The sequence below is a fragment of the Cuculus canorus genome, chromosome 5 (assembly GCF_017976375.1).
Source record: "Cuculus canorus isolate bCucCan1 chromosome 5, bCucCan1.pri, whole genome shotgun sequence".
Lineage (NCBI taxonomy): Eukaryota > Metazoa > Chordata > Aves > Cuculiformes > Cuculidae > Cuculus > Cuculus canorus.
The window spans coordinates 30,423,714-30,567,892 of record NC_071405.1 but is presented as its reverse complement, the minus strand read 5'-3'; the positions used below and the strand labels follow the sequence as shown (position 1 = coordinate 30,567,892).

The following is a 144,179-nucleotide window of genomic DNA, read 5'->3' as shown; positions in this document are numbered from 1 at the left end:
GAGGTTTGCTCAGCATCGAGCAGGACAAAACGCAAAGCTCAGCCCTAAGCAGGGATACTGTTGTGCTGCTTGCCATACTGCGGGCTCCTTGGGGCGTTGGCCTGCCTGTGGGATGCTGAGGGGCCATGACATGGCTTAGAGAGATTGCTTAGGGACATGGTTTAGTGATGGAAAAGGTAGTGCTAAATTAAGGCTTGGACTTGATGATGTTAAAGGTCTTTTCCAACCTAAACAATTCTATGATTCTCTGACATGCCAGCCAGTGCCAATTCCTCACATGTGCTTGGGATGGGGATCAGCTGCAGGCACCTGAACACACCTCAGGTAGGTACATCCTGAAGATATGAGCCTGGCCCGGAGAGGAGACTCAGCTCGCTCCCGTGTACAGCTTTGCACTCTCTTCTTTCACAACTCCTTTGCTTTGAGAGGGAGAACGTGTCTGCTAATGGCAAGCCAACAAGTGAATCAGTGCATACGTGCAATCAGCAGTGCCAGGGAAAGGAAACGAGGATTTATCCTCCCCCTGTTGTTCTAGACAACGCTTTCACTTGCAGCCTGTGGTCCAGTTAAGGATGTTTATTGATTGCTTGTCTAGTTTACTACTGGCTGCCCAGGGAGCAAATAACAACATTTTAAACGAGCAGGCTGATATATGGCAAGGCAGGAGCTGACAAGTAGCGATTAAGCAGCTCTCTGATCTGGAGGAGGGTAAGAAACAAATGACAATATATAGAGATGCATGACAGCTAATACAGCAGGGGACAAAATTAACTCATTAAAGGAAGGAGGAAGATCTTTCAGCCACTCTTGTTCCTGCCTGATGATTAAGCTGCTAAACTAAAGGTCACCAGAGAAAGTGACGATCCCAAATATGTTTTTTAAAACCCTGCTGCAGAGCACTGTGTATCCCTGTTCCCGCAGCAGCTGCAGAAACAAGGGGCTGATTCTAAGGCTGCCGAAGTCAATGGGAAAATTTCCAATGACATCCGTGGGTTTAAATTGGATCCTTAAATCCTGGGCATGGTTTCATTGAGAAAAACATTTTATACGTGTTAGGCTTGGAAACTGGTCCCTAAATTATTGTCCTGAGAAGAAAGGAAGCATTGCTGACGAACTGCTGGGTGCCATGACAGCACCCTGGATCATGGACATGCAGTTTGGTATTATACAAAGTTTTATCATTTTGCCCATCTGAATTGTCTAAGGGACTAAAGCAACATTTCCCCTCCTCCCTTCTCCCTAACCTGCACCTTTAGGGTAGATAAGAAGGTCCACTCAATGGTGCTCGCAAAGCATTTTGGTAGATGGTCATTTGTACTGAATAGTTCGTTCCCTATAATAAGTACAAGGTTTTAGATGGCAAGAGTTCACCTGCTGTTCTGCACATTACAAAGCTCAGGCTCCTTAATCACATATACCTGGTGGTGCTGCTGCATTTACCTGCTGATAAGGTTTATTTGCATAAAGCAGATTGCAGATTGATTTTTTTTAAAATATATCCTCATAGAAGAGGAAATAGGCTCCTGGAAAATATTGGCAGAGAACTGTAGAGATACCAGGGTCCATATGACATCACACATTGGCTTTTAATGGCCTCTATCGCTGGTGTTACCATTTGCAGTGGTGCTGAATGGCATTTCAAAGAGCTCAGGTGGCCAAAGCGCTGACTGTAAGCTCAGAGTCCATGGCTGTAGGTTACATGCTGAGGTGGGGCCAGCAATGGCAGGTCTGACAAACAGGTTGAAAGTCAGGTGCTCACCTTGTGATTTCTTTGCTAGACATGAATACAAAAGCCTTTGAAGGTCAATGGTAGGCTTTTCCAGTAGGCTGAAGGGAAAGGACTGTCTGCAAATAAAGTTTTCACCAAGTGCAATGTTACTATAGAATCAAAGTCGTCTTTGTTTAACAAGAACAACAGGTTTATAAAGATCTTATCACTGCCTGGATACTACTATTGCTCCGCAAAAGCACACAGCAGGAGGAGTGACATCATATCATGTTAAAACCTGTAATGAAAAGAATAGTTCTTGCTTGCAAAAAAAATTAGCAGAGAATGCCAGTTCTTCAACTTTTTGCCGACAGGCAGAATTCAGAGTGACATCATGCAGGTGTAGCAAGGCATCCATGTAGATGATGCTGGGCTGGACTTTAAAAGAAGAAACTAAAGAGAAAGCCTAGCAAAGGTGCTGTGTGCATCAAGTCCTCTGGGTATGATTTTCAGGGGTCTTACAGGACTTTCCACTGGTAGTGCATGCTGGCTTGACTTTAATCTCTGGGCATTTTCTTTTCTTCTCATTAAAATTAACTTTCCCTGTGACCGTTTCCTCCCAGCTATTAATTTGATGAGTTGTTTTTTCCTCGGGGAGAGGTAGCTGCAAGGCCATGTTGCGTGGGCTCTGTAACATGGAACTTATTGGAGGAAAAAAGTTGCAAATTTGGAGAGATGCAAAAGACATCTAAAGTTGTTATTTCAATACAAAACAGAAAGCTTTTAAAACAAAGCATTTCTATGAATAAGAAAAGCTCATTAAGACTTTGTAAACAGTGCTAGCCATAAGGAAGGGACATTTTTGTTTAGCTCTGTGTGCTGTGAGGGAGAGTTTTTCGAGATTCTTGATTCTTGATAGAACAGGCTATATCTTGTGAAGATCTGGAGAAAAATGACAGAACGCTTTCTTTCCTAAATGAAAGCATTGCCACTGTGCAACTCAGGCCGGTGGGGTGGGGTGAGAGGAGCAGGGGATGCGTCAGGCTGCACTAACACAACTCAGCCTGGCTTCCAGCTAATGTGGGTTATAGCTGAGCCTGGGTATTGCTGTTGTCCTTCAGAGACCTCCAAACAAACAAAATCTGCCTTCATATTAGATGGAGAGTATAGAGTGCTTATTTTGTGCAGAGGTAGGGCTGAATTATACCAGCTTGTTCCCCAGCTTTCAGAAAGCTTGCATTTAAATCGTAGGCCCGAACTATGAAATTTATGACAGATCTTTGTTTCAATGTACATACACATTCTAAAAGACATTAATTTACAGAATAATCCACTAATATATTGACTTTATGAAGCAACCTTCACTTTGCTCTCTGCATGTAATCGATCATTGTGTCCATACGTTTTCTGCAGAATAGAAACTAATATTACAAACAAGTATGTTAGAAGGCTTAATACAACTAATAAGCAGAGAACAGAATGTGAAGGGCAGAGCCAGCAGCAGAATCTGGCCCCTTACTGCCTGACTGTTACAGAGTCCCTGCCCATGACAGTGCTGGACCTTGGTGACCCATCCAAGGTCAAACACAGAGATCATTCTGGCAGCAGCAAGCAACTGGCCCTGCTCCAACAAATGAAGTTTCCTGTCAGGTAATCACACTTTCCTGGATTTCTTTGCTTTGAATTTACAAGAAACTGCCCCCACAGCATGATATCTTGATTCCCCTGCAGGGGAGCAGCCTCCCTGCCTGTGCCCTGCCCAGATTGGTGCTGGCATTCCTGGGGTTTGGCATTTTCTCAGTGACAGGTCTGACTGGGAGGAGGAAGGCAAGCAGAGAAGTGAAAGACCCATTTCAGCATGGAACATGGAAAAAGCCTCCCCGTTCTGGAATTTGGGTTTCTGAAGTTGCCTCCTCCCTCCTTGCTTGCTCCTGATGAGACAGATGGGGAGAGAATGTGGTTTCTCCAGCAGGGTAACATCAGTCTCCTGCAGTGTCCCAAAAGGTGACAGTGGCGTATGGGCACAGTGTGTGTGCACTCCTCCTGCTCTTGCAGCTCATAGCGCCACTCCCTCTGGGAGAGATATCTACTTCTGAGGGCAATTTTCTATTGCTGCCCAGCCTTTGCAAGTGCCTGTTGATGACGGAGTGCAATTATTTGTGGTGAAGGTACAAATGCTTCATTTCTCCCAAGTAAAACCTTCAATGCAAAAGACCAGACCCTATCTGTAACTAATGCCTGAATTCGCAGCACATGGTGCAGACGGGCAGAGCTATAAAGGTGATTAAGGAGATAAAGCAAAGGCTGCAGTGCCTTCAGACATGCCGAAGTGGGGCATAAACCAACAAGCCCTGTGCCTACCGAGATATGCAAAGCCATGAGATAGCAAAGTTGTCTCCATGGTGCTGCTGCCATGAGAGATTTTTGCACTGCTCCTGCTCTCCAGCATCAGCCCTGATCCCACCACGGTCCCTGAGAGCTGCCTGAGAAATGGGAAGATATTTAAGCTAACACGTTAAAAAGAGAACAAAATGAACAGCTGTGGGTGCAACTTGAATAAATGCCTTAGAGCTGCTAGAGCTTGCGCTCAAAAATAGCATGAGGGAGGGGGTTTTAAGTCCTGTGCAGTATTTCCAAGTGGCTTTTTGGAAAATTCACACAAATTCCAGAGGGATTTTAACTACAGGGATGAGGATCCAGAGTCTCTCTCAGCCTGTGCACAGGCTTTAACCATGTAATGTAAAAAGCCTGATTTCAGTTCCATGGGGCATGGGCAGGACTTTGGGAAGAAGGGAGAGTGCTTATAATGTGCATGTTTGCACAAAGTTTATTAGGATTATTTTTAGGAGTATTTATTGTACCTGGCCGAAGGAGTATGAGCAACACAAGCTCCCTTCAAATACAAGACTGTTGTTTTATGAGAAATGACAAAATAAGCATATACCTAGCAAAAGGGTCAGGTATAGGTTTTTTGTTTTATCTCAGCTTGATTTTCCTGTTAAAGAAATAAATCTGTTAAAGCTCCATTTGCAGAAAAATGTGTTGTTTTTTTGGAAACTAACTTTAAATTGCATCGTGGGGAGTCTCTCGGACTTCCTAAATATTTCTTTTTTGGGGAGAGTGGTTGGGGGTGGGAAAGAGCTATGAAATCGAGGATGTTATTAGGTTTCAGTTCGTTCCTGCTTCCTTTCCCCAGCTACCGTACTGCACGCAAAGCTGCTCTGCTATGAACCATGGAGAAGGCGTGCAGATTTGCTCAAGGTCCTGGAGAGGGGAAAGAGGAATTTGTTCTTCTGCTGGCAAAACTCACTGCTGTTCACTGCCGTGGCAGCACAGTTCTCTGTTGGTAGTTAAATTGAACTGAAATTCCTTGCAAGGCTTTGCCAACACCCACAGCTTGTGCCTCTGTGAAGCTCAGCCTGGTGCTCCCTGGGTGCTGGCAGCTGACTCCAGCTGCAGTTACGTGGCAATAAATCCCTGGCAGCCAGGGCAACACCAGCACCGTACCATAAAACTCAGGCTCCACCACTGAGACATTCTTCAGATGTTTTGGAAACCGTCTTTTATTCGTATTTCAAAGATAATGAGCCAAATTTCTGATGCCATAATTTCACATTTCCCTATTAACTCCGTTGCATTGAGTGTGAGAATGGGGGCTCTGGGCAGAGATGTGGCAGCCTCCTGCTCTTGCGTGGCAAGGAAGGCCTTAGGTGGCAATGACAAGGAGAAATTGTTAAAGCAGTCTCATGTATGGGCATCCCCCGAGTAAGTACTGAAGGCGAAATGATCTGGGATGTTAATCAGATCAGATCAAAGAGCAGAGCCCAATCAGCCCTGACTGGCAGCTTGGTAAGCTCAGCACCAGCGAATTCAACCGGAAGACCTCCCATAAAACCAGTACCAGTGGGATCAGGAGGGCACCCTGACTGCGTGTGACCAACCAAAGAGGAACACACAACCACCTCTTTAATGGACCTGGGATTTAATTATGTCACCTTATGCACGACGAGGCTAATTCCAGAGAGACATTTCCAAGTTTGTACACATTATCCCTTCAAACACCGAGCCTGGGAAGGCAGCACCTTCCTCCTGGACCAGCACTGAACCCATTTCTGCAGTGCATTTTTTAGCAGCATGACTGTCGTCATTGACAATTGTAAGGGGCTTGAATTATACGGCCATTCCAGTTCTCTCCTCGTGTGAACACCGCTATGGCAGGCAGGCAGCTGCTTTTACCTCTTCTCCGAAATTCTGTGAATTTTGGACCCCATTCAAGACTGAGCAAATCAACTGGGGACTTTCCATTGTTTGCTCCGAGCTTCAGAGCAGCTGTTATTGTTCTTCATCATCTGCTGGAACATTTCTGATTGAGTTATTGTCTCCCAAGGAAACTTTCAGAAGACTTTCAGAACGAAGAAGCCTTCACATATTGGCAAAGTGACTTTTTGGTTTCACTCCCAGGGTGATAGTGAAGAGTTTTTTCCTTTTTACTGACGTCATGGCTTTCACATGTGCATGGACTAACTTGTGGGTGAATTCAGTATTTGCCTTCGTAGCTTTTGCTACATTTCTCCTTTTACCCCGTGGTGGTTTATGATCACTAGTCCTTACAGAACTATGTTTCATTTCCACAGAAGAGTAAAATAATGTAATGGAAAACTCTTTATTCTTTAAAAGCCTAGAAGAAAAATGATAAATTAATTGCTGTTGCCTAATATGTCTTTGGTTGTTTTTTACTTTTCATGTGCAAAGACTTCCCACACGTATCTACATCTGTAGTCATTTTTCTGGTACGTCTGGGTTTTGTTTCTCCCTTTTTGTGGGAACACTGATGGGCATTGTCAGCTTTTTCCAAAGCTGTGGACTTAAGAGATCCAGAAATTTACTAATTAGTTCATGTTTAATCTGCACGATCTGCAAGAGCAGTTCTGGAGTCTTGTAGATTTGTTCCAGCACAGTCAAATTATGCTGATTAGATTGGCAAAAAGCCAAAAAGAAAAAAAAAAACATAAATAGCAATTATTTTAAATACATTCCAAGCACATAAATACTGATTTTAGCCCAGGCTGCTGAAAAATTCCATACAAATTGTAGCGTGTGTTTATTGCATGTTTTTTCCCAAATGAAGTGGGAGAGTTGGACTTATAAATCACCAGAAAAAGTTTAAATGCCATGGGCAGCTGTGATCGGGAGCACTGAAGCAGCTACTCCCTGCAGCTGTGTGGTGAGCTGTGTGGTGCCTTGCAGAGGAGGGCACCATCACCAGCGTTTGCTGCATTGCCTGTTCTTGAGGCAGAATGCTCTCTCTTAAAAATCCTGGTAAAATCCTATTGCCTGTAAACCAAACTGCTCCTGTTGAACTGTGCTGTCTCCCAGGGTCGTTGGAGCTGCCTTGCAAGGGAACAGGGCTGCTCCCCGCTGCAGCCACCTGCTTGCAGCCCAGCCCCTGCTGCAGGTTAATGGGCTGTGAAGTGCACTTGCTGGACCAGGACAACTGTCCAGCTCTCCTTGTTAGTGCCGCTGAAGGTGCTCCTTGGCTGCACCTTTCCTGGTGCACTGGTGGTTTCTGTCATCGTTTCTGGCATGGAGTGGAGTTTAAACAAGGAATTTAAAAGTCTGGTTCTTTGGTTCATCAAAAATTCAGGCATGGGAGTCAGGAGATTTAGCTCCCCAGGCTATGCTGCAGGTAGGAGGCTTCTTCCATCACTGGTCTCACAGGACTGCTGCACTTGCTAAACAGCAACACGCATGCTCACAGGGCAAATACAAGGTAGAAAACAAGTCAAGTATAATTTGAATGTTTATGGACACAGCTAAGCAAGCCCTCTGCTTTTCAAAGGCTTTCAGATGTTTAGGAAACAAAGTTGTAATGAAAACCTCTCCTCTTACAAGTGGGCAAATGTGCTGTTTTATGAACCTCTGGAGTTTTGCAATATAAATCTCATGACTGTGGTTGAAAACACAACTGCAACTTGACTCTGGCTTGCAGGAAGCAGCCATTACACATTTTGCGAAGTGTCAAGGAGCTTTAGACCATCACTGCTAGGAAGGTACAGAGGGACAGTGGAGTAAATGGGCATGGTACAGAGGGACAGTGGAGTAAATGGGCATAAGCTTCCAGATTAGCTACATTTAGTCACACTCTGCTAGGAGGTTTAAAACAGCTCCTGTGAAAAGGAACAAGCTTGTCCTTCCCTTGGCAAGGATGACAGTGCTCCTCTTGGCAGTGTCACCCATCCTGGAGCAGCTGCCACTGTGAGCTGCTGCTGAGCCTTGAGCTTCTCGCTCTCTGTCCCGTATCCCCAACACCTGGTATTCGACACCCATCAGGCTTGGTGATGGGTTGCCCCCTCCACTTGATAGCCCTTTGCTATTATCTGCACAGAGTTTCACCTGTGCTTTATTGCCCAGTCAGGCATTCACAAGAAGGACTCATCTGTAAGGTCCTTCTATAGTGCTTTGTAACCTGTCCCTATCCTTACTGCCATAAATAACTTTGTGCCATCAGCAGACTGCCTCAGTTAACTGCTCAGCCTTTTTTCCAGCTCATTTATAATAGTGTTGAGCTGCACAAGCACCAGCATGAACACTGGGATGTCACTCATGACCTCCAAGCTCCTGTGAGACCCAACTAAGACCTATACTCTCCATTCCTTATCCTTGAACTTAGCCTTATTAATCCTACAATGAATGGCTTCAGGATGTGTCTTAATGCCATTAGATTCCCCTTCTTTTTGCATGAGTGGCTCTGCAGATTTGCTTGTGGTCTTTTAATATGACTTTGGGGTGTATCACCGAATTCAACACTCTTAGGTGCTCTATAATGCAGTGGGGCAGGGTGAAAGGAAACTGCTGCCTGTGTGGCGTTTTGAGCAATTAGCAGCCTACATGGTTATTTCTGCTTTGTTGATTTCTACTCGAGGAAATAAAATGCCGACTGGTATTCTTCAAAATAGCAACAAAATATGGTTATCTGCTGCTAGGGTGGCTGCACTGGGTCCAGACTATCCGAAACCAGTGCCATGTTTCATCTGGCATGGGAAAAGTACAGGATCTATCTATAGTCACTGATATTTCTAATTCACAGGGAATTGGGGTTATTTTTCAGTTCTGATAAAAACAAAACAGCGCATAAGCCTCTTTGAGTCATCCCCTCTGCTATAATATCAACCATAAACTGCTGATTTCTATGAGGCAGATGTATTTATAGGCTTGGGATATAATATAGATTTTAAAATGCCACTTTTCTGCTTCAAAGAGATTGACTTACATTTTTAATCTCTATAAAAGTAATCCAGCTAGTTAGTGAAAATCGCTACAGAGTAAAATGAATTAAAGTTTCCAAAAATCATTAAGAATTGATATGGCTCCATGCTCTGATTTGGCAATGAGTCATGACACAGTGAAGATTACCTAATGCTATCTGCACCCAGGTAATGTAAGAACTTGTGGGCAATGAGCAGCTGCCATGTGAGAGCTTTGCTTTGGAGGAGATTCTAGCTTAGTGTTAGGAGAGCGCTGTTATTTAGGGAAGGAGTTGTGATCCTTCTAGCAGAGGGAAGACCTGGGACGTCAGGTCCCATTTTCCACCCTGCCACCAACCCGCACAGCCCCCTTACACATCAGCCTTTAAAATGAGCATGGTGCTGCACAATTCCCAAAGAAGCCGATGCGACCAGGGCTCAGGTCATCAAGGGAACTGTGTTGAAATCCCACTGAAATACACAAATGAGGAAAGTCAGTAGGAGCTGGGCAATGAAATCCCTTTTCCTTCTTTGAGAAATCTGCTCTTCCTTCAGGCAGCCAGCAGCTACCTAATGTGGAGGTACCACCATGCTCTCACAACAGCAGCAGCCACTTCCATCTCCTTCTGCAACCATTTTGCAAATCCCTTCTCCCTCCCTGAGTAAATGTTGGCAGGTTCAAAATCAACCTGCATGAGAAATGAGGAGCTGCTCCCTTACGAAGCAGAAATAATGTCTCATACAGAGATTTATCACACGGAAGAATCACATTTTCTTCCCCTAGGGAGGCCTGCTGCACCTTGGCTCTTCTAATGCACCTCCTTCAGAAGTGGTACAGAAGGAGCTGGCAGGTGCAAAAGTGCTTGCTCAGTCTGAAGGGAACACTGAGCTCTGTGTATTCCCTTAGAGCCTGAGAATGCTCTGAAGGATCTTCATAAGATCCAGTGCTGTTCCTGAGGTTGGGCAAAAGCCCTGGGCTAGCTGATGCACTGCATGGTTGTGCATCAGTCACACCACGCCTGTTTTGCTGGTGGTTTGCCCAGCTGGTGAGTTCTTCAGGGCAGGCTGTGTGTGCAGGGTTTAGCCCACCTGGGCTTCTTGGTGTTGCTATAATGCCAGCAATGCATTGGGACTGGATGCAATGCTAGCAGCCCGTTGAGGGGAGATACAGCCCCATTTATTGTCTGTATAAGAAAGCTTAAAGAGTCCAGTGCTGCCATCCTTGCTGTGACACAAGCTAGGAATCAGCTGTAACCATGTGAATATACCCTCTCTCCACTGAAAAAGGACAACTCTCTCTCTCTCCAAAGTGCTGCTAAGGTCGACAAGGAAACATTGACAATGAAGGATCCTCCTGGGAGCCCTGGGTAGTAAAAACTGGAAGCTTCCTATCTGCAAGCCTTCTGTGGGGTATATATTCCACTCGGGTATTATCCATTTTCTTAAATGTTTCCACCTTATCTGACATAAGACACAAAAACACAGCAAGAGAATATGCAGCAGCTGTAACTGGTGTCTGTTAAACCTGGTTTCTCAACACAAGTAATTGGTAGGTGGTTTGTAATTTATTTATTTATTTTAATTATTCTGAAATAGTGCTTTATGGGCAATTTCTAAGGGCATGGAGGATCAGTGTAAAAAGTACCACAGACCCTACAACCTCATCATCTTCCTCACCCCTCAAAGTGGAATAAAATAACTTCTAGCTCAGAATATTTTAGCATCACAAACTTTTGTTCCACATGCCCCAGGATCAGCCATGTCACAGACACTTGAGTTAGGGGTAACTACTACTAAGGTATTTCTGACTCGAGGAAGGAGAGGAGACCACAGCCCTTCCAAGGCAACAGGAGAGAGAGAGACTGGAAAATCGCACTGCAGACTTCCCCTTCCTGCACCGTGCCTGATATAAAGGGAGGTTGCTAAAGCAACAGTTTCTCCTAGCTGACTAGAACCAGTCATGCACATGGGCTTTGTGCTCAATCAGAATCGGTGTTATCAGAAAAAAATGGAAAAAGCTCCTTCCTCTACTTATGTAGCTTTGACTGCTCAGCCAGCACCTCTGGGAGCAGCAGCTCTCAATTCACTCAGTCCTGGTCTCTGACATTCCTTGCAGCTAGCTGGACCCTAGGGAGAGCTTCTCCACAGCTCCACTGGAACCATTGATGCAAATGACCCTCTTAAGAACTGTAAAGGAATACGATATTTAGCATCAACTCACTCTGTCCCCACTGAAATACCTTCAGGCTGAGTCTTCAGCAGCTTGAATAAAGCTGTGCTGTTGCCATGGCAGCGCACTGCTCTTGGGTCAGCAGCAGTCAGGCAGCTTCCCACCACTGCACCTCAGAGCAGGTGTACCTGTGGGGCCTCTGTGACTACATGTCCTCATGGGCTGGCAGAAAAATAGCAGAAAATCAGCCCTTCTCCCTGCCTTGCGGGCCAGTACAGAGAAGAGGAGCCTGCCTCTGCCAAAAACTTGGCTGTGCAATCCAAGCCACCTTGGACTGCCAGAAGAGCTGGTGCATGCCAGTGGTGCGTCTGTCAGCTTGAGGTGTGAGGGCAGGAGGGAGGAGATGACGGGAAGGGACCACTTCACAGCAAGGGAAGCCCAGTTGTGGCTTATCTACCTTATCAGCCAGGTAGAAACACGCAAGTACGGTGAGATGCCCCACAGGCCAGTGTTCCCAGCTGGCTTCTTCATTTATTTCTATCAGTCTATCAGCCAGCTAACCTCAGAGTTCAAAGCTGTTGTGCTCCGACCGGAGAACAACACACCCCTAACAGCCTACAAAAGGACATATCGCTCCTGGGTGAGATATGCAGGTAAAGGGCTGGATACCAGTGAGGAGGATTATTTTTACTTGATGATTTCATTCAAGGTTTGTTTGTTCCCTGTGTTGATACTGATGTAGATTCATTGCAGTTCAGAAGCTGTCACGTAGAGAGAAAGGAAATAACACAATCTGGCTTTCCTCCTTTGGCATCTGAACAACACAGCTCCTCAGGAGCAGTGAAGAGGCCAGCAGTACGTAAATGCTTTCCCTCATAGTGACAGAGACAAAACTTTCTGGTTCTAGGGCAACCCCCTTAGTCCCTGTGACCAGTCACAGCTGCACCTACCTGCAGTTTAACATCACGGCTATGCAATACTGACTGTCCCACTTCACTCTTATTGTGCCTCTCTCCTTTTTGTACAAGCAGAAGCCAAGACGGAGCCCAGCAACGACCTCCAACACCCAGCCATTCTCAGCCCTCCTTTTCTGAGCCTGTACCGCTGCCACTGGCATCAGGGGTGAGCTGGAAGCAACAAACACTACTGAATTGCAGCTCAGGAGGGAAAAGTTTTATCCTATATCTGTCCAGAATGAAACTGGTAAGGCATGAACATGTGGGCTGCCCTGTGCACTCTCCCACCTAAATGATGCAGACTCAGCTGACATACACGTTAGCCTTTAAAAGTAGATCTAGGCCTGCAGCATCTCTAGGCCTCCCCTCCTTTCTAGGTCACCATGACTTCCGCAATCATCCCATTCACCGGGACTAATGAAGCACAGATGTACTCTCGAGGGAGTGAGCGTCTACCAGAACCCTCATCTCTGGAATGCTTCCCAGGAAGAACCATCTCCTCACCATCATGTATCTCAGATTACCGAAGTAAAACACAGAGTGTGAAACTAAGCAGAAGAGTGAGTTCCTAGCACTTTTACTACTTTATTCCTTTAAAGGTCCTCTAGCAGGGTTTATGATCACATCTTCTTCAGGGGAAAACAGCATTGTGCTAACAGGTAAGCAGGTAACAACCACAACGAGATACAGATCTGTAATGCTTTAATTAAAGCACAGGCAAACAGTGAACAGCAGCAGACCTCTCAAGTGTTTCCCAAGCCTCATCTTAGTCATTACTGTTTGCCTTGTAGGTTGTAAGATGTCTAAGACTGCTCTCTATGCTAGCCTACAGGGCATGGAGCACAAGGGGGACAGGAAGCTGGCTGTCGGGCAGAGCTGTGCGCTGGTACCTCTCCACAACAACTGAGGGATCCAAGAGTAATGAAAATGTGCAGCATGCCAAGGTGTGACCAAGCTGTGTCAGGGCAGGAAAAAGAGATGTTTCATCCCTGACCAAAGACTAAAATGTATTAAGAAAAGAAAGCAGTCTTTGTAAGCATGGTCTGGGCAGATTCCCCCAGTGTGCCAGGACAGAAGCATATTTTTGATTTACCAGTTTTGGCAGGGAATGTATCCAGAATACAAAATACAGGTGATTGTAAGCAGAATTAAATAGTGCAGGGTGTCTGGCAGCACAATACCATCCAGGCTGGACAGCGTGGGATCCTTCTTGTGATCCTGACAACAAAGCAGCAGCAGGAAGTGGTGTGGTGCTGCTGGCCACGGCTGCGATTGGCAACAAAAACACAGAAGCTTTTTAATATTGCAAAGACAGAAATGAAATCCTTCTTCTCTTACGCAATGCTTGCCCTTCCTCAGCAGGGATCAAATCAATATGGGTCCATGCAAAGTCAATGGTTTATTTCAAGTGGGTTTGAATTGGGCTTTGTAGGCAAAAAGGCATCAGCCTTGTTTCAGGCTCCATGAGACACATCAGTCTTTCCCTTCCATGTCTATTTGTACAACAGAAATGTGACTTTGTTCCTCTTTAATCCTGTCTAAATGTTATGCTATTTTTAAATAAAGGAAAAAAGAATCACAGCTAGGGCTGGAATTATCCTCAGTGAAGACTGAGGATCCCACTTGCTAATGAATGAGAATCATCTCGAGGGAAGTTAAGAACAACCCTGTAGCATTAACCTTGTTATTACCCATCCTCTCTTCTGGTTCTCGTTAGCACTTTCTGTGGAGGTGGTTAAAGCACACAGACACGTGCGTGCACAGACACATGCAAGTGTGTCGCTATTATACAGCCACCAAGCCATATAAACAGTGCTAACAGTTTATTGCAGGCCTTTCTGGAGGACACTAGCAGCAGCAGAAAGAGAACTTTCATGTAATTTCTGGAGAACTGCTACAGTTGTAGGCCAACTTATGTAACTTATTTAGTTCAGCATAAGTGCTTTCTGCCTCTAATCTGCTCAACAGTTTATCTTTGCTGTCGTGATCGGTTGAGCTTTCTTTAAACCATTACGGATTAGCGTTCTGCTATAACATGTTAAAAGCTTAGCTTTGTTTATTTTTGTCGAGAATGGGGGAGGGATATCAGGTTCAAATGTTCAGGCAGTGGTTTATGAATGGTTATTTTTCTTACACAGGAATCAATATATTCAAGTACCGAATGCAAGGCACAGCTAAACATTTTATAGATAGTACTAGTGGCTGGAATAAAAATCTCGTGAACCCATTTCTTTAGAAAAAAAGAAATATGAAAGTTTATAAATTTGCATAATCATTTTAATCTGTAAAAATAAAATTTAGTCCAGCACTCAAACAGTTCATCACACCCATCACCTTGTACAGAAGATCAAAGCGTAAATGGTCTGAAAACTTAATTAATAAAGCTGGTTGAGGATTTTACTAACTTTGCATTGTTGTTGCAATTCAGAGACAGAAATCCTGCCAAAAGCAACCTGTCATTCAACCACTGGAAGATAGGACACCATAATGCACATAAACCACCAAACAAACAGAATCTGAACCACGCCACTTACAAAGAGGTGTTCAGATAATATTAACCAGCTGTTCAGTGAATTTTCACAGTGGATTCATCAACTATGAAAGCAGATGATCCATTAGAAGACTACAGTTATGAAGCAAGGTCCAAATTTCTACTATAAATTGATGAGCACAATGTACTGTTTTAAACCAAATCCAACAATTAGCACATTTCTTCAGTCTCTGTGTAATCTAAATGATTTCCAGATGCCAGCCTGGAATGGAGCGAGAGGTTGTGTTCCTGTGCACTGCCAATATTCCTCTCTGCAGCCAAACACTATTCCAAGGAAACACTAATTCTGCAATCAGTAGTGCTGGCAACCCTACATGACCTCGCAACTTGCATAACTAAAATAAAGCAAGTAGGCATTTTCACGTTCCTAAGAGCAACAAAGAAACTACAGAAGTTAAAAAAGAAGTGGTGCTAGAAAAAAAATACAAATATTGAACTGGGAAAATAATCCAGAAAAGAGGAGAAAAAAATCCAACTTATCTGCAATTACTGTGCTGCTTGTTTTGCTTTCTTGTTGGGAGGGATCTTTATTCTGCACATTCCAGTGAATGGCCATTTGCTATTAATTTATCTTCTTTCTGACGGCAAGTGGAGCACCACTCCAGAGTTTCAACATTCCCTTGATGCTGCTCTGGTTAATGCATGTGTGCTATTTAAACAAAACATATTCCAACTAAATCTGACTATATATGGAATTCCCTGACAAGCAAAAATTTGGATGTTCTACAAAAAACAACCATGAAAACAGAGTAGATACACAAACACCCAGAATGCTCCGAACCGCACAAACTCAACGTGTACTAAAACAGGCTCTTGGTGGCAAAGGTCAAGTACCCAGTGTGACCAACCATCTCCCTGAGTGGCACACCGCTTTTGAACTGCACAGTTCCTTGCTGCAGATTAACACACGAGATACCTTGGTTTGATGGGTTGCTGCAGTCAAAGCTAGTGCTAGAATTATCCTCAGCTGCTTTTCCAAGGTCAGGGATTTGCAAGCTAATTGTCCTTACATTGTAGACTCGGAGCAGAATTTCCAAGGTGTTAATCTCTGTAAAACCATATTCTTCCATTGCTAGGCAGGTTCTTTGGACTTGTTCAATGCAGGGGGAGAAAGAGCAGATGCGTCCACCTGCAAGATGAGACAGGTAGTGAGAAAGAGAACAAAAAAAAAAATTAAGCGCTTTTTATCTTTCTTCAAGTTCTCTCAGATGCACACAGAATTACTATTATACAGACAAAGTAGAAAACATTCTTCAGGATCTCCTTAAGGCAACTATGTAGGTTTAAAGTGTCAGCACAGAATCAAACATGGATGATTCTACAAGATGCTTCAGACCCTTTAAAAATTGCAACAGCAAATTCATTCATCTTCCAAAGCCAGGGTTGCCCATCACATTTGTTCACAACAAAACTGTTAAAGTTGATCCCTTCAGAACAGCAACTCTTTTGGAATCACTGTCTGCTATTCTGGACCGAGACACCAAACTGAAGTTGGCACTTACACAAAGCTAGAAGTCATTCTGTGTACACTGTACAGAGTTGCCTTCATCAGAATATAAGCGTGCGTGCACACACACTGACAAAAGCGGCTGTGTTTATCTGAGAACGATGGTATGCGTGTACAGAATAAAGTAATCTCTCCAGGCCATAGATGGAGAGCTGCTAAGGCTTCACCCTTTTAGTCAAGCTGAGTAGCATGTCTCCTGAGCATTAAAGTTTACCGGATAGCACATCAGGCAGTTTTACAGCAAATACTTCAATACTCTAGGATAAGACTTAAAGGATAAATTAACACTTGTTTCCTTGTCTGTGCACAGTTCAGATTTTTTATTCCAAATACAGAGTATTAATTGGCCCCCTACAACTTTCTGCATGCTACAATGTCACCTTAACAGCTGAGAATAGAATGATTCAGATTTAGTCCGAAAAGCCACAGCCAAAGCAGATCAAAGAATTATAAGGACACTGTCTACCATAAAGCCAGGGCATGTGCTTTCACCCAGGACACAGCGTATCACGAGGCAACTGCCCTTCCTTTTCACGAGGCACAAAAGCCCTTGCTTTTGTGCCGGGGCAAGGAACACTGGGTGATGGAGCTTCAGCTATTGTTTTACTTATTACAACTAGATGAAAAGGCCTGTTGACCTGACTTGCATACATCTCCAGCCCTCTCTCTGGCTCACCCAGTCAAGCTTTCTAACACTAGTTGTCTAAGTAGTTAAAGAACCCGTGCAAGTCAGAGCAAAGCATCCTGCTAAAAATAGAGGCTATGCTGGGACTACGTGAAGCCTGCTTTATCTCAAACTCCCCCTTTTTTTTTTTCCTTTTTTGTTTCTAAAGTCACATTTCTAAAAAAAGAAAGCATCAGGTCTGAAAGCCTCACTGCAGCACTCTAGTTACTGTGCAGCAATGACGGGCTGGGTACTGACTGGGGAAGAACGCTTTCCATGACTGTTAATCCACCATACACTAAGTAGGATTTAATTTTAGTCCTGAAATAAAGTCTCCACAGCCAGGGGTTCTTATCATGCATCTTCAGAACAAAGTACTCTGGACAAGTAACTCCCTGGAGTGACTATTAAAATCCAAATCTAATAATCACCTGCAAAATTAATGTTGGTATGTGTCATTATTAACCAACTCTGTTGATGCTGATTTAATTGCACACCCAGTCTGCTAGCTCCCATGAAATTAGATTTATAAGTTCATCAGCAATGACCAGGGCTACCAAAATGATTCTGAATCAGACAGCTAATCTTTTCTGGCCAAATCAGTACACACTTCTCGTGTGTTTGTAGACGTAAAAGAGAACCTTAGGAAGAAATCTCTGTTACATAATAAGAAAGCTACTATGATGCACATATGTTAGAAAGAAATATGTTATATCCTTATTGTGTAGGGAAGTGAACAAATGTCTAACTTAGCTAAATGTCAGTTCACAATAACTCTTTGTCTGCAAACAAGAATTTGCAGAGAGACCAGAGACTTACTACTAGTTCATTCAGGCTTTTTGGTTTTGGTGTTTCATATTGCAATAAAAATGGGAAATATATTTACATTTACAGTAAGTCTATTCTTATTATTCTGACTACAGGGATTTCAAGATATGTTTAGGCTTTCAAATTCACATGCTCTAGATTTATAGACAAAAACTAAGTAGCCTGCACACAGCTGTTGCCATACAAGCTGCAGAGCCGCCTACAGTTCCTGTCAAGCCTTCAGTTAAAGGCAGAGCACCCTTCATTTTGCCTCAGGACAGTCAGCTGAGCACAGCATGTCAACACCAAACTTGGTGATGATTTATCAGATTGACTCTTGCAATGCAGGCTGCTTGGGGAAGTAATGTTAGAGAAAATGGGTTTTCAAGCTGCTTGGTAGGGAAGAAAACTCATTTGCAATAGCTAATACCAAGAGGGGAAGCAAAAAAAAATAATGTTACTTTACTTACTGCTATGCTGGGAGCTTCTCAGGTACTAAGAGTGAGAAAACAGTGTAACAGTTGGTAATCCATATAAGTGAAAGCGTCCAGTGCGTTTCAGTAATTCTGCCAATTTCATTTTTTCCTTTTCATACCTGTTCTTCTGGTTATTATACATCTCTCCCAAGTAAACATACCTACAAATATCTTAGAAGCAAACCCACCATGCATCTTATCTTCATGGATCCTAACAAGTCGGAAAAGGGTCTGCTCTGCTTTTCCTTGTACACACAATTGGGCAGGACAGCTTTGACTGAAAGGCTGGACCTGTTTATTAAGCAAATACTATGAGAAGATTGGAAAGCTACAATTAGCAGAAGGTTGGAAGGCAAAAATGAAATTGCAGTTCCAGACTGCAAAAGGTTAGAAAGATTTGGGAAGTTTCAACTGCCACAGTGTGTTTAGACCAGCCATAAAAGTGTACTCTAAGCAGCAGAAAACCACACTCAGAAGGACATGTTCATCTGTTCTAGGAGCAGAGACGCTGTAATTTTCAACACACCAGAGCTTCTGAATTCTCTGTGCGCGTGGGCTGCCCTCTGTACACTCACTGGATTACCAGGTATGCAACACCCTTTCTATCACAATCACCAAACGGATATAAATCTAGACTTTGGCATTCACAATTTTCAGATTCTCTAAGAGTCCTCTTGTTCGTTAGACATCAAGAGGCATTCAGGGCTTAAAGGACTTGAATATGCATTGCTTTGCCTTGCCATGCCAAGGATTCCTTAGTGAATGAAGAAAAGACATGTACTCCCTCCCTCTCTGCAATGCTCTGTCTGTGGATCACAAAGGAGTGGACTAGGCTAGAGAGCAGTGAAAGCAACTGAACAGAAACTTTTCAGTACAAACTTGAGTTTGTATTCTTTCAGAGCTCTCCTTTTAGGAAAGCTACCGTTCCTAAATTTGGTTAATGAGATCTGTGTGTCATCATAAATTGATACAGTAATTATCTGAGATTAATCCTGTTCACATTGGGAAGCTGTGTGAGCTTTTTGATCTGAAGAGCTGTCTAGAAATGTGTTTATTCATGTATAATGCATCTGACAAGTGCTATAGTTGAGGAGAAGAGAATAATGAGACCGTATGAAAGACTTACATTTTTTTTTACCTCCAGTCTTACAGGGAGTGAGTTAGTTTGGAACATTTAATAGAGAGGTTAAATCTCCAAAAGCCATAGGCTGGAACAAGCCCACACAGTCCTGGCAGTCATTATAACCAGCAATAGGGTTGAGAGGATATGAAAATTTAAGTGCAATTCAGGCTGGTATGATTAGAAAAGAGAGCTTAAGGGAAGGCAGAAATAAAAGACATTTGATCCACATAGCACTGTACACTTTAACAGACAGTGTCTAATTAGTAATCAACTAATTGGTAATCAAGGGACACACCCTTGCAACTTTACAAGAAGTTGGAGACTTGAAAGTTGCTCCTCCTTCCTCAGCAGTTGCTGGTATGTTCCTGTGCAACACCAAATAACAATTTTGTTTCTCACTTGTCTGAGCAAGGACTGACACCCCTACCAGTTCTAATCAGCTAATTACTACAGTAGGTTTCAAGTATGTAAAATCTGTCAGTGCTACTCAAAGAATAAGAACTCCGGTGCACGCTTATGATACAGAAAACGTGTCCAAGGTATGTGCTCTCACTTCTGTAGATTACAGTATGTGTCACAAGCGCTCTAACAGGTTTTTTCATCATCCTAGTATTATTCAGAGGATGCAAAAAGAACATATGTAGTGAAACACCATAAGTTCTAGGGAAAAGGGCCTACAACTTTAGAAATTATTCTGTGATGTAAAGAACACAGCACAGCACTTTTATTCCTGGTAAAAGAACACAGCCTTGGGTTCTAGGACTTCAGTGCATTGTCATAAATGGGAGATTACGTTACAAAGATCCGATGGAATTAAAAAACACACAGGCATTATCATTATGTAGGGGCGAGGCAGGAAAGTCACTGAGCAGCATCACCGTGGCATTTACTCTGTGCTAGTAGGACACTAAAAATATTGCCTTTGTAAAAGGGGACAGAACGTCCTTTAAGTTAGTGTGCTCGTGGGCGATTTGATGTAGCTTCCCTGACAAGTGAAATTAGAGGATTTGGCTGTTGAACGAAATTAAAGGATGTTTCTTGATTCAGAAAAGAAAATTTTCTCCAAATCACTTGCCAGCTCATTAACAGGAGCTTGATGTGATTTTCTGCAAATGTGACCTTAACCTCTACATTTGTAGGTGCATCCTTCAAAAGGAATTATTCCTGCTCACTGCTAGGGGCTGACAAAAACATGCAGCAAGGAAATTAAAGAATCAGTCGTCTTCAGATTGGGGAAGAAAATCTAACAACTTCTGTTAAGGATCCTTTCATCCCAGACTACTTCATATAATTGTGTAAAGGCCAATAGCTTTGACGGGCATTTCACAGCACAGATTGTGATGAATCCTTCTGTTTGACTCTTGAACACATGAGAGAATCACTTTTACTTCAGGCCAGGCCTTTGTGTGCACTTGATCCACCAATCCCTGACAGACTGACGCCAGGTTAATGCCCTCCAATAAGATACAACTACTGGGGCCGGCTCAACAAACCATCAGCACTCAGGAACCAGACAAAGCTGCTTTGTGCGTTAGCACCCAGCCCTAGATCCTAGAAGGGCAGCTTTGCACTAGACCAGATGGCCCCTTGATGTTGAGAGGATATGCTTCAATTTAAAGTTAGTTCGTGGATCTTTGACCTCACCTTGAGTTAATTTGCCTTCACATCAAAGCAGGCACCGCACTAGCAAAGGCTGATGCCGACATTTTGGCAAGCCCTTATTGCTTCATCCGTTTATTCCAAAACAATCTCCTAGGGACATGAGAAGCATTGATACTGAGTTGAGTACCACCTGCATGGGCGGAGGATGACAACATGCTAGACTGTCAGGCTCCAGTTCCTGCCCCAACAAATTCCCTGTCCATTCTTGAGGTGGCCTGAGTCCAAACAACATCAGTCTTGATGACACTGCCCACTTCTCATTGTGATTCAGCCTGGGGTACTCCCTGCCCAGATACTACAGCAGGGAGACTTGTGGGCAGCTATTTCAGCTGTTGTTCAAAGCTACACTTGGTTGGTTTAGAAACAGGACCATGAATAACCACTGGGGCCCAAGAAAAACACCCAGGGAGGCTTTCTACATGGATGTGGTGTTCCTTGAAAGCTCAAGGGAGCTAAGCCCAAATGAAAATTGAAACTAGCTAAACCAGGCAATGCCTTACCTGCACCTCAGGCTACTGGGAGAATGAGTTATTATTTATTCTCTTATACAGCACTTGTAACAACCACACCTGGCAGGTCAGGACAGCAATCAATGGCTACGCTAAGGGGAAAAAAATGCAAACAAGATCTGTTTTATGTCCACTGCATACAAACAAAACAAGTATAAGACTTTGGAAATGAAAATCAACTACTATTACAAAAACAAAGTAGTGCTGAAGGGCTTCTGTGACGGCAGGAAATGCAGAGGCTCAATCAGGGAGAAGTTCAGATGGAAGTTCCCTGCAGAATTTTGGGGGAGACCTGACAGCACCATGAGTGATATCTCAAGGATCACAATTTGACAAGATCTAATTTTAGGGGCTTCATGATGCTCAAGAGGGAGTGGCAAGTCTGAATTTAAAAGCAAAATTTTTAAGACAAAGAGAGGAAATAAAAGAGGAGTGGCTTTAATAATTTTGTGACGCAGACTCTTAAACACCATCAAGTACCAATTTGTAATGCAAGAGACCAATCCAACTCAATATATGGCTGTGTTTTTCCATATTCCTACCTGAAAATTTAAAACTTGTGTCAAATGTATAGTACAAATAGGTTTCTGCCTCCTCTTCCACATCCTTGGGAGAAATACATAATATTTATGCAAGTGCAGAATTATCTTCAAAGTACAACAGTGTTCAGCTGTGAGATGACTGTGAGTCAAAAGTTTTGGGGCATTTAAGAGCTGTAGGATATTAAGGATATTTATGTTGCCTCGCAGTTTTTTTAATTTTCTTCATTTTTTAAAAATATAACCCAAAAGGGTTAAATGGCAATTTTGCAAAACCCACCAAAGTCAGATATTGGGAACAGCAGCTATGAGTATAGAAAAGCATTAATCAGCAGATGCTACAAAAGAAAAACAATGCAGGTCTGGAAATGAAAGCAAGTTCTGCAGTGCAGCAGTGCCCAAGAGATATTATAAGCAGCATTTCTGCTGAAAGCATGACTGATGCAATCAGCACAGGAGGATGCAGCAGAGATGCAAGCCTGATCATCAGCAGAGTACATTACCACAGAATAGGAACCTTCTACGTCACAAACTTACTGTAACATTTTATTCTTTTAGCTCTTCAGAGGTCGGCAGTGCTTTGAATGGGAGGCCCAGCTACTGTAAGTAGCATATTTACAGCATACTGCAAGGCATTATGTGACTGATAAGTGTACTCTGTAAAGCAGATCATGAACACTCACCCTACTAGGAGCTGCAGCTACTCAGGATCTTGAGCTTAAGTAGGAGGGAAAACACTGACTTGATAAGCTTTTGTTAAAGTTAAGAACTCTCTTACATACTGTCTCAATGGAACACTCTGTAATGAATATTGTGGTTTCAAAGACGAGGCTAGCTGATGCTACATATCGAATTCACTTAGCTCTGATTTCATTCGAAGTACTTTAAGACTTTAGGGAATAAATTACTGCTATCTGGCTGTACGGCTGCCGTATTTACATGGCACATCACAATCAAACCCACAGTGTGAATAGTTCAAATGGTGACCCTGTCCAGATGTAAGACAGAGCGCGTGGAGGAAAGAGAGTGGAACGACTGATGTTCTCTAGTGACGCTTTATCACTACACTAACCCTTGGAACAGTGGTGAACAGCAGCAGTGTGTGCACCGACTGTTCTTACTGCAGAAGCGCTTTGACTATCTAACAACAAAACAAAGGAGCACTATAAAATTATCTGCCTGCAGCAGGGAAAGGGAAGCAGTTACAGATAGCCTTCTATCATATTTTAGATTTTACAACAGTGAAAAAAACCCACAACAGAACTACCCACATGATTTGGAATAAAACAGAAATGTGTGACAGTTTGTACCTATTACTACTTCAATCAATTATATTTTATATGAAAAAGAATAACAGCTTTTGTTCACATGCAAAAAGGCAAAATAAAATCAAATGCCCCTGGCTCAGTCAGGTACCCAAAATTTGAGACTTAGACCAATACCAGATTTCAAACACTGGTGGCTGTTTGCAGCCAAAACTGCAGCAAGGATCAACAACTTTGCCTTCTGACTGGTACATAAAGTGCATGATGCCATTTCACAAAGAAAAATATGGGATTTTAAAGTGTCACTGCCTAAGTACATGTAACCTTGTAGCATAGCAAAGGAAAGCATAGCCAGATGGTACAGCCAGTTTGGGACTAATACCTGTTCTAGGATTTCAAATGCTGGAGGGAGACAAGGAGTCAAAACTTCAAGTAGCTCTGTTCAAGCAGCTCTGCTCATTATTCTAAACATGCACCACTTAAATAATTCAAATTGGACTGCGCAATGCAGCGCCTTCTAAGCTGGGAAGTCAGCTGAGTGTTGTGCTCACTAGATTAGATAATTTGAGCACGGGAAGGGCATCGTACAGTGCAGTGAAAATGATTTCTTTCCCAGAGAGCACTGGAAAGCAGCTACAAATTGAGCTGTAACCCTTGCAGGTACAGAGTGGTAACAAGTCTCTCTCTATTTATTCACTCTTTAGAGAAAGCATGTGTTACACTCGTATCAGAAAGCGTTCTAGAAAATTTTCAGTAGTAGCTACCTGAGTAGTAGCTCAGGTAGCCTAACAGCTGTGTCAGTCCTGACCGACCAAGGTAATGCACATTCAGTGACCTTTATGAACAAGCTTAAATCCTGTGATTTCACAAAGACTTAGCAATTCACTTAAAGTCAGGCCTGTCACTACATATTTTAACAAGGAACTGGACCTAGCACAGAATCAAGTTCTGCTCAACTCACATCCTGGCATGGGCACTGTTCAGCACTCCATGCTTCTCGATTAGAAAAATCACTTTTGTAGATGGAAGTGACCTGGTTAGTTTAGATCCATGCTGGTATAGTTATACTAGTGTAACATTAATTACAGGAAATTAATTAAGGAAAGCTTATTTCAGGATAAAAGAACAATTTCTTCACTGAAGCTTAGTTTTTGTTAGGGAAAAGTTCTATACTTAACTGACGAAATCCATCCAATACCTCAACAGTAGGTCTCATTTGCTGTCATAATTCTGGAACAACTGGCATAAGTTAGAACAGCCTTTATGTTCCAGTCCTGCTGTAACGGATGGCAAACTTCTCATTAGCTCCAACAGCAGAGATTTAAGGCAAAAACTGGCAAGCATATTTAAGTATCACCACATTTTCTTTAACATTACTGATAGGGTGCTCTATTAAATAGGTACAAATCTGTAACAAATGATGTAAAGTGCCTCTGAACACCTTTTATACAAACATCTTTCCACTGAACTGACAAAGAAATTTGCTTTCAGCATTTATTGTTACTGCTGCTTCCCACACACCTCAGATCTAGCAAAATGCACTTGACAAGTTCAAAGGGCTTTTTATAAACTGCCCATGTTAATTGTTGCAGCTAGCACAGGCCTGTAGGAAAAGTGTGTTCTTCTCCTTTCAAATCTTCCACTGTAAATTGAAGACGTCTTTTGAAGGCTTTTCAGCCTTAGAAATCCCTAGAGAATTTGACCTTTGAGAACAGAGATCACACAATGAAAGTGAGCAGGTATAGCATATGGCTCAAAGGCAGATGTGTGCATGCATGGTGCTTCCTGAACAGAAAGAAATAAGTGGAGTTACCTTCAGCTTTTAATGCTGACTTTGCATGTCCTATGGCTTCCCATGGAGACGGAATATCTAGGAACACCGCGTCTGCGACGTTCGAGACACCAAACCCATTTTTGCAGACGTCCTGGTTGGTCACGGTGACCAGGTGCTCCACCCCATGCTCTCGAAACTCCTCCCTAGCCTTCTCGGCCCTCTGTTGGTGGAACTCGACCGTGTACAGGTGCCCTGTGGGAGCCACTGTCCTGATGAGAGCATGGGAGAGAGATCCGCTGCCTGTACCTAGAAAAGACAAACAACTCATGAAATGCCTTTTGACAGTGCTAGACATTAGAACAAAGGTCTTCTCCTTTAGAACAAAGGTCTTCTCCATTAGTCCTCCTCCTTGGAACACTTACTCAAAACCCAAATGAACGGAAAACATTGGTTAAATTAGAGAACAATCCTTCTTTCATAAGGAGAAAGGGACTAAACGACCTAGGAAACAGTCTTCTGAGTCCTCAAAGCATTAATTAAATATCTGGCAAACTGAAGACCTGTCCTGCTTCCCTGGCATAGAAAAATAATGCCAAAGGTCAGCTATAGCTCTAACAAATGCCACAAGAGAACACCAGGAAGTAAATGCAACAGGAAAAAAATCAGGGAAAACAACCAGTTTTTCTCAAAGTCCCAGACTCTACTAGGGTAAAGAGAACTGAAGACAAGTTTTAACCTATTTTTAAAACTTTATAATCAATTAAAACAAAGATGAGAAGTTGGCAAGGGTCTGTGCTTGCAAATCCTATTGATACCCATGCAAAAAAACAGCCTTCAGGATACAGAGTCTGTTTTGCCCAAGTGTCTTAAGAGATAATGGCCATCCTCCACTCCCACTGAAATTTTCTGAAACTATGGCCTCTTGGCTCCTGGCAGTCACACTGACCAAACAATTTGATTTCACAGGTGACTTACATACATACACACCTCAGCAGAGTCTACTGAGATCCACCACACCCCCGGAATTGTATGTAAGTACAATAACAATGTACAACTAAGGGCTAGTAAGACAGATTTTTTTTGTTGTTTTAGTCTGATAATTTAGGAAACTTGTTTTAAGTGATCCATTGGCGTATTATACAGACGAATGACTAATAAACCAACATTTTCACTGAAGAAAACACCCATACACCAATTCGCATTGCAGATTACTCACTCAAGTGGCATTTAATGGAATAACCCCACAAACTCAAAACCCCACAGCAACCCCAAATTATCTGTGCTTATTGATTTATAATTCTGTACTTGGAACACATTTCTCACAAATCTATTTCTGGCTATCTTCAATGACTGTTCATGCTAAATTTCAGCCTGAAGCAAGCTCTTTCAACTAATACATATCTTAAAATTCTTATAAATAAGAGAATCTGAAGTACAACAGCGACAGAGAAGGCTCAGAAACTAGTAGAAAGGAAATTAATTAAGGGAAACAGGGGCTGGTACAGCTGCTTAATTGGAGAGATACTTTCCCCAACCGTCCAGGAAGTCAGTGTTTACTGACAGATCCAAGGTTCTTGCCCTCTGGTCACATAAGGGGAGGAACATTGTCTTGGCACTGTATTTAACTTGACAGCTCCGAAAGGGCAGCCATTCAGAATATAAACAGAGTTCAGGACCCAGGTTTGCCAACGGATCAACCACCCACACTGCGGAATTAGCACCACTCCTCTGCTCCCCTCTGAGAGGGCTATGATCCCAATGGGCAGACCTGCATGCCCCTCCCAGCTTTAGTGGGGCAGATGAGACGGCGAGGGAGGACCTACAGATTTTAGCAATGGCCTCAGAGAGGTCCAAGGGAAGAGAGAATCTGTGACACATATTTATTTAAAGTGAAAATCCATGCATTCATGGAATCACGTATAAATTATATATATATATATATATATGCACCCCATTCCTGAAAGTGTTCAAGGCCAGGTTGTATGGGGCCTTGAGCAACCTGTTCTGATGGGAGGTCTCCCTGCCCATGGCAAGGGGCTTGGAATCGGATGATCTTTAAGGTCCTTTTCAACCCAACGTCATTCACTGAGAAGGGCAACAAACCTGGTGAAGAAGCTGGAAAACAAGTCTTATGAGGAGCAGCTGAGGGAACGGAGGTTGTTCAGCCTAGAGAAAAGAAGGCTGAGGGGAGACCTTATCACTGTCTGTGACTACTTGAAAGGAAGTTTTAGCGAGGTGGGTGTTGGTCTCTTCTCCCAAGTGATAGGCACTAGGACGAGAGGAAATGGCCTGATGTTGTATCAGGGGAGGTTCAAATTAGACATCATTAAAAATATCTTCACTGAAAGCATTATCAGGCACTGGCAGAGGCTGCCCAGGGAGGTGGTTGAGTCAACATCCCTGGAGGTATTTAAAAGACAGGTGGATGAGGTGCTCAGGGATATGGTTTAATAGTGGACAGGTACGGTTGGACTCAATAATCTCAAAGGTCTTTTCCAACCAAATGATTCTATGATTCTATCCGGTCAGGGCAGCTTTAGGCTCTAAATGTCAATATAAACTTTCCTAGTCAAAAGGAGAGATGGTTGCACAGTAGCCACAGGGTTGTAAAATCTCAACAGTATATGCGCTTAGCAAAGAAATAGCATTTTATCAATTTATTTTTTGTTTAATGACAACAGCAGGGAACTATTGTTCACAGGATGCTAAAATGACTGAAATTCTGCTTCTACATTTCATGCCAGAAGGCAGGATTGCACAACTGAGAACTTTTGCACTCTGATGGAATTCAGTTATTTTACCACTCAAATGGGTAATGCTGAATATTTTCTGCATCTTTCTCTGCTGATCTTAAGGACTGAACAGAAGGCCTGTCAGCACAGCTGGGCTGTAAGCAGAAGAGAGAGGCAGCTTGTGATGTATCTAGTTTCCTTGTTCGTATTCTTTTACATTTTTAATCACTTTCCTTTTAAATCTGCTCTTAAAAGTGCCACAGAAGATACTGTTTGTCTCCTTCCTAGGAAAACACACGAAGATTTTTTGGCTTGTTTTCTGATATTCTTTTTCAACTCACAAACACTCCAAGCCAAACTCTGAACCAAAACCAGGGTGTTGGAAGTCACCACTGGCAGGAGTATTACAGACAGAGCTTTTGTTGAACAAGGCTGCCAGGAATTATTTATTGTTGACTGGTTACGGCAAACACAAGAATAATACACACGTATCACATTTTAACATATCAAATTCTATCACACTAACATCATTAATTAGAGTATTTCTGAAGATACTGCCTGCCCTCTCCGTGACAACACCCTCAAAACTGCAGGAAACAAAGAACAAGATGGTTATGAATCACCCACCATTGTAAAATCTCTCCTTGAAGAGAGGACAGACTCTGAGCCCAGCCCTGTGAAATGATGATGACCCTCAACTCTCATGTGTCTGATAGTTTAGCACACTTGATGTGATGCATTAAGAATGTGAGGGTCTGGCAGTTCAATGCGAGTCCATACTCGCCACAAACCCTAAGGCCCAAACACCACTGTCTACAGGAGGCAGAGATTCAATCCTATGTTTGTCTGATATTGTAAAAGGGAAAATGAATGTTTACATTCACCTTCTCCCCCGCAAATCTGCAACATTCAGCATTTGAGTCCTCCCGCCACCTGCTCTATTCCTTTTCAAATTCTCTCTGTCCTTATTTCAAATCTCTACTGAAAAAAAGCAGAATCCAGCAAAATGTGACTCAAAGCACCTTAGACACTGTTTTGGAATAAGTTCTAGTCAGGTTCAAGTTTCCTTGGGAAAAGAAAGACATCCTTAGCGTGGTACAGAATCAGTCAGGGAAGCAGGAAAATGCAAGAAATATTACTGAAACATGAACTAGAATCCTAACAAACCTGAAATACCGTAGCTGAACTACCTGCATACAAACAAATCAAAATCCTGAACACTCAAAATTCACATTTTGTACCACAAGAAGCAAGTTATGAACTGGGTGGGTTTCAACGGATTTCCATTCCATATTAGTGCAGTGAAATGCCTGTGTTCTGGAAAACATAAGATAATTTCTAGAAAAACAGAGTTTATAATTTTTCCATCAGGATGCTTGCCTTTCTGACACCTCACTCTATAAACAGCCTTAGAAACTGTCTGCTCTCTGCCACAGGACAATGCTCATTTAATTAGAGTGTATTCATCATGAACGGACTCCACTGAAGAGAGGTAAAATGATGACAATTCAAACTGTGCTGAAGACATTCTTAACACCACAGCTACTGTCCTAGAGTTCACTTAGGTGAGCACTTAGGTCATTGCTAATGCCTTTGGAAAATATGCTCTTTTACGCTGACCATTCTGTGACCCTAAACATCTTAGTCAAAAAGCAGACATCTACATCGTGGGTATTTAATGAGATACTGCATGGTCCCCAATATGCCAAACCTCAAAGCCTGAGGAGAGGCACCCTGCAAGGGATCTGCAAGCAGACTAGCAAAGTGGTCCATCTCAGTGCAAAGGCAAGAACTAAGATCTTGTGTTAAAACCATGAGTTAAGTGGCTTATGGCCCTGCACACCCATGCAGTATCCTTCCCCTCTTCTTAGGCTCCAGCACACTCCACTTTTCTTCTCTGATACATCTTTGCTCAGTGGACTATTTCTGCCTTTTCCTGAGACAAGGAAAACACTGTAGTTTTAGGATTTCAATCCTAACAAGTGGACTCCTAGACAAAATACTTCAGCTCAGCACTTACTGATACTTCCTTCTGGTTTGTAAGCAACAAAGAATTGCCCAGATGAACCCTCCAACATTCCCATGACCTCAAACAGATCTCTTCTTTTTACTCTCTGCTTATCGAAGTTAGAGGTTTTCCACAGAGAAGCCATCTCAGTAATCTGAGACAATGCTCATGTTAAGATAATTTCTCACATTTTCAAAGCTGCAGTGAGCAACATCTGAGCTGTTCAATAATAACATGTGCTCTTTCACCAGAGTATAGATATATATCAGAACACCAATATGAGTTTTACCACAGCATCTAGCATAGCGCTTGGCTGGCAGCTGAATAAGAGTACATTTTCACAGTCTTTTCTGTTTAGTCTGGTTTTCTTACTGCAAAGGATACTTCTCTAATGTCCTGGAATCCCATCCATGCTATAAAGATAACTGACCTGATTCCATGTTCCACTACATTTCTTCATTGCAGGCTATTGCCTGGCTTGCCTTCCCTAACATTTCTCATCATGGTTGGTGCTTCTCAAAAAAAAAGGAACTACAAATTGTGATTAGGACCTATAGATGTTTACAGCTCTGCATAAGCAAAAGCATTTTGGAATAATAGGCTCATATTGCTTGAAAACAGGAAAAATGAAAAGCATGCAGAGCATGACTTAATACTGGGTCAACAGAACATTTAGTAACATTTTCAAAAAACTCAAGTTTCTGCTGCAAAATTTGGCTACCTAAGATATTCTAAAATGAGTAAACACAACAAAGCAGTGACACTGTTGCTGTATTTGTCTCCTAGCTACGCCACTTAGACCTAGCAAATAAGATGACAAGTCATGAGGCAGCCATGAGAATGGAAGGAGCCTCAAAACCAAAGGAAAGTTAATCTTGAGATGGAGCTAACAACTGCACAGCTACTATCTGCTGAGAAACACTGAAAAGAGAAAGATTGCTCACTCAGTGTGACAAGTTTATGTAACAGGAGATTCATGAATAATTTTCAGCAAATACATGGAGAGATATTAAGCCTCTGATTAAAACTAACCCAAAGATATTAATGTGAAGACAGCCAAGAGCACGAATCATAGTGGCAAAGATGAAACAGCAAGATCAGGGACAGAGAGAGGGAAGAGGAGAGGGGGAGAAAAAGTTTCAAGGAAATGAGATGACAGCTGAAAGAGGAAACAGTACATCAGGAAGTTCCCTATACAGGAGATTAGCTCTTTCTCCTGCCTATCTGTCATGGCCACCATACCAAAACAGGCATTTTAGGCAGCAGGCTAGAGGTCAGAGAGGGCTACTGCTCACTGACCAGACTGAAGAATTGGGGTAGGATTGTGGGTAAGTTTTCAAGACTGGTACTGCCTACAAAAGGAATGAGAAGATTGAAAAGAATTCTTCCTTAGGGAATCAAGCGTCAGAGCTCTTTAGGGAGAGACCTTCTGCAGAACGGAAATAATATCGTTAGCTTCAGAGCTGGATGAGCATGGTGGTCAAGTGAAATGATAAGACGAAAGTGAATCTAGAAAGTCTGGAAACAATCACTTTAGGGTATGAACAGCATTTCTCATCAGCAGCAGGTCAGCCACAAGTCTAAGTATATTAAAGTGATGTGGCCACAGCTTTGCTTCAGTTCTTTGGTACACAAAGAAAATTCTATGCTCTCTGATGACTGTACTGATGAGGTCTTTCTTGTACTTCAAAAGGGGCTATACAAGGATCGGGTTTTCAATTCTTCTCTCACTCTAACCTGAACAGCTTCTAAGAGGTAGATAAAGGAGACATTAGAAAACATAGACTTAATTAGTATGAGCACATTCCAAAATCAAATTAATACTTATACACCTTGATCTGTACTTTACACTAAGGCAGAGCTGCAAACCGTTTACATATACTTTTGCCATAAAAATAGTGAAGACATGAGCAGTATCTATCAAAAACTCTACAAGCACTTCAGAAGAGTCACAAGCACACAGCTGACTTGCTTACTGTGGGCCTCCAGAATAAACTATTAATCATTTAGCAAGTACACATTAATCATTAAGTCCTCATTATTTTTTTATGAACGTACTCTTAACAAAATCTATACCCAGGCTGTGAGTTTCAAAATTTCATAATTGTTTTTGAGAAGCTCTACGTAAGGCTGGCCAGCAGCTCTCATTACTCCTCCACAGAGGAACCATGAGGATCCCAGAATACTATTTTCAGTCTTCAGAAATCCAGTCTGTGCGCTCAGAAACTCATTGCTGTGTGGCAATGAACAGCTTTTAGAAATTTTTAATTTGGGATTTAGCTGAAGGGGAAAAAAATCCAATTAACATTTTTGCTCATGTGAGTCTGATTTTGCTGAATGCTGAAGCATCACTGGGATGGTGGATAGAACACTCTTGACTAAATTACATTTTGTCTAAACACAATGCTCCATTGAAGCCAAAATATTTCTGATATTTATCAGATTAAATGAGGTTTCACAGTGCTGCACTGCATTCCCTGAGTAATTCTGAGGGCTAGGATGGACACTTGTTTAGGTCTCGCTAGAGAGAGAGGACAGAAAAAAAAACCTAGAAATGTGGGGACTGGAAAGGGGAAAAAAAAGGAAAAAAATAATATTGCTTGGAAAAAATATCTGAAAGGTTTCATATTAGTTCCAATGTAGTATAGAAATGAATGCAAAAACCTCAAAATCTGTTGTCAGACAGAGTTGTTATACTACAGGCATCTGTAATCACTGGAATGAAAATAGCCTTGCCTTGGAAGCTGCATCAAGATTAGTTTTAGAGAGTGTGGCAACACAAAAAAAAGTTTCAGCTTATTCTTTTCTCTACACAGTGGCTGCACATGCAATGGACACAAATGGGATCAGAGTTACCTGAGGAGAATTAAAGTTTCTCACTACCAGGCCACGCACAGCAGATATTTTAGCAGCTGTCTCAAGTATTCTTTAATTCTGGGAAGACTGGGCTGCTGCTTAAGACTGTAGCAGAGCAGGAAATTCCTCAGATTGGGGACCAATGTTTTCAAGAGAACCCAGCTCCAATAACAGCACTAATGCTTTTTAAATCTCAACATTTATAAATTAGAAATTAGCAGAAGACAGAAAACCAATCATGTTCCTACACCTCCATCATAAAACATCAGGCAAATGCCAAGTTCCCTTATAGTCTCGATACAGTATGCTTGGATGGTTTTAATTATGCATGCACTGATGAAAAACTTGCTCTTTATGTATTTATTAAAGATGATTAAAAATAGCAAAAACTATATTAACACGTTTATACCGTTTTGACAAATCATGACTAATCAATTTAAACTGCATAATTCAAGCGATATAAAATTAAGCCTCTGGTTATTCTACGGAATTTTTCTAAGCACACACAAAAGATCATTAACACTCGTATTCACAGTGTGAGAGTATGACACGGAGAGTATTTAATCTTGCTTTATCGATCCTTTCTCCATACATTTGTGGAGACTAATCCACAATTCTGCTTGCTTCTACTGGGTAAATGCAGGATGCTCTTCCACAGTCTAATTAGTAAGACCAGAGGAAAAGAGCCTGGCATCTTTACAGTGCCTGCTTTGCCAGCCCGTACAGCAACTATGTACATCAGTTCAATTTCAAATTATAAAAAAGACAGACCTCCATGCTAATTAACGCTCAAAATACATTTAATACCAGCACCAGCAGGAAGCAGACTCAAATGTCACTACTAGACCACATTTCCTGTCTTGTTCCTACTAACGGACATCACGCTGGTTCCATCTAGGCCAGACAAGTTTAATCCAGAACTAATGATTTTGAATCAGTGAATACTGTCTAATTTAGGGTGGCACCAGAGCAGGTTACATCATCACACTGGAGGCTCCAGTTGTCAATATCTGTAAAATTTTTAATTCATATCACCACTTCTGGTCAGCTGGAAGAAAACGTGTAGTAAGATCTCTTGCTACAAGGTGATGAATTTGATTCAATAATCTCTTCTTCATGAACAGTGAATCTTGCAAGCAATACAAGCACAACTACAGTACTAAAACTGTTCACTTTTCCTAGAAAGCTGAAGTTATATTATGACAGCATAGACATTAAATTAAACCTGGGGACAGGTTCCCATTAGAGAAAAGGAGTGTTTCTGGCTTTTGACTCATAACACCTTTTGGAATCTGGATAGGTTACCCCTCCAGAGTTTCCATTTCTTAGCTGTTTAGATAAATGAGCTTTTAAACCTTTTCATCCTCTCTTTGACTTTACTGAAAACACTTCATGTGCAGCTCCATACTCCAACATTCACCTATTCCAAGCAAGGCAGGACAAGGAGCAATACAAATCTCCCCCATCTGAATAATGTGCCGTGTTTATTTTTCCCATCCTGTCTAAACATAGAAGAGAGGGGAAGAAGGGAAGAGCTGCCCAGTGAACAATACTGCTGCTTCCCATGACAACCCTAAAAACGCCTGACCATCCTCAAACCAAATTATACTCCCACAGGACCCAGCCATTTTAGCAGTAGCAGAGGCTTCTGCATACAGCTTTGCCTGTTTCAAGGGATGCTATAAAGCAACCGGCTCCATATTCCACCCACTTCTTAACAGGTGCAATTGGATGCAGACCTAACTGGTGTTTCAGTTGTGTCAGAAAGTGGTCATTATGCCTGAGAAGCTGCCCAAAAAGATGCTTGGGTGGGAACAGGAAATGTTAAATGCAAGAAAATAGAGCGCAGCACAAGCCCAGCCTGCTGATGCCTTGCCATAGCTGTGCTTGAGAGGGAAGTGTATGAAACTGCTGCATAAAAAGACTCAAAGAAAATAGCCAGAAAAAAGATAAGGGCAAACTACCTCAGTTCATATTTTTCCAAACTACAGAGATGGAATCAAATCAAGTGAGCCTCCTACTGCCTGCAGTAATAAAGTCATGTAGACATTATTATAAACTGCATCTAATCAGGAAAATAGCTATTAATATAAAATTTCACTCCTTATTTGCAAATTCAGCAAAATGATAGAAGCTGTGACAAATTAGGCCAAGTTTAGAAACAAAACACAGCCCTGTGATGAACACATCATCCATTGTATTATACAGCTTCAGCAATTTTTCAGTCAGTTGCAGTGTGCTATAAACAGATCACTTTCGAAGAGGAAGATGAATTATATGTACTTTCATGGTATCACAATATATAAATACTGCCAACTTATTTCCCTTACTAGCTCAACACCCTATCATGAGTCTCTTTCACTGGGTTATCTCAACTATGTTCTCTGAAACACAAATTCAAAGCCTGAATTTTTATTCAAATCATGTATTTGCAAATATTTTTGAAGTGTAATACTTAGAAACAGTTTCAGAAAAGGGAAAGAAAATGCATATATATTTATTTTAAGAAGATGCGCTAATCAAACGCGTACTCGAAAGTATTCCAGTACACGACGCCAATGTACTAAAGCAACATTACTTGTTCAAGAAACAGCAGCTGATTAACACATGCAAATGAAACAGAACTACTCGAGGTGCAGGCTGGGAAAATTATCACAAAGAAAGAAAAAAAAAAAGAGACTTTTTGCAAAATGCAAAGATGCCTGTTTTTTCATGAAAGTGTTGGTGTTAGTTCTTAATAAAGGATTTCAGCATATTAATTATTACCTGATTCGCACACTATGGAGCCTGGCTTCAGCTCTAACATCATGGTGATTATGGAGATGTCAGTGGAATACAGAATCTGCGTCCTGTGTGGAAGATTCATGGTCCACAGTTCTGGAGTCGGATGAAGAATATATACCCATCCGCCTTTACTACAGGTCACTCTGGAGCCATACTTCTTGCCTATGAGGTCTGTGGAATGCCTGATGACCCCGTATTTAGTCTGAGTTACATTGCCATGCTGGACTTTGACAGGAAACATGGATTCGTGGCCCAAGAACACAATAGCTGTGTCACCATTCTTTATTGTATCTCCATATTCAACAAAACTCATTGTAACAGTTTTGTAATTGGCTGGTTGTTGTCACCTAGAAGAGAATAAATATCTCAAGATAGTTTTGCAAGATCGTGATGGAGCTGAAACTACAGACATAGAAACAAGTAATTTTATTTTCCCCAATACAGAACAAGAACATACTGTGCAAATAAGATGTTAGCAAGAGAACTCCATGACACTCAGGGACCTCCCCCTTGCTGCACTCTTGATCCAATTAAAATCAGTGGAAAGAACTCACAGATTATGGTATATTTGAAAGAAAATTTAGCAAATATATTATAATTTACTCAGCCTGCTCCACAATACTTGTAAGAAACTTGCAAGGCAATACCAGTTTCAGCACTCTGTTCAACTCCAGTCCAGAAGCTCTGAGTATGTCATTAAGTAGCAACTTTTATTTCTATCTTCTGGCTTACTCCTCGGTGATTTACAACATTAGACAACTGTTACTTGCCTGGATATCAATCAATACTTATTAGGACCACTAACAAAAGTTTACTTGAAAGTTTTTCAAAAGAAATTTTGGACATAGGATAATGTAGTATCTGCATTAATTTATGCATAAATTTTACTAACTACAAGGAAAACAGAATGTTGTGGCCTTTAATTTGCCATTGGGGGTGCAAAGTAATTGTCAGCAAAAGGATCTGTGCTGCGAGTAAATGTAAACAAGCATTTGCAAGCTAATGCAAACAGTGTCACCTCAGCCCCATGGCCTCTAAGTTGTTTAGAGAATGACAATTACATTTTTTTTGTCTTTGAGAAGATAACCTGGAAATGAGAAGGCAGCTTACAATGAAACCTGGCACTGCCTTTCCGATAAGGCAGTTAACCACCTCAACTGCAGGATGATCAATTTGTGGAAGGAATTGTTTAATGAAACAATGGTGATTCCAAAGTTAGAAACTAAAGCCTGAGACAGAAGACTTTCAAAGTCAGGTTTCTGGTACTCCTTCCACGAGAGAATTAAAAGTAGCATTACTTTTAGTTTCAGAATAATGACATGATTCTGGCGCTTTTGAATGTGTAACAGCTTGGTCCTACTTTATCGTTTTCATTAAAAACTTTTAGGTCTCAAATTCTCATCTGTTTTTGTTGACCGAAACTCATTGTAGTTCAATTTGCTGTTAAGCAGACAGATTTATAGTTTTTCTCCTGCAGTCACAGAGACTGATAGAAAGATATGCTTGTGGCCAAAACTTCCAAAGCTTATGACATGCCTATTGCATAAGGTATTCAGATGCCAAAGCAGAATAGGCCTGTCTGGACAGTGAAACACTAAAGGCATCCCATTAATTCAGAAATGTATACATACTGGCCTTTGTGAGACAGTACAAATGCCTAACCATGTTTCATAGCTTGCCCTTTCTGATTAAATTCATATCCTTAATCCTTCACAAACGGCACTAGTAGTTTTCATTTTAGATGCTATTAATGCAACATAGTTTTCAGCTGTCAAAACAGTACCATTGGAAAGGAGCTTAACTGTAATCCATTTATTTCATTGTATTTACACTGTAGTTACACGTACATGCAAAAGCAATGTTCCTACAGCACATCTGCAGAGACACAGAAAGAATTATTCTCTGTTTGATTACACAAACTGGCTTCCACTTTCTTTGCCTTCTTTTGAGCCGCAGGACTTACCACGGCTAATTGTCACAACAGTGTAAGCTGACATCTTCAGTGACATCTCTCAGGCTCAGATCTTACCCGGCACTTGGGGTCTATGAGGAGTTTTGGTAGTTTCTTTGCCTTACCCTATGGCAAGGAGCACAGTGATCTACAAACACTTATTTACAGTAATTTTCCACTCCCTACCAACACAGGGCCTCGTGCACTGTTGTTACCTCAGTCTCCTTTACTCTCTAGGTAGCACGCAGATATCTTGGGCCAGTGTCATTACTTTTGGCACATGGTGCTGTGTAGCTGGAATGGGAGGTGAGCCAGTGGCTTGTGTCAAGAGGTTAGGCCTTTTCTGGGAGCTGGCCTCAATTTTTCATTTGCCACGACTGCAGTTCCTGAACTTGATGTCCCAAGTGTTCCCTCACAGCCTCGCAAATCAAACCCCTCCAATGGAGCCCTCAGCACAGGACGGACATGCAGCTGTTAGAGCAGGTCTAGAGCAGGGCCAGGATCGTGCTCTCCCAGAAGGACTGACTGAGCACTGGGGTTGTTCAGCCTGGAGAAGGCTCCAAGCCTTGGAGGGCCTACATGAAACATGGGGACAGACTTCTTCACAAGGCCTGTTGTGACAGGACAAGGAGCAATGGTTTTATACTGTGGATCCAAAGGAGGGCTACAAAGATGATCAGAGGGCTGGAGCAGCTCCCATCCAAGGACAGGCTAAGAGAGTTGGGGTTGTTCAGCCTGGAGAAGAGAAGGCTCCAGGGAGACCTTAGAGTGACATTCCAGTACCTGAAGGGGCTACAAGAAAGCTGGAGAGGGGCTGCTCACAAAAGCTTGTGGTGATAGGATGAGGGGCAATGGTTATAAACTGGAGAGGGGAGATTTAGACTAGACATAAGGAGGAATTTCTTCACAATGAAAGTGGTGAGGCACTGGCCCAGGTTGCCCAGGGAAGCTGTGGCTGCCCCATCCCTGGATCTGTTCAAGGCCATGTTGGATGGAGCCTTGGGCAGCCTGATCTATTGGGAGGTGTCCCTGCCCACGGCAGGGAGGTTGGAACCGGATGGGCTTTAAGGACCCTTCCAACCCAAACTACTCTACGATTCTATTTACGGTTCTGCGTTCCCCTCCCCCAGCCCCCTCTCCCGAGAGCCCCCGCTGCCTCCCCCTGCCCAGGGGAGCCAGGCCGTTCTGCCGGCGGCACTAGAACCTCCCGAGGCGGCCAGACCCCTCCCGGCCCCGCGCCGGTACCTGCGGCCCCAACGAGCCTCGCGCCGCGCCCGTCGCAGCCGTGACGCGCCCGCCGCTCCCGCCCCCTCAGCAGCCGGGCCCGCGCCTCGCAGCCGGCCCCCGCCCGACCCCTCCGCCCCTCAGCCCCAGCCCTCCTGCTCCCGCCCCTCAGCTCCGGCCGCCCGGCTTTCCCGCTCCCCGGTGCCAGCCCTTCAGTTTCCAAGCCTCAGACCCTCCGTTCTTCAGCCCCTCAAGTTCAGGCCGCCGCCACGCTCAGCCTCTCCGCTCCTGCTCAGCCCTAACTCCCTCCGCCCGGCTCCTCAGCCCTAGCTCCAGCCCCTCAGCTCTCTCCGCCCGGCTCCTCCGACCCACCGCCCTCCGCCCAGGCCTTCAGCTCCAGACCTTCCACTCCCTCCGCCCCAGCCCTTCAGACCCGGCTCCTCCGGCCGAGCTCCAGCCCCTCCGCCCCAGCTCCGGCCGCTCAGTTCCCCCAGCCCCCCAGCTCCAGCCCCTCAGTTCCTCCAGCCCCTCAGTTCCCTCAGCCCCTCCGCCCCAGCTCCAGCCCCTCAGTTCCCCCAGCCCTTCAGCTGCCCCCGCCCGGCTCCCGAGCTCCATCCCCTCAGCCGGTACCCTTCACACCTTTGTTGGCTGCTCTTCCACGAGAGCCAGGAAGGAGGGAAGAACGAGAGTTGCTCACCTCCAGCCATCCTTCGTCCTCGAGCTTCCCCGGGTGCAGGGCGATGGCAGCACGGGTGCCTGGTCCCTGTGCCCCAGACCCTCAGTTCCCTCATCCCAGCTCCAGCCCTGCCACCCCCAGCCCCTCGGTGGCTCCCCAGGTCCTTGAGAAGGAGACAGGTGCCCATCCCAATGGGAACTCGTGTTCACCCATCAAGTGTGTGTGTGTGTGTAGCCCCTTCCCCAGGGAATGGCTCAGCTTTCGCTCCCTCGCCCAGAGCAAGGAGCTTCCAGAAAGTTCTGCCTGCATCTGCCAGGGCCAGGGAAACACGGCTCAACCCGACGAGCCTTTAGGGTTTCATAAAGCTATAGGAGAAACCAGAATGTGGGCTCAGAAGGAGCACGATCCTTTTCTAAACCCCAGAGGCAGGGTCCTGACTCCCACCCGTGTCTCGTGTTTAGGACTCGAGTGATGCCCCGGTGGCACAGGAATGGAGGAGAGCATTGCCTTGTCTTCTACGGAGGCGTGAGGGCACAGCAGGGCACGTGTGAATCACCCTGGATGTGCAGGTAAAGTCCCGGCTCCATCAGATACCGCTCTGCGCCATGCTGCGTTCACCACTAACCTGTAATGCACAATAGTGGAGAAAAAGTCATCCACGCCGGGGACACCGCAACAGAGAGCTGTTTAGATGACCATTTGTGATTTATTTTGTAATGAGTGTGATTCCATCTAGTACAAGGGAATTTTTGCCCATTACTATCAGTGAGAACATGTTTTTTGTTATGCCTATAGCATAATTGCAGCAGTCTTTGTTATTTAGTTATGAAACTCTCCTCCATCTAATCTAAACATAATGTATGCGGTTTCAGAGGTTTCTTAAACTGTTAACTCCTACTCAGCTGTTTTTCTGACTGGCAATCGTGGCTCTACTGTGCCTCTAGATTTGCACCTACCTTGGGGTTTTTCTTCCATCATTTTTAGTGTCATTGGTCATCTTTGTCATTTTTTATGTTCATAAGGCCTTTTCCACGATGAACTGCTATGCAGATCACTATGGGCCTGACTGCAAGATCAAGACGCTCAGCAGCTCCTAGTTTCTACAGGCACTCAGCTCACTGGAAATGATCAGTACATTTCAACAGTCTGCCTAAGAAGTGTGAGAAAATACTCTGAGGATAATAACTAGGCAAATATATTTTAAGCAATAAATGTAAATGTGAAGAGAAGTTTCATTTGGGAAGTTAAGCAGATGCATTTACAACCAATTCCTTTAATCCGCTGGTATATGAGTGTTATGTTTCATTTTTAGGTGCTGTTCAGTTGTCAATTAGGAATTGGAAACAACTCAGTTGTAAATAGCAAACCACTTTCTCTTGCTGTTTCTGAATTTGGAATATTCTTACAGATTTTCAAGATGTTTATCCCCTGATTCTTCAGGTTCACCTTACATTCATGAGTAATTTCAGAACACACGTTCACTAGCTAACACCCATCTTCTCTTGCATTTGTACGCTACACAACATTTATAATTAAGCCTCTTAGGAAGTCAGCTGCATGGCCCATGATTAACTTCCCTTAATTCTTTATTGCTAAAGCCCAGTGCAGAGATCTCCGGAGTAATCATCCCACCTTTCTATGCTGAGCTGCAGAACAGCAACGTAGCATGTAAGTCAGTATTGACTAAGATACCATCCCAGCATGGAAAGTAAATATTGGTGCCTTTATCGCAGTCTAACAGGCCATACAGGCTTATCCAAAGAAAGTATTCTCTCAGCAGATGAGCTAGATAAAACGGTTGATCAGCGGCTGTTGACACAGGGTGCAGCATCTGTAATTAAGTCACTAGGGAAGCTGGGCTGGGATGCTGTAACAAAGGTAGGATCCAGTTTATACACAGCTTTCAACAAATCTTAAAATGCTGTCTGAGTAAAGCAGTAACAGCCACTTTGGACTTACTGCATGCCAGGAATTTGTCAAATGGTGGTGAGGGAAAGGGGGTAGAGGGTATGCTGTCAATTAAACACGTAAATTGAATATATTTTGATTGGTTTGCTCCTTTTTTCAGACAAAAGCTCTATGAAGAAGGGGTGTCTGTATTGGAAGTGCTATAGTAAATGGCACATTAAGACTACTACCAGTTTATAATAATGACTGGTATTCCCTGTTCTGCAAGACTGGGAGGGAAAGAGCGTGTCCAATGAACAGAAACGGATCCTTCGATCCTTGGTTCTTGAGGTGACCTTGGCTACAGAACATTTATAGCACGGAACAGTTGATTGCTTCTCTGTTTGTGTAGTAATAGATTGTGGAATAAGACAAAAGGAGCCTTCAGTACCTATCCTGATTTTTTTTTTTAAGAAAAACACCGCAAAAAATAGGGTATAATGTAAGAAAATGTTCTTAGTTTTATTTCTTTCATTCTAAATTAAAAATAAAACCGGAGCATTTCACATTAAAAACATCCACAGTCAGAACTATGTTTGCAGATGAGGTAATACTCAAAAATTACATTTATTTTGAGGATTTTGGTTATGATTTTACACTTACATTCATTTAATACTTGCTGACTGATAGCATTACTTGCAATTAAAACTATTCTTAAGCATGAGCCTTCTGTGGAGCTAGTAAAACGTAGGGGAAGATGTTGTGAGGTCAAAAAGGCAGAGGAGACCTGGAGAGAGGATTTGTTCTTTGATCCGGGAGATAAAAGACTAGACTTACACGGATGCTGAGCCTTTGGCTTCTGCTGGAGATCTGTGTACTCAGCATCTCAGTCTATCAGACCTGGAATAACTTGGAAATCTGGCTGGCAGCCAAATACAACACATTTTTATTTGAAGCAGCCCATGGTTTTTATTTTGTAATTATTTCCTCTATATGTATATCATTATTTTTAAAATCCGAGCAGTCCGGTAGTGTGCACGCGCTTCCCGTTGTCGGGGTGAGGGTACTGGTTGTGGTGCTGAAAGAGCTATGGTGGGGAAAAAGTTCCAGCTGATGGTTCCTGAAATTCACAACTCATGTCAAAGGAAGGAACTCCGCAACTCTGCTCCGCATTTGCATGGGTAGATACGTGCTCTGTTAGGACAGGAGGATAAACTTGGGTACTCTTGTGAGAAATACACGTCAGAGGAAGGTAAAGAAACTACTACGTGAAGGTGAAAGTCAGATCACATCAGTCCCGGCACATGGAAGGGGGATTGGAACTGGGTGATCTTTAAGTTCCCTTACAACCCAAACCATTCTATGATTCACATTATTTCTGCCAATAGTGGGATTCTCAGCTGCCTCTTAACTTTGGGACCTGCTTGTGTTCCCACAAAGAGATCAATGGAAGTCACTGTTCTCATGAATTTCAGGGGAGCTTTTGTGCTTCTGCCTTCAGCAGGAAACCGGCCACTCGCCAATAAAACTTAAGATGGGGTTTTTTTGGCACATGACAAGAGCAGGAGACTTGCTGCCTTTCAAACTAAACTGTGGAAGAAGCCCACGGTGTTTTAGGTGCTGGGGTGAGCGATGGGCCCTTCTCCTTCGGAATCCACAGCCACTGTCCAGCCAGCTTGGTCCAGTTTGTCACTTGTGTCATAGAGTCGTAGAATCACTAGGTTGGAAAAGACCTCTTGGATCATTGAGGCCAACCATTCCTATCTGCCACTAAACCCTGTTCCTGAGCACCTCGTGTACCTGTCTTTTAAATATCTCCAGGGATGGTGACTCCACCCCCTCCCTGGGCAGCCTCTGCCAGTGCCCAATGACCCTTTCTGTGAAAATCTTTTTCCTGATATCCAGCCTGATCCTCCCCTGGCGCAGCTTGAGGCCATTCCCCCTTGTCCTGTTCTCTGTCACTTGGGAGAAGGGGCCAGCGCCCACCTCTCTACAACCTCCTTTCAGGTAGTTGTAGAGAGCAATAAGGTCTCTCCTCAGCCTCCTCTCCAGGCTAAACAACCCCAGTTCCCTCAGCTGCTGCTCATAAGACTTGTTCTCCAGCCCCCTCATCAGCTTCACTGTTCTTCTCCGGACACGCTTCAGAGCCTCAACATCCTTCTTGTATTGAAGAACTGAACACAAGATTCGAGGTGTGGCCTCACCCAGGCTGAGCACAGGGGCACACATCACCTTGCTGGACCTGCTGGCCACGCAGGTCACCCAGGACATGCCACCATGGAGCCACAAAGCCCTTGTTTTTTAGGAGGGTGGGTTGTTACACCCGTTATGGAATCCCCAATCAAGGCGAGGAGGCTCAGTGGGAACGGGGTGGCCGTGTCGGTGTGCTTTGGCGCCGAGACAGAGGCGGGGATGGGCTTCCACATGGCGACGGAAGCAGGGCCCGTGGCGGGGTCACCGCGGGGTCACACCCCGGCCGAGCGCTCCGCACCACCCCCCGCATCCCCAAGATGGCGGCGGGCCCGCGCGCGGCCGGCGACAGGGGAGCTCGCCCCGCCCCCCGGCGCCTCGCCCAATGGAATGAATGGGCTATAAATAGCGGCCAATGGCGCGGCGCGCGCGCTCGCTATAAAAGCGGCGCGGCGGCAGCGCCGCGGATTCAGTCCGGCCGGGGTAGCAGCGTGTGACGGTTGTGCAGAGGAGCGCTCGGTGAGTGCGGGGCGGCGCCTCACGCCTTACCTCTTAGAACATGTATATGTAGATATTTATTTATGTTTCTTTTGAGCGGGGTGGGGCCGGTCGCGTTGAGGAAGGGAGCTGGGGGCTCGGCGCAGGTGCGCACCCGCCCTAAAACCAGCTTAACCCGGTATTTAGCAGGGTAGTTGCATACGGTCGCCCCAGCCAGGTGCCCCCTGGGGGAGTCCTCTGTTGTATAATGGCTCGCCGGGATATTCCCAGCGCTCCCAAGCAGCCAGGAGCTCCCGAGATCTTCGCACCGGCTGCAGCCCGGGGCATCGCGGGGCAGTGTAGCTCACCTGCAGCCCGGGCACAGCTCGCCCTGCTCCCCCCTGCTTCCCTCGCAGCTCGCCCCCTGGCTTCTCCCCCCACCCATTCCCCCAGCTCGCTCCCTGGCTTCCCCTCCCCATTCCCCCAGCTCGCCCCCTGACTTCTGCCTCCTCCCGACTTCTCCTCCTCCATTCCCCCAGCTCGCCTCCTGGCTACCCCCCCCTAATTCCCCCACCTCTCCACTTGGCTTCCCCCACACTCCCTGAGCTGGTCTCCTGGCTTCTCCCCCCAGTCCCCTTAGCTAGCCCACTAGCCTCCTCCCTTTCCCCTGCGGGGTCTGCCCGTGCTGCCATCGCCCTGCGCCCTTGGGCGCGTCCCCTTGCGTGGGGATGCTTAAGGAGAAAGGATGGTTGGAGGTGAACAACTCCTATTCTACCCTCCTTCCTGGCTCTTGTGGAAGAGCAGTCAAAGGCGTGAAGGGCACAGGTGGAGCCGCAGCCAAGGTGACCTTGTCCGGGCTCTTGCCCCAGGCTGTGCGGATGCCCCAAGCCCCCTGTGATGGGCTTCCCATCTCTCTCCCCCAGTGACTGCGGTAGGGACAGCCATGCCCTTCTCAAACAGCCACAACCTCCTGAAGATGAAGTACTCTGCTGATGATGAGTTCCCCGACCTGAGCCTTCACAACAATCACATGGCCAAGGTGCTGAGCCTGGACATGTACAAGAAGTTGAGGGATAAACAGACTGCCAGTGGATTTACCCTGGATGATGTCATCCAGACTGGGGTTGACAACCCAGGTAATGGCTGGGGACTGTTAGATCTGCGTAACGATCTGTTCTCCCTCCTTACTGGAAGTGCTTCTTGACTGTGGGACCCAAGGCTCTCGAGCTCCTGTGAGGTGTTGAGAGGTGGCTATGAGTGCATGGCTGTGTTACAGGAGGCCTTGTTCTATCAAGCCGTGTTCCTTGCTGTGATCTGACATATCCATTCCCAGACACTTCAATTATGTAACTGCTCTGCTAAATACTTTCAATCCGCACCAAAAAAAAAAACCAAAAAAAACCCTAAAGCGAATGTGTTCTAATTATAACACAACCAGTGGGAGAGAAAAAAAAAAAGTGGGCTTACATGGCAATTCTAAACTGGTTATGTGATGTACTCTAGCACTTCTATGAAAAAGGGGGAGCAGATGTCTTTGCATGTTAATATTACAGTGTTTATTTTCACTCTAGCAATATCAAAATGGCCCAACTAAATAATCAGAGACTGTCTCCCGAGGAGGAGTACCCGGACCTGAGCACCCACAACAACCACATGGCCAAAGTTCTAACCCTGGATTTGTACAAGAAACTGAGAGACAGAGTCACGCCCAGTGGCTTCACCCTGGATGATGTCATTCAGACTGGGGTTGATAATCCTGGTAAAATGTGTTGAGAATATTCTGTGTGAACCAGCTGGAGTAACTGGTGTTTTTGAATATGGTGACTTAAAACTAGTCTTGTGTATTTATGAGCAGAAATGCAGCTCTGGCTGTAGCAGAAGGAACAAAAAGCAAAGCATGCTTGCTTACAGCAAAGTGTGACTGTTTAGACGTAAAGTTCTATGCGGTGGTCTAAATTGGCTGCTGAAAATGGATGTGCTGTGCATATTTGTCCTAAACAGAGCTTGGCAAATGAGTTGTTTGTTTAATGGCAACAGCTATGGGTTTCCATAGCACTGCATTTGACTAACTGGATGAAGTGTAAAAATGTAGGGTCTCTGCGAATGTTTTTTATGCATTTGTAATTGACCAGAACTACAACTAAAGAACTTGCCTGGTTACTGCTGCGCTGGAGAACAGCCAAACATCACCCAAACTTAGCTCTTCTGACTTTATTACCACTCCAGGCCATCCCTTCATAATGACAGTAGGATGCGTAGCTGGTGATGAAGAATGCTATGACGTGTTTAAGGAACTCTTTGATCCAGTTATTGAAGACAGACATGGTGGCTACAAACCAACCGATCAGCACAAGACTGACCTGAACCCTGATAACCTGCAGGTATAAACTTTTGATCAATTACTGGTATTTCTGGTCTGAGGATGGGGTTAGGTTGTTGGCAGCTGCCTAAATTGATTACTCGAGCTCTGTCCCTTCACTTTGACCCAGCACAGACCCACAGGCTTTGTGTCCAGCGCTGTCAAACTTAAGAGGCTGCTGCTGCAGGATGGCAGTGGATGGGTAGAATGAGGTAGCTGGCATGCGGCAGGAGCTTGCTTCATGTGCTGCTGCTGCATGGGTTGTGCCAAACATGTATTTCTGTGAACTGTAGTAGTTGAGGTAAACGAAACTCCTAGGAGTCGAAGACTGTCGTAAAGCTTAACACTTACTCTATCTGGTCTTGGGTCTAAAAATCACTTGGTGGTGTCATCCTACAGAACAGCTATTGCTATGGCTAGGAGTAAGAGTTTCTGCCCATTTTATGGATTTCAAATGTTATTATAGGCTCTGAAGAATTCCTAATGCCATGTTGATTGGCTAGCCAAGAAAATAGTCCTGAAGTAAGACACTGGTTTGCAGGCCAATAGTCAGTATCTCCAGTTTAAGGTCCTTGCTTAAATGTACAGGAGCTACATGTATTTAGGGCAGGTATCTCGTCAACAGAGTTGTACTCGCTGGTTTCTAATCTTGTAGGGAGGTGATGACCTGGATCCCAGTTACGTGCTAAGTTCCCGTGTCAGAACTGGTAGAAGCATCCGTGGATTCTGTCTTCCTCCGCACTGTAGTCGAGGAGAGAGGCGAGCTATCGAAAAGCTCTCTGTTGAAGGTAAAGTGAGAACTGGGTGCATGGGGGAAACTACTTATGTCCTTTGCACAAGGGGCGTTCTGTGGAGTTTGCAAATGGGGCAGTTGGCAAACGCTGCCCCTCTCAAGATTTAGTCTGAATGTGGAGACTTGCCTGAAGAAGGCTCGTTACGTTGCAGCTGCCTCAGCATTGCAGTTTGTAGCTGAGAGCAAGAGCACGTGTCAGAGGGAAGTTGACCTTTGCTGATCTTGAAAGCCTCTTTTGGTGTGTGTGAGGGAAGAGGTTGGTTCATCAAGGCTCAAATTTGAAATATAACAGGTATGTAGCAACTCCAGGGCTTGAGTCATAGTTGCAGTATTTCGTGGCTGCTTTTAATTGACTTTCATTAATGCTCAGTTTGCTTAGAGGTGCTGTCTTTCTCCAAATTGTGCAGTTGACTAGAGTAAGGGTAAGATTTTGGTGGAATTCCTCAGCTGCAGGTTTTTTCTTTTGCCTCCCAACTCCGTTAATGAAGTGAGAGGGAAGGATGCACTCAAGGTGCTGTTCTGGAGAGAGTGTAGCTGTTTCAAAATGTCTCAAGGGCAGGGTAACAGTCCTTGACTGGAATAATACTGTTTGTTATATTAATGACCTTGATTCTCCTTGGAAGAAAGCACTCTGCTTCTCCAGTTAGGCAGGAGAAAAGATTCTATACTGCATATAAGGGAACAAAGGTTACTTGTATAAGCCTGGAAGGTGCAGACAAATCATCTGATACTTACTGCCTTAAGTTCTGTAATGCTGCGGAGGCATTGCCATTGCAGATGAAAGCAAGGGAGGAACCAAACCCAGCAGATCAGACATTGCTGTTCTTTGTGTGTGGTCTCTGAAGTGCTGGGAATGTCTAGCATCTTTGGTCCCATCCTAGGAATTACTCTCTATTTCAGCTCTCGGTAGTCTAGAAGGAGATCTCAAGGGGAAGTACTATGCGCTGAGGAATATGACTGATGCAGAGCAGCAGCAGCTGATTGATGATCACTTCTTGTTTGACAAGCCAGTTTCTCCTCTTCTGTTGGCATCTGGGATGGCACGAGACTGGCCTGACGCCAGGGGGATCTGGTGAGTATGTGTGGAAGGGAGGAGTCCTACAAGGTCCCTGCAAAAAGAAAATCTTGCAGTTTTAGTTGTGACTCATACTGTTGGGCAAAACAGCAGCTTCTGAACTCGTGTTATGGAATCTAATGAGAAATTCGTCTGGTGTCCTCTGGGGAAGTTGCATCTAAATAAGCAGAATTTAGACAAGTGTTACTGTGGACCACATTGGGATGGTAGGAACAAGGCAGCTTGGTTAGCCTGTAACCAGAGATTGCCTGTCCAGCACAGGCTTGTGAAGCACCAGACAACAGCTGAAGCAGTTTACGAAAGTAGATAACATTTAAAAGAGTAGATGCGTCACTACATCTAGCTTCTGTCCCAGGAGCCTCAGAGTAGCTTGTGGTAACAAACCATAGCATTGGCTTAGCTCAAACTTGATTCTGTAAGCACACTTGCTCCATTGAAGTCTTGCAGAAACTCACTGATGCTGGACCAGTATGGCTTTACCTGTACTGCCTCTAGAGACTTTGTGACATGAGGTGACTGATGCAGAAGTGCGGAATGGAAGGATTCTGGATGAAGGTCACCTACATAAAACTCCGTATCCCAAGAACTCTTCTGCAGCATAATTAACTTGCTCCCTTGTAAGCTAATGGCTAGGCTTTTATCGGCTGGGATACTCTGATCTTATTACTGTTAACTGCTTCAGTACAACGCAAAGGAAGCATGCTTTGTTTCTGTAGGTCACCTTTAAGATTGCATCATCTACCTGCAGATTGCCAGCACTAGATAGCGCTGTCATCTGAGCATGACTAATCTACAGGTTTGAAGTGTAAAGTCTCAGTGCTGTCTGCATAAATAACTTTCCGCAGGTACTAGTTAATTGTTGATCCTAGTCATAACGAGAAATTATGAGCATGGTAAATATTGGTGGTAGTGCTTGCTGCCAGCTGCAAGCCAGGGCAAGGGTGGGCTGACTGTTGGTGTTCAGGGGTTCTTATGGCATCTCTGAAAAGCCGTGATCTAAAATTAATAGTAAACTTGTCTTTGTTCTCTGATCAGGTAAAAAGTGCAGTTTAACAGTATCTGACAAAGTTATCATGAAAGGTTTTGTACATTGTCAAGATGGTGTTGTTATGAACATTGCTGCACAGGGCTGCCTCAAAGTCTGTACTGATCACTTCTGTGAGCTGCTGAACAGGTGAAATCTCTTAAATGTGTAAACTCTGGCCACAGGTGAGCTCCAGATGACTGAATTTTGGGGTTTGAGCCTGTAAGACTGGCTAATGTCATGTTATTACTTATTCTGACCTGTGTAGATGAAGGCCAATTCAAACTCTCTTGAAAAGAGCAAGGTAAAAACTATGAGCTTAACTCTGTTAGGTCCTGCATGGATGGAAGTAGTAAGATTAATTTCTTTGAAGAAGCAGATAAGTGAGCCTCTCGAAACAAAAGCTACAGTGCTGATTAATTTGGTGCTACTACAAATATCTCAAAAGTGTCCAATGGGACAGACAGCGAGTTGTTTGCGTTTTCTTCTAGGCACAATGATAACAAGACCTTCCTTGTCTGGATCAATGAGGAGGATCACCTTAGAGTTATATCCATGCAGAAGGGTGGCAACATGAAGGAAGTATTCACCCGCTTCTGTACTGGACTAACACAGGTAAATCAATATTGCATGAGTTGTGTGTTCAAATTGTGTGTGTTTTTCTGGTTAGAGCTGAGAATGCAAACTCGAATTTCAAGCCCCCTCCCGAGTCCTGCGTGGTGGTGCTTCATGGCTTGGGTCTCAGAACACCCTGATGAGTTAGATGCAAGGATTCTGAAACGGCTGTATTGGCAAAGCCTTATGGCTGTGCAATCTAGGATGTCCTCTGATGTGGCACCTTATCCAAGTGTCTAAACTGCACTTAAAGGATTTCTACGTGGTTCTATAAACCAAGCATTGAGAAACCCTGGGTGGGAGGAGAAATTGCTTGACTGTGGATGGGCAAAGCTGGGCTGAAGTTTCTAGGCTGAATGTTTTTTTGCTGCTTCAGATCTTGATATGAACTTGGGGCTTACCAGCCTCTTCCTAATCTTACCAGATGTGCTGACTTGATATGTAATAAATCCAGCTTCCCAACAGATAGTGACTTTGGATTTAGCAATGTAGCTTAAACTTAGCCTGTCTCACTGCTAGGAGCAAGATTTAAAGCCTTAAAACCCCCTTGTTGGTGGCCCTCTTTTCCAAATGGAGGGGGCTTTATGTGGCTGACTTAAATAGTTGTTCAGACTGTTGTGGCTGTTGCTATGTTACTGGAGCTGCAAATGAGCACTAATGGATGACCTACATCCTTCAGGCAGAGAACAATCTCTAAACATCCATTCTCTCTATTTATAGATAGAAACTCTCTTTAAGTCCAAGAACTATGAGTTCATGTGGAATCCACATTTGGGCTACATCCTGACCTGTCCATCGAACCTTGGAACAGGGCTTCGTGCTGGTGTGCACATCAAACTACCAAACCTTGGGAAACATGAGAAATTTGGAGAAGTCCTCAAGAAGCTTCGGCTGCAGAAACGAGGCACAGGTGAGAGGTGATAGCATGACAATAGCTTAGTCAGGCTGCCCTAAGATACAGGCAGAAGCCTGGCTAACAGCTAGAGCTGTATCTTGGTTCACACTACAGTAGCTGTTGGACCATTTGAAGGGTATCCTTGTAAAGCATATGGAGAGAGAACCAAGCCTTAAAATCATATCTTGGGGGAGCTGGGGGGCATGCCATTGTGCTGCTGTATGTCTGGCTGTCTAGGTATGGCCTGTGTGGCATTCTGAGCACCAGAGAAAGGTGAGCCTGGTGGCAGCTATTACTGTTGTAAGCAGAAATGGGAATAGTGATTTAACTTCTGGCTAGGAAATAGCTGCAGGGAGAACTCCTGACCACAGGTTGGACTGCTTATGGGTTGAAAGAATAAAGAGCTGGCCTAATGGCAGGTTTAGTGGCTGATGTTGGCAGCTTTATCTTCCTGCATGTAGGAGGAGGCAGCAGTGGCAACTTGTAGGTCATCATTTTTCTATGTTCCCACCTTAGGCTAGTGAGGGAAGAAAGGTAGGCTTGCCTGCTCTAGCAGTGGTCAGGGTACTAACTAAATCTCTTGCTCCAGGTGGTGTGGACACAGCTGCTGTTGGAGGAGTGTTCGATGTCTCCAATGCTGATCGTCTTGGCTTCTCTGAGGTGGAGCTGGTGCAGATGGTGGTGGATGGTGTGAAGCTGCTCATTGAAATGGAAAAACGCCTTGAAAAAGGCCAGTCCATCGATGACCTCATGCCAGCTCAGAAATAAAGCACTTTGTTCTCATGTTTCCTAACTTATTGGATGAATAATAAAAAGTCACTCCAATTCAACTCCCTGGGCTCAGAGCCCTCTTAGTTACACTGTAGAGAAGTCTTCCATCCATCTGTGTTAGAGTTTATTTTTTTGATGGTTGAGATGTTGCTGAAAACAAAATAAACTATTGTTTTGGCTTGAGATGTCTTAGAAGTGTTAACTGAATGTCTTTGAGATTTAAGTGACTTGTATTTCTTAGCTGTGCTGGGTTGGTTTTGTGTGCTAGCACCTCTTCCTGGCTGTGCTGCTGCAGTCTAATGTGGAGTTGTGGTTAAAGAAGTGTCAAAAATGAATCTTTAACTTGATTGTAGTTGCTATAAGCTTGAGAACTAGTGTTGAACATGAGTCACTGCAAACATGCCCTACTTCTAAGGCTTTGACTTGTGTATCTGCTCCTGGCATCTGTAAACTCATTATCCTGACTGCAGCAGGCTAGGCTGGCTCCTGTAAGGGAGGGAAGGCAGATCAGGGTATGAAGGGTTCCTGTCTGAGACGGATCCTCTTGGAGCTGCAAGGGAGTGTTCTGAGGTCAAGCTTTGGCCCGTAATAACACTGACACTAAGCTAATTTGTGGGGAGATCATATCTAACCTAGAAAGGTGCAGAGGGTTGGGCTAAGCAGGTAATTGCTTTATGGCAGGCAAGGAGTAAGGTGAAAGTTAGATGAAACCCACACTTCTTTCCAAGTGGTTTCAGCTCAGCTGGGGAAGAGGTGGGGGCTGTGAGCTGCCAGTGATGGGAAGCAATCAGATAACTGGATCTCATCAGCTGACTTGCTTACCCATGAACCTGAAAACAAGCACTATAGTCAATTAAAACATGTTAAATAGTTGGTTTTATTTTAAAGTGAGTCTGGCTTGCAAGGCTCTGGGAGTGAGCTTACAGTGTTCTATCAAGTACATCTGTTCTTCAGAATGGCTGTAGTCACTGCACCCATGCGCAGGCTCTGTGGAAGCATCACCTTATTAACCTACAAGAGCAACAGTTTCTGGAAGTACTGATAGGTAGGAGTGTTAGGCCCTTAGCAACACTAGGTTTTGCAGTTCATGCAACCTGGGAAGCAGATAGCACCTGCTCAACAGCTCTACTCACTGCTAAAACCTGGCTTTTTATAGAGGGAGAATGATGCAAGGTTGATACATAGCTTCGCAGCGTGCAGCTTTATATAGGCTTGTGGAGATAACTGCAGCTTTCTTTTGTCAAGGCTGTGCTATTTATGAGGCTGTGATTGCAGGCTGTCACTTAGCTGAAGATATGGCTTCAGCTGGGTTCGAGTAAGATAATTACATTTTGGTGAGGGAAACGCTGAGTGAACATCTCGGATAAGTAGTTTGTTTTTTTTTTTAAATATAGCTTTCTACATTATTCAGATTTAACCTGGTGGGAGAAAGGGAATCACATGTAAGAGTTTTATTCTGTGCTGGAAGATGTTCCTGTCCCTGAGGTAATCAGTACAGGGATTTTTGTGTACAAGGCTTGCAAGAGCAGGGAGAGGAAAATGGTGCAAGAGACAACCGGTTGGTTCTGTATATTCTTTAGATCCCCCTTGCTGTGTTTCCTGTTGTTGTTGACTGACGCTTGGCAAATAGTTGGTGCTGCCTCTTGTAATCAGAGTGTTCATTTAGTGGTGCCTCTCCTCAGCACAGCGTCGTTACTATGCTCACAGTGATTATCTAATGGAAGGAGCTGCCTGAAATCTTGTAAAGTTTTTTTTTAGCTATATCAGCTGGACTAATAAAAACATCTCTCTCCTTATGCATCTTGTTTCTCCTATGTCCATAGACCACTGGAGCTGCTGTATCTCTGTCTCATTTCGGCTCCTGGGTCTCTGCAGTTCGAGGCAGCACCTGTAGCTGGCTAAAAAATTGTGGTCAAAGCAGCGAGCTAGTCTTCTATGCTTCGTAGAATGGGTTGGGTCAGAAGGGACCTTCAAGATCATCCAGTTCCAACCGCCCTGCCACAGACAGGAACACTTCCCACTGGATCAGGTTGCTCAAAGCCTCATCCAACCTCCCTTGAATACCTCCAGGGAACGGGGTATCCACTACTTCTCTGGGCAACCTGTGCCAGTGCCTCACTGCCCTCACAGTAAAACATTTCTTCCTACTATCTAAGTCTCCCATCTTTCATCTTAAAACCATTCCCCCTTATCCTGTCCCTGCACTCTCTGGTAAAGAGCCCCTCCCCAGCTTTCCTGTGGCCCCTTTCAGGTACTGGAAGGCCACTATAAGGTCTCCCTGGAGCCCTCTCTGCTCCAGGCTGAATGACCTAAATTCTCTCAGCCTGCTTACATCAAACTAGAGAATATTTCTTTTTAATTGGTTTTCTTTCCCACCCACCACCTTTGCCATGCTCCCTCCTGTTGTTGCTGTGAAGTATAACATGACCGTTTTTGTTTCAGCTTGAACAAAGCAAATAGTCCAGAGAACAAACCTGTCACAGCAAAACACTGGACATAGCGATCTACCCTAGGTGTGACTCACTAAAACCCAGCGATTGAGAGAGAAATGAACCCCTGAGCCCTTTGCCTTCCAGGCTTTGGGTTGATTCTTATCATTACTCACCATCACTCCCTGGGTGCCTGCCGTGGGTTGCTCAGATGCTGTGGCCGTATGAAGTGCATTGTACAGAGCGGTTGTTCACTGAGGCTCCGGGCACCTGAAACCATGCTGGGCAATGGTAAGCTGCCGTGGGTCAGGGTGCCTCGGCCTTAAACAGAGAGAAGGAGAGGGAGGTTATCAGTCACTGCTGTGCTTTATACAGAGGAGCTGCAAGTAGCCTGGCTGGTGGAGCCAGCCGTGTCACATAGCTTTTGGGCAGGACGCGGCAGCTGGTGTGACTGGCAAGGTTGTCTGGACAGGTGAGCTCACGCTCTCCATCACACCCAGTGGTGGTGGCGTCATCCCTCACCAAGCCTGGAGCCATGTATGGGCTCCTCGTCAGCTGAAAAAGTGCTGATGATGTGTGGGTGCCAGGTGGAGGAGGATTGGGACTGCGAAGCCCTTCAGGGCGTACAGGCCTATGTTGCATCTCTGGTCTTTCCTGTAAAGTTTCAGCGGAACTTCTCTCACTGGCAGATTTGGGAGCAGCAATCGTGGCTGCCAGAAAGAGCAGCTGAGCTCCACCGGTAGTCATGCGGGCCTTGCATTGTCTTCTTCCACCGCCGTCACTCACCCTGCTCCCACGGGTGACCATGTTTCCTCTTGGCTGCTGGCTTCATGGTTGAAACACACACCATTTCAAGGGGAATTTCTTTTTATTCTTCTGAAAATTCCTGCTCACCTCCAGGGAGCAGCAGCTGAGCCCTGGCCTGTATGCGATGCCCGTGCAGGCAGTGCCTGTGCCGGCAGGAGCCCAGCCCACAGCCCACGTGTGACATGGACAAGGCCTTGCCTGCTGGGACCCCAGGGTCCTTGTTTGAGAAATCAAGCTGCTTGGGACTATTTACCTCTCACATTACACTTCCTGGCAGCAGACTGCCCATAAATACTCCTCATTCCAATTTTGTGCTCTCTACTGGAAGATTATTCATGGTCTTTCACCCACTTGTGGATTAAGACACACAGAGGATGGCTCAGCATTACAGTGTTGGCACTGGGTTCAGCTCAGCTCGGCTGCTTTCCTCCAGCTTTCTATTTTGCCCAGCATAATTAATCCATCCCTAGGCCAAGAAGAAAAGGGAAGGTGCTATTGCCTAATGTTTCCAGCACCCATCTGGGAGGGATGAGGTTTAGGCTCCAGCGTGTCCTCAGATCAGTGTTGCTGTATTTTTACACAATGTGGAATAGCTTGAACAGGAGAGTGACTATTTGGTTTTTGCTCCACCCACTCACAAAAAATGTGTTAATGTGGTGGGCAGGGCAGTCTTCTGGGAATGGAGACGGCATTGCAGCCTTTTCATCATCTGTTTGCTTCTCTTTTTCCTGGGGAAGCAGCAGGCTCCTTTGGCTGCCTCGTGCTCCTCTCGATAATCTGCTTTTCTACCTCTTCTGAAAAATCATAGTTAGAAACATGGAAGTAGTCCAGGTGACCATCTGCTCCAGCCTTCCACCAGTGGGACAGGGCGCTTCTCCATCATCCCGTGGCTTCATTGATATTTGTCCCCAGTGGAGGAGAAGCCAAGCCCAGTGCTGGAGGAGGACACCCCATAGCTTAGGATGTTGAGGTGAAAGGCCAATCAGAGCCAGGTCTCTTGCATCCTTTGACCCTCTTCCCCAGTTTTTGACATTTTGGGGTTTATTTTCTTGTACAGAAATGATGCAAGATCCTGCCCAGTCCCATTTTGGTGCTCCGCCCACTTGCCCTGTCTCGCCAGCATCCATGCCTCACCCTCTGCCGGCCACCGCGTGGGCAAACCCAGCAATAAGGGCTGCCCTTGGGTTGCAGAGGTGTTTGTACGTGGAGGTTCTGGGTTTCTCCCACCTTTGGAAAGAACATCTTTTTTTTTTTTTTGTTATTCAAACATTGCATAGATCCAGGTTGAGCACATCAGGTGAGAAGCTGCATCTACTACACCCACAGTTTGGGTCTGCAATTAAATTGGCAGCGTGGGCTCAAACTGGGATCAATAATTAATGGGGAAAACCTGCATTACCAGACAAGGTAAAAATAAACAGAGCTGCATCCAAACCTACCAAAGCTTTTGTTTTCCTCCTCCAGCTGGTGGGTAAAACCATGAGAAACCACATATATATACTTATATATAGGTGTATATTTTTATATACACATATATATGTATATTTTTGTATGCACATATATATGTGTATGGAGCTGGAGGTGAACTTGGCAAGGGAAGTAAAGACTAACAAGAAGGGCTTTTACAGGTATGTCAATCAAAAGAGGAAGATCAAAGCAAATGTTCCCACACTGATGACTGGAAATGGGGATCATGTATCAACAGATGAGGAAAAGGCTGAGGTACTCAACAATTTTTTGCCTCAGTCTTCACCAATAACTGCTCTCATTGCCCCTCCTGGGTCATGGGACAGCAAGATGGTGACCAGGGGTAGAACCCCTCCCACAGTAGAGGAGAATCAAGTTCACGAAGACCTGATGAGATCATCCCAGAGTCCTGAGGGAATTGGCAGATGTTGTTGTCAAGCCCCTCTCCATGATATTTGAAAAGTCATGGCAGTGTATATGCACACACACACACAGATATTGAACTGTACATATCATAGTATCATAGTATAGTTTGGGTTGTAAAGGACCTTAAAGATCATCCAGTTCCAACGCCCTGCAATGGGCAGGGACACCTCCCACTGGATCAGGCTGCCCAAGGCCTATCCAACCTGGTCTTGACCAGGTTGGGACAGCCACAGCTTCTCTGGGCAACCTGTGCCAGGGCCTCACCATCCTCATGGTGAAGAAATTCCTCCTTATGTCTAGTCTAAATCTGCCCCTCTCCAGTTTATACCCATCGCCCCTTGTCCTATCACTACAAGCCTTTGTGAACAGTTCCTTCCCAGCTTTCCTGTAGCCCCTTCAGGTACTGGAAGGTTGCTATAAGGTCTCCTCTGAGCCTTCTCTTCTCCAGGCTGAACAGGCCCAACTCTCTCAGCCTGTCCTCCTATGGGAGGGGCTCCAGCCCTTGGATCACCTTTGTGGCCTTCCTCAAGACCCGTTCCAACAGCTCCATATCCTTCTTATGTTGAGGATTGCAGAACTGGACACAGTACTCCAGGTGAGGTCTCACAAGAGAGGAATAGAGGGGCAGAATCACCTCCCTCGACCTGCTGGTCACACTTCTTTTGATGCAGCCCAGGATACGGTTGGCCTTTTGGTCTGCAAGCGCACATTACCGACTCCAAGGACAGATTTGTTCAGATGTGTAGTGTCTGTCTGTACCTCAAACACTGCTGCAAGTTTAAAGCACATTGAAACTGGAGGCAAAAGAGATGGCAAGTTCAGTGCTGGTGCCTGCTCTGCTCACAGGAGCTAACGGAGGTTGTACACTGGGTTGGTACAGGGGGGATTTCTCCTGCTTCCCTGGCCCAGCTGGCCAGGAACAAGCTGGAGGCAACCACAGGAGTGAGAAGCAAACAAGGTGGTTTTAGGGCACTGGGTGGTGAAGTCATCTCGGGCGGGAAAACTGTTGTTACAGTAAGCATGGGCCAGGCTGCCTCCGCCCGCAGAAACTGGCCAGTCTCCCTCCATAGCTGTGGTGAAATCCCCTGAATCATCTCTAATCACTGCTGAGGCTGACGACATTCCTGGGCTGCCGGGCAGAGTGTGCCTGTGATTCCCGGGAAGCCGGCAAAGCTGTCCCACGTTGGCCGTGCCGATCCAAGGGCTGTGCTGGGATTGAGAGACTGAACGCATCCAGATGGGTGCGAGGGGAGAGGTCTCCCATGGGGATGGACACCAGGAGGGCCGTGGGATCATGCTTCTCCCCAGGAGGGCTGTCCTCAGGAAAGGGCATTGGAATACCATCGTACTGGATCACTGCTGTAACAGCCTCCGAGCTCGGACTTGTTCAGGGAGAGATGGCTTCAGAGATACTTGTGGGAACACACTTGAGAAGAGGATTGCAATGGACAGGAACGCTCGGGGCCCCAGAGCGTCGGCTCCTCAACATGGGAGAGTGGTGGCTGGCTTTTTTTTTTTATAAGCCTTTTTTTTGAAGGCAAAATATCATTGAGCATCTCGAGGATGGTCTTTCCCTAGAGCTGGAATAAATGCCTGCCTTCTCTCTGCATCTGGGATGTACCCTTGACCACTCTGCCAGCACCGCGTCTTCTGCCTGGTGGGTGGCATGGGGTGCTCTCTGTTCCCATGGATGGGTGGCTGGTGGGGCCCCAGCAGTGCTCTAAACCTTGCTCCTACCTAGAAAGTGGAAAGGGCGACAAGGAATCAACAGCTCAAGTATTTCCCACAGTTTAAAGCCTCAGGAGAGGCTTGAGGATTTCTTACAGCTGTCCTTGAGGTCATAGAAGAACAGAAGAACAGAGGTAGGAATGCAAAGCCAGGCATGCATGGACACATGTGCAGCAACTGCAGTGCACCCAGTTGCCCCCAGTGTTCATCCTCAGTGCCCACTGGTGCTATGGACACCTCCCCATTCTGCCCGTGGTCCTCTGGAGGCTGATCCCTGGCCTGCACCACCTCTCACAGCATCCCAGAAGGTCCATCTTTCCCCTCCACAAAACTCTCATGAAGCCCCCAGCAGCAGGAGGTAAGTGCTGGGGAAGGCTGTACACACCCACTGCAGTGACATCTCAAAGTGCTGTGACCTGGCCAGTGTCCCTTGCCACCAGTGACCATTTCTCACTGCAAAGCACCTCCTGACTGCATTAACGTGGAAGAGAGTCAGGTTGGGAGGCAGCAGGGTTTGCACCAGATGGCTTTCTGCAGCGCCGTGTGAGTTGCACACTAATGTGGCAGCTGCTGTGTATCACATCTGGCACCTAAGCATCAACCACTCCCGTGCAATAACTAAACTGCCCAGTGGTTATCTCAATGATGTGCTCACTTTGACTTACTCATGCTGTGGAGTGCTCTGTGGGGCAGGGCTGAGGGCTCATACAGGTGAAAGGCTGAGCTAACCTCGCAGTCAGTAAGTGGGGGACTTGACCAACCCGGAGCCATAAGCTACAAAGCTACATGTTTTCTGTCACTTGGTGGGTTTGGGCCTTTTTGGTTTTGTTTCTTTTTTTTTTTTTTTGAAGTGTTTTTTATTTGCAATGAACACTGTGGTTTGCAAAGAGACTTGTCAGCAGGATGGAGAACTTGCAGCCTAGCACGCTGGGAGCTGCCTGCCTTGGACTGCAGGGAACAGCTTGTGTCACTGCTGAGCTGGAACTAGGTGATGAGGACAACCTCAGCAGGGCTTGCTGCTCCCCAGCACGGGGGGCTGGTTTCTAAATATGTCAGAGGGGAAGAGTCCCTGTGGCAGCACAGGGCTCTGCTTTGGTTCATGTGTCTCGCTTCCTGATAGTAACACAAATTTTGGACAAAACCAGGCCCAACCCCAGAGTGGAATCATCAGTCTGGTCCCTGCTGCCACCCCTGGAACATCCAACTTCCTTTCCCACCAGTGGCTGCAGATACTTGGCCGTATTTTGTGCTGGTGGTCACCCGTGTTCTCAGACAGGTAAGGGGACCACAAGTTTCAGGGTGCAGCCCTGGCGCCCCCGGGTCTGAGCATCACTGTCTGATGCCATGACTCTGATCTCACTAAGATGATGTGTTCTCCTCTCTTGGGGGACTAGGATGTCTCTGAGGGCTCAACACCCCCTCCTGTTTGAATTGATCCAGGTGGTCTTAGTGCCTGGGCATTACACGCCTGAATGCGTGGCTGGAAGCCCCTTGCATGTAGTGTGAAACACACTTTTAAAAACATACAGAAGCTGTACTTGTTTTTCCTCATGGGGAACAAACGATCAGGCCTCAAGCAGTATTTATGAGAAATCACACCAAGTAGTGGGTCTGCTGGTGCCCGTGAAGCAGATAAGACAGCAGATGGTCAGTGTATTTTTTCCAAATACTTTTACATAATCAGTGTCTAAGCCAGCTATCACACGTCTTTGTATTCAGCCATGTGCCCTTTCAGCCACTACTTTCCTGGGGGACCGGAGCAGCGTCCTCTCTCGTGATCAGTTCCCTTTTGCTTGGCAGTGACATGGCCATGTTGAGATTTTTCATACAGCTTAGTTCAAAAGTGAAGCCTCCACCAAGAACAACTCCTCTGTTGAGCCGTGATCTTGTGGGGGTTTGTTTAAACACCCATCTGATGGGCCTTTCAGCTCAGTTTATTCACTTTCAGCTAAAGCCAGCCCTGAGCAGGGACCACCAAACCCACGTATCAGATTCCCTGAAAGGGATTTGGAATGAACGTATCAAGAACACATAGAGAAATAGTGGGATACATTTATAAACCCAAGAGCTAGCTGAGGCTGAAAGGACATGGGAACAGTTATTAAAATAACTCATAATACCAGGAAGAAAGGTAAAATAATTTTTGAGATACTAAGAAACATCTTCCAGTGGGTACGAGTGAGGAAGGAAACCCTTTTTTGTTTGCCAGCACTCAGTCCCATGACACTTTCAAACACAAACATCAACCGTGAAGCCTTTATTAATCCTCCCCTCTGATTTTAGTGCTGGTCATTAGCATTGCTTAATACTGAGCTTAGAGGAAAACCTTATAAGCCAACCACTAATCTTTGAACTTGGCACATAATTCTCCATTTGCTATTTCTCAACATGTTCTTTCTTGTCCTCCCACCCCACTGAGAAAACCCCTGGAGTGCCGACAGAGGTAATTGTGGATGGCAGTGTTGAGGCAGCCGTGGCGGCGAGCCTGGGCACACACCAGCATCCAGGGGACAGTGGCTGCAGTTTCTAAAGAAGCTGTTGTGAGAGATATTTTGGGACCTGGAAATGAGCCTCTCAGAAAAGGTAGCCTGTGCTGAGGGACTATTATCAAGCCCCATGGAGACCATGGGATCTTTAGAAAATAAGGCAAGAGAATTAAATACATATATATTTAGTTTAAGTGACAGCACTTACACACTGCATGAAGCATGCAGCTAAAGCATGTTTTAGAAGTGGCTGAAAGCTTGTCATTATTTTATTTCCTTTCTAAGGCAGAAAAGTCCTCTGCCACCTCCATGGGCTGGGGGTGGGGAACACGACACTAGCCCAGAAGAAAGACATCTCTGAGTCTGGGGCTTGGGGGCAGCAACAAAAGTGAAACACCAAACTCTGGCTTGGAAAAGAAAACAAGACTGTTCCCTCATCTCACGCTGGGTTAGTGCTAACAGTCCTTTGAGCTTGTGTGACGTTTCATTAGCAGAGCATCATACAGGCTTTTAACTGGCACTCAGAGAGTATCTTAGTCCCATTTTACAAGTCCAGGAAAGCAGCTTTGCTGAGGATGGGGTGAGGGTGGTAGAGGCAGCTCTTGGACATAGTCCCCTGCCTCCTCGTTTATCCTCTTCAGAGGTGAGGGTTAACCTGGTTAGTCATTGTCTTCTCCAAATGGAATAAAAAAAAAAAAAATCCTGGTTTGAGATGCAGAATCCTCCTTTAGCTGAGTGTCTCTCTCAGGCACAAACTCACTCACAGCCCTAAGAAAGGATTTCAAACAAGTATTTTTGTCCCAATGAGTTTGGTTTCATTTTCATGCCCTTTTTAGTCTGTCCCTTCATCCAGATTAAAAAAAACCAAACCACCAACAAAAGTAAAAATAAAGTACAAAGGTCTCAAGAGAGCTCAACCCTTCCTCTCCTCTGCTCCTCTCCTGCAGAAATAGAAAATTCCTGCAGCTTTTCTCTTGGTAACAGAAAAGACTGCAAAAAGCACGTTACTGGAGGTGAAAATCTTTGCGCTCCGCTTGCACCAGGAGACCTCATTCTTCCCCACAAGCCACTTCCCACCCCCGTGGGGACGGCACCGAAGGGGACAACACCCTCCAACCCCGCTGAGGGCAGACCCTTGCTGTGACCCAAGCACTGGCAGCAAGTGGCAATAAACCCCTAACATAAACGTAGCCCACTCCTGGTCCGCAGCCCTCAGCTCCTTGGTTTAGGCGCTGGGCTTTGCCCTTCATGTTTCAGCCATTCTGGGCTGTGGGACCCCTCGTGCCCAACACACTGGGGTGCTGGTGGTAACAGGATGGATCTTTGCCACCACTGGACAGCTTGGCATCAGCAGGAGTAATTACAGAAAGCAGGAATCACAGAGAGGGTCCACCTGAAGGAGTCCCAGGAAGGAAAGGGTGTAAAGGCAGGGAAAATCTGGGGAAAAGTCTCCTTGCAGGGCAGAAGTAGGGTCAGAAAGACAGGGTGGATCAGCATAGCCCTGGCAGGCTGCATTCCCCTGTTCTCATGGAAACAGGAGCAATGCCCTCCAGCTTGGCTCTTTTCTCAGCTTATTTTTAAACACAGCTCCCGGTTATGTTGGTGAGTGTTTCAGCAGCCCCTTCCCAGGGTATTCCCCCGGCAGGACCCCGGGGTGGCCTTCGAGGAGCAAGGCAGTGCGGTGAGGCCAGGAGGGAGAGCAGCGCCTGCACAGGGTCAGCACTATCTAATCAGGGCAGCGCTGGAGCCCCATAAATGGCAGTGCCAGCGAGCCCTGGCCCCGCGGAGGCTCTGACAAGCCAGTGGTTTAAGTCCTGTGTCTGCTGTAGGTCAAAGTCACGTTCACCAGAGGCTAGGAGCACAAGCTGGCATCTTCCACTTCCCCTCTACACTAAGCAAGCAAGGAGTCTTCTGAATAAAAAAATCTCCCTTGGCCCAAGCGCAGGAAACGGCCGCCTTTCGAGTAGTTGGGTATAGCAAGAGACTTCCAAATCAGGGCATCCCGGTCTCCCCGTGGTGCCTGCATGTGAGCTCTGAATGGGGATTGCTCTTTTCTCCTCCACGCTAGAAATCAGTGCCCATCTGTTCCTATTAAAGGATATTGTTTAATCTCCGGCTGGGCTGATGTTCGCGCAGGCTGGAAGCAGCAGCCCGGCAGAAATCCTTGGCAGAGTCACATTAGGACCCTGGGTCTGTTTGGGGATGCTCATGTATTTGAGAACAGGGCAGCTCCAAAACACTGCAGGGTGTGCCATAACAGCCGGGGGTGATTGCAGTAGAGCTGATGGGTCCCCAGGAACGGAGCCCTCACCCCACCGCTGGGGTGGTGTTTCCATGGCGCAGCCCCTGCGCCCCACCCTGGGGCAGCCTTCCCAGCACTGGGGCCTTGCAAGACCTGCAGGTCTGAGTGATGATTTCTGAGCCTGAACATTACTCAGCAGTTGACAAGAAGGAAGCCCAGGGGAGGAGGACACAGCCCTGGTCCCACGAGACCTTGCAGGACAAGCTCCACCACAGGAAGCGGACAGGGCAGGTCAGCACCCACCAGACAAGATGAGCTGGGAGTGGGGGATTGCACTGCCTGCAGTGAGTGGGGTCCCAGCACATGACTGCACCCACCACCGGGACCCCAAGCGCCCAGCTGGACTTGGGCTGGGCTCTGGGACACTTATCTTGGCAGGTGGTGAAGGCTGCCACCATCACCAGCCGTGACCAAATGGATGGTGCCAGCAGGCAGGGCCCTGCACTTCACTGTCCAGGATTCGGTTACTTCAAACTGCATCATTCTCCAAACGGAGGCTGACTCCACAGCAGCCGGCTGAGAGAGGGCTCCACTCATGTTTGGAGCTGCATTTCCAGACCAGCCATCTGCTGGCCGCAAACCCAGTGCCACCATGAGATGCTGCAGTTTGGGGCTGACCTTTTGTCAACCACAGACAGTCCCTCCTGTCACCTCAGAGTCCACCAGGCTCAACAGGATCAAACCTGGTACAATTCCTACGGAGCTTTAGATTTTCTGCTGCTGTGTTCACCCCACTGGGGTCCAGCTTGGCCCAGAGGTTTACAAAAGCTGTAGCTGCCACTGCTCCAGAGCAGCAAACAGGGAAAAGAGCTCCTTTTTTCCTACTTGCACAACACTGACCTTTGCCTTTAGCTCAGCCACAGCCGGCTCTGGCCGACAGTGTGCCAAGGCACCCCATCCTTCCTGTCTTTTCCTCCTCCCAGCTCCTCAAAGGCAAGGAGAGGTACTCATCACAGCAGCAGATAACTTTTTCCATGGAAACAGATGCCTGCTCCAGCCGATGTGTTGTCTTTGTGTTGAGCTCAATCCTGCCTGTTCTGATTGTCACTGTTGTTATTATTTCCATAACTACTTTTCCTCCAGACTTCCTGCTCGTTCCTGCTCCGGGAACACATTACTTCAGCCCTGCCTGCTCCCAGCTGAGAGACTTGTCCTTCCTAATAACAAGTGCTTCTTCTTAGATCCTCCGGGGACAGTGTCTGTAGCACATCATGAGTGGGGAGGAGCTGCGTAAGAGAGCGCACTGTGCCCGTGGCAGGAGGCACATCCCACCAGCAGCCAGCCCAGGAACCACAAGGAGGGAAAGCGGAGATGCTCTTGTCTAGCACCAAACCAGAGGGTGGCTTCTCTCCTCTGCCAAGGGAGAAAACTTTCCTTGAATCCAAGCATATGACAGCCTAAGCAAGAGCCAACATTCAAGGTTTTTCTGGGTTGCTGCTGGCTAAGGGATTGACAAAACAGCTTGCTGCTTCCTTCAGCGGTGGTGGCGAGACTGTCACAGTCACCAAGCCAGGGAGGCTTCAGCATACACTCCCCAGGTCCCGACCTGGGATGTGCACAGGATATCTCTGGTCCACTTGACATAGGTGGCCACGCTTCATCCATAGCAGAGCTGTGGAGGAGATGAACAGCCCTTTTTAGCTCCACTTCAAACAGCTCCTTATGGTGGGGATTTGATGGACTTTCAGGCTCCCCAGAGACACGAGCGGCTGACCACCGGCTCGAGTTGACTGCAAATATTTATGACCTCCAAAAATGACAGCAGCAACTTGCATGCAGGACAAATAACCACGGGGCTGATGTATTGTGCCTCCTCCTAATTCTTAGCGGAGTTGTGTGACTAACAAAAGCTCGAAGGACCTCCTGACAATGCCCTTGGATGCTGTAAACCCCTTTCCTTTGTCTTCTCCAGGAGAGAAAATCTCAGCAAAGTTCTCATGACACTGTGAAAAATTACCACTTTGCTGAGAAGAATATTTGGGACTTTCTTAAACTACTCTGCTTACGTCTAGTGACAGGGACTTTTTGTTGTCCATCAGCCCGCCCACACTCATCATGGCAGCCAGAAAGAGATCTAACTTGAGACTTGGGAAAGTCTGATTCGTACTCTTCCTGCCTTGTGACACTTGTATGTGCTGCACACCTCCCCGAGTGTGAGGTCAGGATCTTCCCTTCCTCTTTTGCACAGGGGCCACCCTGGCTCATGAGGAAGGTCCTTCAGAGGAAAGCCAGCAGAAGAGCATCCAACCAGCCAAAGGAGAAGTTAGTTTAGCAACTAGACAAGAAACCAGAAGTGTGCTAGGAAGTGTCCTGGTCCCAACCCAGCCTGGATTTAGGCCAGAAAAGAGAAATGAATCCAGCCGAGACAGGAAGAGGCTTTTTGCTACAATTAGGCACCAATTTGTCTTTCACTCTCCAGCCTCTCTCCATCCTGCAGCAGCACAAACCTCAGCCCCGGCTGCTGCAATACAGGGCGAGATGGCAGCAGATCAGGGTGTTGTTTTGTGTAAAACCATAGCAAGTGAAGGATGTTCCAGTGGGTGACCTTATTTCTTGTGGGAACTCCTCCACACCTGCCAGGCTGGACCCTCACTGCAGGGCAACAGCACTGGTGACTGCTGGTGACCATGCATTGGTCGCACGGGGATTGCCCCAGGGAGGTGCAACAAGAGGGAAGCTCTGCTATAAGCACTAGACAGGGAGGAAGAACAAGTGACTGTCCTAAAAACTGACCCAATCTTCCAGCTGTGCCTGGGAGGAGGGTGCTGAGGGAGGCAACTGCTGCTACTTGACGTTCAAATCCGTTATCTATTCCACCTACTTGAAAAAAGAACAGAAGCAGAGATCATATTACTGCAGCCTTTCCTCTTCTGGATTCAGCTCCACTTCTCTCAGCCTCCTGCTTTAAAAGATGGCCTAGTTACAGACCCTGTCACCTGCAAAGGCAGATTTTACTACCTTCTCCCTGAATCTCAGCCCACTCTGGGATTTTCCACACAGCAGCTGGTGAGTGGGATTGCTGGCAGGCCTTATTGTCTCCAATGGCATCAAGGCTAAGCAGGACTGTGTTCTAGCTTCTACTGAGTTTAACACCTCATTTCCTTTGCTTGCTGCTCCAGAAACATGGGAAAAGAAGGGTAGGTGCCTCAATAGAAATCGTACAACACACAAGTACAGACAATTCACCACTATCATGTGAAGAACTGGTTTGGGATCTCAGAATTGCTGGTGACTGCACCTTCTTCACAGTTATATTGATTTCCAGATGGGCACACGCCCTTCATCAGACCACCAGGGACCTGGTGGAGGTCCTCCGAGGCTGCACCAAGAGGGGCTTTGCTGCAGAAGTTGCCTGTGGCCAGCGCTTCTCCCTTGCACCAGAAGCCAGGCTGAAGGGTGTTCTACAGCGCAGGGGAGTGTCAGGCTGCTTGGAGAAGAGGTCAAGGCATAGTTCTTCTTTCAGCTTGCTATGAGAATAAACGTCAGGTACTCCAGCTTGGGTAGTCACTGCCAGGATTGGGGATGCCTTCTACTACACACTCATCGAGCCTGGCCCCTCAAGGTGAACCCAAGCAGCATGCAAGGCATCCAGAAACCCTCCTTTAGGTTAGTCAGTTCGACACAGCCAATATTGCACAAGAAGTTGCTGCCAGCATGACCCACGTCTGGAGACGGCTCATCAGTATGCTTGTCCACATGGTAATTAAACAAAGGGCAAGTTACTGTAACAAGCATTGATCTGCCTGCCCAGCCTGCTGTGATCTACAGAGCTGTGTCCAGCCCTAGAATAATTTCATTTGAGAAGACTGATTGACAGTACTGTTTCCAAGACATTGCTGTGGACACAGAGCAGGGGAATTTGAGCCCCGAGCAGGTTGCAGGGTGCTTAGGCTGGTCTGAGGGCATCCCAGTCAGAGCAAAAGGCTCAGTAAAGATTTGGACATCATAGCAAAAATACACACAAATTTGAGCAGGTGTTGGAAAAGGTTTGAGCTGTTCAAAAAGCCATACTGAACTCATAACTGAGACAGACCAGCACCCGCCAACCCCCTTCCTTACTTATCTTCCTATATTTTATGGGAAGCCACCTTCAAACTGAATCTAGGTCTCCCTAGGTCTCACTTCTCTAGGTCTTGCTTCTGCAGGTTAAAGCTGTGTAAAAGCATCTCTCTCCAGAGCTCTGGCTGGAGCAGGATGGTGCAGCTTAGACTTGCTAAGTAAGGGCAAGAAATTGCTATTTTCTGCCTCCAGGCATATGCTCCTTTCTGTAATAAGCTGCAAAGGTTGACCACTGCTGGCAGGAGAGTCCCAGCAGTGTCCCACACAGCCCTTGGGGGAAGGAGATGGATCAGACCCAGAGGTCAGAATTTGGCCTTCAACCTCTGCAATGCCCTACCCACAGGGTTACTCTATCACCAGTGAATCTAGCATTACAAAACCCCATTTCACTGCCTTGAGACAATACAGCAGAAGAGGTAACTGCCACCACACTTCACACGTCCCCAGTCAAGACTCTTGCAAGTGCCATAAAAAGGCACGTTACAGCAGCGAGCGTAACAGGTACAATCAGCACATCTACAAATTTCAAGGAAATACCATGCTGATCTAGAGTTTTACTTCCAGGTTTTGGGTTTTCTACTTAGCAGCATGTCTATCTTTGATTCAGTCTAAGTTTAGGACTTTTTTCATCCCCTGCCTTCCTCAAACTCAGCTGCTACATCAGCTTTACATTGAAATACTAAATGCTACTGCTTTCAAGACGAAACTGGAAAAAGGCATCATCAGAGTGACAAAACAAGGCATGGACGAAACATTCTTTGTTCTCACATGTTGCTGTAGGACAGAAGGGAAGGTTAAGGTAGAGGCAACAGTAAGTTAATGAGTGATGCTGCATTCTGGTTAAATAAACAGCATGTCTCCCCATAAATCTTGGCTCTCATCCCTCCTTTTTATTTTTATCCCTGACGAATGCTTTTGTCACTGCCTTTGCTTTCACTGCTTTGCAAAGGTGGCTCCACATTTCCCTGCTTCCTTGGCAGAATTAGCTCGATGTAAAATAGTCTGAAAAAATCACAATCTGTCTTAACATCATGCAACACTCACCCTGGTAGACCACGCTAATGTCAGCAACAGAGCAAAAGCTGGACACAGCCTTTAGTATTTTAAGTTGCCCAAGTTATGAGGTGCACAGAGTAGAGCTCGGCTCCCTTTTGTGCACAGCAGAATTCATCCCGATTCCATCAGGATTCACCCTGAGCACAGTTCTGACCTGAAAAGCGACCTTTTAAGGAGAGCCGACGCTTAATCAGCAGATCTGATCCCTGCTGTGAACTGTCATGGTTTTAGGCTGGTTTCCCAGAGAAACACGCACTGTGCTCAAGTGCCTATGCTCGTGTTCACTCAAACTGTCCTGCTCGTAGTTGCTGATCCTGCAGGCCAGCAGCTTCAACCAGTCGGTGGATGGATTGGAGATAAATGTCCCTGCAAGTCCCCTGAAAACAGAGCTCAAGAGGAGCATCAGGCTTTTCCACGCAGCCCCTGCAATCTGCAGCTTTACCACAAGAACTGTTTGCACCACTGAATACAGCACGAGGTGATATGGGAAATGGTACAGCTACGCACCAGACACAAATCCATCCACACCAAAGGCCACTTGGGGTTCTGCTCACCGAGTTCCTCCTCTTCCACTGAGTAAACTTCCACCATCTCACCCTTTACACTTTGCAATACTCCTCCTTATGCCTCTCTTAAGCAGAACATAAGTGCCACCAGGGAGAAAAAGGGACACAGTTTCCTACAGCAACACGACCAGGACAAGCTTTTCCTCCTGCTCGTGAAGACCTCACAGTGAGACCAGACTGTGCCCTCAAGAGTCACAACAGGACAGTCCTCACTTCCTCAGTACAGAGCCCACACAGGTCCATGCTGGGGCATTTTGTTGTGGAATGAACTGCCCACCAGGCGCAGGCCCTGCACAAGTTAAGAGAATACACCTAATCAAGTATGCATTTTGGTGAGGTGATTGATGGAGTAACTAGAAGTCCGGAAAGCACCTAGGAACTGAAGTCATCAGTTCAGAGACAAGGCTCCCCTTCCTCCTCATCCTAGGGACTGCTCTAAATTTAAGCATTCAGGACAGTCTTGCATGTCCTTGAGCTAAACTGTCCTCTAGGTCTGAAAAGTCACTTCAGCAACTTAATGCTGAGGAAATCCCTTTGCATTCGCCATGCTCTGTACCAAGGACCTGGGTTGACATGCTTCAGGAAGTCCTGGAGCACTTGTACTCCTTCTCCAGCCAGAAGAGCACTTACAGACCTGGTCTGGAGAGATTCATGGAGCTCTAACACTACAGGAAACCTCAAAAAGGATCTGTCTGTTGAATCTGGACTTTAGCATGAAGAAGTGTCCAGCCAGAGGGTTCAGCCAAGGCTCAGCTATGGAGATACGGAGAAAGCAACAAGTATTAGATACTCAAATTTGGTCTGGTGGCTGCTTCCAGTTTGGTGATGAGGAACAGAACTTCCCCACAGCCAAGTTCTGCTTTGTTGTTCCCACCGTATAGCCGTGCACGGTGACAAGAGCCCAGTGCACGTCGCTCGCCATGATTCCCACCACAACCAGCACTTCAGGGCATCGCTTTGGGAGGTGCAGAAAAGGGCTTGGCAGCAGCTGAGGATGCCTGTAGCTGCAAGAAGGAGAGGACAAGTCACAGGGCTCTTTCACAGAAAGACAACAAAGAAGTCCAAGATCAACTGAAATAAACAGCTTTTCCATTTCCACTTGCTGAATCCAAACACTGCAGTGTTAAATGTTAGCACCAGTCACTATTAATCCCCCAAAGGCAAAACTTTGATTACAATAAAAGTGAAAGCTGCAGCAAAATATGTACTTTGAAAAAAATCCTGAGCAAATAAGGAAGTTTCACTTCTTGCCTACTCGAAGCACAAGCAACAAGATTAAAACAGGCTGCAGGCATGGAAAATGCCAGACATAAAGCTTTAGAGAGTTACTCAATACACTGAAATATAAATGGCAAGTGATCCCGGATTATTTTAGGAAGGGCTGGCTGTAATTTACAGCCTTGATTAGACCGGTTATTGAAGGATGAACTGCAAAATGGCTTCAGTAATTAAATTTACAAACAGGAAAGCAAAGATTCTGACTTTAAAAAGCTATAAATTAGTTTAAGTATTCAATATCACTTTTGCCCTTCCCAGCAGAAAAGCCTGCTGCCCAACATGGTCATTTTATAGGAGAGGAGACCTAACAAAGCTTAACAAAGAAGTGGAAAAAGGTTTTGTTCCGTGGCAAAGCTAAAGGCCATTTAACAACATCTCGGCTCCAAAAGCAATAATACATAATGGAAGGTTGAATGCAGCATTAGAGTATTTTTCCGCCTGAAAAATACACAACTTCCATCAGCATCGTGTGGCACATTTTTCCCTTAATGCTTTTAAAAAGAAGACAGAAGTTGTCCAAGTGAATGATAATGCCATTAACCAATGAAGAATTGCCGCTCTGCATGGAGCAAGTGATCCTTGGAGCTCTGTCCTAAAAATATTCCAGACTAACACTAACCAGCACTGTTTCTGAGTTTGAGAGACATCCTGTGGCCACTGCAGACACTGCAACGTTCCTCTGCAGCTCACCTTCCCTTGCAGAAGGGACTGACCATCCTGGGACGGCAGACACAGGACAATTAGAACACACGTTTTTAAGTGTCTCCAAGCTCCTAACAGGCTGCTGTTTTTTCCATCTATATGGAAACGTGTGAAAGCACTTCACTTGCTGCTTTTTGGCTGGGTAAGCTGGGACGGGAAATAAACCTACGCTTAGAAAGACTTCACTGTTTGTATTTGATTCCAGTGCTCATGCAGAGCTGAGGTCTTGGTAAGAGACACACCCAAGCCAACAGGGCTTTATCGTGAGATACGCAAATGATTCAAATGCATGTGACTGTTAACAGCGGCACCATTTTACTTTCCAGTTTTGCATCCTTGTATGCTTTTATAGAATTATTTTCACGGCGAGATATTTGAGTATCTGATTTTTATTCACCTAATACTTTCAGTGTGATCAGCAGGTACAAGGAAACGAGAACTGTACGAATATTTTGTTTTCATGCCCTGAATTTCGTAAGTATATTACTGAAAAACATCCTAAGAGTATTAAAGGGATGACTGAGAAGTGCAACATTTCTATGCCTTAGAATTCAATGCTGTTGTTCCCACAGCAACCATAACCACGGCCACTGCGCATCAATTTTACATCCAAGCCTCAGAACACAGTTCCACATGCTCCACACACGTTAAAAAACGCCAAGCAACCAAAAGCATGTTTTTTCCTGCAAAAAATATCTTACCTGCTAAGTCACAACTACCACAAGGTGTTAATGGCACTTGCAGACGAGGGTGAACTCTCAGCTGGCAATTACGCCTTGAATGCATCTTCTGTGCAGATATTTACGGGATTCATAGTCTCAGTATTGACTCAGCTTCTGTTTTCAGTTACTGCTGGAGTGAGAGCCCACTGTCTGCACCAAAGGTTAAAATATTCTTAGGAAGCTAAAAAAGACCAGTTAAAGGTCTTCAAAGTTCTTCTGCTTGAAATACACCACTATTTGAACTTCAGAAGCAGTAGATAAAGAGACTGCTCCTCTGTGGTTTTTGCACATTTTATGCAGCCCCTTTGGAGGCAGGACCCGGTAGCACACGAAAAAGAGATAAGCAGAAACAAGAACACAAACCCCATTTAGCTACCTAAGTAAGGGTTAGCTTTTTCCTGCTCTTTAGTTTGTCAGAAGGAAGGAGCCCACACACAAGCGGTTACTACATTTGGGTTTTCTTGGACTTCACCTCTCTCAGCAATTTGTAACACAGGACACCGATGGGCCTTTTGTATGAAGCCTGACTTGAAAAAAATTCTTATTAATTGAACCATAGAACAGTTTGGGTTGGAAGGAACCTTAAAGATCAGCCAGTTCCACTCCCCAGCCATGGGCAGGGACACCTCCCACCAGGCTGCCCAAGGCCCCATCCAACCTGTCCTTGAACACCTCCAGGGATAGGGTTGAGCTTTTATCCAAAACGTATGGATGTTCCTGATGGATTAGAGTTTGTTCTCTGAAGCAACAGAGTAACGGTCAGTGATGAAATAAATTAAACAATTCACTGCTACCAGGGAGAAAGAAATCCAGTCCAAGGTGGAATTTTCACAGCCACACATTATGGGAATGTAAGATCAGGGGTTTTGATTTGTAATAATGTGGACCTGTCTTTACCAGAAAGCACCAGGGTTTTTCTATGAAAACAAGAAATTACAAGAATTAGCTTATACTGACAATTAGAAATAAGGGAAACTGCAAACCTATACATTTAAAACAACATATTAACCTATGTTAATATGGCTTTCCAAAACGGTATTTAATATTTCCTCAGCATCTACGACGTCAATCAGAAAACAAAATTTTACATTATTGTTAACCTCCTAAATAGTAGAAATACCATCCACTACCAAGACTCTCTAAATATTTAACTTTTTAGGTTACAAAGAAAAGACAGGGTCTTAAATAGCTGATCACAGGCTGCATAGCGCAGAAGACCCAACCACTCCACCCTTGGAATACAGAAAAAGCCACTGGTTCATAGGTGGCCTCTGTCCACACCCAGTAAGGTGCCTGAAACCAGCACGACCAAGTGGGCTCTAACTCAAAGCAGCCGGGTGCGTTCTGCTGCTCAGGGCCAGGGCTTAACAGAGAAAATGGTTCTCTGGGTTGGCTACAGCCCTAATTAACTGCAATCCCCAACACAGTGGATGACACAGCAGCCGTGGGAAAGGCTGATTAAAAGCCTTTGCACATTATCCTAATAGGCCCATGTATAGCCGAGGTTTTAACTGAATTGAAGATCTTTAAGTCCAGATCTCCTACAATCTCGCCATATGACTAGGATGACTTCTGAACCTCTGACTTAATTTCTTTAAAATAAAAAAATTGATAGTAATTTCAAATTATTTTTTTAAATAACCTAATATATCCTGACAAAAAATGCTGTGATTAAAAAAATCTGGGATACAGGATCTCACTACATTTGATCTTGAAATTTTACTGCAGTATAAGATAAAAAGGTGAACCTTGCCCAAATCTCTACTAAACATCTTTGAACTCACACCCAGATGGGACCAGATGCTGTAGCCTGAATAAAAGTAGTAAGCGAAGCACTTGAGACTAGCAGGACCTGCTTTTCCTCTAATCTACCTCTCTCTACTTCTCAACATGATCAGGGACCTGAGACCTTCTGAAGAGGTAAAATAGACTGCAGTGTTTTAGAAAGTCCAAGTACAGGAAAGGTTTGCATGAAAAAGTTCATCTGAACTTGTTTATTCCTGCTCAGCATTCAGTTTTTCTGTCTTAATATACATCTCTAAATTCTGATGACTTTTTTCTCTGCCAGACCCAGAAACCAAGCGACTTCTTCCAAACTGGACGACATGGGTTTCGGCGATGCAAACCTTTAGTCACAAGCCCATTACAAACACCTCTCAAACACACCATTTCGCCCAGTAGTTACAGGACACCAGTCATGCCACTTCATAAAACCACTTCACGGTTGCTAGACGTGCCTCAAAATGCCTATGCCTGTTGCTCCATCCTCACCGCATACTGACCTCTGATTATTTCTAAAACTTGTCTCTTAAGGAGAGAGAAAAACCAGCTGTAGTTCTGCAGAGTTACATCGGCAGCAGTGCTGATAAACCGACACAGATCCCCAAGGAATAGGAACAAATAAAAGGCCCATATTCGCAAGAAGTGTGTCTTTGGTTTGGTGAGCTGAAGAAAGCAGTTTTCCTTCCCAGGCAACTCCTAGAGGTGCGCAGCAGTAAGCACGCAGCACGCTAAAGAAACAAGGGTATAGTCGGTATAGTCTTGCAGCTTGGTAATTTTACAGCACATTTGGGGAGGAAACTGCTAAAAATCTGTTTCTGATCACAGTAAGCTTTTTTATTTTAATACCTCAAATACAGATTTACTCTGAAAGAACCTTCTGAGAACACTTTAAAAAAAATACTTAAGTAGAAACTTTAAATATCTGAAGTATGATACTGGTGCACTTTTTTGAAACAATTACGTACTTAACAGGTGAAGTAGGAAGAGAGTATTTCAGAAAACATTTAATATGAAATCTTTTGGAACTTCCATCGAATACAGATTTACATCATTTATCAGAACACTTTTTCAGTTCAGACAACAAAGTGCACTGCCGGGTGAAAAAAATACATTTGGAGGAGTGCTTAAAATGTCGGAAGTGAAAGGTTAGGTGACTCTTCACCTGAGAAAGTACAATGACTGCCCTGAAATGTCTTATTGCTATTACAAAATGGAGTTTTCATGGAAAAACCCATACCGAGCAGCACAGGCACGGGCAGAGCACTGAAAGCCAACTGAACTCCGGTAGCACCTGGAGCTCTCAAGCCATGGTGTGATACAGAATATACAGAGAATAAAATGCAAATTCAGGAATATTGACTACATTTACAACTATGGTAACCCTTTAAACTAGCATATCCAATACCAATGCTTAGGGAGAGGGGGGAAGTCTGCTGCCTTCACAGACTACAGATCACAAGAACTAACTTGCAAAATATTAAGGACTTTGCATTTTCACCTCGGGCCAAATCTGAACTGTGTACAATGAGTAACTATTAGCTCACTGCAAATTTAAAATGCAAATTTAGGCTCCAGTTTAAAGCACATGTTAAGTACATGCTTAAGTGCTTCACTGAAATATAACCATAGAACATTAATACAAAAGGTTGAGTAGATAATGCAGGATATTATCTACAGAAGTCCTCAATGAAATAAACTGAGCATCAGTAGGAAACAACACATGAAAAAATAATTTCATTCTAGTTTCCAAAATCAAAGCCAGCTCACCACAGTGATAGTTAAAAACCAGGGACCATCTCAGAGCAGTTTTGCATCCTACAGAAAGCTAGCTGGCCATCAGAGTTCATCAAGGGCAGGCTTAACACTGCTCGTTAAAAGAGTGACAGTAGACTCTCTTTGCAGCAGAAGCTAGAGACACAACTGGCATAAAGCCATCAAAAGCAATACAACCAGAGCCAAGTGGAAGCTAACTGGAAGAGAGCTGCAAGGGAAAGTTTTAACTGCTACTGCCTATGGCTGTAGTTCAGCAAGTTGGACATTACAACAGAGGAGATCAGTATCCAATTTGATTCCCAATTTTGGGTTTCAATACTGTGCATGCCCAGAATGCAAAGCACTATATTGTCCCAAATGCAGCAAACCTCAGAATGGCACTGACTCGGACATGGCAACTTGCATTGAAATACGGTTGTTATTTGAGAGTCCTTTTGTGCTTTGTATCAGTCTGACTTAGACTAAAATGGAGAGCTAGCTTGGTCTGAAAGAAAGTCACTAGTCGGCATTTAGCACATCCTTTGAGACTGCCTCGTTCTGTAGAGGAACGGTGGAACAACAGAAAAGTGTTCTTAGCTGCAATCAATACTCATAAGCCAAAAGGACAAAGATACAACTTTAGCAGCTTAGCAGAAGCGTAAGAATGGAAGTGTTTACCCAAGTTTTTAATGCACAAATCAACTACATCTTCAAAATTTGATTCAGACTTAAATAATAAATAGGTGGGCAAAATATAATGCAAGACTTACTCAGTAAAAGTGATTTTTTTAATAATCTCATGAGATCTACTTAGGAAACAGGACTAATAATGTTCACAACCGTAAATCCAAAACCTTCACACACTTTTTTTTCTTAACACAGCAGTGAACTGTAAACCTGCGTTTACTGGTTATCGCTTCAGTTTTTTAAAATATTAACTCAAGTGTTTCCTCCTTGGCCATTTCAATTTTTAGCACCAAAATTAGCCCAAAAAGAGGTACTGGTACAGCTTGATGTTGTAAATGAATTGTTTACATATAATACTTTATATATTATACACACATACTGTACATTCACACGTCCACACAAACAGGAGGCATATTTAAATGAAAATATTCTGTGTTTTGATTTGTTGTCAAATGGAGCAATGGAAATAAAGCAGAAGGGGTAATATTTTACATAGTAGGCAACTTTAATGCTGTAGTGCACTTATAAAAAAGTCCAACTCTCCCTCCCAGCTCAGCAGCTTTTTTTTTTTTTAATATCACTATTCAGAAGGATGCAGAAGTTATTGCCTAATGTTATTCTATACATTTCCATTGGAATTCTCAAAAACACTTGAAATTGCTAACTAATTTACAACGTAACTATTTTCCTTGTTACAGCTTTAACTCATTGGCAATTTTGGAAGCAATGTTTTTAAAAGCTATGGATGTTCCCGATATCCGCTTAAAGCGAACTCCATTCAGGGACAGTCTTGGCAGTTTACACACCTCCATCTCCCACTGTACAAGGTTTTCCGCATGCCCATCTCCATGGACACAGAAAAGCAAGAAACGCTCCCTTTGTTCGTAGTCACAATTATTGGCATCCAGGACCTTTCGTATTTCCCTCATCATGTCATTGGGATCCATGGAGCTGGTGGTTTTCATGCTCCAGGTAAAACGCAGTGACCGAGGCTTGGCTTCCTTGTTCTCATCCTTCTGATCCACAGGTATATTGCGGCTGAAAGACAGGTATTTATTAGTTAGCAGGGGTAGCTACATTCTCCACATTTTATGTTAGTGAAGCAAAGTAACACTCAATGCACACTACTGGTATTAGAACAGCATCTAGAGGTTCCAGCTGCGAGCAATGCCCCACTTTCCCAGCTGCTGGACAAACACACAGTCAAGGTAAAGCACTAGTTGTTGGGGCAGAAACGACGGTATGATATGACAAGCAACATGACTGGAAGTCACTGGAGTCAGGAGAATGAGGAAAATGACCTTGCAGAGGTAGAGCTACATGCATCACCTAGGGCTCGATTTTAAGGCCGGTCCTGCTCAAACTCCTATTCTCGGGCCACGTGGACAGATGAAACACCAGCTCTGCGCTAGAAGTTTCTGGAACATTTGAATAGCACTGACTCGTGACTAAAGGGTGCTCAGCCCAGGCTGTGGGAATGCCAGCTCATGAAAGGTGCCCACTCATACCCCTGTCCTGAAGGTTCCCCTCTGTACCTCCTCCCGTGCAAAAAGTTGAAGACCAGACACTGGGAGGGCCCATGGAGTCCCACTGTTATTAGTTTCAAGCAGGAGGAAGGACAGCAGGACAAAGGGACCTTGCCAGGGGTCACCTAACTACTGTGCTATAGCCAACACGTGCCATCCAGTTCTGGGCCAGTTCAGGTTCATTCTGGCCTTCCAGCGCTGGTGTGTGTTTGAGACGATCACCAGAGACCCACCACGTTGTAGGCTACTTCCATTAGCTTCAACATGGGGCACGTATTTTGTCTCCAAGTTTAATAGTAACAACTGACTTAGGTAAAGCGATGAAACCTTTTACTGCTACAAACTATGCAGCTCAGTGGCTTTGAGGCTGACATGCAGGAAGGAGCTGGAAATCACTGTGAGACAACTGCTCAACACCATTAGCAAAGACAACAAGTAAGAGGCTTACTATTCCAGTCATAGTTTTAAGAAAAAAAGCACAAAATGCTCAGGCTGCATTTCCCAAGTATGCAACTTTTTTTGATAATTAAAAAAGCTTATATTTTGGCAAAGATAAATAAAGTTATACAGGAAAAGAAAATAAATGTTCCAGAAATTTCTAGTTTGCAATGCTTCTTCTACTTCAATTAAAATCAGCAATCACACAGCTGAAGAATAAGGAACTACACAGGGACCTTTAGGAAAAAAACACAAGAGATCTGCTTTATGAATATTTGCACACTGTCAGTCGCCTCCTGAAACTTACTTGTCCTCAGGACAAGAGAATTAAATGTACTGACTGTCACACTGAAATATTTTCTGAAAAAAACTAACCTAACTGACCCCGAACCGTGCAGCTTAAGGTCTCGTGTTGAGCTTTAAAGTTCAATTTACAATGTTAAGTCAATCTGCTCTTTAAAATAGTTGGCAATGAGTTTCTGATTACATGGTGCTTTTCTTCAATCACCATTAGGCAGGCAATTATGAAAAAACTAAATAAAAAGTGATAGCAAGCTCAAAAATAAATAAATGTATTTCTCAAAGATAACCTATTTAATAGTTTTAACTCCTATTAGAAAGGCTTTAAAAAACTGCAAGTCATTGGGTTATGCTGTCAAATTCAGCTACATGTTTTAACACACGTTATAAAAATCAGCAAGCAAATTAAACAGGACTTGCTTTCAAGGCTTAATTTAATAAGGCTGTAAGCGGGCAGAGGGAACATAAACTTTTACTCAATGCTTATTTTTAGAAAGCTTTTTCTACTTGAAAACACTTGGCAGAACCAATACAAGTCTGATTATTTCTAGTGTGGTTTTTTTGTTTTTTTTTTTTATATGCAGATTTTTGAAGAGTGTAACATGAAATACATTGTGATCAGTGATTTTGGAGATAAGAAGTATCTTACCACCCTTCAGTGGTTATCCTGCATGTTTGCAGCCTCACTAGAGACTGCTCACCTACAGAGCTACAAGACGACAGCAAATTATAATGATTGAAATGAAAAAGAAACACACAAGGGAAAAAGCAACAGGAAAGATGAAAGTTTAGAACCAAGTCAATCAAAGCTTGAATAGCTGTTTTGCAGACAGAAACGCTTCTTTTTTTAGTTTCAAAGCCTTACACAAAACAAAAGCTGCTGCCTGAAGCCACTATGCCACATAATCATGGAGAGAAACTCACCTAAGTAACATTTTAAACAAAAATTTTACCCTCACCTTGAGCCCTCAAATCTCCCGTTCCTCTCATATTCAGTTGGGAGCCTCATTGAAAAGAATGCAGAAGCAAAAGGAAGTGGGAAAGAGAAGACAAATCTTACACTACAATATACAATATCTAAGTGGTTGCTAAAAGATATTGCAATCATAGCAAAGGTGCGTTAAAACACAAAGCAACAAAGATGTAAAGAACTTCACAGGTTAGAACAAGTTTGGAAGGTAACATCTATAGCCTATAAACTACAGTTTTTATAAAGACCCAGAACTAATTTTGACATTGTATCTTTAAAGACATTAATACTGTAGAACTCATTAAATCAAGCTGGACTTCTAAAAGCCAAAGATGTTAAAGTAAAATCACACAGCATACTGAAGTTGTGTTATTTAGTAAGTACCACCCAAATGATAATAACTTCTAATTAATTTTAGGATAATTATATTTAAAATAAACTATATATATGAAAACCAAAACCTATTTATGGACAAATCTGGTCACTGTGTGTTTGCACGCACATCAAATTCTGTGGCATAAGATGTTTAAGCAATACCAAATACCTTAAAGCAAAAGAACGAGATGCATATACATTTCAGCAAATGTTTAGAGGCAAGTCCAATGTTTCTCGAGATGTAACTCCACTCTATTTATTTCTACTCTGACACATCTTCCACATCTGAGTAAACAAACTTAAGCTTTCTGTCTTCTTGCATCACTTAAAACTGTTGCCGATCACTACCATTTTTTAAAAACCCAGTATCATGAAGCAGAATTAAGGGGGACATTCATGTTCCTCTACCCTCCCATTACTGCAGTACTGCCTCAGTGTTAGTTCTGTTCACAGGGAAGCTGTCTTTATAAGGTTCTTATCAAGCCTACTCTAAGCTAGTACATGACTCAATGGAATAAAGTAAATTATTAAAGCAGTTTGGTTGGCAGGTGTCTAGGGATAGGCATGTCAAGACAGTAAGCTCATTTTTTGACACACAGCAGTATTTATACCAGGCTGTGTGGCATGTTGCAGGGATTAACTTCCTCCTTTCCCTCCTTCTGAGTGTTGCAGTGAGAGAACAGGCTTGTAAGATGACTCTGCGCAGTCCTTGTCACAAGGGAACAGACGTTGTGCTAGCATCACAAGGAGCATGGTGGCAGCACTCACTCTATCAGCTACAGAACCTGCTCCCTGCTCAAAATTCACGCTGCTATTGCAATAAAAATCCAGTTAGAGTGGTAGGTCACTCATCTACAAGCCATTTATCACAATCGCATCTGATCAGAACCCTGCTCTCTAAGGTACTGCACAGCATGTGGTACGAGGGGTCTCTGCTAGGAAATGTTTGCCACTGACTGATGAAAAGTCATCACAAGCAAAAAAGGACAAAGAAGATACTGAGAAGACAACAACTGACAAGTCCTCAACTAACTCTAGCTCTTCAAAGTAGGTTTTCAGTGGTAGTCGTTCTCATGAGATCTTGTGCTACTTATCTGTAGTGGATACAGGAAAAAGTGGAAAAAGAGTTGTAAGGCATACAGTCCACAAACTTATCCTTTACAACTCTGAGAAGGGGGTAGGTAAGAGGGGAGAAACCATCACATGTACCAACTGAACAATCTACACCTTTCAGATGATCGGGAAAGGCTTGTTTTACTGAGCAGAGCAAGCAACTAATTTGAAGACGCAGCTCAACTGAAAAACTGGGAGTACTTGAACTTTAAAGAGTCTACTGAGTTCCTACAAACTGGATGACAGCTCTGTTAAGACAAGCAGGTATCTATGGATATTTACTTATTTTTAAAACTTGCTAGAGATTGTAGAAAAACGGAGCATAAACCGTCTACCCAGCAATAGTCTTATTGTTACTGGAATCTGCCCAGAAAAGTGTAGGAGGAAAAAATCCCTAATGATGCTCTCAGATCCTTTTTAGGTTTAAATTAAGCCAAACTGTTTAGTTTCTAAATCACTGCAGTCTAAATCTAAGAAAGTTAATTATTCACAAAATATCAGCGCTTTGAAATAATAAACACTGTTTCATGGCAGCCTCTCAGAAAATCCTTACTTTGTTCAGTTTTTCCATGCATCAATGTTCTGTTCATTTAGCAGCAGGAACTGCACTCAGCGATATGCACCTTCAAATACGAACCATTGGGTCAAGCTCTGGAGAGCTGTGCCAGTCTCTCTAGATACTCATTCCTTCATGAAGGAGATGGTTCCGGTCCAGTTCTGCAGCCCAGCACTGGTGCTTAGGGAACAGTCACTTATGTACTGGCAGCACTGTTTCAGTAGGTCTGCAAATCGGACGCAGCCCTGAGGCCTCTTCAGTGCTAATGCAATCTTCGCTTCCAAGCTGCTGGTTTATATTCTAAACATCTTTTTTCGCTTGTATTTTTATATAAAGTAAATTTATGGACCAAGATACTCCTTAGACTCAAGAACGGAACAAATATACAGAAAAGTTATGTTCTCATTTATCATGCAATGCCTACATGCTATCTCCTTTATGGTTTGTGAAAGACTTTCAAAAATAAGAATGCTTCCATACATCTGTCCTGAGTTATGCTGTGTTTTCTGTTCTTTACATCTTTGTATATTCTGTTAAAAATCCAAATAAACACAAATAAAACTGCTAAAAAGATACAGAAAAAGAGCAAAAAGTGCAAGACGCTGAAGTAGGACCAATTTATGGAAATGGAGAAAAGATGCTGCAATAAAATTCAGAACACAAAGTGATTTTTCTGTCAGAAAACAAGTTAGACTTCCACAATGTGCAGATTGGCAATGACAGTGCATGGTACAAGATAGAGAGAGAGAGAGAGAGATATCTCTTATATCTCTGTGTACCCAGTACAATATTAGAATTCAGTAGTTTAAAAAGGAGTGACTGATTGCCTACTTTTGTTTAGCTCCCTAGAATGATGTTATGTGATATACGCATGCCACTGGGTTACAGTAGCTCTTACAGTATGAAAGATGGTGAGTTTAGGTAAGATTCACAGCATATGAAGCAAGAAGGAACTCCCTACCCCTCCAATATTTTCAATTTAATTTTGTATCTACATCCAGATCAGGTATGCAGGGAGACCACGCATGCTTAAAAGAGAATTAAAAAGCACACTCTGGTCCTGTGTAGGTGGTGTAAGACTCTGCAAACCCCTTATTCAAAAGACATTCATGCAGCAGCTGTTTCCACAACAGTCTAAGATTCCTGGCCTCAAGTCAAAGAAAAATTTTAGAAAAATATTTAATAAATTTACCTTTTTAAATTATCAAATTTGAACAGTAATCTTCTTGGTTAAAACTGTAATTGTGTGAGAATTTTTTTGTCTTTCTTTAGAGCAGCAGAGTAACAAACTTACATGCATCCAGTCGCGCAGGACACACAAATTACAATCCTTTGTTTTACAAGGAATGTGACTGCTAGGAGATGAAAGCTCCCTCTTGCCAAGTGGTATGCATCCCACATCTCACGATGCACATTGAGTTAAAACTGCTCAGTTTCATCTGTATGCTGCATTGGATGGTTTCTTTCCTTAGCTAACACTTGGCATGCGTTGCTTTTCTCAAGTCAGCCGGGATAATGCCAGCAAACCCAATCAACGCCAGTTCTAAACAGAGTCATGTTTGAAAGAGCCCCGATTGTTATTACTGTGGCATGGCATTTACTCATGAAATCAGTAAATTTAATTAGATTGTACATAATAACCCCAAATTTAAGAAGCAATTTATGTATCTCAGGTCTCCCTAATCAAAGTATTTCCTTGAAATGGTCTGACAAACTTCCAATTACAGTCATGTGCATAGTCTTGCAGTTTGAATGTTAAAATATTTATCTGTTTTGGTGCTCTATCCTTATTTTGATCAGTAGCTGGAAATTGGAAGTACCACCCTGTAAGAAGCTCCAAGATACGATGCAACTCAACAGAGCATTACAAAAATTCTAATGGGAAATTTACTTGTGGATTAAAATTGTATAACCAACTTTCATAAGTCATGATGGACTAACAAGATACATAGTGCTTTCATTCATCTCTGAATTGTAAAACTAAATTCAATTTTTGGGGTTTAAAATGTCAGACTTTTGAGCTCATTCCTTTTGTTAATAAATCTGCATAGATGTCATACTTTCTGTTCCTAAGTGAAGTACTCTATTTGCACTTCAGCTGCAATTCACTTCAGCAAATGCATCCCGTTTTAAAATACACAGCCACTGAATCTTCATTCGATCTTCCATACAAAACTGTTATAGATTCATAACCACGTTCCGTTTGCTTTCTACTGTATCAACTGCAGACAACATTTCGAACTCATTATAAAATATTGTAAAACAAAGTGTAAATTTAGCATCACTTACCTCGATTTACTTGTAACCTTATGCTTTGTTTAAACTTTCATCATTGTTATCAAACACCTCATTCTTCAAACATAAGCATGCTAAGTGTATTAGTACAGAGAACAGAATTACTTTGGTACTACCAACTCTATCAAAGAAAGAAGAATTCACAAGGCATGCTTAGCATCTTTGTTATTCAGGTGCCACAGATTCTGAAGTATCATCATGAGTTAATGGATTTATTCTATGCTTCTTTCTCAAGAAAGAAAGTATTTAGTTCTTAGCAGAAAGTTTAGTTTTCAGAAAACCAAGGCTAGAAAGCCAAATCTGTTGTTAATTGCAGGAGCCACTTCTTTTTAAATATAAATAAATCCTACCTTTTGATAAACCTGAATGACATGTTTCTAAAAGAAATTAAGCCAAAATAATAATTAACAAAAAGTTTTGTACAAAATAAATTGAAAAAAGCCATTTAGAGTGAAACATGCAAAAATATTTCATTTAAAATGCACAACAAAATTACACTTCAATACATTCTGAGATTAAGAAGATGATTTTGGATCTCAAAAATCTTAGCATTGCTACTTGCGAACTTGAATTTTCTGTGAAACATGCCACCAGTAGCTACTAAGAATTTAAATACGTACTGGTGTCAAAACTCTTTCAAACTCATTATCTGCAAGGCCACATAAAAATATGTTCGTATTTTCTTCATGTATTTCAAGTAGAAAGCAAAAATCAGTAACCCTACTATAATTAGATCTTAGTGTTTTCAGAGTTAGGTTCCTTCCTTCCTTCCTAACATTAGGTCAGTCATGTTGCACCAAAAACTGCCTGAAATATTTAGTTAATGTAGTAGTAGAAATTGTAATTATATTCTGGTGTAGACAACTGTTTAGTTAACAATCAACAGGATTCTGATCCCCCATAGAATGAATGAAATGGTTTAAGTTAAAGAGACATAATAGTGTGCTTCAATGGGATGATCCACCTCCTTACTAGCTTGTATAGCACCTACTATGACAAAGCCCCAATCATAAGAGGTCCTATTGTGTTACAACTGCACATTATTTAATCGAGTCCAGATGGAATTTAAACTATTGTCCAAAGTACTGGGGAAAAACTTCAAGAAAACTACACTGCATTGCAAAAGCTGAAATTTGGAGGTAATGCTGACTAAATGACCGAGTGACACGCAACAATAAATGGCATGTTCCAGCAGCACAAGTGAAAAGCTTTCACGTTCACAGTTTGAGTGTCCACATTTGGACCACTAAGTAAGGATATTACAAACAAGTACAGAAAGAAAGATGTGCCAAAAGTATGTCTATGGTTAAAACTTCACTTGACGAAAAGACAATAATTTAATTCCTAAAAAAAAAAAACCAAAACCAAATTAATCCTTTTTCTTCTGTCTCTCAACAGAAAAAGAAGGAAAAAAGCCCCACCAAGGAAGTGCTAGCTGGCAGAGAGCTGAGGAGGGCAAAACATTTACCAACAGCTAAGCTGTCACATTTCTATTTTTCACAAAAACATCTCCTACATTTTTAAAGAAATTCACTCTCTAAATTGAAATCAGCCAGCTGTGAAAAACTGGAGTTTGGCTTAGCATTATTTCGCAGGAATAAGTGACTATGAACAGGATGCTGAGAGGGTGGCATGTATAGTCATCAAAACACACAGGAAAGAAATGGCTTGGCACTGATGCGATATAAGCCCAAACCAAAAATCGAGCAGGTCAAGATCAGAATGATACAGTCCAAAAAATTTCACATGATTGAGAGTGTACGAAAGCATGGAGATTATCTGAAGACAAAGATAAACAAACCCTCACTTCTGCAAACACAAGCTGAGGATATCAAAGGGGTCTCAAGCATGCAGCATGTGAACAAACAGGTTTTAAATACAGAAGGAAAATCCATGGTTTTCCATTTTAGTGTTTGTGGGAACCTATTTAAAATCACAAATGGATTTGAAACTAGAAGCCCAACTAGAATAAAAACTGTTAGTGCAGGAACAATAAATGCTTAAGCTAGATCTTGGCTGGACCAACACACCTTCACACCAAAACCAGAATCTGCCCATAAACTAAAGGTCAAAACAGAAGTAAGTTGTTAACAGTTTGACCAGACTCCTACCTAGGCTGAACTCATAGTACTGTTGTCATCTTAAGATTACCTGTGCTAGTGCTACTGCCAAAAGAAGCTTTTGTCTCCTGCCCCCTCCCTTTCATATGTGATATTTCTATTCATGTCTTGCCAGCAAGATTATTCGGTAAATATTAATAGCCTAAATGATTGGGAAACACAACTGGAGCTTCTAATGCTACATTAAATATCGAGGCTGGGATCCTAGTTTATGCCATCTACTGACAGACTACGCACTCAGGGTGAACACCTGTTGAACTGAGATGAAAAGTTTTCAGGTCTGCAGCATCTGCACCTCTCAGACATGAGGATGATGAGCACAGCACAAACAGCACAGACTAAGCTGTCTCACTTTTTATCCCATTTAATTCAACTGATAAAAACAAATGGCTTCTGTAACCAAAAGAGCTACAAAAAAACATAAGCCAGGGCATTTTAAGTTGCAGAAATCGTTAAGCCATTAATCAGAGAATGTGGACAAAATAACCTAAGCAATGAACTACTAGGTATGCCTACTACCTGATAAAAAGGAAATGTTGCATTGCCACTTTGAGAGGCTTACCTTCTTGTTATTTTTGAAGTTAGTTTACTAAATAGATTAGTGGAACCCCTTGTTCGAGTCTGTGAGAGTGGTGTTGCTTCATGGGACAGACTGGGAGAAGCCGGCGGTCCATTGTAGGTAGCAGTACGTCGCTCTCTGAGCTGGCCGTGGAAAGTGCTCCGACTAGCTGTTCCTCTGGGGAAACGAATACGATCAGGTGTGGTTGCACTGCTAATGCTGTGAGTTGAAGCAACAGGAGTTCTTTGATCGGGAATAGTGCTAGAGCAGAAAACAAAAAACAACGCTAGAACTTCTTTACAGAAGCACTACGGTTCTGCAGGAAACACGAAACACTATGCTCTACAGTAAAGCATAAGCAGACATTTTATATATGCCAGGATTGCAAATATCAACATTATTACAGTACCGTATGAAATCAAAATTTGTAAGAAGTTAGCATTAAAAGGCTGCCGAAACAGAAACCTACATAGGCAGAAAAATGCAACAGGAGTATCCTGGAAAAGACCAGATAAACTAGGCATCCAATGTTTCACTGAGAAGACTGATAAAAGAATAGATGAGTAAAGTTTCCTTCCAGGAAAGAGAAGCAATAGGTAATTTTAGTTTCCCCCTCCACATTCCATACATACATCTTTGAGAATCTTGCTAATTTGAAAGTATCCTACACAAAATTCTCTACAAGCTAACCACTCCAAGTAGTGAAGTCCTTCAGGATACACAGTTAAAATCTCCCATAAACTTTGGCAATAGGGAATGTCCAATACTCCTAACACTAGGAATAAAAACTGCAGGATTATGTCACAGACAGCCTGACACACCACAAGACAAATGTAAACAAGACTGAAAAAAATGAGGAAACACACATCTTGTGGGCAATATATACTAGAACAATCTAGGACTAAAAATCCACAGCACAAAGTTAAGAAGCAGTGGGTATAAGTTAGTTTCACAACGATTTCAGGTTCTTACATAGGCCTGAAGTTATCTGCGCCATTGTCTATTGGAGGCAACATCATCTTCGTGTGCACAGAGGCTGACATGGACATCGACTTCTGATGTCGCAGCCGAACACTGGAGAAGGATGTAGTACAAACTGAAGCAGGGCTAGCTGCGTAAGCGAACATTTCTGTCAGGCTGTGAGGGGGTTTGGGTTCAGGCAGAGGCAGAAAGAAGAGCATGATGGACCAACAACAAACTGCTGCATAGAAAAAAAGCAAACTTTTCCTTCTATTAACTGATTTATCAAAAAAACACGAGCAGCCCTCTTCTATGTAAAAAGCAGTAACTACCCTACACTCCCCTTAAAAAGTATCCTTACTAGAGCACTGGACATCTATGAAGTCATCATTCTCTTACCATTAGTACTAGTTTGTGGTGATACCCTTGTCAATGTACAGAACCTGAGTAACTCAGTGCTCTGTGCCAATGCATTAGCAGAAGGCACTGATGCAACCTGTATTTGTGTTAACATTAAAAAGATGCATTAAAAAACCACAACGACTACACTTTCCAAAAGACTGATGATTTACTGCAGTGAAATACTTTATTTTCAGAATGTATCTGTGTGAAAAGAAATCAGTGTAAGTTGGGCAGGCTGTCAAATCTTGATACCTGAGGGACTTCACCAGCACAACTGAAAACAATATTATTGTTATATTTAATGTTAAAGTCCAAAGAAGCCCAAACAAAAAGGCTACTATGAATAAACCTGTATACGTACAAGGCAATGAATAATGCTTGGTGTTCTCTGAAGCAAGAGGTATAACTGTTGAAAAGCATTTTGCATTGCTTGGCCACAAACCTTAAGTGTTCCAAATTACCATTCAGACTTTGAAGGAGGGTCTACAGTGCTGGCCATTCTGCTAAGGTGCCAGCTGTATAATATGTGTTATAAAAGGAGCATGAAATAATGAACTTTGTTGGGGCCAAAATACTCTTTGCAGCCTTCACATTATCTTGTAATGGTAAGGATGAAATAAAACTGAGAGGCCACAAGATGTAATTGGCCTTTCAAGCTACAACACCACATATCATTCATTTTAAGTTCACTTTAAAAATAAGGCAATTGTAATTCTAAAATATTGTTTGAGGTCAAGAAATCGGTCATTACCAGAGGCAATTTCATGACACTGCACGTTCACTTCCAAGTTACTTCACGGTTACACACACTGAAATTCAAGTCCATTCTGGTATGTCAGTCAGACTTTGCGGAGGAGAATGCTAGTCTGGCTACAAGTACCAGCTGACCCACTTCTCAGGCTTAGCTCCCAAAGCAGTTGTGGAAAACACCTCACAGCTCAAACATCAGAACTGATGACTAAAATGGTTAGCAGAATCTACTGATTTTACTTCCGCTTTTAACTTTTCAGAATCAAGAAAACTTCATCTAAATCATGCATGCATCTCTTTACGATGCTGAGTCTGGCAGGACACCAACTACAACGACTACAGTGAAGCCTGCCACACGGTCCAGCTTTCACATTGCCCCAGGGTACTAAGAAATTGTAAGGAAATGAACATTTATCTCAAAAGCAATACCCTGAAGTCAAGTAATCCCCAAATAACTGGTCACTAGCGTCTCAAGCACTTCTAACTCCTTCCTTCTCAATTTGTAGCAAACGATAAAGGAGAAAGAATCCAGTTTTACAACACGTTAGACCCAAGTTTTATTTAGTCACTTGCCTCCAAAGATGCCATAGCTAAAGGTATCAATAAGAGACTAGAACACACACTGAAGCATTTATCTCTTCCTCTGCATTTTTGCTAGAAATCATTTTCCTTGGATTACTATCCCGGGAACACAGAAACAGCGAGCTAACATTCACCAGTTAGTGCCAAGGCTTATTAAAAATCTGAGGCTGTTGTAAATCATGTGTTACAAATCATCTAAAGCAATTGCCTATCATTATGAAGAGTGTTTCATGAGTATCCAAGTGCGTTAATTAATGCTCGGGCTTTGGAGGAAAGCCAACAGAATCATCTCCAGCAGAATGCCTGTGTCAGCCACACAATGTGTTCAAGCACGGATGTGAGACTTAAAACACCCTTGGTTCTATCAGTCTGGCATGGAGTCACCAAGACTACCTTTTCCAACATCAAGTCTACTACCTGACTACCCATTCTGCAAAGTTTCCATGCCTTCAGAAGTAGTGCCTTCTCAGAATTCAACGTACAAGATAAAACAGAGCAAGAAACATTTTAACACTTTCTCTACAGAAAGAGTTGGGAATTTAAATATGCGAATCTTGCCTTTTAGGACAAGTGTCTCAACTTTTTACTGACTGGAAAAATCTAAAATCCAATTCGTAACAAATAATTTATAGTAATTACTCCTGCCTATTAACTGCCACCAACAGAAATTTCAAAAGCACAAAAAGCATAAAAAGCATTTTTAACAAAACCCTGAATTTAAACAAAGGCTGAAAAGTTAAGATAACCAACTCTACTTTAGCTCAAAACAGAGCACCCAGGTTCTACTTCAGATTTAGTTTCACAGAAATAAAACCATTACAAGTTTCTAAGTTACTTTCTGCCAAGCTGAGAGTATTAGAGATACTACAGAAACACCTGAAGGCAGGCAGAATTCATTCTGAAGAGTAAGTCCCATCAACAGCCATGTTTAAGTAGCCTGCGCCAAAGGTTCTGGCATTTCATCTGATCAATTGAGCCTTTGCCCAGTTACAGCAACAAAATATATTTAGACATAAATTCTGAAAGTGTGCCAAATGAACGTGCAGTTAAGTGTTAAATATTTCAATGAGAAGTCTCCAATTTAAATCAATTAGCAATGCAGTCTCGTTATCTTTACTCATTTTAACCCTCTATAAAGAATATCAAAAGCAGTAATCAAAAACCGGTGATGAAAGCTATAAAGGTTTTTTTTTTTTCCCTGAGAGTGAAAATGTAAACACTTGGACATTTCAAATACTCCAAATAAGGCTAAATTTTGCAGGATAGGCAAATGATGTTTGGATACCATATTGACAATAAAAGGCAAATTACAGAAGGATAATCAATTATATATACAATATACAATTAATGAGGTTGCCAAGTACTACTCAGTGTTAACTTTGAGCTTAATACCTACCCATGACGAACCAGAAAGACAGTACATTCACAAGAAACTCAAAGCTAGGAAAAAACCGAATATCAGCTTGAAAGGACAGCTCCCTAGGGCTACAAAATTATTCCTAAATTAAGGGTACATCTGAGTCTCAAGCACTCCACGTAAGTAACATTTAATAGATTTTAAAAACTTAACAAAGAAATTGTAGAAAAGATATTAAAGATTCACAAAAATGTTATCAAACCAAGTAATCAAGTAATCAAATCTGATCAAAACTATTTTGGACAGAAAGATTCATTTTTTCTGAGTTCGGAAAGAAACAAACCTATTAACATATCAAATCAACGAAAGGATGGTGAGCCTGAATCTAAACAAACTTGGTAAGATTAACAAGGACTAATCAATGAAGGCTGAGACAGACACACTAAGAGACAGTACCAAATAGCTGTGCCGTACTTCACAAGACAGTTGACTTGCAGGCCCAGCTGGCCAGCTAGACTTTTGGCACTCTTCAAACTTATACTTGACTTTTTCCTTAATCACTCTCAGTTTGCAGAAAGCTAGGAGGAAGAGACAGGGTCAACACAATGTTCTTTATCCCTAGGCTCCACAGGTCAAGCAAGGGACAGACAGACTTTCCATTCAAAACCACAACTTTGCCATTCTTCCTTATAAACTGCCAAAAGGAAAGGGAAGATTCTGTGCAAAAAATAGCAGTTCTTTCATCAACTTAATCATGAGCTAGAAGATAAGTATTTTCTTCCTGGCCTCTACAATATATCGTAAAATAAGGAAGGTGTGAAGGAAACTGTGAAGAGCAGGAGAAAAGTACGCACTCCTCCAAGCTTAAGCTTTTTTAAGTATTAGCTACTTGGATGCTCTCCTGGCAGCACTCAGCTATTTTGATACCAGTATAATACTCTGAAGGACAGTTGGTTAGAACTTAAAACACTTGAGCCAGCCAGGAAATTTGGTGGTATTCTTCTACAGTTTTAATCTATATCCAACGTCAACATTCACCATATATTTATTTTCTACAGCTCTCCTCAGTCCTTGGTACATGGGGAAGGATGGCACTAGATATGGCTATGGAGCCAACATGTGAACTGGTTAACTCCAATTCCATCGCACACCCCAGCCAGGCTTTCATTCCGTAAAGTAAGAGGAAGCCTGTTCTCTGTTTTCACTCAGAATATGGAGACATTAGTGCTTCCCTTCTCAAGATGAGTTCTGTAAATACCGGGAAGTAATTAGACTACAAGGATATCAGTAAGGAACGTTTTTAGTCCAAGACAATGGCCTATCATTGTTTCATCTTTGCTCAGAAAAAAATGACTTTCTCCTTGAGACTTCGTTATAGAAACAGTATTCCAGTTAGTCCAAACAAAGTACAGTTTAGAGTGAAATGTAAAGAGAGAATGGCCCAAGAGGTGGACTTTGTAGCTTGACGCTCAACAAGCCTCTTCTGCAAGCAGATGTTGTTTGGCCATAGGTGTTAACAACTGATTTAAGATGAAGGCTGTACCAATATGACATGTATTTAATCAGAAAACAGGACCTTCCTTTTACATTTTAAGTATGAAGACTTTATGAATTGAGCATAGAAATAAAACACCAATATACTTACAGGTTACCAAAGATCTGTACTCACCTTTCATTAAGGCTTACACTATAAAATCATTGATTTTTAAATTTGGCATTATAACTTTTTGGCAATGTGAATACGAGGGACATACATCACAGGAAGACATTTCATGTACCTGTTCTCCTTGCCATTTTGTATCACTGAATGCCTATCAGCAGTGGTTCTTTCACTACAAACATATGTGTTGCGCCGTGTCATTGCTCCGGGGGCAGTATTATTCTACAATTGAAAAACACAGGTTTGTTATTCCCCACAAAAAGCTTTTCAGAGGTTAAGTCTACATATAATTGAAGGCTGTTTTAAGTCATGCTAGTTCTACAGAGTGACAGAACTTACAATGATTAAATATAAGTTAATACACAAACACTTTCCAGTATTTTTAAGGAATAACACAATAAGAAAAAGTAATTATAACAAGTTGTTCTTGTATTTAATGTTGATGGCTCAAAATTAAATTTGTTTAAAGTTTTTAATTGCCAATGTTCTGAATTATAAATTTTCAGCATGTATAATGTTCATCTACATCTGGATAGCCTGTCTTTATAGCCTATTTTTTAAATACTTTACCACTTGTAAATTGTAGACTTTTCCTTTAACCTAAAATCATACTGCTAAACAAGACAGGGAAAGCAAAAACTTCAGAAGATGTGGTAAAATTCAGCGGGAAGGTAAAAATTAACTTTCAAACATTAAAATACTATAAAACGCTAGACGTGTTTTTAAAACAGGGAAGAATAAGTCAAATCAAAGAGACAAATTGCAGAGAATTTTCATAAGACATTTTGAAAAATAAACATTTAGATACAAGCATAATACATTGAGGACAAGAGAACCAGGGGAACTTAAACTACAGACCTTACTTTAGAGGGGAGAAAAGAAATAGAATTACTTTGCCTCTGTCTTTACAGAGAAAGAGGGTGGAGATATGCCCAAGTTGGCGGTCAATTTTCCAGGAACGACTGAGAAGCTAGGTAATTCACAGATAACAGAATTATAAAATGTTAGATGCAATTTACTGTAGGAAAAGCATGGTGGTCCAGATAAACATGCACCCCCAGGTTGTAGAGGAAGAAAAGCCGGCAAGCCTTACATTTTTTCTCCCCGCCCCAAGAACATAACATAGGAAACTGCAGATGGTTAGAAAGTGGAAGAAACCTTTAGAAATTGTCTTTAAAGAAAAGGATCACGGGGCAAAGCAGGAAGCAAAATAGGCTATTAACTTTAAAAATCACTGCTGGGGAAAGTCTTGGGAGGCCAGCTTAAGGGAATGACTGGTCAGCACCTGGATAAGCACATGTTGAATAAGGATGGCCACTAAGAATCAGGCAGGGGACTTCATGCTCAACTAACCTTTTGGAGTTCTTTGAAGAATTACTGCTATGATAGACAAGGGAAATGCAGCGGATTTTTAAAATAGCATTATGAAAAGGTTTCACATAAATGGTCACAGCAGAGAATCACGGGAAGAAGGATAAAAAAAGGGAAAACTAGTTCAAGCACAAAAGGAGAGTAGCCAAACCTTTTTTGTTTCCAAACCTGGAATAAAACTGTTAAAGTGGAGTATTCTCAATAACCAGCAAAAGCTTTTCCAGTGCCTTAAGGCAAAATATTTGCTACACAGGGAGTCTCAAACAATGTGAACCCCGACCTGCGGATTTAACAATGAAACCATCTTGCCTATTTAAATGACTGCTGAGCTGTTATACATCTTTACATGAACGTACAAGGAAAAATGAAAGAGTGAACTGCACAACCTCCTGGTGTTAAAAAATACAAAGAATATCAGGAGTATTTTGGATTAGCAGAACTACTAATTAAATCAAAAGATGTATTTAGTTGTCTCAAGGGTTCCCAAATATTCTTCAGTGGATATTCTTTAGGGATAGGCATTATGCCAAGCATCAGCAGACATGCCCCCTGCCCCTTTCCTTCTACTTTACTCCTTACACATCCTTTGTCTTGAAATACTTTTATTTATTTTAAAAATAACATTGACTCTTCCACTTTCTTCTGACATCTGTCACTGTGCAAACTCCCTTCTCTTTACTAAACTTGCTAGCAATGAAACTGTGCACCTAACACAAAGTTCTGTTTATATGTTCTTGAGAGGTCACGCTGTGCAAGGCGCTTTGTGGAGTCCTCACAAACCAATGGTACACTGCAGTATTTTATATTAATTATATTAACATAAATGTATTGTCTATTAATGTAATTTCATTCTGTGTTCCTGAACGTACTAGAGAATGAAGCATCTACAGTATCTGGCAGCGTTTTCTGGTGGGAAATACACACAATATGGGCGGCTTCCTTCTTTCCACCTGCTCCCTTAGAACATTAAATATTTGCTTCCCTTTAGAAGCCACGACATAATGTTAAAAAGTACTGTAATGTTGCTCGTCTACAAGGATGAGACAGCAACCTCTATGCTGTCTCAAACTTTAAAGACTATGCATTTTCAGGTTTGATAGTGGACAAATATTGGTACTCATATCTGAAGTTGGAGGACTCTAAAGATGTGCTTTCCTAGCTCCTTCTGGAATGCAAAGACAGGAGGATCAGTATACATTTTCTTCTGTTTGGCTCAGACCTTAGAGGTCAAAAAAGGAGATTTAAGCATTTCAAGATTTCAGATTTCAGTTTTAGCAAGAATGCAGTCTTGGTATTGGGGCCTTTACACTTCTTAGCGTACAACCTTTGGTGATTCATCAAGGAAGTTCTTCAGCTATGACCTGTTTTTCATTCACTGCACAGACTATTCATCTCTGGACATGACTAAGTCGCACAGGTGCCCAGCACACAAAGCCTGAAACTGGGGTCAAGAGCACCCCACGCACTGATGGAATGACAACCCCTAGGTCTGGATTTAGCTGCATTCACCCTCCTGGCATTGTCTGCCTTCATCGCAGGAGGTGCTAACACTGCAAAAGCACATGTTGAGACTTCTGAGTATACACACAAGGTCCAATCACAGCAGAAAGGATGAACTTGTGGTACAGAGTCCTCCCTCTTTTCCTGCAGAGTCTTATGCCCGCTGTTCAGACAGGCTGTTTTCACATTAAGATATACCAAGGCAAGGACTGATAAAAAACGTTCAAAGAATGAGCTTCTGACTTGCAATAATGAACAAATCTATTTACTTAAAGCCATCAGCATGTTTTTCGGTCCTAAATGAATTTTCAAACACACCATCTATTCTCCTCTTCCAGTTTTCTTAAAGCTATACTACGGGCTCTGAGGCAGCCTAACTAGAAGCATTCAGGAAAAATTCAAAACTGTGAGTAATAAACAAGGAGTTATTAAAACAAGGAGTTATTAGTTGCTCTAACTATGCAACCCCTGCAGCAGGTTTTCGTTATTAATTTGGTATTTGCCCAATGAATCTGAAGTTTTTTGACGTGCACTTGTTCAGTCTGCAGAACTACTTGGTTTGCAAGAGTTTAAACACTTTGTCAACTTTAGAAGTACAGCTTGGAGCCTCTTACTCCAACCCCAGACTTAGGTATTTGCTCTACAAACACAACTCTTATCTTTAAGTGCATGCTTGTAAGCTTTGTTATTAAATAAGAGCAGCACACAACTACAGGTCTCCAGCAATGACCACTTCTATTACTTTCGCTGCATTTGTCAAAGTAGTATTTGTTTTTCAACAGTATTTTTCTGTTGATTCAAAGCTTTTTCTCATCCTATTACCAATATTTGCAGTGGCAGGAGGAAGAGTTTGTAGTCTGACATGAAGAGCTATAAACAGAGACAATTTTAAACACTAATTGATTGAGTGACATCACAAGTCTGGTTCCATGTTCACCACTTTGTACCTCTGCTGGTAAAACATCAGTTGGATCAATTGCACACTGAATCAGAAGAGAGAAGCATCCTGTGGTTATGAGCACAAATTCTATTTCAGCTACAGTCGTACAAAATTAGAAATAAGACTACCGGAATAAATTCCCAAGATTTGGGAGTGGCGTAGAATAGCAGATCAAACTACTAAAGACACTAAAAGTAAAATCTGTTGTAAGTAGGATGCAAAGCTCTTGAATAAGTCACTACGAAATACTGAGTGACATCCAACACAGGACAAAACTGATTTGACTGTCCTACCATTTTGAGATTGTAGTTAAGAACAGTCGTGTAACAAGAAACAAAATCTGAACGGTTTCTGGACTGATCAAAACCCAAGGGAAAGGGGAGGGGACCACAAAAATCAGGAAAAGGTCCTCCAAAATCATGAACTCTCAGTCAAATTTACAAATAACAGCTGCTACAGTAGATGTGTCTTTCCAAGGAATCTCTTATTATCCTCCAGCCAAGTCACTATCAGCCACTGAACTACATGACCATAAAGAGCAAAGAAAGTAAAACTAATCTTATTCTACTTCTTCTGCTTCATATTGTCAAGAAGCTGTGAGCTTAGGAACTTCTGTTATGATTTGATGTAAGCAATGGTGCTGATTATATGACTGACAGTTTTGTGGGTTAAGTTTAAAAAAGATATTTGTGAGTTGACTAGAGGACTGGGAAGTGATTTTGTCTGAAAAGAAGGAAATTTTTCGATACAAAATCCAAAAGCTTCAGAAACTGAATGCTACAAAACTCAAGAGGCATTATGTAAAAACAGATCTCCAACTTCGTCTCAGAGGGAGGCACCACAGAGTATACAAGCTAAAGCCAAACCAAACAAAGGTCTTTCTGTTGGCACATGGCCTACTACTCAACACTGTGAATTCACTAGTTGTGCACTACTGAAAAACATCACTAGTGTGGTTTTTTTTCTTTGATAATCTTATTCCACATAACTATGACTTGGAATGGCTGTTTGAGAACAAAGATTAAGTGGCTCCTTATACACATGAAACTATAAAACAGTGTAGATTTCATTCTTCTGTACAGAGGCCACAGAAGAGCAGCTGGTGATACAAGAACTAACTCATACAAACTTTCAGGGGACACACTTTGGGTTCAATTTCTTTTTTCTAAATGATTTTTTAATATCCAAATTATGTATGTTCACTAACAGCTACCAGTGCTAATTATTAATACCTACTAACCATTTCAGGAATATTAAGAGGTAACTTGAGTAGCTGAGTGATGCAGGGACGGAAAAAAAAGGCAACAGCATGAGATACCTACATTTACTCTTGATGAACGAGAATCAGCATCACTGATAAATCACAGGTTTAACACTTTTTCACCTTCAAAAACATTTCATGGTTTTGATAAATAAATGTTTCTACTTACACTAGGTACAGCTGAACTTTTCTTACGCTCAGGAATATCAGCCTTATTGGGATTGCTGGCATTTCCAAGCATTGGACTAGCTGGTGCAATTCCTCTTCCTGCAACAGCACTACTGCTGGATTTTCTTGACCGAATTCCTTCCTCTTTGAGGTCACTATCTGTAGTACTAGTCTGGCTTCTTTTGGGATATGCCACTACTGAGGGGATGGATGGTCCAGCTTAAAAAGCAAACAAAACAAACAGGAAAAGGATTTTTCTTCTCAGAAATTCAGTAGCTATTTTTCACTACAATGGAAATTTATTCACACATGAGAATCAAAATAATTAACGCTGGGAATCAGAGTTGCAAAAAGGTAATTCTTTAAGTTATTGTAATAGGCATGTTTCAGAAAACAGGAAAATATTGTGAAAAACAAAACACTTGAAACCTTTCTCTCTTTTTTTTCCCCCTCTTTAAAGGTTGGAGGTATAGGAGGGAGGAATGATGACACAGACACGACACCCTGAAGCAAGGCCTCCCATGTTGTAACAAAATCTGACAGATTTGATAGTCAAGTCAACTCTAGTAAGGCTTCCCCTTGTATCACAATTCAAAGATACGTGACTCTCTTCTGTTGACCTTGACAAGGACAGGAGGGCCATAATAACAACCAATTATTTGAATTCTGTAGGCAAAGATACTACTTGATTTCCATGAAATAATCACAGTTTTAACAGAGTCTTCTGGTGTTTGAGTACTGGCACTGGTTTGTCTTGGTAGGAAAAACGCTTTAGGAACATCTTAAAAGACACTTAACAAGTAACTGACTCATTTGAATTAGAGGATCGCTTATTAGCACAAAGCTGGCACACACTGTCTAAGCCAATTCCTGGTAAAATCGGGCTCCTGAGACAGGTACCTGGTGACACAACCCTGGACGACTAGCAGCACTAATGTCCGGCGGACTGTGCTCCTGGGACAACTCGGAAGCAGCTGTGGTTTGCCACCAGCCTCCCCACGCGTGCAAGGAAAATCTGAGAATGAGGCAGCTCCTTCAGCAGTCCCAAGCTCCTTCTTGCTTTAATAGGTGCCTGGACACTGGGAAAAGCCTGTGGGGATGTCAGGATTGTGTTTTCTGCCGTCTCAATTTACAGCTCCTCAGAAGAGGATACATCAGCTCTGTGCTTAGTGTTTTAATAACAACTAATCAAAAATTGTTTGTATATACACACACATTAAAATGCCTATAAATCTGTAACTATTAAAAAAATATTAAAAAGCACCATAAACCACAGTAAGCATCATCCCAGGAGACTCCTCAAGGAAAGCAACCCCTGAATGCACTTGCAGTATTTAAAAGTAGACCTAATCAGAGACTCCTTTTATAAGTTAGTGTATGGGCAGGAAGACATTTAAGATACTTAGAAACCTCTCAGCTACCATCCTGCACACTCATTAGGCAGAAGAGTTGTGTGTCTGAGTCACTGATCTTTAGAAATTTAATTCCTGCAGGACAATCAAGTGACACTACCCTCAAGAAACAGGAAACAAGAAATATTGGCAAACTGACATTTCTTCAAGTTTTAGACACAAGCTGACCTACTAGTGTCAAAAGAAAACAAAAGCTGAACAGACATACAAGAGCATGGGGGAGGAGTGCTGTGCTTTACATGAAAAAAGAGGGTTGCAACATTCTCTTCAATTTGTGCAACGAGACTTTCCCAGCATGGTCAGGAATGCAAAGGACAACACAAGGCAGAATAAGAGAACTAAGTTGGTGTATTCGGCATTCCTCTAGAAGCCGTTTTCGAAGGCTTTATAACACTACCAATTTAAAACAATATTAGTTATTCAGTAAATTATTTCACCACCGTGCTGTGAACTACACTGTTGTCATCCTCCTTACCTTTGGGGGATGGAGAAAAATTCAGAAACTGGGATTCACTATATTGTGCAACACTGAGAATGAGAATTGCTCACCGTGATCACTGTACCGCCGCTGTTTCTGGCTAGAAGATATGCTTCTCTGAACTTTGTGATGAGGAGATTGTCCAGTGCTATTATTAAGATCACTACTTGGCCTAACTTTGGCAAGTGAAAGATTGCTGCTGGAGCTTGAATCACTTGCATCCAACTACAACAGAAATAAGAATATTAAAATAACGAGTTCAGACAAAAGAAATTAAACAAACATCACATTATGGGAGCAGTAATAGGGAGGCAGAAGGAAGATGGCTATGGTACACCGGAAATTTTGTGACAGCAAGAAATTTGCTTAGAGGCTCCAACTTCTCTTAAGATTCTTGCGCAATTGTCCTAGGCAAAACTCAGTGGAATCCGCAGCTCCTCAAAGGACAATAAAAAATGAAAAAAAAAATAAAAATCCATCTCTACTTTAAGTACTCTCTCCTCAGAGATCTCTAAGATTTTAACAGGAAGAGAGGATACATTTAGTAGAAGCCACCACACCAATTCCTTCAACAGAAGAACAAACAGCAGATTACCGGTGCCACGTCCTTCAAGTATCATAGGGAAATACAAGGCAAGACCTTTCTTTTAGGTTGACTGGTCCTCCTGATTGGTTCTCTGAAAACATTTACAGCTGGCACATTCACACTACAGCTCCTAGACTAGACAGGACAATGAGTAGCATACACAGTCCTTCAGAGGAGTTAACTGCTGAGCAAGCAGGGTAGTTTTGGGGAGCCTAAAGGCAAGAGTTTACTGACTCAGATCAGGGCAAGAACTAACACAGCACCATTTGTCAGCTGCCACTGATGATTAGAATAATCTGATTATAAGTATAACGGACTTTTGTGCAGGAATACAATGCCTATACTTACTGACTTAATTTTTGCTTCTAACTTTGCTAAGGACATCTCCTGATTCCTTTGTTTCTTGGCATTTGTAAGAATGGTACTTACCTCTGATGATTTTCTTCCTAGCAGTAGGTACGTAGCTGTGATTTCATCATACTTCATTTTACTAAGGGATTCTTGAATTTCTTCTTGAGAATATCCCATTCCTACCATAATATCTAAAATCAAATACACACTCTAAGTAACAGAAACACTCTGATATTTAGGCTGTTTAAGTTCAAAAGAAAGAATGGAACATCTAAAAAACCCAACAAAACAATTAAGTATGAGAATGCAAGCCTGATGACATATCACTACTAGAAGATCAGTTACTTATTCCAAATGACAAACAAATACAGAGTGGTAGAGAAAACCACCCCACCCACGTCACGCAAACATTACCATATTCTGAAAAACATTCAATTACCTATTCTTTTCTGGTCCGAGATGTCTAGTTCTGGTTCAACAAAAGGTTTAAGTTCATCCTCCTCATGCCCTGCATTGATCCACCTGTCCTTCATAATTTGCTATAAAAGAAAGGGTTTTGTTAGTACAAAACGGTTAGCAGCAAAGAAAACAAGCTGTTAAAAGAACTCCTCCCTGACTCCACCTACCAAACACTAAGGCCTTTTCTCATTTTTTTTTTTCCAGAACAGGCCCCAGAAGTTACTCGGTTCTGGTTTGCTTGGTGAGGAAAACCAACTGTGCACATCAAGTCAAGCTGCTTCCCAATCAGATATATTCCAGCACATAGCTGAAAGCTAGAAGCCCACAACACAGACCAGGAGCAGTGTGGAAAGTCCAAGAGCTCGACTATGGAAGTCAGTTCTGACATGGTCCTGCCAAAATTCAGGCAAAAGGCAACCACACCATAATCTAGTCGTCAATACCCAGTTAACATTTGAAAATGTCCTGGTGGATCATCCCTTAATGCAGGAATCCACACTCAAACCACTAGGAAAAGTCATACGACATATGCAGTGATGTCTCATGTTCATTTTGAAAGTAACTGTGGAGAGCGGTGTCTTCTAATTATAGCAAACAACGTATTAAAAAAATCATATGCTTCCCTCAAGAGGAAGCCCCCCTCTCCCAAAGCCACTGCAAATAAACTATTCAGGAAGAGTAGGACAATAAGTTACAACTCAAAAATATGGTTGCGAAACATAATGTCAAGCTTTCGAATGCACCTTATTTGTGCCATTACCTCTAGAGTGCCTCTTTTTGTTGGGTTTAGCACCAGGAAACGTTTGAGGAGGTTTTCACAGTCTGTGGACATGTAGAAAGGAATCCTATATTTTCCTCTTAGCACTCTTTCTCTAAGCTCCTTGTAAACAGAATAAGAATAGACAGTAAGCGGTAAGCAGCAAATCACTTAAAACATTAGGTAAACATGCCCAACATGTTCTGCACAAACTCACCTTTAAGGTCTGTCCATCGAAAGGAAGAGATCCACTCACAAGGGTATAAAGAATAACACCTAAACTCCAAACATCTACTTCAGGTCCATCATATTTTTTCCCTTGAAAGAGCTCTGGAGCAGCATACGGCGGGCTGCCACAAAAGGTGTCCAGTTTATTTCCAACTGTAAACTCATTGCTAAAACCAAAGTCAGCTATTTTAATGTTCATATCTGCATCTAGCAATAGATTTTCAGCCTGGAAGAGAAAGAATGGATGGTAAAATGAACTTAAAATACTTGATTTTAAATGCTATTGTCTATTTTTACTCACTCTCAAAAAGCAAAAAGCTAAAGTATCTGTTAAAAAGTCCCTTCCTTGCAAGCTCTTTCAGCATGCTTTAGCTTATCACTCACATATTCCCTACTCTATAAATCTCTGTACAATGGCTTTAGACAATGGAAGCTGTTAAGCTACCTGAAAACCATGTTTTCTCCACAGAAATGCATTCTGAGCTATTGTCATTTATGCTTTTGATCTATTAAGGTGAAAACAAGGTAGTTTCACTATGCATACTTTATGTAGCTTTCTTGCAAAAGTTTGGTAATACATGTAGCCTTCAAACTTATTTCAAGTGTGGGATTTTTTTGGTGGGGTGAGATGATTCTTTTTAACTTACTAAGCCATGATTTGTTGAACAAGTTTTGTGGCAACTCTACAAATATAAAAGGCACATTTTGAAGAAGGGATATACCATTTCATGCCAAGCTACAAAGAAGCCAAACTTCAGTTTAATCATCACAACTGGAAATGCATTCTATTTGAGACCAAAGCTTGTCGAACCTCTGTAAAAGTATATTTTTTTTAAGACCACTCAGCTAAGACCGACCTGCATCAGATTCTAATCTGATCACAGAGCAAGAAGCCATTACATTTCTGTATTTAGAAGTCTTACAAATCCTCTTCCTTTTACTTAAAATGGTTCTATACTGTAAACATTCCTCAAAACTTGCTATAACACACGCAAAAGAAAAAAACCAATCAGCTTAACATACACTACATTTTATAGGCACAATAAAGATCACAGAGGCAGGTACAGCAGCTGACACACACACTTCACATACTTTTTCCTACTCACCTTGAGATCTCTATGAACAATATGCTTTTGATGGCAATACTGCACTGCAGATACTATCTGGATAGAAAACAAGCCCAATTATATAAGTGACATCTCAAAGAAACACGACTTTTAATAAAAAAGTTCAAAATTAATTACTAAAGTTGACTTGTACTTATCCACTCAGAGCTACATAACCAAATACTACTGTGACCATTGTATTGGGGAGAAAGCTTCAAAATAACTTAAGTGTTTGTTATTTGACCTATTTGGTTTCTACTGTACTTGAAAGAGGATTATGTTTTTCCTGTGTGGCTAATTATAGACCAGTAGAAGCAATGACTTTCAGAAAGGCTACTAAAGTACTTCCATTCTAAAACTGTATATAGCTACAAATGCTTTCCCTCTAGACTGAAGTTTTCCAGTTCCCCTCCAAAGGTAATATTTCATGCTGCAGCATGCAGAGAAAAGGATAAGAAAGCAGCCTAACTACTGGAGAAACTACTGGGAAACAGTTTGTTTGTCAAAACTTACGCAACGAGAAGCAATTGTGCATCTAAGAGAGCTCTGCTGGCTAAGTGCATACTATTTTGCATACTGTCTAAGAGTAACAAGCTCAATGAAAAAAATTTGTCGCTCAACTGTAATTGAATAATTTCTTCCATCTTAATTTCCAAATATCATTTTTTCCTGCTTTATCTAGGAAACTATATAAGCTATTTTCATAGTACAGCGTCCTAGTACATTCCTTTAGAGTCATAAGCATTGCTGCAGAACTGTATACATATGGAAAAATTGGATAAAGTCTTACTGTTCCATGGTCACAGAAGTGATAAAATAGATTTTATTGTCACGTATACATGGTCAGAATTGAGGTAGAAGTTATGACTTCTCAAAATGAATGGAACTGCACATAAAAAATAATCTTCTGTAATAACTACACTTAAATATATTTCCATTCTTTATTTAAGATCAATATTTGCGACACAGAAAAGTTGTCTCTCCCAGTATCTAAGAGTAGGTGAAAGGAAGTAGCTGAAAGTAAGGTTCTTGGTAGGTCAAAGAACTGACCTACCAGTCAATTTTATGGTTGAAACCTAAGTACTGATGTTATGACCTTTGTGCCCTTGTTTTACTGAATCATGCAAGTGCAAAATGCCACTTTAGAAACCAAGCAGTCTACAAAAAGTTGAAATACTTCCATTCCCTACACTTTAATTCTGGTTTTGCTTGTTCCTTTATGTGTTGGGTCCCTCTTTCAGAAGCTGAGTTCATTTTTTTACAGTTACTGCCAAAGTTCTCCCACATCATCACTTGTACCATCCTTTTATTCTTCCTTCTTTTCCTCTCTGCTACCACTACCTGAGCACTAGTCACAAGCTCACTCTGCAGGCACTTCCAACGCTGACAGTATGACAAACACCCAAGCTTTGTTCGGGACTGCAAAGACACAGCACTATACCATTCACTTCTGAACTGCTTTTACTCTGAGTACATAAGAGCGGAAGGTCTAGCAGATAATCAATCAGTAGTTTCCTTTGGAGATGCTTTTGAACTACTCTGCATTGCAACAGGATAGCACAGAGACTGCAGAAGGGAGTCCAATCTAAATGGAAGGGAAATAATGCAGTGTGTATGACATAAATAATTAAAAAACTGCGGTCAAAGCAGAATGAAAAATAGCACAAAGCATGGCTGGACCAGATTGAGTCCTCTGTTCTTCACCTTCCACCACTGGTTCCACTAACAGACCCCTTGACTCCAACCCTGAGCGTGAGAAATCTGGTGCTGCTTGTAGGTGGGGAGAGAGGGGAAGAAATAGCAGACCTTTTTGCTAGAGGTAACAACTGGGGCATTGAAATACATTTCTTGGGAGGGATTTAAAAAACCTGTATAATCACAGGTTTTGAAAAACAAGTTAGAACAAGTTATCTCCAGGCAGACAAATCATTCTTCATAAGGATTACATGACAAAAGGACAGATAAACGACCTCTCAAGGTCTCTTCCACACCACCATGGAGTATTTAGTTTCTTAGCTGTAACATATGAGTAAGATGTATTTTGTGGATTTTTTTATTTTCCAAATTCTGCTCTTTGCTTGCTAGAGTGCAAGTCCCTGCTCAGGTAAAACCCAAGTGTTCGATGAAGAAATCTCATCTACTTAAAGAAGAAAAATGATCTGAATACAAGATATAATACAATCTATTGTAAGAACTAAGCTCTATACCATGGCACAACTGTTTCTTCAGTTTTAAGAGAGCTATCATCTGGTAAACCAGTTAGTGAATTAAAAAACCAAATCCCTATTATGTTGTAAGTCGATATCTCACACAAGAACAGCTGTATTGAGTCAGATAACAGGTCTACAGGGCATTGTCCCTTCAAGAATGGCTAAAAGCTATATGAAGCTATTCTGGGACCTCTGTGTGAAATGAATAGTTTTATGACTTATAAACCCAGTAAGACCTAGTTTCCTTTGCCACTGTCCTACAGTCAGAGTCCTAATGTCTAATGAATGACAACTTCTGAACAGTGTTTCCCAGATTCTGTCCTGTATGCATGCTCTTCTCACTAACAAAAGTGCAATACACTCGTGCTATAGTTTCTGCTCCTTGGGTTACTACCGGTGTTGTCCATTTTTAACAGGCGCTCATGCTTTTGAAGCTCTCGAGAACCTCTTATCTTTGAGATCAAGGTCCTCTAAAATGCACTGAGCTCCATAGTCAGAAAGTCAGCTGCTGAGGGTGGACAGAGCCCAGCTGCTTGTGCCAAGAGACAAGACTTAAATGAAGACGCTGAAAACATCGTTCTGTATATTTCAACGGAATCAAGTGAGGCCACCTACATACCTTTACAAACAGTGTTTAGTCTACCGAAGCAGAAAAGAAAAGAAGAATCCAAGCTGAGAATCTTAAGTACATAAAATCAACTCTTGATAGGTCAAACACTCAGCTTAGCAGGTAACTACCTTTTAAATTCTTTCCCTTCACACTGATTTTTGAAAAATGAAGTTACATATATCCTGTACAACTCACATTATCCCACAACAGTAAGTACAAAGTGTACCTGTAAAACATGTTTGACCTGTTTCCACAAGTCTTCACTTAAAAGGGAGTTGAATTGTTAGAAAAGATTAGGTAATTGCAAAAGATGTGCACAGGATGATGATCCGTTGAGTCAGGCGGTCAAATTGCAGGAAAGCAGTTAAAAGGCTGCAATATTACAGGGGCTGAGATGGAGACAGGGAGTGTCTCCAGAGGCATCTTGGATCCTGGTGACCCACAAAAGCAGGATTCTGCTTCACTCTCCACTCTCCAGCATTACAACCAAAATAAATACAAAACTCTAACAGCTGTAGATACCCATAAGCAAGGTCTGTAAGGAGAAACTATACCAGCAGTATAGTAGGTAGCACAAAAATAAATGACGAATGCTTGTAATAAGTGACTCTCCTAAGGGGCACTGAAGCGCCCATCTGCCATCCTGGCAGGGAGTCACAAGAGGTTTGCTGCCTTACAGGTCTGAGATGTTGCTGGGAGGGTGTCACAACTCATGAAGAGTACAGACTGCTATCTACTCTTTCACATGGGCATGAACGAGACACTGCATGCTGGAGCACAGGCAGAAGACTACAAAGCAAGGGGTGCAAGAGAAAAGTACTGGTGCCCAAGCTATCTCTTCTTCCATTTTGACAGTTAGAGGAAAGGGGGTAGCAAGAAATAGACGTATAATGCCAATCAACTTCTGGCTTCCTGGCTGGTGCCATCGTGAGGGTTTTGGCTTTTATGACAATAGGACATTCTTTGATGACTAAAGTCTGTTAGGCAAGGATGGGATCCACCTATCTGAAAGGGAATCTTTGGCAGCAGGCTGGACAACATGGTGAGGTAGGCTTTAAATAAAGGACTTGAGGGGCAGGGTCCAAAGTGGCAACACTCACATCACTGCACCCAACTGGGGAACAAGCCAGGCCAACAGAAGTAACACGCATTCCTAAGCTGCCTCCCAAGATGAGAGTCAGAAGACCAACCACGTCAAGTGTATGGTATACCAATGCACACAGCTTGGCAAACAAACAGGAGGAGCTGCAGCTCTGCAACCAGTCGGAAAGCTCTGGTATGACAGGAATAACTGAAATATAGTGGGACAATGCATGTGACTGGAGGACTGCAATGCATGGCTATAAGCTGTTTCGTAAAGGCAGGCAGGGAAGAAGAGGAGAAGGAGTTCAGGAGTCAAGGAGAACCTTGAATGTACAGAGCTTAACTATGGTGATTGTAGAAGCCCTACTGAATGCCTACAAGTCAAGATCAGAGGGGTCGGTTCCAAGGGGAATCCTACAGTAGGCATCTGCTACTGACCTCCAAATCAAGATGACAGGGCCAACAAAGCAATACTTAGGTCACTTAAACAAGCTTTGGGTCAACAGAACCTGGTTCTTACGGGTGAATTCAACTACCAAGACATTTGTTAGATGAACAACGCATCAGCTCATGTTATCGATCAAATTCCTGGAATGCATACAGGACCACTTCATCATAGAAATGTTAGAGGTGCCAAAGAATGAGGTACTGCTGGATTTGCTACTCACAACTCATGAAAATCTCTTTTGTAATCTCAGTTAGCAATAGCATTGGCTGTAGTGGTCTCAATATTGTGGAGTTTGGGATCCAGCTGAGCATCCTGAAGGTTAGTACTAAGACGAAGGGTTTAAATGTTGAAAGAGAAAACTTCAGCTCACATAAGAGCTCAGCTGGGGCAGATTCTGTTGGGAAGCTTCCATGAAGGATAAAGGAGCTAGCAATGCTGGGAATTTTTCAAGAATGCTCTGGAAGCACAAAAGCAGGTCATCCCTTTTAAAACTAAGGGAAGTTGGTGGAGGAAGAGACCCCCTGGGCTTAACTTGTGAGCCTCTGAGTCTGGTTCCCTTCTCTCTTGGTTTTGAGCAGAGATGGAAAAGAAGACCAATACCTATTGAGGGCACTCTCCATATCTTTGAGAAGACTCAGAAATCAGGGGATGTCCCAGAAGACTGAAAGAAGGTTGATGTCCCCCCTGCCATCTAGAAGAAGGGCTTAAAGGAGGATCCAGGAAATTACTGGCCCATAAAACTGAATGGACACAAGAGGAAATTTTTTCACAATGAGAACAATCAGCTGTTTGAATAATCTCCCTGGGGAAGTGGTGGACTCCCCAACACTGGACACAGAAGATTCAGGTGGACAGAGTGCTGAGGCATCTTATCTAGACCATGCTTTTGCCAAGAAAAGTTGTATCTGATGATCCTTGAGGCCCCTTCCAACTTGGGATTCTACAATTGTTGAACAAATGTGCAATTCCAATGGAATTACTGCAAGATCTTTTTCCATGCAGCCTGTGATAAATAAATTGAGGACAAAGAAGTGTGCAGCTGCTCTTTTGGGTTTGTTCTGTTTGGGTTTTGGTCATCTCGCTGCCCCCTCTCCCAGGATTAAAGAGGATAAATACAAGATTTAAAGAGATGAGAGAAAAAGAACAAGGATTTCACAGAAATGCTTTTGTTGCCTTCTTATGTTGGGTTAAATACATTTCTATTTTTCCTCTAATTTCACTGCTACTTTTGAGCTTATTTCTTATATTGCTTTCACACTGTTCTTACTGTATGAAACAGTTGTTGCACAGTTTCCTAGTTCCCAAATTGTTTCTTTTGGTCACACTACCCACGCTAGGGAAGTATAAGTTCTCCTTATAAGGCATTTTGTGAAAGTCATTGATTAATTTCCTAGAAGTCTCATGCATTCTTATCAAATTTTTTCTACAATACTTTTGTATAGCTACGCTTAAGAAATGAGGGTATGGGAGTCTGCCCTTCCAGTGAAACTCACTGCCAGGTCACTGCCACAATTCACCACTTTAAAATCCCTATGTACCATTCAATAAAACACTCTTGTCCCTATTGTGTCATTAAGCAGGAGCACAACTTTGATATTTATTACTTTTCACAAGATTATCTAGGCTATCCAAGTGACACAAGGGATGGAAATAACATAGTCATTTACAAATTTCTACACAAGACCTGAAAACAAACCATATCACACCAGTCAGACCTGCAAATGAAGATAGATGCTGCAGGAGCATAGATTTGGATGTAAATTAGTTATGTAAAAATATTGTTCAATATTGCTTTAGTGTAGAACCGAAATGCTTTTTACGTATGAATGAAATTCTAACACCTTTTCAAGGCTAGTTTATCCATCATAAAGAAATCTAAACTAACAAGCCTAGAAATTATTTTTCCACGTTGTTTTAGAACAACTATTAAATTGCATCTTTTCATGTAAGCGTATGGATGTGAACAGATCCCTGTTACATGCACTGCTTGCGTTTTGACACTGGCCTGTTTGTAGCCTGTTACATCTGAATAACTTCCAAAATGTTACAGACCAGCGGAACCAGGCATATATGAAAACACCCCAGAGGAAATACATTTTGGAACAGAATACTCTTCCAAATCAAGCAGTGTGTTCTGGCACTCTTGGACACCCTGGCACACAGCACTAAACAAACTAGCACCATTGAACTGACTACTAATCTCTTCAAAGTACTACCATAATCCAAGTCTTTCTCACTCAGAATGACAAGTGCGTAACACACTGAACACTGTTAGAATTCTAACACAAAGGACAGCCGTTTTGCTCATTTCAGCATTAAACACGAGAGGGGGGGTGGGGAAGCTGATGTATAGGAATGTTGTACGTACCTGTCTAAATTTAGCTCTAGCCTCCTTTTCCTTCATTCTTCCATGTGCAACCAGATAGTCAAAAACTTCCCCTACAATTCAATAATGACACACATTAATTTCAGAATCCAATTTGAGAATCCAGAGATTCTTCTCAAGTGGTTGCCCAGAGCAGTTTCACTAGAATGGTTGTACTTGAAGTTTATGATTACAGGTTAACTCAAGAGAATAAGGCACAACTGCTACGCAATTTACTACATAGTCATCTCTCATACAAGAAAATAATAAGACTTAATGAATGAGTAGATACAGACAAAAAATCCATTTCCTTCCAATGATTTATGGCAAACTGAACAGCATACTTCTGTTTTGTAAAGAAAGATGACATACATCCCTTCACAGACTTTCTCACAAGGGTTGCTTTTGCCCTACAACAAAGCGCTTCATATGTGAGCGTATCTGCTGATATTTGTGAGTATTTTCACATCAGCTTTAGATTTTTATTTGTGCACTAGTATAAACGTGTTCTAGCCAAAATAAGAAATCTTAATCTAGGCTTGTAGGTACCCACAAGGAAGGTCACAATAATCAGCAACACAATACACATTGACATAATCTTTCACACAAATCTGTAGGATGCACTCCTGAAGCAGCCCAATGTATGGCTGCAGATGACTAAAACAGTACAAAAGATCTGTTGTGTTTTGTGTTTTTTTCCCCTTGAATCAATTCATTAATTTTATAGCGCAGCAATATAGACTACAAGCTTTGAGCTCTAGGTGCAGCCAACTGGCCCATAAAACACTGACATGTTTCTGAGAGCGTGGGAGATTTTCTTTGCTAAAACCTAGCCACATACATAAAACTCCTACAAACACAGACTAGTACAGTTCTAAAAATTCTTTACTAATACACAAAATTAATAAAAACTTTCAAAGTGGCTCAAATATCTAAATAGTCTCTACTGAGCAAGAAAACACTATTTTGTAGGCAGCCACCTCAGAAGGGAATAACTGAGTAACTTCGCATTTTTGTAAAGAAGCAACTCCATCAAATTTGAATAAAAACTCTGGAGTCCTACAGCAGGAAAAGTTAACAACTGAGCAATCTGAGGGAATGTCAGGATTTTCTATAAAATAACCTTGCTTCCCCTTGTAGTCAATTATTTAATACTAAGTCTCTCAGTTGTATTTCACAGCTGTTTCTTAAAAAAATTTTGAACATAGAAACCTGAACACTTCTCCACAATTCAGGGAAAATGACAACAGAGAAAGAATTATCCCCAATTTATGTAAAGTGTTGCAATTGCAGCAACAGTTTCTTTCATCCTACAGCCACATTTCATGTGCATCATATGTGACCAGTATCTTGATAAAAAGGAAATATGGCAAATTGACGCCTGTCACTGAGATTACTGGCCACTCCTGTCTTGCACAACATTGCACACACAAAGGGTATTGCTCATGGCCTCTTAGGCCAGTACAGTATGTATCTCTCCATCACCCTAAGAGAGATGCTCACTACTTTAGAGAACTTCTGCCCTTCTACCTTCTAGAAGCTAATCACTAGATGGCAACAGGACTTCACTTTTAAGTCTAGTACCATCAAACAGCACAGAGAGGCCTCCACAAACACCTGTACTAGTCAATACTTCAATGCCATTTTACCAACATTGTTTACGTTTAGACAAATCTTGGCAGAGTATTTAGGAAGCTGCCAGAAGAAAACATATATAGGTAGAGAATCATTACCTGACTAATAGTAATTCATTAAGCTTCACATAATCTAGAGTCAGAGTGAGAATTCAATGCTGAATTTCCCCAAAGCCTCTGCATTCCCCTCTCAAAACCATGAAAAGGATCAACTGTTTGAGATTCCCAGTTGCTGGTGCTCAAGGGTCACACTGACAAATTGAATGCTAGGTTTTAGCCAACAAGGAATAACTCAAGTCTCAACACCTTAATTCTAGCTCTGGTGAAAGTATCTGACATTGCATGATGCACACTCCCCTCCCACCACACAATCAGGAATGAAAATTCTTCCTAAAATGGCATAAGGCTAAGCCTAACAATTCTTGACAAAGAAAGTATATAATTAAGATACAAAAGTCAAATGTTATCAACATCTAAATACCTCATGCTTTTGAAAGCAACAGTTAGAGAAACACAGAAATATTTAATCTGAACGTGTTTTTACCAAACAGAACACCAGAGTTAAGGGGCTGAATACAATAAATTGAGAAGGTTGGCATTTGTTACAGACAGGAACAATTGATGGCTGAATAAAGATTCCCATTAAATTTGAGTTGTGAAAACAAAGCAAATGTTACTAAGCTGCAATAACTTCAGAAGCTGGTTTTACAAGCTATAATTAATTAATTATTGTTACAATTATTACAAGTTATAATTAATTCCCAAAGAAATCCCAGAGAATATTAAAGATTTTGCTTAAGATTTTACACTACCATTACATTAATATTTGCTGAAAAAGAAAGTCAAACATTAAAGAAAACAAGTGCTTTCTCGCACGTGGCAATTTGTTTATGCATGTCATCACAGCAGAGAGATACTTACCTCCACTTGCATATTCCATTATTAAATAGAGAGTTTTTTCAGTTTCAATGACTTCAAAGAGCTTCACTAAAAAAGAAAGCCATTCATTTATCAGTTAACTAGTTGCAGAAGTATTGTTAACCCCGCAGAGAATTAATTCTGCCACAGAAAAAAACCCCACTCTATTTGCTTGCTCCTTGACAATATCAGACTATTGCTCTGCAGAAACTTTTTCTGGCTAATGTTCCTAAACAGAAAATACTGTATCACATATGGTGATACACCACAAAGAACACTTTCTCAAGAAACAATACTTTGCTTCTGGTATATGGGAAAAGCAACTAAATAAGCAAAACTTCCACAGACTTGAGCATCAGCAACAGCCAACTTTATGCACTAAATTAGCATACGTGGTGACAAATGAGTTATCAGACAGTTTGCTGACAGTAATGCAAGAATACTACATCACTTAAATGTACAATCTTGAACAATTTCTTGACCACTTCTTGGGTTTGGTGTAATACACATTTTTAATGAGAGTTTAAATCCCATCAGAATCATTGTTATACTCAAAAGTAGCAAAATGCATACAATGGTTTTCTGCAGCAATCAAAACTTTTTTTTAAACACGCAGCTCTGAAAAAGTATTGATTACTTTGAGTTTACAATAAATTGACACCCTAGAGCAGAACCATTTTTTAAACTCATACTACAATAATTTTAACATTGAAAAAACTAATATTTCTCCAGAGTTAGAAATTAGCTGAAAGAAACAAGGTACCTATATTTGGATGATTTAAGATCTTCATTATTCGTACTTCTCTAAAGAGCTGAAATAAAAATAAAACATGAAACAAGTTAATGAAACAGGTAACATCCATTCCTCCCAAAGCCTGAGAATTTTTATATATATATTTAAGCACAAAGGGTAAACAGTATTAGCATTTCAATGAAGTTAATGAAATAAGCATTTGTTGGAGGGAAAAGCTAAGTGCCTGCTTCTTTTAACACCCCTCTCCAAACAAATTAGCTCTGTGGTTTGCAGACTTTTGGGGCCAGAAGACCGTTATGAACTCATGCAGCTTCTTGCTGGCCACATCTCACACTATCTTTCATCAGAAAACACTTTCCAAAGCTTCAGGAATCCCCACCAGAGCACCCGTTGAACACCACTGCACTATGTTACTGGTATGAACTCATCATTCTTCAGTACTTTGTTGAAGCCAGATAATTACTCTGCTACAACAGGAACTCACAGGTGAAAAAACAGCTACTTATATTGCACCAACAGTGTGTTATCCAACCACATCAGCGAGGAGCAAGTATTAAGGAGAGATGAGGAGGCAAGGCTCCCTCTTGGCCCTTCAGAAGTGTTCCTGCAAGGCGACTAACATGCAGTGGCAACTAGTCCTGAATTCGTCACCGCAGCTCCCACTCTTAACTGCCAGACATTCAGCCTCCAAACCTGCTTGGCTCACAACACGGTGAGCGTTCTTGTCAAAATTAATAGAGTAGAAGACAAATGGTGTTTTCCTGACCAAGCAATCCTCAGCAGACAGAAGGAACACCATTACTTAAGGAGTACAGTCTCAAAGGGACCAGCCCGCTCCCACCCTCTTTACCAACCACCTTCCTATGCAGCAGGATTGCACCGCTTGCCCTTTTGCAAGCACTGGTGTTAACCCAGACTGATGCACAAGGTCCAGGAATGAATTTAACAAAAAGACCTCACGAAACACATAACTCCTCCAAATAAAAATATTCCATGTCTAAGGTTTTGTGTTGTAGCTCCCTTGCCCATCCCAGCACATCTACTTTGTCAGGATGGGTGGTGAGGAATACAACTGCCCATTTCAAGCTGCAACATCACATTCGATACACAGCGCTGCACCCAGAGACCACCCACTGATTGTAAGGATCTTGTCTCCCCACCCCCCTCCCACCAATACTCATGTGAAGAGATCCTCACCTGACTAATTATTTCCAAAGACTTTAACTTTGCCTATCACAGAGCAAACTGTCCTCCTGCAACTCAATGATAATATGGGAAAAACAGTCTCTCACTGATCGGCTGTTAATCATTTCCACGACTGAAAACTCTCTTCTGCAAAAGACAATTATAAGACCCACATAAACCTATAAGTGTTAATACTAAAAATGCCACAGGTATTGTTACTGCACCATAAAATATTGCTTTTAATGAAGGTGGCTAATAGCAGAAGAATAAAAAGCAGTCCCACTTCTTCTCCCAGAAAAGACCCAAGATTAAAAAAAAGATTGAAAAAATATATCTTGAAGTACAAATACTATTGTATATGGAAAACCCAAAGAATTACGGTTTTAGGCAGTATGCTATACAGCAGTCCAGTGCCTAGTTGTTCTCCCTTGGCAGGTTCCCCCATGCTAGCCCAAGACTCCAGAGGGCTGATGTTCTTAAGCCTCAATTATTTTCTAACAGCACACTTCAAAAAGCGGAATTAATGAAGTGGCTTTATTCTAAACCTAACACCAACTTCTACAGGAATACCAGTAACATAACAGATCACACTGAACTTAATGTAAAGAGAACAGAAGTCCACAGCTGCACAGGAATGCAGACATGGGAGAAAAGAAAGAGTTCTTAATATAAGAGATAACAGTATTGTTATTAACAGCAAGGAAGCAAAGACTGCTGCTGCAAGATTCGCCTCAGGTCAGATTGCATATAAAGTAAAGATATTAAATATGTCTACACGTCTTACTAACAACCCAGAAATCTAGATGTACTTAATAAAAGCAAAAAAAAAAAAAAAAAAGGTGAAACATGGGAAACAACCAAAGAGTCAAACCCCAAAATCCTTGTGTCCTTGTGTCTTTTAGCAAAAGACAATGGTGAACGGGAGGATTTAAATAAATAACTAAAAAAAAAAAAAAAAATCACAATTTGGAGACTAGTGGTTCTAACCATTCTCTGCTTTCTGATGTTTCTAAAGGCTAGGATTTAGAGGGCAATCCTCACTGCACCACCTAAAAGACCTTTTACCCCTGCTACAGCCACTGCTGTGAATTGGAAACTACCTGAATATAGAGTAAAACCAGTCTTCCAAATCTTTTTAATAATCTTGTTATCATTATCCAGGTCCACGCCTCACACTGCACTAGATGACAAGTTGCTTAAATGCAATCAGGATTGATTGATCAAGTAAATTTTTGGCCATGCAAAATGGTTTCAAAAACTCTGCAAGCGTATTTTCTTTTCCCCCCAGAGAGGTGAGAAAATTGCCTTTTTTTGAACTATACATTAAAAGCTCCAGAAATGGCATAATTAGACAAGGTAGGCTACTTCACCACCTCTCTCTGATCAGAAATTTAAAGGCAGTTGAATCTATGGCTTTTCTTATTTTTCATTCAGTTCAGCTGAACTGGTACATAATATATTCTGAATATTCCATTAACACTTTTAATCACAGCTTATATAACTGAAAGCCTCATGTCAGCTTTTGGAGTTTTGAAGAGTTTGCTTAATTCAATCTCAACTGATTGTGGGCATTTTCCACCCCGACACTCAGATAAAGCCCACTGGGTCAGACTCTCACCACAGGCAACACCACTGCTGCACAGATGAGCTTGGCTGTTATGAAGCCATTAGCCTACTAAACCACTAAACAAGAACAGCCAACAAAGGGCAATACAGAACAAAGCAGTAAAAATGAGGCTAGAATTCACAATATCATGTAAACGAATATATGCAGTACCCTAATATTTATTTTCTTTTATAAAGTGTGCCGGCTTGGCTGGAACCAGTTACTTCCTCCATTGTACCCTGCACACTTTGATGGTCTAATGTGACAAAGTCAGGCCCACACCACATTTTGGGCTGCTCTACATATAACACTGGTCCACAAGATGACTACTCGGCATTACTAACTCGAATGAAGCACGTAAAAAAGTAGGTTCTACATATGAGCCATTTGCTGAAGTGGGTAACTAGAAACAAGCTTTTTAAAAAAAGACTATTTTTTAATCAGAAGAAATTAAAAATAAAAATACTTGAGAATAGGATACAATAATCACCAAATTCTTTATTATAATTTCAATTAGATAAAAGCACTTCAAACTGTGGTCCCCTAGTCATTTTAAATGTCCTGTGTGGCATTTTGACACAGACAGCAACTTCCACAGGGATATCTACAAGTGCTTGATGTTCTATCATGTATAATTGTATCCCTCTATCAGAAATAGACTATGTAAAATATTGTACAACTTTCACACAGTATGCTGAAAAAGGGTTTCCCATATTTCATTCCCCCCAAATATTATGTGCATCAATTTCTAGCAAATGAGGTAGTAATTATCATCACACAGTAAGACAAACATCCTTAGTCTGCTAAACAAATGGCTTTCAGCTTTGTTGTGGTCTGATCCTTTGACTGTAAGCCATGTCAGAAACGAGGAAAGATTTACATTTAATTAATGCTGCTAGCCAACAAACAGTCAAAGAACCTCAACAAACCAGCAATGGAAGCACAGACACATACTGAATAATAAACCTGAATCAATTTTACTTGAACTTTATTATGCCGACACATACTAAACAATACAGGAGTGAGTGGGGCAAAAGAAGGACCCATCTTCTAAGCCAACACCGCAAGACAGATTAGGAGGGTTCCTGCATTAGCTACTGTGAGAGTTATTTGAAAAACACTGAAAAAAAGTTTGCTAAAAAGCAGGTCAGATGCAGAGTCCCAACATAACCTTGGCCTCCATCCTCATGAAGGAGGGCTTTTCCAAGCTAGCTTACGCTTCACCTGTTTATCAGGCTTCTTGTGGTCACTGCTCACTGAAATATGCCCTATATATTACTAGGAGCCTCAAGCAGGAAGACTTTACACAACATAAGTTTGCCTCAAACAAATCACAACTGAAAACCAGAAAAAGTATTTGTTACAAACAGAAAAGCCTGGCATCTTAAATCATCATCCTTTTCTTTCAGTCCTTAAGAGTACTCATGGTTAGAAAGGACAAGGTCCACATGACAGCTGATGTTTAAGAACTCAAAATCTTTAACAAAAGAATGGCCCAAGCTAGTGGCAAAACATCGGCACAGAAGGCACAAAAATATTTGGCTGAGGAGCAAAGTTCTAAAAAAGTAAAATGAGAACTGATTTAGTGCTATTATATGGGCTTGATAAAAAAAAACCTTGCATATAATGGCATTGCTAATGAAAAAAAAAACACACAAAAAACCCAAACAAAACCAAAACAACAATCGAACAATTTTTTAAGGATCTAGGAGGAAGTCCACTACTGTACCATCAGCACTTTTTCCCAGCAAGACCAGCATTCACTGGGACTGGGTACATAAGCACATTTGTGGAGAACAGTGATTATGACTAACACCATCAGAACGGGAAAAAAGCTCTAAGAATTCCCTTTTCTTTCAAAACCGGGATCTACCGGTTACAGTTTCCTCTTCACTAAGCAAGAGCAGCAGAGGAGTGATTAGGTACTAAAATAACAGTTAAGAGTAGCTGCATGTGGCTACCACAGCCTTTCCCAGCAGCAGACGAAATCTGACTCTTCTGAAGAGCTGCACTGCTGAACACTGAGCTGCCAGGGCTGCAGCCACCCGGAGCTCAGTGTGCAGGCATACCGGGAATTACTGCTCCAGAACGCAAACTAAGTCCTTAACAAGGTTAACTTCTTTCTGGCAGCTGCATGGAAGATGTAATACAAAGAAATCAGAACTGGCAGCCTTAATCACCATTTGTTTCCCCACCTCAGGATGGCTGGGGTATGCAGCTACACCGCAGCTGAGACGCTGCACACCACACCCTCTTCTCGACTCTGCCCTTCCCTCTCCACCATACCTCAAATATTTTATCGCTCTCTCTAGAAGTGCAAGATCAGAAGCACTTCCATCTCAGCTCCCCCTGCATCTAGAGGTTGTGTGTGCAGTTGGCTTCAAATGCACCGAGGCTACGGCACTGCTGACAGCACTGGAGGGAAAAGGGCAAGGGCTTGCAAAAAATGCCTCGATCAAAAAAACCTGATAAGTAATGTGCTGTGCGTTCACTCTGCTTACTATGACAAGCATTTAATTTTATGACAGTTACTTGCATTTTTTCAGTTGAAAACACTGACATACCTTGCTATGTTTTTTCTGTGCTCATGTAACAAACGTGCTTAGAGAGAGAGTATGTTAGCAATCAAAGCCCCCCAAATTTCAGCCAATTCCCACCTGCTATTTTGCACTATTTTTCCAGACTCCCATTTCAGAAACTCAATGGCAGACAAGACCAATTTACAAATCACACATTATAATCTAATTTTATAAATTGTAAATAAAAATAAAAACACAAGGGAGACAGGGACACAAGGGAGACAGAGACACAAGTGGGCACTGAGCAGGCTGAAAGCCAGAAATCAAAGGGCCAGCAAGCACACTTCCAGCTTGTAGCCCTGCCAACTCAACACCTGCGACTTGAAAAAGGTTTGCTTTGTACTTTGATTTGAGCTCAAGCTAGCATTACAGCCCAATCTCAAGATAACAACACTGGCAGGATTAAGATTTTACATTTTTGTCTGATAACACAGCCTCTCCAATTTTCCTGACTGTTTTTCCCATGTCCTGACCACTCCCCTTGCATTACACATCTTCTGTTTCTCTTCCAAGTGCTTCAAGCATTTAACAGTTTTTTCAGGTATTCAAAGTTGAACGGATCTGCCACACAAACCAACTTTACCTAATCCATCATATTACCTAATTTGCATTTAATTTCCTTCCTGCTTACCCAAAAATTACCAGCAACCTCAAGGAAAAAAATTCTGAGAGAGTTGGAACAATGCAATCTACTTTTATTCAGTTTATGGAGTCATCAGGAAGCTGCTACCTGCTCAGAGGTATAGGTTATTCTTTGTCTCTCAACTGAACTGTACAATGTAAGAACTTGTGTGTTTTTCCAATTTACTTTTGCACCATTACTTTTGATAAAAAACATCTAGCTACTCAATCTTTCTAGTATTTGTGTAAAATCCAAATATTCTCCAGTTTACTTTGGTTACGCTATTCCATTTTGTTTGCAGGTAAGTTGCAGGTATTCTCTCGTTCAAACAGAAATATTGCAAGGAGCTTTTTTATCAAAGTACTCAAAAGCAAATAAAAAGCCTTTGACTGCAGCACTTAAAAGGACAGAGTTAGAAAAGTCCTAGGTAAAAGTGACATTTAAATGTACTTCCTTGCAGGCACTCCAAAGTAGACTGGTTTGCTTGAATAAAGAGTGGGATTTACCACTACCTACTAAGACAGATAAGGTGAAACAACTCTAACAGCACATTAAACACTGGAGGCTAGAGAGAAGAAACCTGAATAGCCACGCTCCAATTTGTTCCGCAAAACTGCAGCACTTTTTCTGCTGCAAATTATGTGAAAGGCACAGATACTGCTTGGCCTTCAGTCCAGAAGCAGTATGTTCAAGTTAAACAGGACAGAACACAGACTTTGTTTTGGTAAGTTTAACAAAGTGACCAGCATGAAAGAAACATAGGGACATGACAACAAACCACAAATGTCCTCTCTACAGAGTTCGCTATGCTTGGGAGACAAAGTGGCTAACACCGTTTTCTCAGTTTACAGCTCTGTACAAGTTCATCAAGAACAACTGCAGAGCTGTCACAAACATCTGATACAAAACTAGTTATCAAATCCAATAGTCAGATGTGTGCAAGGTATGCAATGCTTCAGATTCTCCAGCACAGGCATTCAGGGTTAAGGGAAGGAGGCGGTGAAACGAAACAAGCTGCGATACAGTTGAAAGATTAAATGTAAAAACCTACCTTTTGTAGACTAGTTGGGTTCAGCTGTGTTTTGTCAATTATTTTTATGGCAACCTAAAGGAAGAGTTCATAATCAGTACTTTCCAAATGAGCAATGCAGTGTTATTACAACATGATCAAATTCAGTAACAGAAATGGAAAATATGAAAATTACACAAAACCCACTCAGGTTTCTTCAGGTAATTATGTACTTGTAATTACACTAAAAATGTTTGGAACTAATGGCTGAAGTATAATTTACTTATACTGCAACAATTGAAACAGGAGATTGGAAAAAAAAATTAGTATTTTAAGCATATTAAGACAAGAAACTCACTTAAGTCTTTTGCTTGACATTAAGACCATGATACTTACTACAATGGAAGCTCCAACATCAGACAGTGCCCTGACAGAGAGCAGTGTGTCTACAGATAATACTGACACAGTCTAATTACACAATAGACTAGACAGTACTGACTGGGCATTGGCAGCTTGTGAAGATGCTTTTAAAAGCAGAGATTTCAGAGTGAAATGAAAGTAATTCCACACAGATTTTGCAAGAACTAAGTTCACCTTTACAAATTCTCTCAATATTTTTATCCATTCCATCCCTGATGGATATGAGAAGAAGTATAATTTGTGGATCAACAAAAACCCACTGGCTGTAGTAGTAAAACAACTATTTGGGCAAGTTCATTCCTTTACCGGTTCTCACCTTTTCAGTAAATACTACACAGGAATATGAAAGAACAGAATAAAAATTTCACAAAATAACCAAAAGAGAAATTTGGTACCATGGTAACCAGTCAGAACCCGAAGATTTGAGGCAATGAATAGGCAAGAGAGACGAGCCTCGGTGCAATGCAATTTGGATACAGGATGAGTTAGTACAGAAAATGGGAATCTTTATAGAATTACATGCCAATTGGTATTTTTCCTTTCTAAATTAGAGAGCAAATATACCTGAAGAAACTTCATAGAAGCCAAGGGGCTGGTGCTTCTCAAAGAGGCAAGATGCTTCAACTCAGCTGATTCTAATACCTCACTGGTACAAAGCAAAGTACAATTCCCCTTGAATTTTTGGCTCAAACAGCAGATGCTGCTCCTTCCCATGCCACAGCTCCCATTTCCCTGCATTGCTGTGTGCTATATTTGTCATCTCCATTAACTTGTGGCTGGCAACATATGGAATAAAGAATATCTTACATCAAAGCGAATTTATATCCCTACATTCAAGTGCAGAAACAAATGGTTGGATCATCACAATGGAGAAGCTGAGAGGAGAACACAGTATTTAACACTTGGGTGCATAACAGTATTATATGATGGATATGGTGTTTTCCGAAACTGAGATTCAATATTTATTTTAAGCCCTTCAAGAAGCAAGATACAATGAGATGTTACCAAGAAGCCAACTAAGAATATTTCTGCTTTGGGGAGTATTTTCTTCTAAAGTGTGCTGCTGAAATTAAAGATCTCTATTTCCTGAGGCAAAATTCCATTACAAAATCTTGAGAAATCACTTAAAAAATACAAACAAGAGATAAAGACATTAAGCAACAGGTATTTTTATATTAGCAGCTGTGTATGAAACCCAAGAAAGATTTTTATCTCTACCTTTACTCCTACTGAACTATTGTCACAAAGGTAACAAAGTTATTCACTTCTCGCAGTCCCTTATAACCCTATGCTGGATGTGGAGTGACCATTTTTTGTCAATGGCAGATGACGTTATGTGATAGTCACCTGGTGTCCCAAGACCAGCCACGCCACAGAAGATGGCTGTTTGTTCGATAAGCGTCTTCCACTCAGAAGAAGTTGCATTTGTGTTCTGAGCTGTACTGTTTTGGTCAATCTTTGAAAGACTTAAACTTGCTTCAACCCATGAAGTCTTAAGGTATTTGGTTTCTGCAATGCTGTTCACCTCCCACACTAAGCACTGGTACTGGATGATCAGAGAGGTCTCTGACATTGGTAAACAATTTCAGCCCTGGAGATATAGGGAAGGTACACACCTCAATTTTCTGAAAGGCAGACTCAAAGGCCTGTTCAGCGTACTAATTATAGCCTTAAAAGCAGGATGTATTTAGAGAATTCCTATCCACATGAATACTGAGTACATATTAACACTGACTTTGAGAGCTTGAAACCATCATCTGTACAGGGAGCAATTTCAGGTGCCTTGATAAGGTCTCCAAATCACAGGCAAAGGCAGCCCTGCCCTCTGGAATAATTCCGACAAGCACGAGAAAGAAAATCCTCCATTTTACTAAGCACAGCTAATAAAACATCAAATTTCCTTCCAAAGCAGAAACTTTGCTCTCTTTACACAACGTGAATCTGGAACTGTTTCAAGCATTGTGTGCTATGGCCAATGTTGGAAGAATACAAGTCCATCTGCACTGTCACCACTGCATCAGCCATGATATTCTGTGCGAGACTGTTAGCAGAATTAAAATTAACTTTGCTTTCACCATCTACAATAAAATGACTTAAAAAATTCCTCCTACGTGACTTGAATGAGGGAGTTAAAGCAATCAGAAGTTGAGACACAGAGCAAATTGGCCAAACTGTTACCATTCAGAATGTTTTCTTCCTCTTAAATTTCACTTTTTCCAAGGGAAGAACAGACAAATAGATGATGACAATAGATTCCTTGGAGTCAGACTTGGATCCCAAAAGAATCCTGTCTCACTAGGAAACTGCAACTTCCTGGCTACTAACTGAACACATGCTGTCAATGAACAGAAGGATCTGTATATTTTTGGCTGTGATTCCAACCACCTCGGTAACAGCAAAAGGTAGTTTTATCTTTGAGCTTAAGTTTGGCAAGTATGGAAAAATTTATAAGATGAAATAACCTTTCATAAATTACAACAGAAAAATCATGGCTTACAGTCAAAGAATTAACAAAAGCAGAATTACAATAAAGATTCTTGGTTCTGAAAAGGCAGATAGACTACAAATAATACTCTGCTGTACAGAGGATCTCAAAGGAGTGTGTTTCCAAACACCAGCTCTAGCGGACTGAAGCTAACTCTCCCTCCACACCTCTACAGTGAGCAAAATGCCATGCAGCCTTTGGCAGGACAATCCATACCCGTCAAGTTAGGCTGATGGTCTGATTCCCCCCTCAAAGGGATGAACATTTCTCCTCCTCTGCAATTTGAGGCTGGGCGCTCATACATCCTGCAGACGCACAGAAGATGGAAACAAAGGAGTCCTGGAACTTACTCCAGTTGGAAATACGAAAGCTGTATCTCAAGCAACAAGAAAATTCACAGGGAAGGACTCCAGATGCAAGCAGATGGGCAACTACGCAAGAAGAATGCTTGAACAAACATCCTCTCCTCCCACAAAGTGACAAAAAAGTGCTGATCTGCTGCATGATTGAGAATTTAATCAGTGCAGGGATATAAACAAGGAATTGCCATAAAGTGAAACTGAACTGGACACTTAAAAGGACATTAAGAATAGCCACATGGATAATAAGAAGATAAGTAGGATTCAAATACAATAAGGATACACTAAGAAAAACAGAAAAAAAAAAAAATCATTCTTGTAGCAGAGATTCCTAACATCTATCGAGAACCAAATAGCAACACAGGTTTAAAAATCACTAGATTTAATTTTTTTTTTTTCTAGTAGAGCCATTTACAACAAAATTCTTGAGCTTGAAACTTGCAGGGAAAAAATAGGGAAATGGACAGCAGGGTTAAATGTAACATATTTTCCTACAGATAATTGTGCCCAATGGAAACACATGAGATATGACTATCTGGACTATTGTAAAACCTCATCTAGAAGGATGCATGGAAATTATTGAACTAGATAAGATGAAACGTGCACAGAGCTTATTTAATTTTAAAAAAATGGCTACAGAGATAGCAAGTTGGAAATAAATGAGTAAGTTTTTCAAGGACAAGACTCAGGACCAATTCTGTTTAATATGTGTATCAGTGGCCTTGGCACAGGAAGTCAAACTGTAATGATTAAGCCTGTTGAAGGAGTTAAGAGACACCATCAAATATAATAGAAAACTGATATAAACAACCTTAGAGAAGAATTAGCAAAGAAAGATAGATTCAAAGTACAAAGCACTGTTGTTGATCACAACCAAAACACATCAAGGTGGCAGTCATGAAAAAGGTTAGCACAATCTAAAGATTGATCAGATAAATATTTCTGTAAAAGCAAAGGTAAATTAATGACACTGGGGAAATCATTATCCAGAATATTGTGAACAATTCTGGTGACACACGTCTAAAATATGTAATTTTTATCAATGCTGTACAGTTCACCTATCAAGAAGAGAAACTTTTACTCATCTCTCTTAGAGAGAAAAAGTTTAAAATACCTTCAATATGTTCCTATAAAATTAGCTTAATTGTTCACTTCAAGGAATGCCATTCACTTTGGGTAACCAGGACCAATGGCCACATCCTGAAAAGTATTTATGCTCCAAATTGACTGAATGACATCTATTCCATGAGAGTTAAAGAAACTCTGTACTTGGATCTTTCTGAATTTGGCCAAAGATTTTACACTGTCACTTTATTTGCTGAAATTTTGAAGAAAAATAGTGAACCAGAGGTCAACGCACAGTTATGTCCAAGTAAAAGAAAACGTACTTCAACTTTTGCAAAAGCAGTGTGTGACACACAATACCTATTTCCAACTCCTGCACCTATAATAATAGCAAAGAAACGCTACTCACATACTTGCATTTCCTGTGTTCAGTATCAGTAAAAAGAGGAGGGAACTTAAGTGGAAAGCAATTACCCAAAAACTTTGCCTACAAAGAAGTAACAGCTTTAACCCCAGAAGACAACTGCTGACTGCTGAAACGGTCAGCTTAAAAAAAAAAACAAGAATTCCTCCCATCAACTCTTGTAAAATGATGTGCTCTCTGTCTCTCCTAGGGCTACTGAACTCCAGATTAGCTTAGAAAAAAAGAAATTCTCTTAAAGCACTGCATTCAGCCACACAGCTTTCTGTAGAGTCCTCACCAGTATTCAGCAGATATTTACTTCATTAGACAGGTTTGGCAAGAAAAGGTCAACAAGGTTTTTCTCCCCCTTTCAGTTTGTAGAGCTGCTATTAATAACACCAAGAAACACCTTGTAACAAGCAAACGTACTACAGCTCACCAAATCAAAACCACGATTAAGTGCAAGTTACTAATTACATTGCAATGGCATGCCGAAATCAGTTACGGAGCTGAGTTAGACACTATGAAGAGATACCAACAGAAAGTTTGGTCAGACAACACTGAGCAACAGACACACAAACCGGCTCCGAAAAGAATGGCATGTCTTCCCAAGGCTGCCCAGCACTGCAGACACTAGCAGAACTCCTGGGAGATATAGTGCTTTGGCAAGAAAATACTGTGTATGGGCTACTCAGACCAGAATCAAGAAGATATATTAGTTCTCATTCCCGATGTCTCCTTCTAGTACAGCCCTGCACTGTGCTCAAGAGGCAGCCTTTCCAGTAAGTTTATTTAATTGCTGTACATTGAGCCTGGTCTGGGGAATGGAGGATTCAGCAGAGAATTCTAGGTGCAAACTCGAGCACAATTCAGCTGGACAGGGACTTGTCAAGAAAAGAAATTTAAGAGATCATTTTCAAGAGGACCTGTTTTGTAATCATTACAAAAAAAATACAGTTTCCCATTTCTTTTTCTTTCCTACATCAGCTGCAATAGCTCTAGTAAAACGTGCTAAATGTTCACAGACTTAGATGATGCTATTCTAAGACAGCCTTCACACTTACTGCAATTCACAACTGTTTACACCCATACCACTTTACCTCTCTGCCGGTTAGGATGTGCCTTGCCAGTTTTACTTTTGCAAAATTCCCCTTTCCAATCGTTTTAAGGAGTCTGTAATTTCCAATATGCGGCTGCTCATCTGCGCAGGAAGCTATAGAGTTCCTGCAGCGAGCTCCAGAGCGCCCAGTTCGAGAGGAAACTTCCTGCCGTCCGTCTCCATGGGACGTGTGCTGCAATAAAAACATACACAGATAAGGCTGAGAAATAAAGACAACAGATCAGTGATGAGAGGCATGCAACATTCAGAAACATTAGCAACTGCTTGAAGAAACCTTCAAAGTATCCAACTCGAACTTCAGATTCATATTGAACTTTGCTTTGATGGGGACAATAAACAATTTCCCAGTTCATAACACAACACTCATTTCATTCACCTGGTAAAGACCAAGCAGAACATCACCTGAATAGCAGCAACCATTGAGCATTTTTAAGAAACTTAAGTGGGCTGCCAAATCAGTTATGGAACACAGAGGTGTTTTATATTGGTTCCCATTTGCATTACTGTGCCTAATTAGAGCAGGAAAGCCTTGAGAAAGGAGACATGAACAAAGCTTTTCCAAAAGCACACAGTAAAATGTTCACCCTTATTGGAGAGTTTAATACTAATGATAAAATAAGGGGTTTTTTTTCGCAGGACTGGATTCCTGTTTGTACAAAACCTTATGACTGAAAATACCCAGGACGGCCTAGAGAACAAGGGAAGAAATCTTGCTTAACGTATAAAAAACTTGAATATTAATAGGCTGAGCACTAGTTAAAGAGATCTGAAATACTGTCCGCAGCTTGTTGAGTTCCTTCCACTTAGTCTCTCTGAACAGCTATTACTTGTAAAAATGAATTAGTATGTCTCATACCTATAATAGACCTTATTCATTAGATCATAAGGTTAAGCTAACACTATTTTTTCATTTCCTGATAGAGAGCCTGCTTATGAAAGAGCAGGTCCCCTCGCGTCTCTTCGTTCTCAAGTCCTGGTTGAGGTCTATACACCAACTCCAGAAATACAAGTATTAGTTAGAAATGCTCAGTAGTCTACAAACGTGGAACAGATGTTCAGCTACAGAGAAGGTGACAGGCTACATTTACAGCCATCCCAGAAATCCTACATGTAGCATAAAGATGCAAGACCATAACTCAAGAGCAAACAACCAGGATACAAGCACAAATGAACAAATCCATGCTTGCTCGACACTTGGAAAGTTTCACGCTCTGTTTAATAACCTGATATAACCTCGTGACCACATACACTGGCATCTTAAGTTTCTTGGTTTGTTGAGTACAACAGCTGTGATCAAATTATTTTTAAGAAGACATTAATTTCATTTAAGAAATACTACTGAGAGAAGTCTACCTTAAGTCTTGGAAAATTTTTTCAATAGCTACTATTTAAACACCACACCCCCCTTACTGTGGTGCATATGTTTCAATATGGACCTGGCTTTGACTTCTTCTTACTGCTTGGCTTCTGCATTGTTACCAGATCTGTACTTCCCACATAGGTTCCTAATCACTATGATCACTTCACCCCTTCACTTTAATAAGTCATATACATATCAAGCTCCCTAAATAGGTTGCTGTAAGAATAATTAAAGACAAGAAAACATTTCTTCTAGGTCTTTTCAGAACCCTCTCCTGTTTTTCAAATATCATCTTCTGGGACTCATGCTAGAACTGGACATGCCACACCACCAGCAAGTGCAGTAAAACTAAACAGAGAGATTGCATCTTCTGTTCAACACTGTACTGATTTTACATGGACAGAACTAGCCCTTCTTGGCAGATGGTCTTCTCTACCTAACCACCCTACACTGACCTCAGCTCTTTTTAAAAATTACTATATATGACATGTAATGACTTTCATTCCTGGTTCCTGACATGCATGATCTTACATTTAGCTGGAGTGAAATGCAGGATTTCCTTACATGCAGGTGATTACATGTTCCCAATGACTGGACCGTCCTGCTCTATTTAATATTCTAGCAATCTTTATCCTTGTTTCAGAAGTGGTAGTATACATTTCTTCTAAAGCACTAATAAATGGCACAGGAACAAGCAGCACGTCTATAAGATCCAGTAAAAATTCAATGCTTGATAACAATTCATTGTTCTCAATAATATCCTGACACTTACAAATGGGTAAGTGTTTATCAACCAGTAATTCTCCAGGAGAGGAAGGACACCACCAGTCACCCAGCTGAAGGAACCACTATAGTCCATGAAATCCTGTATCAACAATTTCACTATTTTGTGTGCCCCTACTCCCAGGCTGGTGCTGGCTGTTCAGGCCATCTTAGTCAGCCCTGCACATACTGACACAGCAATGCCAATCCTTTATACTTCCCTAAATTTTGACTTCTAACAAACTTTGCAGCACACAATGCAGAGAACTTCTCTGTCAGCTCCTTTGGTACCTTTGAGTGTCAAGTTATTCAGACCAGCTAGAAAAAAAGCAGCATCTGCTGATGCAAGATGCTAACATCCTCCTACATCGCTACCCCCAGCAATCAGGATCCAGGATGTTCTGTACAGGGCCACAAGGATATCTCTTGGATGTACTAGAGGAAGGTTTACTTTTACTTCAAGTACAGCATCCCAGGAACACAGCTGTACTACTTACACTGCTCTACACTGAGCTGATAACCTACCTCAGAAAAAGCAGTATATTGAAACCATTTAGACCACAGCCCTCCACAGCTGGGCAGCGGGCACAGGGATACAAGCTGTCTTCAGCAAGAGCCAGCCTGCCTGCAAGCAGGGGTAATCACCTTAGGCTCTCCAGCAGACAGTCAACAAGTATACTGCTTTTGAACCACACAGCTGACTTGGAAAACGTTTATCTGTGCTGTCTTGTGCTTGAACTAATAAACTGCGCAACAGCTTATAAGGCAGTCAAGATGTGGGCATCAGGCACCATGCACTCCCAAACCAGAGAATCTCAGTACAGGTTATTCAAAACTGATTTTACTCATATATTACTTGACATAAACAATATTTGATAATAGAATGATTCTGTTTTACTATCAAATTCTATCCCACATAGTAAACCACTCTAATTCATATATCCTGAGAGCTTCAATGCCCTCTGTTCAGGTATGACTTTTTGTGTCTTGTCATTTTCTTCATGCTTTCTAGCTTTGCACTTAAGGGGAGGAATTAACAGCTGTAAACTTATTTGGACTACGGTTGATAAATTTAACACAATCTCCTTTTACAGAGGTTTGCATTTCCATCCTACATCCCATTTCCATAACCCAAATTACTTATTTTCAAGAATGGGACATTTTTCAGCTGTGGTATTTGAATATCAAGCTGTGTGTTCCTAAGCAGTTCAGTTCTCCCCAACTGACTTGCTCGTAGCTGTGTTTTGCTCTGTAGAAATCCATCATTTTCAAGCACATCTAATGTGGACTTCACTTCACACAAGTTTATCTATCAGCAAGTCCTTCCTCTGTCAAATACTGTATTACACTGAACAGAGCATAAGCTTTCTAAAAACTGCAGAAAACAGCTTCCCTGTTTCAACACGGATTTTCTTTTGCGTATGGTAACAAAGGAAGAGGGTTTGGCAGCATATAATACTAAAAGACACGAACTCAAAACTCAGTGGAAGTGTTTCTCCCACGCAAATAATTTTCAAGAAGCCATGATAGGTGGATGGGAAGCTAAATGGTGTAGGCAAAAGGTAAAAATATAGATGGTCCAGGAAAAGTTCAAATCAGGCACTGCCCTGTACAGCATTTGGCTGTACTCAGCTACTTCCCAGGGTAGTTTCTTCAGCAGCTATTTTAACGCAACAAAACCATCACCACAGATTAGCAGCTCCAGTCTCAGCCCAGAGAAATAGCAATAGCATTCTCTGCTCTAAATTGAGATGAAGGTGATTTATCTTTTTCCAAGCAAACCATGAAGTCTGCAGATTTTGCCTTCCTCACTCCCAGGCCCCCATAGATTCTGTTCCATTCCAGGCTTCTTTCCCAAGTCCATATTTATGGCTTCAACAAGAAAGGTGGTACAAGCGTATGTTTATTTGTAGTAAGTTACCATATGCTGTGTAGGTGAGCTGTATCTCCTGGACACGTGTTATGTGTAAGGGTAACACTCATTCATGACACTCACCATGGCTGACGGATTCTCAAAATACCTGTCTTCATGCAAAGACCATTATACTGCAGATGGGGAACTGAAGCAGGGAGACTGGGTACTTTGTAAGGCTTCAGGCTAGCCAGTCACCATCTCTTTTAAGAGAAAAGGCTCCTGAAATCCATTCATGACAAGAAAACTCTTTCTTCCATATCCTGTTAGGAATTAGGTTCCATTTCAAAATCTTTTAAGTACTTTAAAGGTTCTGTTGGTGTGTTTTGGGTTTTTTTTTGCACATAGTAGGATGGTTGCCTAAAAAACCGTCCAATTTAAAGCAAACAAGACAATCTCTGTTAAAAACACTCTGCAGACTTTACTGGAAGGAAGGGACTGAGCCCAAGACCAGCTATATTTGGAACACAGTGCAAAACCCACCTTTTCACAAAAGCCTTCCCCCAGTGATGAGCCGACATCCTTTCATAGCCAGATAATGATTAGCATGAAGAGAAAGAAAAAGAAAAGAAAGTAAAAAGCAGATGAAGTATGAAGGTGCCGACAACTGAAATCTTTTTGGTAGATGTTAGCTTTATCCAGATGTTAGCTTTATCTGTATGGTTAGAGATACATCCACATTCAGAGCATTAGAAACACAGGGCAGAGGATGACTAGTATCAAAGTTGTCATACTGCTTAAGAAGGCGCCAACAGCTGAGAAACACCTGGAAGAGACAGAATCTGATATCCATTAGAAAAGCCGAAAAACATTAAGAAATGATAATGCCCAAACCCCACAAAACCCCATGTTTATTTCAAGTAGGAAGCCTTCTTTCTAAAACAGGGAGGACAGATGGTATCAAGGTTTTTTAAAGCATTTATTTTATACAGTAGTGAAAACTACCTTCTTCACAATCAAATGAACTAATAAAATGTAACCTCACAAAATTCTCTAAAAATGTTCATTACGTTAGCTTTTACCTCACCTTTGTATGAAACATTACAAAGTGATATTATAGAATTTCTCGGAAAGCTGTCAGACCAGCAATCATGACAGCCTCATCCAATTCAGCTTTTTTAAATTACATAATAAGAAAAAACTGTACTCATAATGTTAATAATCTAAACATTCCAGGATGTAATGAACATTTTAGACACTAGATTGCTTCACTACCCTAACTTGTGCATACAAAATATAAACACATGGTAATTTCTGGCTGCACACTCCCCACCAGCACACTTATTTATAGAAAAACTTAGCAAGAAACACATCATAGCTTTTTAAAACATAACAATATTTTAAATTAAACACATGAAGGGAAATTTCACTGCAGTCCTTTCTAACAATGTGTTGTATTTTATTTCCAATTTATTATTAACATCCTTAAGAACAGGCAGACTGCTGAGTACTACTCAGTATAAGAGAAAAAAAGCTAGCCCTACAGATATTCACAGAGGTATATGCGTCTTATCATGCATATATATACTCATGAAATAGCATAGCGGGGCATCCTTTGACTGTTGACAAAGGAATTCTACAGGAAAGTCAAAACACAGACTTACATTTTTGGCAAGCACCAAGAGGTGTCACAGCAAACACTCAAACACAATTGTCTATGTACCAGTTAATGCTCTGGGAATCCCTAAGTCATCATGTATTACAAAATACTACATTATTTTCCTATACTATAAAATAAGAAGGCAACAGGTAAAGGTACTTGTCCTGATTTTATCTCCCTCCTACCACTGACCCAGGCACAAATCAGGATATGGAACAAGGTAGATTCTGTCAGACCTAGTATGCCTGTACCGATGTTTGCATAACCAATTCTTTGGTTCCAGCACATATAATTAAAAGACAGTTATGAGACTAGCTTGCTACACAATCAATCTTAAGGGTGAACAGTCATGGCTTCCATCTCATGAAATTTTAAACACTGTCCGCCAAAGTAGAATGCTATCCAACATGGCACTAGAGTTACCAATCCATGAAGGCAGATTTATTCATTGAAGTGTGCTACAGCCCTACCATTATGGATGCTTTGATGGAGTAGAACAACTGAGAGGTTGAGAACTCTGCAAGGGAGACAAACAGATCTTCTGGAAATACACTGTAGCCAGTAAAAGAGAGAAAACACTAATTTGGATGCTTCCATCCTTAAAAGGTGAAGAATTCACTGTGCAATTCTGACTGTAACATAGTATTCATTTAACTGGTATGACACCTCATTAAAACGAGTGGCTAGTTTAATTAGGTCATATTTATCAAACAACCAGTTTAATGGGGGAATCTGAAGAATAAATACAGCTTTTAGCATACACAGGCTATATCTCTTGACACCCCCCCCATCTTCTTTCTAATGTCAGCAGGCATGGGAAAATAATGGAAACAGGAGTAACAGCCAGGACAAGGCAGCCATAGCTCAAACTGGGGACAGCAACTCAACTCCCAGCACTGGGCAGCCTTATGGAGGCAGACATTACCGACCGATATACAGGAGACTCTCACCTTAGAGGGAGTATGGCAACCCAAAGGCTTGCATTCAGCACCTGCACATCCACAATCCTGGCCATGGACCACCAGCAGGAAGAGCTGAGTGGCAAAGTTCTGCACTACTGCCCCAAAAATCAGAGTGGGAGCACGCCAACAGCAAAGTACTAGCGGGCTTCAGTGAAGGAAGAATGCCCACCTTCGTGGGCATAGAGAGTCTGGCTCTAGTGTTGTGCTCATGTATAACCTCTACAGGATCTGCTGACGCATTTGACATCATTTAGTTCATTGCTACACAGCATATGAAAGAGTGAATCTGTAATTCCATGATTAGCACTGAACAACACAACAGTGAAGAAATCCTGCTTATATAATCAAAAAGATAAGTCTGGTGCTGGTCAGAAAAGCCTTCTAAAAGCTATTTTGTTGCTTCACATTACCAAGATCTGACATTCATCATATCTTTCCAGCCAAAGTTTCTTTACTGCTGATTGAAATGGATATTTATTGACATCAGCCTGGGGAATAATAGCTGAAGAGCCAACCATATTCTATTCTTCATCAACAATACTGCCAACTAAGTTGTTTCCAGAATCATCACTGTCAGTAATTACATGCTAAACAAAAAAAGCCCTCACGGATCATTTTCAAAGACCACATTGAGCTTGCAGATAGAAACTTTATTTAGGCTTTAACCCTGCAGGAACAAATTTTATTAGAAAGGTAATTTTTGTTTACACGGATACAGATGCACAGAGCTCAACAAGTTACTGCTTCACAGACCAAGAATTCTTCTTAACCCAAGGGTTTCACACAGGAGACCGACTGGACTGTTACCATGTGTGCACTCAGTACCTTTCAGGTTTATGTTTTAAGAGCAGTAAGCATCATTCATGATAGAGTCTAAAGATTTTTAGTGGCAGAAGATCTCCACATTAAGCAGAGCCAACCTTGATATGCCACAAGTCAAAAAAAAAAAAAAGTGACCTCCATTTTTGATCTGGCTGACATCCATGAGGCTGCATTACTTAACTGAGAAGAGGAGGAAGTTGCAGACATGTTACTTATGTATCATATGAAATGGAGATCTGGAGAGACTAAATGCCTCCACTCTCAGAATTCCTTTGACTTGAGTCACCCGAGACGTGTAGTCAACAGGAATTGTTTGCTTACGTCAACATGAATATGCCTTTTGACTAGAGTTAAAATGGAGAATTGAGCAGGTAAGGATATTAGGTAAGTGGGTGTGAAAGCTGAGGAAGAAGTCTATGCAGTTCATTGTACAAAACTCCATACTTCCTCTTGTTTATTTTCTTACAATAATTTCTGTAGTTGTCTTCTGTTTTTCAGACTGCTACCTCTAAGGACACAATTTCAGTCACATTCAGAGGTGTTAATAAAATACATTAACTAAGTCTGACTTGCCAACAGCTTCTGGAGTAAGGTCCTGTGGCTTCGTTTTTCTGTAACTTAAAAAAAAAAAGAAAACAACAAAAAAAGGAAGTTCATTTCCAGGAGCAGAACGCCAGAAGATGTAAAAGGTGCACCACCGCAGTTACATATCTCTGCAGTTGTGGTACAACTCATGTCATCCTAGCCCTAGAGTGCTGTGCTAGGATTGCCTTAAATCAAACCAAAACAAAAACAGTAAGACGACTTCCCCACCTGAACTGGACATTCCCATCCACTCCCTTGTGTCAGCATTTGCAGCCACAGAAAACTGGGATAAACCCACTCTTCTTAAGGATTGGCTTCAGCCAGATCAGCGAGCTGAGCAGACTGGTCGCACAGCCCCATAGCAACAAGTGCTAGCACAAACCGCAGGTGGGGAGCAGCAGCTAAGGCAGATGCCCCACCACCCTTCTGGCTCTTCGTGAAACCACACGATGAAACAACATGGCACAGGCTGTTCAGCAGAGCTGAAGGATGAAACCTCTCACTTCAAAATGGCAAAACGCTAACAGTCAATGACTTGCAATCCCATCAACCTGATCATGTATTTTTTTGAGCGTAAACACAGTACAGGACCTGTCAGGCAGTAAGAAATGCACAAAAAAGCATTTTCCTGCCCTGTGACAATTTGAAATTTAAAAATATACCACAGATAAATTCCTAAAACATATTTTATTTCTAGTTATTTTGCCACCTTCACCTAATTTAATTCAAGCCGGAATATTTATGACAACTGGTGAAAAATATGGAATAACGTAGATGGTCCCTGTACAAGAAAATCTACCACAATTCTTGGCCACAGGCATGCTTCGTGGCTCACCTTCTTTAAAAAAGCCCACGATTTCATGCTATGGAAGAAAGCATTCTGATTACAGATCTATTTGTAATAGGAGAAGACTGATAAATAATATATTGAATAATGCAAGCTTGCACATTGTCTGCAAATGCTCTAATGCATTTCATAGCTAACTGCTGATAAATCAAGAGGTACCACACTAATCTCTACAGTATCTTAAAAGTAAATTTTTGAACCTAACCTTGTCTTTACTAAGCCTTTTTAAATAAATTAAAAAAAAGAGAGATACTTTTGCTGCACAGACTCCTTTTGTATAGGCTTGAACAAGCACAGTCACCATCACACTGGCATGCTTCAATAGCAAATTTTTCACAGTAGACACAGCCACAGAGATAAAGTATATTTTAGTCTCACTTTTCTTCAAATATTGAAATTTTAACTCAGATTGCCCTGCAGTACCAGCACATGCAAAACAGTTTCCCCTTTTCCCCCCAGAAACACAGTTCTGCAATGGACACAGAGATTCAAATTAAACTCTTTTGTCTAATATTTTTCTTTTCTATTTCGTGCTCTTATGAAAAAAGAAATCTACTAATCTCCATACCACCTGTATCTTCCACATTTCTATTTACAGTTCTGCATCAACTTGTCATTCTTTGGGATTTTTTTTAATGAATGTCTGTCCTACTCTTCACAACCTTGTTTCTTCTGCTAATTCTTTGTCACTGGTTGTCCTTCACACTGCCATATGCACATTCCTCTGGGCCGCCTCTTATCTTTTGTTTTCCACCATCTACCTTCCTTTCCCATTGTGTTTTCACACTCCTTCCTCCTTCATCTTCTCTCCCTTCCTCCTCATCACCAGCATAACAAGTTTAGTCATTCTTCTGTCACCTACAGGTCCTTCGTCTGTGTCTACCTTGTCTCCCAGTTTTGGGTGAAGGACGTTTCTGCTGCCTCTGTTGCTTTTTCACCCATATGCAGGATATAATTCTGGAGAAGACTGAAATGATCTCATTCACTTCTGTCCCCTGAGCAGCTGGCAGCCATTACCTGCACAAGACACGGCCAGTGAGGAGCTGTTCTACCTTTGCAGCAAGGAGCCAGCTCATCGCAGGCCAACAGCCAGCTTCCAACTGTCCAAGTGTGAAGTTCTTATGATCACAGATCATCTGGGATGCCTTTCCTCTCAGAACCAGGTGACTCGGAGCTAAATTCTTTAATCTCAAAGGCACTAAAGGCTTGATAGCTGCGAGCGGCTTTTGGGGAGAGTCACAGCGACAGTATTTCCACTCCAGCAGTACAGGCATGAAGGGTCTCAATAAGAAGTGGTATATAATGCCTTAAAAAAAAAAAAATCAAGTACTGACAATTAGACCTTGTCTATTCAACAGGAGTTGCCAACTGCTGAACATGGTAAACTGCAAGCATAGACGAGGATAATTTACACTCATCGTCATTCTGGAGGCTAACTTCATTTTCAAAACTGCAAGTATAGGCATGGGCAAGCTATGATCAGCATGCTTCAATTGTATTCAACACCAGCCAAGCCTTTGTCAGCAATGGTAACCTTCCAAGCAGAGAGAAGACATTATGGGGGTCCATGACCATGGCTCAAAGGCTGTTTGAATACTTCAGGACCTTGTAAGCCTCTTCCCACCTACGCTTCAAGGAGTCCTGTAAATTTCAACTAACTAGAGTTCTCTTATGTGAAAGAGAATCAAGGGCTCAATTCACCTGCCAAGAGAACACACTCAGCTTTGAGGTGGAAGAACAGTTAGGCAAGCATCAAAATCATCACATTTGGCATTAAAAAAAGGAAAACGGACTTGGCACTCACAGCTGCAGGGGTAATTCAGACAGGTTAAATGTCAGATTTCAATTTAGTTTTAAACAAGGCTGAAAAGAATGCATTTTAGTGAATTTCTACATAGCTCATGGCCAGAATATCAGAGACAGCTTCTTGAGGAATATGGTATTGTACTGAGGAGGGATGGTTCAGTGGATTTGGTGATTACTCAGATTAATCACTCCCTGTCAATATCACAACCTACAGGTATTTCTGTGGCTACCAGCCCAGATTGCAGCAGTTGTAAGATACGCCTTAATCTAACCTAAGGCAATTCATCTGCAAGCAAGACAATCCCCATATGTTAAACTATGAAAATTACTAAAGAGAAGTGTTAGACCAACATTTTGAAGTGAGAACAAGGTGCCTTAAGTGGAAAACATGTAAAAATCTAATTTCAAGTGCTAGAACACACAGCTTGTGAATAACATATTTCCTCGAGCACATACAAAGTCCTTCCACGACTGTTATCCAATGTACAGTCTGAATTAATTATGGTTAGAGAACCTGATCTGAACACTTTCTAAAATGATTTACTGGGTGGCTTCCACACACACACATGGAACTTGAAGACCTCAGTCAGGTTTGCTTGAAGCCTAAAACGATTAACCAAATAAATTTTGTATAGTATTCTGTAGCGTATGCTACAACTTCAACTCTCCCCATGGCATAGGAAGGGCTGCATAATATTTTAATCATTTTCTTCCACAAGGCAGGAAGCTCATTGAGATTTTACAACCAAATATGCTTAGTTGGCTTTTTGCTCAACACAGCCGTTAGCCTGCAGGTTGCATCTAGTGCTAAAACAAATAAAGATCACAGAAGTCAGAAGTGCTTATTATGTCAATAAAATCTAAATCCCTAGTAATGCAGTAATTGTTCCATGCAGCATGTTTTCTAGCGCTTTGTCTGGTCTTGTTTTAAACAATGGGGTTACCATCACTTTTCTTGGACTATTTATGGTCTGGAACAATCCAAGAGTTTTTCCTAATCTTTAACCAAAGTTTCCACTTTTTATGCCAGTCTAAAACACAAGCAGCCCTCGCCTAAAGAAAAAAGAAGGCTTCCTCCATCAAGCTTAGCATCTGTCTTCTGAAGAATATTAGAAGAATACTAGATACCCTTTACAGAAAGCTGAATACAGAGTTTGCTGATTGACTCATTTCAGACTACAGTGAGTGACAACTCCTTTCTGTTTTATCTTTTGGGGACATGTCAGAGCCTATGCAGAAAAATGGTTACACAGGATACACCGGGATCAAGTAAGCTTTAACTTGAAAGAAATGCAGTTCCTATATGCAGAAAGGGAGTCTCCTACGGAGCTTCGTTTGTGTCTATCTGTTCATGTGGTTGGGCTACTCCTTTTTTCTCTCCTCCTTTAGAGGCAATGAGGTGTTTGACTCAACCTTGTAAATACACTGTCAATTCCTAAATTCTGCCTTTACTAAGGAAGAAAGAAAACAGGAGGGGGGATGGGAAAGGAGGAACATGCTCCCTTGCCTGGAAGATAATTCCAATAAAGAAACCCTTTTAATATCATCTGAACAGGTGACTGGTCCAATGGCATCATTACCATCGTGAACCCTGCAAATTAAGCAAGGAAGAGGCCTATTATCTAGGTCACCTAGCCCACCCTTGCTGAAGCCCAACGATTCCCATCTGTTTACCAGAGCTTTATTCCCCTGCTTTTAGCACTAAGTTTTCCTACGAGGGGAAGACAGCAATCCCTCAGATCCTCCTCCCCATCCGTTCTCTTCCTCATCACCACCATCACACACCCGAGCTTCGAATAAAATGCTGGAGGGAGGGAACAGAGGGTTGGGGGTGGGGGGAATGCCCCAAAAACATACTAGAACAAGCGAGCCGCACTGTGGCGGGACTAAAACATAATTAAGAGAAGACGGATCGGTATAATTTGGGAACAGCAAGGGTGGCGATTTACAGCGCTGGAGAGGGGAACAGGCACTGGGGGGGGATGCCCCCAAATGCTGTTAGAACAGACGAGCCGTGCTGCAAGCGAGGGAAGAGGGGCTAAAACATAATTAAAGGAAAATGGATCAGTAATAATCTGGGAGAGGCAGTCACTTGCAGCGCTGGAGACGGTGACAGGGGCTGGGGGGAGGCCCCCAAAGGCTACTAGAAGAGGCAAGCCGTGATTGGGGGGGGGGAACTAAAACAGAATTAAGGGAAGATGCATGGGTAATAATTGGGGAGCAGCACGGGTGGTGATTTACAGCGCTGGAGAGGGGAACAGGTGTTGAGGGGGATACCCCAAATGCTATTAGAACAGATGAGCTGTCTTGGGGGGAAGCGGGGGGGAGGCGGACTAAACCAGAATTAAGGGAAGGCGGATCGGTCACCCTGTGGGGGAGGTAGGGGCGATGCAGCCCCCGCGGGCGGTGCCCCCGGCTCTCGGTACTCACGTTCTCGGTGTCGCGCTCGTTCACCGTGGGCAATGGAGTCCGAGTGGACATTTTCGCCTCGGCGGGGCGGCCGCGCTGCCCGGCGCGCGCAGGCGGACAGACAGACGGACAGACAGACGTGCCACCGGCTCTGCTGGGCGGCGCCGCTCGCGCGGAGCCACCATGAAGGCCGGGGCGGCCGGCGGGGGTCGCTGCCCGTGCCCCCGGCCCCGCTCAGATCACCCGCGCGGAGCGGAGCCGCCTCGCCCGCCCCGAGTCCGACGGGATCATCCTAGAGCCGGGCCGGGGGGCAGCAGCGCCGCAGCCGGCGCGGAGGAGGCGGCCCGGGGGGGGGAACACGTGACCCTCCCGGGGGCGGAGGGGACAGCGGGCACCGCTCACTCGCCCCGCGTTCGCCGCTCCGAGGCCGCCGGAGCTCGCAGAGCGGCCGGGTGGGTGCGCGTGTACCCGCCTGCCCCCCGCCCCTCCCGGCCGCGCCAAGATGGCCGCCCCGCTTCCTCCGCGCGTTCCCGGCGCCCGCCGCCACCGGAAGTTCCCGCCCCGCGCCACCGCCCGGGGAGGGGCCGGGAGCGGGGACTGCGCCTTGTGCGCCCCAGCGCTGGGGTGGCGAGCGTGCTGGGGCTCGGTGCTGTGGGGCAGCGGGAACGCTGTGTGTCCCCAAGGTCCCCTATCCCGGGGCAGTGGGAGCCGTGACTGAGCCCCGTGCGCCCCCATCCCGGGGCAGTGGGAGCGGTGTCTGTCCCTGTGCCCCCACCCCGGGGCAGCGGGAGCCGTGCCTGTACCCCGTGCCTGTACCCCGTGCCTACCGCAACCCCGGGGCAGCGGGAGCGGTGACTGTGCCCTGTTCTTCCCTCCCGGGGCAGCGGGCGCTTTGGCCCTGTGGTCATTCCCCCGGGCAAGCAAGAGCCGTGTGTGTCCCCCTGTGCTCATCCCCCGCCCCGGTGCAGCGGAGCGCTGCCCGTGCCCGCCGCCCTTCGCCCCCGGGGTCTCTCCTAAATGCGAGGCCCCCGGGCGTGAGGGGAGAAGCGGAGGGTGCTCGGGGGCGAGGCTGCTGGGGACATGGCAGCGTCGCCTCCTCGGGCAGCCAGTCCTCAGCCGGAGAGGAGACGTGGGGACAGACCCAGCCGCCCGCTCACAGCCACGGCGTTCAGGGTTCGGTCGGGTCGGGTTGGAAAGGATCCTGAAGTCCTTCCAGTTCCGGCCCCTGCCATGAGCAGGGACGCCTTCCACTGGATCAGGTTGCTCGGGGGCTCATCCAACCTGATCTGGAACACCTTCAGGGATGGGACATCCATGACTTCTCTGGGCAATCTTTTCCAGCGCCTCACCACCCTCGCAGGAAAACACTTTTTCCTAATACCTGATCTAAATTTCCCCTCTTTCAGGTTAAAACTATTCCCCCTTGTCCTATGCCTGCACTCCCTGATAAAGAGTCCCTCTCCAGTTTTCCTGCAGCCCCCTTTCAGTTCTGGAAGCTGCTCTAAGATCTCCCCACAGCCTTCTCCAGGCTGAACAAGCCCAGCTGCCTCAGCCTGTCCTCTTCTGGGAGGTGCTCCGGCTCTCTCAACATCTTCATGGGCCTTCTCTGGACTCACTCTAACAGATCCAAGTCCTTCTTGTGCTGAGGACTCCAGAACTGGACGCAGAACACCATATGAGGTCTCATGAGAGCAGAGTAGACCTAGTCTTCAGATCTTCTTCTGCCAAAGCACGGGCTCCCATTTCTTGGACTTGGCCAAGGTGGTGTGCAGTGAAGAAGGTTGCTGGCAGGCAGGGAGGTTCTGAGGCTTTGTTGGCAGGGTCCCCTGGTACAGTCTGAGCCCATACAGTGTTGCAGGTCTGCATTTTCATACCAATGCGACGCTGGGTTCATTTGGTGGAGGAAGCTGGAAGCCTGGGCTATCAAAACATGTGTTGCATATCCAGTAGTTACTCTGCACAATCATTTTAAAGTGTACAAGGAAGATTTTGGTGTAGTCATGAGCAGAATTTTATGAATTAATAATGACAAAGAGCTGTTTAGAAACATGTCTATTTCCATTTTTTACAGAGGAAATGTAAAAAGCTAGATCTGGGATTTATATAAACTTGGCATCTCTGGGGATCTGACAGCCTAGTGATAACATTTTGTCTTTCTAAAGCATAATTTATCTGAAAAACTTTATGTTTTTTATAAATATTTACCAGCTTAGCCCTGAAAGCTATCCTACCATGAGGTAATATTTTCCTAGCCTTTAAAGACATGAATGACAAAAGATAGCCTTTGAATGCTACCCAATAAATTAGTTAGTTGCTTCTCTGTTACTTCATCATCAGGCCTACAAAATGCTCCACAACCCCTGACCTGCTGAAGGAGAAACGCAATAGAGTTGTGTGACTCCTCATCTTCCTTCCTTGCTCTGAAATTAAGCTAATGCCTTGCTATGTGTCAACAACAGGAATTTTTGGATTTGAATACTTGCCTCTTGTGCAAATGATCATAGAATCATAGAACAGTTCGAGTTGGAAGAGACCTTAAAGATCATCCAGTTCCAACCCCCCCTGCTGTGGGAAAGGACACCTCTCACTAGATCAGGCTGCCCAAGGCCCCATCCAACCTGGCCTTGAACACCTCCTGGGATGGGGCAGCCACAACTTCCCTGGGCAACCTGTGCCAGTGCCTCACCACTCTCATGGTGAAAAAATTGCTCCTTTTGTCTAGTCTAAATCTGTCCCTCTCCAGTTTATACCCAAGATCTGTATTTCTGTGTGTACATATACATCCATGTGTGTATATGCTGAGATGGCATGTACTTATAAAAATGCTGTTCTCTCTGGGTACCCAGCAGGACCCTTTGCATGGAGAAGGGAGTGGGAGTTGCCTCTATCTGGTTTGCCAAGGTCAGTCATGAAGTCTGAAGCAAAGCCAGTAAAAGTTTCCAGATCTCTTTACTCTCTGCTTTTGCCACAGGGCTGCTGCTTTATCTTTTTCTTCTCAGTTGCCAGTAGAACACTTCCTTTGCAATGTGCTTGTAAAGCATGGTAATTGACTTCGGACAGAGTCAGAAAAAGTGTGAAAAATAGACGGAGGTTTACTTGGGTTGTTAAAAAGACCAATACTCTCACCCTGCTCTTGTGCACACTCCAGCTAGCACGAGAAGGCTGAACTGCAGGCGAAGCTGGGGAGTGATTTGCAAAGTGTGAGCAGCACGCTGAGCTCAGTAGTGCTGTCTGCACCTCTGGGTTTACCTGTCCCAAGCCTTCGCAAAACTGAAATCTGTGGAAGTTTTGTGCACACGCGCAAAGAGGTGTTTAAGTGAGCTAAGCACTGCACTACAGGTACTCATATTGCCATTCTATAGGAGCAGTAGTCACCCAGAGAAAGTCCAAACTATATAACGTTGGGCAGTTACATGAAAATCCTAGGCTTGTTGATGGAACGGAAGATCTGCTATTGCTTTCAATAAAGGCTGTATTTAATACCCTTACTCCAAAAAAAACGGGGCTAGGGTGGGGATGCTGGGGAAAGGGAAATTGTAGGGGAAGGAATGTTTGTGTCTTTCAGAGTCATGTTTCTGATTGGCAAAGTGATTTTGAAATAAGAATTTTTAAAGAAAATTATTGAGAGCACAAAAATAACAGCAGCTGATTTTGCTGTTTTATTGCCAATGAACGGCAACATTGATTAGTGCTGTTTTTTCCCTGAAGCAAAACTTGCACAAGGAATGACAAATTGCATAGCGGCTACTTTCTTTTACATTTCGTTGTTGCTCTATTCTGTTTCTTCCATTTAAACCGATGAGTTCATTTCAAAGTGTATTCATTTTCTTCTTAGAGATTGGACCATACTCAAAAAACTGATTGCGTGTGTTTCCTATTTCTTTGTTGTCTATAAATATTCTGCATATTATGAGTTACTGCTTAAGCCGCATTCACAAATCAGAAGGTGATTTTTTTCCTATCTAAAGCTCTGAAAACTCAGAAAGCAGTCTGATAATCAAGTTGTGCTTTCTGGTTGTTCTGCTGTCCCTAGTGATAGTGACAGTGATCTCATAAGTGCGACTTAGGTGACAATGTTTGTATGTTTTCCAATTAGGCTGCAACTTTAAGTTGTGCTGGCCACAGTGCTAGCAGTTATAACAACTTGTTTTTGCCAGTAGAGTTGGAGAATATGACTCAAAGACACACAGGAAGCAGATCTGCTCATTAGGTGCCTTTTTTATGTCACGCTTTTGGCTATCCCCACATGCAGAAAACAAAAGAAAACACTATGATACAAAACAACATCATTGTGGTGAAGAAGTTAGATTTTTTTCTTCTGGAGTCATGCTAAGAATCTCTTAATGTTGCACTGCACATGCTGAGTAGATTCTGACTTTAATGGCTTTTGAGATCAGAGCAAAAAAATGATGGAATTGATTACAATTGCTGGACACAATGTAAGGATCAATTTTAATGTATTCAAATGCACTGGTTTGGAGTCTTAATTCTGGAAGAAGGATAGCAAATGCAGAACTGGCTGAGGAATTTCTATCCCCCTCAGTTTAAAGGCTGGGAACTGAAAGACATCAGTTGGTAGGGACAAATAGAGAATCAGCTAATATAATTGTTGTAGCTGCCTCACTGTGCACTGCAGCTACGATAGTATACACCAGATGCAAATCTGCCCAAATATTAAATCATTTTAGTTTACACAAAAGTATCAGTTTAGACTGATAATTGTTAGCACTGATGCAGCTTTTTAGTATTTCTTTAGCCTTTACAAGTCACTTTAAAATGTCTTACATCCCTGTGGAGGTAAGCAGCATTTTTCATTCCTTTTCTGATGCCTTATTTTTTTTACTTGTAGAAATTCTAAGATAATCACATGCAGTGGAGGATTTCCAGGGCTGTTTCATCATCAGTGTTGCCTTTAAGACTAAAATCATTACTTGTGTTTGAAATAATTTGTATTTGTTGTTAAAAATTTAACTTCCAAAGAGCACATAGTCTTAACAGTGTTTTATAGTCGGAGGAAGTGTGTGATTTTGAAAATGGCAGTGACAAAGCTGTTGATAGGAAAGGACTGATTGCTGTCTGCAGCCTGAATCAATAGTCCATGTCCAATTACAATGACACCCAAGTGCAACCCGCTGCAAGACCAGGGTGAAATGTGTTTTTGACAGAAGATAAAACAATGGAAAGAGAAAAGATCTTCCTCCCTAACTTCATGTCCAGCAGGGAATGAGATCTGAAAGGTGGGATAAGATTTTGTATGTGTTGACTTCTTCGTTTGGTCTGTGTCCATGTAAGTTTTGAACTCACTTTTCCTTACAGGAGAAGAGCAAGTCCATGGGGGCAGCAGAGTGGCTGTGGTAGTGTGATTGCTTTGCATTCCTCAGGTATGGGAGAGGTTCAGGCACTGGGCTGTGACTGTGAGAAAACAGCAGCAAATGGTGGTTCCTGGACTGCACGCCTCATTTAATTCCTTACCTGTAAGGCCAAGCGCGCTGTGCTTTGCCTACAGAGCCATATGGCATGGTGCATGAGACATGAATGTTCATGACGGGATCACTCTCTAGAGTCTGAACTGCAGTGTTTCCTCCACCATTTGACATGAATGTTTATACAGATCATGGACTCTGGGACAGAGTCACACCGCTCCAGAGAGATGGGTAAGAGCATTGCTCTTATGGGTTGGCACAAGGTCAGTGTTTAGAAAAGTGAGAGAATTGAAAATACCTCCTTAGCTTTCCATGAGCCTGATGCCCTGTGGATCACAAAGGAAATGCAAAAGACAAGTAGCTGGTTGGTGGTGATGCTGGCTCCGAATTTGACTCCGTATGTTTGAAACTAAAATAGGTGTTTTGTAACAAGCCGCTTCCATTCCTACTAGCACGTGACACCAACAGAGCTGCATCTTAAGCATAAATCCTTTCGGATGCTTTGCCATCTGACTCAGGCATGTCACTGTTCCTCCTACACCGTTTCCTGTGTGGCTGATACTGAATCAAAGACTCCATTCTCAATGATCAGAAAAGAATAGACAATTCTAGCACACACAATGTTTTCAAGTGCAAATTAATAACTGGTGTGCCTGAACATTAGTGGGAAGTAATTGTTTTGTAGCAGTGAGATAAATTCCAGGGCTTTTTGGGC

At 42.6% G+C, this 144,179-nt stretch overlaps 3 protein-coding genes across 16 annotated transcripts; 1 reads left to right on the top strand and 2 right to left on the bottom strand.

The window, feature by feature from the left end:
* Positions 1-12,704: 12,704 nt before the first annotated feature.
* On the bottom strand, positions 12,705-38,321 carry TRMT61A (tRNA methyltransferase 61A). The gene is made up of 4 exons (XM_054067604.1): positions 37,299-38,321; positions 35,318-35,682; positions 24,995-25,261; positions 12,705-15,758 (listed from the first exon to the last, which is right to left on the bottom strand). The coding sequence occupies exons 2-4, from the start codon at positions 35,646-35,648 to the stop codon at positions 15,430-15,432; spliced, it is 927 nt and encodes a 308-aa protein (XP_053923579.1). The 5' UTR covers positions 35,649-35,682; positions 37,299-38,321; the 3' UTR covers positions 12,705-15,429.
* A 5,361-nt stretch (positions 38,322-43,682) lies between these two features.
* CKB (creatine kinase B) lies at positions 43,683-51,455 on the top strand. 3 transcript variants are annotated; one of them, XM_054067898.1, is made up of 8 exons: positions 43,683-43,782; positions 45,312-45,499; positions 45,967-46,121; positions 46,755-46,887; positions 47,793-47,964; positions 49,483-49,606; positions 50,327-50,516; positions 51,091-51,455. In XM_054067898.1, exons 2-8 carry the CDS (start codon positions 45,322-45,324, stop codon positions 51,267-51,269), a joined length of 1,131 nt encoding a protein of 376 aa, XP_053923873.1. In that variant the 5' UTR covers positions 43,683-43,782; positions 45,312-45,321; the 3' UTR covers positions 51,270-51,455. The 3 variants fall into 3 exon arrangements, with proteins under 3 accessions (XP_053923873.1, XP_009557422.1, XP_053923874.1); XM_009559127.2 differs by lacking the exon at positions 45,312-45,499 and adding an exon at positions 44,664-44,876 and having other exon boundaries at positions 43,703-43,782; XM_054067899.1 differs by lacking the exon at positions 43,683-43,782 and adding an exon at positions 44,744-44,876.
* Positions 51,456-73,225: 21,770 nt separating this feature from the next.
* Positions 73,226-138,569, bottom strand: MARK3 (microtubule affinity regulating kinase 3). Of its 12 annotated transcripts, none has more exons than XM_054067890.1 (20): positions 138,063-138,569; positions 129,494-129,532; positions 124,957-125,148; positions 119,167-119,220; positions 112,133-112,181; positions 111,373-111,438; positions 108,821-108,891; positions 102,102-102,158; positions 100,985-101,221; positions 100,771-100,890; positions 99,991-100,090; positions 99,630-99,742; positions 98,686-98,839; positions 96,726-96,943; positions 91,603-91,706; positions 86,746-86,910; positions 85,777-85,950; positions 83,445-83,471; positions 78,745-78,789; positions 73,226-76,559 (listed from the first exon to the last, which is right to left on the bottom strand). In XM_054067890.1, the coding sequence occupies exons 1-20, from the start codon at positions 138,111-138,113 to the stop codon at positions 76,214-76,216; spliced, it is 2,382 nt and encodes a 793-aa protein (XP_053923865.1). In that variant the 5' UTR covers positions 138,114-138,569; the 3' UTR covers positions 73,226-76,213. The 12 variants fall into 12 exon arrangements, with proteins under 12 accessions (XP_053923865.1, XP_053923866.1, XP_053923872.1 ...); XM_054067891.1 differs by having other exon boundaries at positions 73,227-76,559; positions 86,746-86,847; XM_054067888.1 differs by having other exon boundaries at positions 73,244-76,559; positions 85,777-86,034; positions 86,746-86,847.
* Positions 138,570-144,179: the final 5,610 nt, after the last annotated feature.

What these genes read in the sequence shown, in the direction of transcription:
- TRMT61A (XM_054067604.1), bottom strand. Translation starts at nt 35,648, where the DNA reads ATGAGTTTTGTTGAATATGGAGATACAATAAAGAATGGTGACACAGCT. An exon ending in CTCCATAGTGTGCGAATCAG is followed by an intron (nt 25,262 to 35,317) that starts GTAATAATTAAT and finishes TGTCTTTTCTAG; the next exon opens with GTACAGGCAGCGGATCTCTC. An exon ending in GTCAGCATTAAAAGCTGAAG is followed by an intron (nt 15,759 to 24,994) that starts GTAACTCCACTT and finishes CTCATCTTGCAG; the next exon opens with GTGGACGCATCTGCTCTTTC.
- MARK3 (XM_054067886.1), bottom strand. Translation starts at nt 138,113, where the DNA reads ATGTCCACTCGGACTCCATTGCCCACGGTGAACGAGCGCGACACCGAG. An exon ending in CTTAAATCATCCAAATATAG is followed by an intron (nt 111,439 to 112,132) that starts GTACCTTGTTTC and finishes TTTCTTTTTTAG; the next exon opens with TGAAGCTCTTTGAAGTCATT. An exon ending in AAAGTTCAGCTGTACCTAGT is followed by an intron (nt 91,707 to 96,725) that starts GTAAGTAGAAAC and finishes TTTCAATTGTAG; the next exon opens with AATAATACTGCCCCCGGAGC.
- CKB (XM_009559127.2), top strand. Translation starts at nt 44,684, where the DNA reads ATGCCCTTCTCAAACAGCCACAACCTCCTGAAGATGAAGTACTCTGCT. An exon ending in GACTGGGGTTGACAACCCAG is followed by an intron (nt 44,877 to 45,966) that starts GTAATGGCTGGG and finishes TTACCACTCCAG; the next exon opens with GCCATCCCTTCATAATGACA. An exon ending in TGAACCCTGATAACCTGCAG is followed by an intron (nt 46,122 to 46,754) that starts GTATAAACTTTT and finishes CTAATCTTGTAG; the next exon opens with GGAGGTGATGACCTGGATCC.